Source organism: Nerophis lumbriciformis, linkage group LG12 (genome assembly GCF_033978685.3).
Source record: "Nerophis lumbriciformis linkage group LG12, RoL_Nlum_v2.1, whole genome shotgun sequence".
NCBI classification, from domain to species: Eukaryota; Metazoa; Chordata; class Actinopteri; order Syngnathiformes; family Syngnathidae; genus Nerophis; species Nerophis lumbriciformis.
The window spans coordinates 15,262,507-15,390,645 of record NC_084559.2 but is presented as its reverse complement, the minus strand read 5'-3'; the positions used below and the strand labels follow the sequence as shown (position 1 = coordinate 15,390,645).

Genomic DNA, 128,139 nt, shown 5'->3' with positions numbered 1-128,139 from the left:
TACATAGTTAAATGTTGTTACCCACATACGAAAAAACGAGCAGGCACCTGCAGCATATGCCACAACAGAAGAAGAAAAAAAAAAGAGATGGACACTTTTACGGAGCGGAGAAGGGACGCCTCGCCGGGGTCCGGGACCGAGGCCCCTTCCCCCGAGAGGGCCCTACCGGGAGCCGTAGCTGAGGCGATCCGCGAGAAGGGCCCAACGCACGTCCAGGGTCACCACCGCGCCCACCGCACCGACACCCCGCCTCGTCCGCCTTCGGCGCGGCCGGCGTCACGCGCAGCAGGTAAGCAGCTTACCTGCCCGCCACCCCCGTGGCCGGGGGCTCGTAACAGGGGTCACTCCGCGCGCTCCGCCCGCGCAGCTTACCTGCGCTCATCAGACCCCAGAAAAGGTGTTGGTTGATATAGACAGCAGGACGGTGGCCATGGAAGTCGGAACCCGCTAAGGAGTGTGTAACAACCCACCTGCCGAATCAACTAGCCCTGAAAATGGATGGCGCTGGAGCGTCGGGCCCATACCCGGCCGTCGCCGGCAGCGAGAGCCGCGAGGGCTAGGCCGCGACGAGTAGGATGGCTCCACCCGGGCTGGCACCCGAGGCTTCAGCGTGCATCGCGGGTGCGAGGGACATCGCACCTCCACGCGCTTGGAGGTGCGCTCAGCACGGCTCCCAGATGATTGCTGCATTGGATCAGTCTCCTTTCTTTAACAGGCAAAAGCTTTATAACCTCACTAATGCCTTGCATCGTCTATATTAGATATATAACAACGGGCGGGTGCGGTGTTGATTAAATGTTAATTCGGGTGGATGCGGATGGTTGACGACTTTTATGATGCGGTTGCGGATGAAATAATTGCCTATCCGCGCATCTCTAATATATATATATATATATATATATACACATATATATATATATATATATATATATATATATATATATACACATATCTTGTTTTTTATCTTTTTACCATTTATATTACTAAATTATTGTGTATGCACCTTCGGGGATCTGCTCCAATTTATTTACTGTAATAATGACAATAAAACTCTATTCTATTCTAATCCGGTGCGCCCTATGGTCGGGAAAATACAGCATATTGTTAATGTCGCTCCAAAATCGGAGAAGGTGTTTGCAAAGGTGGGCTGTTTGCCCTCTGAACCATTTGTACAAAAACAAAAAAAATGTCTCATTATGCAAACTAGATAATGACGTCATTCAGCAACTCCTAGTGACAGCCAATAGCGACTTTCCTTACTGGGAAGTTGCCAACACACGAACCCTCCGGATCCAAAGCCCAGGTCGGAATAGCAATAAACTCAAAACAAAAGAAGCCGTTTCTGGTGCAAACCAAATGGTGGCAAACAATGTTGTGGAACGTAAAAAGGCAACAATGGTGAGACATTATCAGGCCTCCAGCTGCCTCGGTAATAACATCCATCATCCTGGTGTCTCATGACAAGACGAGAAAAACGTCACTCGAGTCGAAATACGAGTCGATGAATAAACTATTCGCAATTAAGTCAAGTAAGATAAGAATAGAATCACCAAGCACTTACCAGAGACTATTTCAACGTCTCGCTCTCGAACGTCACTATTTTCTCATGGAAATATGAAGCCGTCGTCGCTTCCGTTAGGCGGCTCGACTTCTGGTGTCCGGGGAGCGGGAGGGGGGAAAAAGGACCAATCACAAGCCAAGGAAAAACGTAAACCCCGCCTTTTCAAGACGCAGCATTGGCTGCCGTGACGCGAGAAATTCAACCGCCATCTTGAAGTGGTGACTAGGAGCCGGCGAGCAGCCTAAACTGACAGTTGACAGGTAGAAAACAAATATCAGCGTTTTCCTGCTCAAATGAGCGGAATGTTGAAAATAGGAATCGGGGGGATTACTTTTCACAAGTAAGATTTAACATTAACGTATTATTGGTTGTATTTTGTGAAAAGAATATTACCACAGAGTTGAGAAGGAGCAAAGATCTTCAATAGAGATGTCGATGCCGATAAATGCTTTAAAATGTAATATCGGAAATTATCGGTATCGTTTTTTTTAAGTATATATATATATATATATATATATATATATATATATATATATATATATATTAGAGATGCGCGGTTTGCGGGCACAACCGCGGAGTCCGCGGATTATCCGCGGATTATCCGCGGATCGGGGGGATGAAATTTTAAAAAATTAGATTTTATCCGCGGGTCGGGTAGGGTCGGGTCTGGCGGTTGAAATAAAAAAAAAAAAGATTTTAAATAGATTCAGGCGGGTGGCAGTTAAACCAATTCGGAAATATATATACATAGTTAAATGTTGTTACCCACATACGAAAAACGATCAGGCACCTGCTGCATTTGCCACAACAGAAGAAAAAAAAAAAAAGAGATGGACACTTTTACGGAGCGGAGAAGGCCCCCGACGCCTCGCCGGGGTACGGGACCGAGGCCCCTTCCCCCGAGAGGGCCCCACCGGGAGCCGTAGCTGAGGCGATCCGCGAGAAGGGCCCGACGCACGTCCAGGGTCACCACCGCGCCCACCGCACCGACACCCCGCCTCGTCCGCCTTCGCCGCGGCCGGCGTCACGCGCAGCAGGTAAGCAGCTTACCTGCCCGCCACCCCCGTGGCCGGGGGCTCGTAACAGGGGTCACTCCGCGCGCTCCGCCCGCGCAGCTTACCTGCCCGCCACCCCTGTTGCCGGGGGCGCGTAACAGGGGTCACTCCGCGCGCAGTGCGCTCACGAAAGGGGTGGGGCTCACCCTGGTTGATAGAGACAGCAGCTAGGACGGTGGCCATGGAAGTCGGAACCCGCTAAGGAGTGTGTAACAACCCACCTGCCGAATCAACTAGCCCTGAAAATGGATGGCGCTGGAGCGTCGGGCCCATATACCCGGCCGTCGCCGGCAGCGAGACGCGCTTGGAGGTGCGCTCAGCGCGGCTCCCATATGATTGCGCACTGGTGTGCGTCTGGGTCGTGACAGCGTGGCACGCGAATGTCTGTGCTGCATTGGATCAGTCTCCTTTCTTTAACAGGCAAAAGCTTTATAACCTCACTAATGCCTTGCATCGTCTATATTAGATATATAACAACGGGTGGCTGCGGGCGGGTGCGGGCGGATGGCGGGCGGATGCGGTTCTGATCAAATGTTAGATCGGGTGGATTGCGGATGGTTGACGACTTTCTGATGCGGTTGCGGATGAAATAATTGCCTATCCGCGCATCTCTAATATATATATATATATATATATATATATATATATATATATATATATATATACACACACACAGAAGTTGTGGTGTTGAGACTCTGTTTTGATTAGACTAAACAGGTGTCATGTAAGACCCAGGACATATACTTGATGATTGCGTCTGACATTTTGTTTCTGGTGTTCAGATTTCATCTTCTTGAAGTGAAAACAATGTTTTTGTCTTGTCTGTGTTGGCCCTGCGATGAGGTGGCGACTCCGCCTTCCGCCCGAATGCAGCTGGGATAGACTCCGGCATCTTATGAGTAGACACAACATCGAGCGCTACTGCCTCCTGGCGCTGACGAGACGCGGGACCACCATCTTGGAGTGGTGATCCGCCCCACTCAGAGCAATTCATTTGGCAGGAGCAATGATTGATTGATTGAGACTTTTATTAGTAGATTGCACAGTACAGTACATATTCCGTACAATTGACCACTAAATGGTAACACCCCAATAAGTTTTTCAACTTGTTTAAGTCGGGGTCCACGTTAATCAATTCATGGTACAAATATATACTATCAGCATAATACAGTCATCACACAAATTAATCATCAGAGTATATACATTGAAATTATTTACAATCGAAAATGAACTGTCAGCGCATTTTCACACGTTTTTTTTTGTCATACGTGTAGCTATGATAAAGGACACATGTTTTGGCGTGTTTTATTATTCATAGTTTGCTTAACAGTAATAGAATATTCTTATATGCTATAAGTGAGCAGACGTCCAAGATCAAAACTGGGAATATAATCCCAGAGAAGGGGGAAAAAAAGGACAGTTATTTTCAAGTTGAAGAAACAATACAATGAGGTTATATATACATGCGTATATCCTACATAAAAATTGGGTTGGAAAGCTAGACTACATTTAGACTTGTATAATACTGTATAGTGTGAAGAATGCATATATACGTTTAAGAGTTATTTATTTTTTTATTCATAGTCATGTTTGAATCAGCTAGTGTTTTTCCATTTTATGTCCGCAAGTAAACTGTGTGTGTTACCTTGAAGACTTGGAATGTAGGGGTTGGAGTACTCCCTTATATCTTATCTGTAGTAGAACAATGAGGCTGTATTCCTTTCTGGAGAGGGTGGGGGCTGTTTGCGTATTCAAGAAGTGGTCTCTTTCTGTTTGAACGTTAGATCAACTAGAGCAGCCGATATGAACGTATTGGTTGAGTTGAACTCCTAAAGCTTTAGTATAAACTTGAAAATGTTCCAATTCTGTCTTGATGGTCCTTCTTACTCAGCATATATGTCATCGAAAGAACTTGGGATTGACCAGAGGAAGAACTGGTCAGATGCAACAATTGCCACTGTCCATTTGATTGTTTACCAATTTACCATGAATTGATTTACGCGGACCCCAATTTAAACAAGTTGAAAAACGTATTCGGGTGTTACCATTTAGTGGTCAATTGTACGGAATATGTACTGTACTGTGCAATCTACTAATAAAAGTCTCAATCAATCAATCAATCAATTTTCTAGTTAGCTAACATATATTCCCCGCCCCTACACAATGTGGTTCTAACTTTTACCCCTGTTGGCTTTTACAATCTTTATCTTCATCATTTATTTCAATTTTATGTTATTCAAGTATGACATTTTTAAATGTCATTAATTTCATTTACAAGCATACTTGCCAACCTTGAGACCTCCGATTTCGGGAGGTGGGTGGCGGGGGGCGTGGTCAGGGGTGGGGCGGGGCGTGGTTGGGGGCGTGGTTAAGAGGGGAGGAGTATATTGACAGCTAGAATTCACCAAGTGAAGTATTTCATACATATACATACATACATACATATATATATATATATCTACATCCTGAAAATATGCAAACAAAATTGTGTTTAGATAATTGATACTTCAAACTTGCATAAATAAATCTTAAGGAATATAACATAACTTGGCTTCTGAGAGCTTCAAAATGTAATGAATAAAATGCTAAAGTTGTTGATAAACAAGCAATTATTTTAATAATTAAATATGGTCATTTTAAATTAATTATTATGATAATTTAAAATTAATTATTTCAAATATGTTTATTTTAATGTATAATTCTATGGCTGGATGTAATAAGGAGTCAGAATATATACAAATAAAAATACAATTAATTTTGATGTTTTTAGCAAAATATAGAAAAATGTATTTCGTTTTTTTTTTTTTTTAATTAATAAATATATTTATTTTTAGGTAAGATAAACATAATAATACAATTTATCTCTGGTCTGGATGATTTAGTTCTTGTCACCCTGTTGTCCTCCCTTCATGAAAAAAGGCTGTCCTCACTCAGGTCCACATGGAGCTGAAGGGGGCGTGGCCTCCAGCTCCGCAAAAAATCGGGAGTTTTTCGGGAGAATATTTGTCCCAGGAGGTTTTCGGGAGAGGCGCTGAATTTCGGGAGTCTCCCGGAAAATCCGGGATGGTTGGCAAGTATGTTGACAAGCAATTCTATTATGGTCAGACTCTTGTTTGCTAGCGGCTACGATTTCAGTACTATTGAAGATCTTTGCTCCTTCTCGACTCTGTGGTAATATTCTTTTCACAAAATACAACCAACAGTACGTTAATGTTAAATATTACTTGTGAAAAGTAATCCTCCGATTCCTACTTTCAACAGTCCGGCATCTTTGTTTTCTACCTGTCAACTGTCAATTTAGGCTGCTCGCCGGCTCCTCGTCACCACTTCAAGATGGCGGCCCAATTTCTCGCGTCACAGCAGCCAATGCTGCGTCTACTTCTAACATGTCTATGGGCTCCGGTGGTCGGGCGAAATTCAGCGTGCCTGAAATATTTTGTGTCGCTCGCCGCGGGAGCGCGCTTTGGGGGCGGAGCTCCCGTGCCTTGTTCAGACAGCGGCGGCACTTCCGTGTTATTATCGATGTCAATGATACAAAATGTGGATTATTACCATCATGCTTATATTGTCAAAAATGTTGTTGGTGTACCATCGGACATTCCTACCATTTACCATGAGTTGTTTAACGTGGACCCCGACTTAAACAAATTGAAAAATGTAATCGAGTGTTACCATTTAGTGGTCAATTGTACGGAATATGTACTGTACTGTGCAATCTACTACTAATATAAATGTTCGATCAATCAAAAAATCCGAATAAATTCTTCTTTTTTTTCTGCAAATGACATTAATAACATCCTGTAATTTAGTTTGATTATTTATTTCATCTTCTAATTGATGATAAAATAACAGCAATATAATGTTAACAAACACTACAGAGTAGACTCAATTCCATGTTAAAAAACAAAACAAAACAAAAAAACATTAAAAAAATATCACACACACACTAGGTGTGGCGAAATTTGTCCTCTGCATTTGACCCATCCCCCTGTTTACACCCCGGGAGGTGAGAGGAGCAGTGAGCAGCAGCGGTGGCCACGCCCGGGAATCATTTTTGGTGATTTTACCCCCAATTCCAACCCTTGATGCTGAGTTGTCTTGGATGGGACAATACACATTTGAAGTAGTTCAATATGTGTATGATTACATTTGAAAAAAAAATGTTTACAGATTTGGTGGAATGGCGGTAATAAAATTGTTTTATACCGATACAGTATTAAGATACATTATGCTATTGAAGTGAATGAATTAACTCATATTATGTTTTGCATATGGAAAGCAAACCACCAAGTTTAATTAAATAGTGGTATTTCAGTTTGAGCACATAAGGCCTCTTAGTTTGATATTCACAAGTGGATTGGATCACTTCTCGTAGGAAAAGAGACTCTTATTGGGACTTCGGAATGCAAAAGTGATAACCATATCCTTGAGAAAAGACTACCGGTCTAGCTCAACGCCAACATTTAAGTTATGGCTCTCTTACACACGAACATCTCCTTACATGGTCAGGATGTGCTCTCCTGACTTAGCACACACACACCTAGAGACAGGAAGGAGGAATATAAAACTGATGGTTTGGCTTCTCCAAGTTAGGAGTGCCTCATTTTCTTGACCTGACCTCTTCCAGGTAACTGCAGTCCTGTGTAATGATGCTCGCTCATAATAAGGCAATTTTTGGTTCAGCAAAGAGTCTCCGACGTCTCCTTTGATCCAGTCCACTGCCGCGTCATCCTTCTGTCCGGACGAGGATGACAAGACCAGAAATACACTTCACAATCAAGCTGTACTTTTCCTATCTGTGCAAGGACAAAAACGTCTTGTCTGAGGGGTGGCCTCAGCTGCAGATGTTAGCTTTGTTTTAGACCGCTGACAGCCAAGGTCTGCAAGGACCTCAACGAAGTTAAGACGACAGCACGCAGAGACAAGGCGAAATCACAAGGCCCCGGCACATTCCGTCACGTTTTGTGCGCACTGGAGCTGCTTTGCATGACATGTGTGACCACTCCTCTTAGAGGCGGCCTCAGTGATGTTGACTGGGGAACTCCTGAATAAGTAGAGGGACGCGGGAGCTGTACCTTAGAGCGTCGGGCGTGACTGTGACTAAGTGTGCAGCTCTATGCGTTCTCATCCATCCATCCATCATCCATCTTCTTCCGCTTATCCGAGGTCGGGTCGCGGGGGCAGCAGCCTAAGCAGGGAAGCCCAGACTTCTCTCTCCCCAGCCACTTCGTCCAGCTCTTCCTGTGGGACCCCGAGGCGTTCCCAGGCCAGCCGGGAGACATAGTCTTCCCAACGTGTCCTGGGTCTTCCCCGCGGCCTCCTACCGGTCGGACGTGCCCTAAACACCTCCCTAGGGAGGCGTTCGGGTGGCATCCTGACCAGATGCCCGAACCACCTCATCTGGCTCCTCTCGATGTGGAGGAGCAGCGGCTTTACTTTGAGCTCCTCCCGGATGGCAGAGCTTCTCACCCTATCTCTAAGGGAGAACCCCGCCACCCGGCGGAGGAAACTCATTTCGGCCGCTTGTACCCGTGATCTTGTCCTTTCGGTCATAACCCAAAGCTCATGACCATAGGTGAGGATGGGAACGTAGATCAACCGGTAAATTGAGAGCTTTGCCTTCCGGCTCAGCTCCTTCTTCACCACAACGGATCGATACAGCGTCCGCATTACTGAAGACGCCGCACGCCTGTCGATCTCACGATCCACTCTTCCCTCACTCGTGAACAAGACTCCGAGGTACTTGAACTCCTCCACTTGAGGCAGGATCTCCTCCCCAACCCGGAGATGGCACTCCACCCTTTTCCGGACTTGGAGGTGCTGATTCTCATCCCAGTCGCTTCACACTCAGCTGCGAACCGATCCAGTGAGAGCTGAAGATCCTGGCCAGATGAAGCCATCAGGACCACATCATCTGCAAAAAGCAGAGACCTAATCCTGCAGCCACCAAACCAGATCCCCTCAACGCCTTGACTGCGCCTAGAAATTCTGTCCATAAAAGTTATGAACAGAATCGGTGACAAAGGGCAGCCTTGGCGGAGTCCAACCCTCACTGGAAACGTGTTCCGACTTACTACCGGCAATGCGGACCAAGCTCTGGCACTGATCATACAGGGAGCGGACTGCCACAATCAGACAGTCCGATACCCCGTACTCTCTGAGCACTTCCCGAGGGACACGGTCGAATGCCTTCTCCAAGTCCACAAAACACATGTAGACTGGTTGGGCAAACTCCCATGCACCCTCAAGGACCCTGCCGAGAGTATAGAGCTGGTCCACAGTTCCACGACCAGGACGATGCGTTCTGGTCATGACCATGCGTTCTCCTCATGAGCTAAATTGAACTCTGTCTCTGCATGACTCCTTGCTTCTTGTCTGTTTAATAGATGTCATCAGTGTTTGAACCTGACAATTTACCATGCTGGGTTGTGCATCATCCTAACATGAATACTAGTTTCCTGAGACACATCATTGTATGGGATCTTAAACGGACCTTAAAAACTTCAAGAGAAACATGAATGGCTCAACATAATTTATTTTCATTTTATGTTAAAATGTACAGAGTTCTTGCTAAGAAAGGGTCGGGGGGAGGGGAGGGTGAATAAATGGAAATACATACAGAGACAGAAGAGAGTTGAGGGCGCTGAGCACAGCACAGCACTGCACTCCTCTGTTCATTTTGCACTCTCTCTTAGCATACAATGCAACATGTACAATTCCAAAGGATACAAAAAGGGAAGCGATATAAACAGACAGAAATATACGGAGCTTATTTTTACATGCCTCTTTAATGTAAGGAAGTCATCCTATACACACACACACAAGTAAAAAAAATGCCAAGTGACCTTTAGATATTTGTAGTCCTTTTTGTTTAAAATATCATTAATATACTACACAAAGATAGAAAAACTCTAGAGATGAGATGGAATGGAGAGGTTAAAGGCATCTTTAAGTCAGTAAAAGTGAAAATATTTTTTTTTTTTTGTTCTTTTGAATTTCTTTAGTAATCATTACCCCAAGATGTGAGCTAAAAAATATGTGGTTCTTGTTTTTTTCCTGAAACAGAAGTGGGGGGGGGGAAAAATGACAGTACCAATGTCAATGTCAGAATTTCCTTTTATATTATAGAAAAAAAAAAAACCGTGTTCTCTACAACAGCTTTTCTAAAGTCCAAAAGAGTCAGCTCGTGTCGTAATAGAAAGCTGCCCACTCTGATAAAATTCAGAAAGAAAACAAAAGTTCAGAACAGAACGATAGACACAAATAAAGTATGCAATGTCAGATGTATCAGAAAACAAAACAAAAAAAAAAACCCTCCTCTTTTGATGTTGAATACTGGTACATGGAGCAACGAGGCGGAACGTTCCACCCGAGCCGTTTCGACGCCATAACCCGACAAAGCTCTGACCCTGCTTCCATACGAGTGTGCCTCTGTGTGGGCCAAGCCATGCACTACACCAGGCATTTAGGTGCACCTTTTACAAAGGCTGTTTACCGCAGTATCTCTAGCAAACAGAAGTTGAGAGAAAATAAAATATATATATATAAAAAAATACATGTTTAACAGAATACACACTTCATAAGCTGACACTCCACCTCTGTGGGTCATCAACCTTTTGGGGGGTGGGAGTTGGCTAATTGTTAACCGCGTTTCCTTCAAGCAGCTAAATGGAAATCTCACCAGTTGCTCTTTATTTTTCATTGCCGAAGAAGTAGACGTCGGACACCGACGGTCAGTGGAGTGTGGAAACGTAGAAAGCTGAAGGTTGTACATTCCTAGGCGAGAGCTAGCCAGTCTATGTGTGTGTGTGTGTGTGTGGTACCGGAATATTTACATCTATACTTCTCAGAGCGGAAGAAGACTGGAACATAATGCTATTGTTTTACGTACGGATGAGACAGTAAAATGCTTGCCTTCTCCGTGTGTGTCGCTGCAGTGTTTTTGGTACGATGCCGTCCACCCAGGAAGACAGAAACATGGCTGAAAACCTCCACACTCGCTTTTCCACGTTGACGGGGGCCGGCCGTGGAGATGTCACACGTATAAAGACTGAAGCATTTAAGAGGCCTGCCCGCACAAGGATATTCCAAAACAAGAAAAATAAAGTTCAACATGTTTAACAGAACGAGAATGCGTCTCTTTTTTTTTTTTTTAAGGTAAGGCTTCCTATGTCGAAAGATTGTGTGCGTGGATGAAAATAATCCGATAAAGATCTTTTATCGTTTGCAGTCGGACAAACAAGAACGTATCCGGTTATGTCATTTTCTGTGTATATTCCCCCTTTCTCCACCGTGCACGTCAAGAGGAACAGTTTGCGGGGACTGTGTACGCCTGGCCTGGTCCATGGACACGCCTGGTCTCTCCTATGAGAAACTACCACTATGATTACACAGAAAAACAGGAAACCCAAAGAGTCTCTCTGTTAGCATTCACCTCCTTCTGGCGCTTTCCGCAGCACTGGAGAGTGTGACAAAGAGTACAGCCAATGTCAGCCGTGGCCCCGTCGAGTCTTTTCCACTCTTGCCGCTTTTCATCTGCTCATGTATGGCGACTGTTTCGGGACACCAGCGTAGCTATGATGAGAGGGGCCTGTGTACATCATGTTGCCATGGTGATTTGGCTGCATAGGCTGCTGGGGGTAACCCTGCCCACCCATCATCCCCATTTGCATTTGCATGGGATACTGAGCTGGCTGATTCATGTAAGGGGGATTACCGTGGTAACCACTGTTCATCATTGGTTGGGGCATTCGGTAGCCAGCTGACATGGCATTGAGCGGAGTCATGTTCATGGAATTGTACGCAGCTGGCGTGGGCATGAGGTTTGGCATCATGCCGCGTTGAACAGCCAAGGTGCGAGGTGTGCCCTGCATGGCCACAGCCCCCGAGCTGCGCCCGTAGAGCTGCTGTTGGTGCGTGGCTGGCGCCAGTTGCTGAGTGGCTTTGGAGCGGATGGAGATATGGCCTTTGACGGTTGCCATTTGGCCCTGCAGCCGCTGTGTGTGCGGCGGGGGGCCGAGGCTGATGTTGGTGGTGGGCATGTTGCATTGCAGCTGCAGGGAGCCCAGGTTCATGGAGCCGGAGCTAAGGTTAGGGGGTGGAGTCATTGTGGGCTGGCCCTGGGAGATGGGAGTGTGGGCAGAAGGGGCGAGCCCAGAGTTAGAGAGTGACACACTGGTGGCGTAGGAGGTGACGGAGGCCGAGTGAGAGTAAGGCATGGCATGGGGGTCCATGATAGTGTTCGTGAGCTGTTGGAGTTTGGCCAGGCTGAATGTTGCAGAGGGCTGGGGGTAACCCCCTGTGCCAAAATCCTGACCCATACGCTCATACAGGGTGCGACCACCTCCCCCTCCGCTCTCGGGAATCTCCATTATCATGGGAGTGGAGCCAAAGCCATTACCCATGCTACACTGGGAAAGGGGCTGCTGAGAGGGTGGGGCCGAGGATGGAGGCTGGGAGTTGGGGGCTTGCTGCTGCTGTGTGACCTTTTTTTGGGACGACTGTGACTGCTGTTGATTAGTGCTTGGAGGCCTCTCAATAACGCCACAGCTCTGGGGAGACTTAATACCACAACCGGGGGTGTTAGATGGGTGAGGGCGAGGTGGGGCTTGGGGGACAGTTACTGCATTACTGCTTCCGGGACCGTTGTTGGCACCAGATCCGGTTTGCTGGATGAGGCTACAGCTTCCCATTCCATGCTGAGAGCCTCCATTTCCTGTGGAAGATGTCAGGCTGGGAGCTGGCACAAAGGAACAGCTGTTGGACTGGGAGGACGACTGGGTGGCTGAGCTAGACGAAGAGGCGGCAGATGAAGAAGCTGAAGAAGCCCCTGGGACAGATATTCCCCCTCCATTACCCCCATTGCCTGTTCCGTTGCCCCCTCCGCCCATAGTGGAGTCATAGCTGCTGGGGTTGTCATAGTTCTCCGTAGTGCTCTCGATACTGCCGAGGTCACTGAAGCCGCTGTCCACCACTTGCTGCGAATGGTCTGATACAGATGGGACATCCATCATTGGAGACGTCTCCATGTTCTGTTGAGAGGGTGCAGACAAAGAACTGGGGTGTTCTGGGGTGATCTGTGTGTACCCACTTCCAGTTCCACCACCACTTCCACCTGCTGCAGTGGGGCCCGGCGTCCCTCCTCTCTGGCCAGCTGGAGTTGTGTCCATGACGGCAGAAGGCAATCCTGGACTGTTCACCGAACGCACAGACTGACTGGGCAAGGGGGGAATTGGGGGATTAGGCATTGGGCTGCTGTGTTGTGAGGCCCCACACTCCTCTACCAACGCCAAGGCCTCCTCCTCAGCATCCCCTGTGTGGCTATAACTCTGTAGAGTCCGACAAGCTGCAAGTGTCTCTTCACAGTCCTGGTAAGCACCATGATGAGCCTCAGTCTCTTCATCTTGAGCTTCCCCCTGTGTCAGAGACTGGACGGCCTGGACTGTCTCCAGGTCAAGTTCATTGGAGTGGTGATGGGGATGATGTGAATGATGGTGACCCAGCTCCTCTTTGAAGTCCGAGTGCTGATGAGATTGGGCGTGGGAGTGTGTCTGTTGGGGTTCTATTAACAGTGCGACATCCTTATCCTCCGTTTGCAAAGGCTGAAGCTCCATAGGTTCCGAGGGAACAGACATGGCCGTAACAGTTTCCACAGCTGCGGCGGCGGCAGCAGACTCCTCCTGCTCCCTCCGCCGCCTGTCCTCCTGCTGTGGATCACTGGAGGAGGGCCTGCACTTGGACTCCTGCGACTCCTCTTCATGCTGTTGTTCCTCCTCCTCCTCCTCCTCTTCTTCCTCCTGCTTGCTGACATAGTCCCGGGCCACGCTGTTCTCCATGTCTAAAAAAGCCTCTCCGCCTTGTGGTTCTTCTTTGACTGGAGGTGAGCTTGCATGGGAAGCAGGCTCCTCGTCTTCATCATCCTCCTCATCTTCTGACTCCTGGCTTTTTCTTTTCTTACTAATGTTGCTGCTGCTACTGCTTTTCTCTTCTAGGTGTCCGTCCCCTTCATCATCTGCATCATGGTCCTCACTTCGCCGGCTTCCTGAACACGGTGTAGCTGATGCTCGCCTCGACATAGTAAGATCACCACTTCCCGGGCTCTCAAATTCCCCCTCTTCTCTTTTCTCTTCCTCGTCTTCTTCCCTTTCACCAATATCAATATCCTGAGGGCGGAACTGTTGGGCCTTAGGCCCTGGGTTGGACATGGAAGAAGAAGGAGACAACAAAGGACAGGACAGTGGACGACTTGATTTGTTCTCCTCCCTCTCTGACTCAGCTTCCTCCTCCTCTTCTTCTGCTTCCTCAGGCTCAGAGGTGTGAGGTGGCTTTGGTACAGGTGGCGGTGCTTGATGAAGACCAGGATTTTTGGGTGGTCTCCCTCTCCTTTTAGGGACCTTTGGCTCCACAGGCGTAGGGAGAAAGTCTTCTTCGTCAGAGTATTTTTCTTTGTCATCAGAGGTGAATCTGGAAACCCGCTTGCTGTTTTGATCTATTGAAAGCATTTGAACATTTTTGTCCGGCTGCTGCTCTAACAGTCTTTGTCTCTCCTGCTCCTGCTTATCAGCTTCCTCTTGGGCCCGCTGCAGATACCAACTTCGAGGCTTGCGACCGGGCTTCATCTTGATTTTGGGGGGTGTCGCCACCCCACTCACAAGTCTTACTGCAGCCGCTCGCTGGTTGGCTCCACTTCCAGGTGGCCTTCCAGGTCCCCGTTTCTTCCAGTGCAGTGGTTTACGACTCTTTCCCTTGGGCCAGCCTTTTTTCTTCTTGGCTGGGACCTCAGGATTGGCAACTAGATTTGCAGATGGTCCTGCTGGCAACTCAGCCACAGGGTTTAGCATGGCAGTAAGCTCTGCAAACAAAAATATACAAATGAACATGTGTGACATAAAACTACATAGATAACCATGTTTATATAGTTAACTAGGACTCAACAAAGTCCTTTACCCACCATCTTCCTCTGAATCTGAGAGACTGCAGTGTCTGCCCCTTTTGGAAGTAGGGTCTGACAATCTAAGTGCAGAGCGGGCTGGAGGGTAGCGGCGCAGGGGGTGGCCTACGGGTGTCTCCTCCTCAAGCCTCGGCATGGGCCTCTCTGAGTCAGAGTCCACAAAGGGCTCATCTAAAACCTCTGTGGTCTCAGAAATGGTCTCTGTCACCACGCTGCTGTGAGGGTGGCTGCGCTGGCGAAAACGACGCTTTCTCAATGGCTTCTGGGCAAAACAAAATGGGAAATCAGAATCAAATGCAAATCGAGGTTTTAAGTTCTTTATATTTCAAATTTTCTGAACCAATCGAGAAAGTTATTTTTTTCAAAACCTTTAGTGATGTTGGTGCTTTTGTCAATATCAATAGGTGACCAATTTAATAATCTTGTTTGCAGTAGTTTTACAATGTTAATTTTTAATATATTTAATCTCATGTTTGTGTGGATGTTTATGTACAAGACTCCTAAAAGAACCCCCATCCCACCCTAAACTCAATGTTGTCGAGCCATATACACACACACTTGGAGTGTTTATATGCACTAAAAAGCTCATTATATGAATTTAATTAAAACCTTAATTAGTTGTGTGACTTTTTAAAGATGGGATTAACATATCTAGAACATATCTATATATATATATATATATATATATATGTATATATATATATATATATATATATATATAATAGAAGTGTGGAAATTGATGTTCTGTGTACCACACGCAATCACACCCACAGACCCACACACAGCAGGCCTAGACAGGAGGAGGACAGAGTGTAGGTACACAGAACATCAGAGGGTCAAATGTGCGAGAAAATGAGAGCAGACAGTGTTGACAAACAATGTTGCAACCTTGTATGGGAACCACAGGTGCAGAAACACAAAATAAGAATCCTTGTGGGATGCAGAAACTGGCAGATAAATTTTCCGTGCAACGTTCATATTGTTGTTACTCAGCCAGCGTTTATGGGTCTGATGGACCCGTTGCATTTTGTGGCTTTTAATTCCTCACATTCAAACAGTTTTCTGTTAAAATACTGAACAGAGGTTTATTGGGTTAAGGTAAACATCTGTTCAGTATTTTAACATAAAAGTGTTTGATTTTGAGGCATTAAAAGCCACAAAATTCAACGGGTCCATCAGACCCACAAACGCTGGCTGAGTAACAACAATATGAACATTACACAAGGGTTAAATGGCAGACTAAAAAATCTCCCACCTTTACAAGAGCCCAGGGTCCACCATACTTTGACGCCTATGTGTGTGAGAGCAAGAGACTACATTGCAATTTCATGCAGAATTAATGAAGTACCTAACCTAACCTACACAATCATAATGGCTACAATGAATGCATTTGTCACTTCACAAATAACATCAATAAATAGAAGCAGTTTGCTTTGTACCTTGCATTTGAGGCCCATAGCAGGCTTTGTCAGAATGGGTGGAGAGCTTGCCCTACCCTCCCCATCCTCATCATCATCATCGTCGTCATCGTCCTCCTCTTCCTCATCTTCTTCGCTGCTATCACTAAAGCCGCTCTTCCTGACAAGAGGAGAATCATTCAGCCTGGAAACTCCAGGGAGCTGCGTTGGCCCATCACTGTGTTCCTCCATCTGTCGAGGCTTGGGGCCTCTCTTTTTCCTTGGAGGGCGCCCTCTTCGAGTGGGGGTTACGGCGGGGTGTCTGGCCATGTCCGTTGTGTGAAAGTCTGTGGGCTCTGCTTTTCTATCCAATGAGAACAGTGAGGGGGGACACGGAGATGATTCCGGTTTTCCTTCCTCCGTCTTCTCATCGCCCTCGTCCTCTTCCTCCATTGGGCGGGCCTTAGGTGGGCGTCCAACTCGCAGGCAGTCCTTCACGCCTTTACCCCAAGGCCAGTTTTTGGGTGGACGGCCACGGGGTCTGCGCTCTCCATTTGTCGGCAGGGGTGGTCGAGGCGGTTGTGGGGCAGGTGAACGACAGATTGGAGGTGATGTTGGAGAACTTTGGCTGACTGGAAAACCAAGAAAGCCCTTGCTTTCCTCTTCCTCCTCATCCTCTTCTCTCTTCTTGGCTTGAAACACGTGCCAAGACATTGATGGAAGCTTTTGACTTGGCTTGACCTATTAAAAAAACAAAAACAAATGTCAAGACCTAATAGTGAAAAAACACACTAAAACAACACCTCCAGGCAACTTTAACCCTTGACTAACACCCTCCCCCCTCCACATCCCACCACCCCGGATTGTAAATAACCAAATGTAAATAATCAAATGTATATACTTGTTCTTATGCTTTCTGAACTCACTATGTTCTCTGCCCGCTGTACATATCCTACCAAGTCAGACCTACACTGTTTCAATGCCCATTTCTCTGATGATGCAATTGTTGATGACTGAAGTATGCTGTTATCAACCAAACCCTCCTCAACCCACCCCCCGGATTGTAAATAATGTAAATAATTAAATGTATATACTCTGATGATTAACTTGTGTGATGACTGTATTATGATGATAGTATATATTTGTACTAGAGATGCGCGGTTTGCGGACACAACCGCGGAGTCCGCGGATTATCCGCGGATCGGGCGGTTGAAATTAAAAAAAATTAGATTTTATCCGCGGGTCGGGTCGGGCGGTTGAAAAAATAAATAATTAGATTTTAAATAGATTCAGGCGGGTGGCAGTTAAACCAATTCGGAAATATATATACATAGTTAAATGTTGTTACCCACATACGAAAAACGAGCAGGCACCTGCAGCATATGCCACAACAGAAGAAGAAAAAAAAAAAAGAGATGGACACTTTTACGGAGCGGAGAAGGGACGCCTCGCCGGGGTCCGGGACCGAGGCCCTTTCCCCCGAGAGGGCCCCACCGGGAGCCGTAGCTGAGGTGATCCGCGAGAAGGGCCCGACGCACGTCCAGGGTCACCACCGCGCCCACCACACCGACACCCCGCCTCGTCCGCCTTCGCTGCGGCCGGCGTCACGCGCAGCAGGTAAGCAGCTTACCTGCCCGCCACCCCCGTGGCCGGGGGCTCGTAACAGGGGTCACTCCACGCGCTCCGCCCGCGCAGCTTACCTGCCCGCCACCCCTGTTGCCGGGGGCGCGTAACAGGGGTCACTCCGCGCGCAGTGCGCTCACGAAAGGGGTGGGGCTCACCCTGGTTGATATAGCCAGCAGGACGGTGGCCATGGAAGTCGGAACCAGCTAAGGAGTGTGTAACAACCCACCTGCCGAATCAACTAGCCCTGAAAATGGATGGCGCTGGAGCGTCGGGCCCATACCCGGCCGTCGCCGGCAGCGAGAGCCGCGAGGGCTAGGCCGTGACGAGTAGGATGGCCGCCGCGGTGCGCGCTGAAGCCTCGGGCGCGAGCCCGGGTGGAGCCGCCGCGGGTGCGAGGGACATCGCACCTCCATGCGCTTGGAGGTGCGCTCAGCGCGGCTTCCATATGATTGCGCACTGGTGTGCGTCTGGGCCGTGACAGCGTGGCACGCATTGAATGTCTGTGCTGCATTGGATCAGTCTCCTTTCTTTAACAGGCAAAAGCTTTATAACCTCACTAATGCCTTGCATCGTCTATATTAGATATATAACAACGGGCGGGTGCGGGCGGATGGCGGGCGGGTGCGGTTTTCATTAAATGTTAGATCGGGTGGATGGCGGATGGTTGACGACTTTCTGATGCGGTTGCGGATGAAATAATTGCCTATCCGCGCATCTCTAATTTGTACCATGAATTGATTTACGTGGACCCCGACTTAAACAAGTTGAAAAACTTATTCGGGTGTTACCATTTAGTGGTCAATTGTACGGGAATATGTACTGAACTGTGCAATCTACTAATAAAAGTTTCAATCAATCAATCAAGGACACATTTTAAAGAGTACCTATCAGTTTTTGATGCGTTTCAGACAACGCTTCTAACTTTAAACGGATATTTATAACCATTTTTTTTAAATTCTACAGCCTCAGACTCTAAATTCATTCAAGTCACTTTGGGAGAGGATTTAGGTGTGACCCTATCTGAAGATAGCTGGACAGAGATTTTAAGTACAGTTCATAGATCTATTTGTGCCAGGCAAGCGAATACATTGTACTTAATATACCAATATTATGGCGCCCCATAATACACCTGCTGTGATCCTGTTTTTATGTTTTTATTAATTCTATTTTAATTATTTATTTTTTATCGTGTTCTGTTTGTGTTGTGTTGTGTTTGCTCGGTACTCGTTTATCTTTTAACCTGTTCATTGTACAGCACTTTGGCTACCCCTGTGGTAAATTTTAAATGTGCTTTATAAATAAAGTTGATTTGATTTGATTTTGATAAGATTTGACTAGCTCAGATGTATGCCGGAATATCTGAACGCTGTGATCAACGCCAACAGTCTCCAACTAATTTCATACATATGTTTTGGCTCTGCCCATCTCTGGATAGTTAGCTACAGGATGGAAACTGTTAACAATTTGCATGTGGTCACTGGCGAAAAGATTGAACGGAATCATTTAAGTCAGGCGTTTCAAAGTCATTTTAACTCAAAGGCCGCATGGAGGAAAATCTATTACCACGTGCACCGGACGGGTAAAATCATGGCATAATAGCTTAAAAATACAACTAAGGCAATTTCAGATTGTTTTCTTTGTTTTAACAAGCACATTCTGAAAATGTATACATCACAAATAATCCTCTCAACAAAACACCTAAAGTTAGTTAAAAATTGGGAGGGAAAAATGAGTGCGGTTTCAAAAACACCATGAAGAACACAATGAACTTAGACTTAATCTCAGTGCATCTACAAAGCAATTTAACTTTAAAGTCACAGCCCATCTAGGTATGAACAAAAAAACAAAGTCAAGCATAAATAAAAACTACCTCACTGTTAATTTCCACATATTAATCCTGTGCTTCCTCAACAAAGCATACGAACTGAGGCAGATACTATTCAAGAGGGTTGAGTTACTCTCTGCCTTCTAAGCATCACCGTGTATTCATAGAAAACCAAAAGCTGTGCAATGTGTGAAAAAATTACAACAAACCAAAACTAAAAACTTAAAAGACTGACAGTATTGCAGTAAATCATACACTGTTCATTTTCTTTAAATTTGCACAGAAGACAATCATTTTCACAGAACTATATCAATGTGTGTCATGCAGCATTTTAAGTGGGGTTACCAATTGTTTATTTTACTCCTGTTTGTCGAGGGGGAGAAGTCGCAGCCCCGCTTTAGTTGTACCTCTTACTAGGTATACTTGCTCGTCCCAGTATAAACTATTTGCTTACCTAAAATAATTGCTATCGGGACATCCAGTGGACACATTTAGAACAGCAGATTCTTTCATTTAAAAAATGCAGCTCAACTTTACACTTAGCAAACTCATCTCGCGGGCCGCATTGAACCTGCTAGCGGGCTTGATCCGACCCACATGTTTTGACATCTCTGCTCTAAATGGACTACTTGGGGTAGCACCTCAGTCATCTAACTTTGGCAAATTGAAAAGGAATCTTGTAGCATTGCTACAAGAATCCAACTTGTAGCACGTACCAAGACTCCATCCATCCATCCATCCATCCATTCATTTAAAGGTGTTCTTTATTTTCTCAAATTGGAGAAAATTATGTATATGTAGGAGAGAATTAACCCTGATTGAAACACAATTGAAATGTGGGTTGTTTATGAGCCTTTTTTTTATATACTGGTTGTGTGTTGCAGCTCTCTGGGGTCATTCAGGAATGCAGCTGTCTGTGGTTTTATGTCGAAATCTATCTGTTGAGGGTTTTTTTTCTCGTTTTTCAAGATTTATTTATTTAATTATTAATTGTTTTATTTTCGGGGGGCAGCACGGAGATACAGGGGTTAGTGTGTGTGCCTCACAATACGAAGGTCCTGGGTTCGATCCCCGGGCTTGGGGACTTTCTGTGTAAAGTTTGCATGTAACTGCGTGGGTTCCCTCCAATGTGTGTGTATATATATGTGTATGTATACATACATATATGTATATATGTGTGTATATGTATATATATGTGTGTATGTATGTGTATATATATATATATATATATATATATATATATATATATACACACTCAGCATCAAGGGTTGGAATTGGGGGTTAAATCACCAAAAATGATTCCCGGGCGTGGCAACCGCTGCTGCCCACTGCTCCCCTCACCTCCCAGGGGGTGATCAAGGGTGATGGGTCAAATGCAGAGAATAATTTCGCCACACTTAGTGTGTGTGTGACAATCATCGGTACTTTAACTTTTAACTTAGTGTGTGAATGTGAGTATGAATGTCTGTCTATCTGTGTTGGCCCTGCGATGAGGTGGTGACTTGTCCTTTCGCCCGAGTGCAACTGGGATAGACTCCAGCACCCCCCATGAACCCGAGAGGGACAAGCGGTAGAAAATGGATGGATGTTTTTTTGTTACTTGTTGGGTTGTGGGGGTGGTTGGACATTTCATGAGTTTGACTGTTCCTGTCAATGATGTGACTTAAAACCCAATAAATAAATGTCCAAAAAAAAAAAAAGATTACCTCCTCGCGGTCATCCTCCCTCTGTTCTTCATCATCCTCATCCTCATCTTCATCACCATCAGAAACCACGGTATTCGTTACGATTACAGGAGTCCAGCGAAGACACTCGGGGTCGACCTCGAGCTGTCGAGGTCGAGCCTTGAGACGAGCCATGTGGTTTGACACCAGCTTCTCTCGTCGCACCAGGACCGTCCTAACACAGCAAACAAAATCATCACAATTCTATATGCATGTTCATCATATTACATTGCAATGCCAACTTTCCAATGTATTTTTCTGAGGACACCTTGTGTCCCCCACCCCTGCACCCATTCTCACCCTCCAGTTAAGTCTGTCACTACGTGCCTTCGTCAAAGATACACACACTGGGTGGAGTGACCCTTAATTGTTGGAGTTCCCTGTCAAATTACATTTTTGGTATCGCAATTGGTTTTTTACTTTCAATATTTAATGTTGTTACAATAAGGAATACTTATTTGTTATGCATTTTTATTTATATGCATATCATATGGCACACTGCAAATCTATTGAGTTCAGATAAGTGCCAAATGCTCTAAAATACTGCACATAGTGTTTTTCTTCTTAAATCAGGTAATATACACATTGTTGACTACAAATATGTTATCGAACGTATAAAAATAATAATACTTTGCTAAGTAACTATAGTTACTCTTACAATGACGTAAAGTTACCGTATTTTTCGGACTATAAGGCGCACTTAAAATCCTTTCATTTTCTCAAAACTCGACAGTGCCCCTTATAACCCGGTGCGCCTAATGTACGGCATAATTCTGGTTGTGCTTATTGACCTCAAAGCAATTTTATTTGGTACATGGTGTAATGATAAGTGTGACCAGTATATGGCAGTAAACAACTCCAAAACTTTGAATGTTCGATTGAGAATATATAACATTACACACAGAGTTCAAAAATCTGTCAAAATGTTTTTAGTTCGACTTTGGCAAGCTATGAAGCCACACCGCTTGATGGATTGTCGGCGCATTAAACATACGAGTATCATACCTGCCAACTTTTGAAATCAGAAAAACCTAGTAGCCAGGGTCCAGGGGCCGCAGGCCCCGGTAGGTCCAGGACAAAGTCCTGGTGGGGGGTTCATTCGCCCCCCCAACGCAAAATGATTATTAGCATTCAGACAGGTTAAAATGTTGCTAAAACCATCACTTTTCTATCAGTCACAGTGACTTTTCAAAACAAAAATATTACAGCAAAAATCATATGGGTTGATTGACATGTTTATTCTGTAAGCTAACTTCAATAGTTTGAAATTATTTTGACAGTTAATGCCAGTTATCCTGTCAACCTTTCACAAGACTTCAATTTGTTAATTGAAAGTATAAACAGTATAAACACTTTTTACAGTAAACAAATGGTAAAACAGTACTAAACAATTCCATTAAAAAAAAAATTGGTGTCATTATTAACTTTCTGTCCAAGCTTGTATAATCTACTGCCTTGTTCAATTGTAAAAAATATTCTGTGCCTAAAATTCACATTTCTATCACAATTATCATACTGTAAACATGGTAAGCTAACTTCATTAAAATTAATAGTCCTGTCAATAGCATGGAATTACAATTCAAATGTAGTTTTTTTGTAAGCCTTTCAAAAGAATTCAAAATATGAAAAATTAATGAAAATTAATTTAAGCCATCAGACACTTGAAAAGTGGCACATCACATCTCTAATGTAATCATTTTAACAGTATAACAGTACTAAACAATTCCAATAGATAACATTGGTGTCATTACCTTTTTGTCAGTGCGATTGGAAGTCCATGCTCAATTATTGCCTCCGTAAATAAAACTTCGGCATTTATCACATCCAAAGAATCTGTTTGGGCGACGAAAAACGTTGAAAGTTTTCCACTTGCATCGCTAGCAACGGCATTAGACTTGTGTTTTTTTGTCCCAACGTGGTCTTTTACATCGCTAATTCCTCCGTGTCCGGTCGAAAAATCTTGTCTGCACAAGGTGCAATTCGCGTAGTTTTCACCCTTTTTGGAACAAATAATTATTCCCGGATAGGCTTTTGAATATTCTTCACGGAATGACTGCAGTTTTCTTTTCGGTTTAAGACTCGTTTGCGATTTTTCTCCGGCTGATTCCATGATCGTTCGCTCGTTTGGAAACAATGGGCAACAGGTGCCTCGTGCTTGGCAGCGGTGCTATAAATAGCCTCGCGCATGGCATTCGGAATGGCTCGATAGGAAGTTACGGGAAGCAGTGTCGATTGTCATTGTTGTTACGCGATTTCGTGAATAAAACTTTTTTTAAAAATTATTTTTTTTAATTAATGAAAAAACGTATTTTTTATCACTGCAACCGTAACCCGGAATAGGTTGATGAAAACCGTACTAATTACGGGAAAACCGGAGTAGTTGGCAGGTATGGAGTATTATTATGGTGTGTGTTTTGTTTCGCAATATTATGCAAAAGCAACTTTTCTTACCTTCTGGTACCTGTTGATGTGTATTTGGGATCTGCATAAGTCCTGAAAATGTGCGCGAGTGACGCAATTGTAGTCCGTGCCGACACCGTAATCATAAGCTTCTTATTTTTCTCTATCTTCTTGTTATGGGACATTCATCCTTCGCTGTTGCCATTTCTAATATAAAGTAGTGTAAAGTTCTTACTTATATCTGTCAGTAGACAAGCTATCAAAGCGCTAAAAACTGTAGTGGGTTTACATAATACACCCATGGAACTTTAGTTATTAGAGGGTTCCGCTCGGACGGTTTTTCACGGGACACATTTCCGGTGTTGATGTTGCATTATTGAGCCACAGATGAGAAGATGCTGCTCCGTTATTGATTTGGTCATTTTTAGCCCGTATAGTGCTGGTCTTCAACAGCTTCTGAAAATATGCACACAGTATGGTAGTGATTTTAACATCATATACGATTCTAAGAAGAGCAAGATCATGATAGTTAGAAGTAGAGAAGACACACAGTCAGCCTTTCCTGACTTCTCTCTATCTGGTTCTGTACTTAGTGTGTGCAGTGAAATGAAATATCTGGGACATATTATTACCAATGACCTGTCTGATGACAAAGATATTTAAAGACAGCGACGGAAGTTATATCAAGCAAACATGCTGTGTCGAAAGTTCAGTATGTGCTCTGTTTCTGTGAAGATCACACTTTTTAAAGCATATTGCACACCACTACATACTGCCCATCTGTGTAAAGAAGCTCACAGTGGCTTACAATGACAGCATGAGACTGCTTCTAAGAGCTTCTAAGAGCTACAATGTTTGTCAGTATTGGGGTCCCCCACCCACTTTACGTCATCTCATGTACAGTTCATGTGTAGGGCAGCTGAGTCAGACAACAATGTCATTAATGGTCTGACTAAACCGACTCGCAGTTCTGTCAGAATTTCATCCGGTTTGTGGAACCATTGGCGAGTAAGCCTGTATGCTGGACATTGAATATTGTGGAGTGTTTTTTATGTATTTATTTATTTCTTATACAAGTTTTTATTTATTTTATTTCTGCTTGTATTTCTTTTATTTGGGTTTTATCGTATGTTTTTTCTTCTGCGATATGGATCCCCCTGGGTCTGAAATAAAATGACTACTACTACTATGTTAAGTACAAAAGTATGTACCGTATTTTCCTGACCATAGGGCGCACCGGATTATAAGGCTTGATGAGCGGGTCTATTCAAGTCTTTTTTCATACATAAGGCGCACCGGATTATAGGGCGCATTAAAGGAGTCATATTATTTTATTTGTTTTCTAAACTGAAAACACTTCCTTGTGGTCTACATCAGTGTTTTTCAACCTTTTTTGAGCCAAGGCACATTTTTTGGGTTGAAAAAATCCGGAGGCACACCACCAGCAGAAATGGTTAAAAAACGAAACCCAGTTGACAGTAAAAAAGTTGTCGTATAAGAATTCAAACCATAACCATAACCAAGCATGCATCACTATAGCACTTGTCTCAAAGTAGGTGTACTGTCACCACCTGTCACATCCCGCCGTGAATTATTTTGAGTTTTTCGGTGTTTTCCTGTGTGTAGTGTTTTAGTTCTTGTCTTGCGCTCCTATTTTGGTGTTGATTGTCATGTTGTGTACGGATGTACTTTGTGGAGGCCATCTGCTCCACACGCTGTAAGTCTTTGCTGTCGTCCAGCATTCTGTTTTTGTTTACTTTGTAGCCAGTTCAGTTTTAGTTTCGTTCTGCATAGCTTCCCTTAAGCTTCAATGCCTTTTCTTAGGGGCACTCACCTTTTGTTTATTTTTGGTTTAAGCATTAGACACCTTTTTACCTGCACACTGCCTCCCGCTGTTTCCGACATCCACAAAGCAACTAGCTACCGGCTGCCACCTACTGATATGGAAGAGTATTACACGGTTACTCCGTCGAGCTCTAGACAGCACCGACACTCAACAACAACACATCATTTGCAGACTATAATTACTGGTTTGCAAAAAATATTTTTAACCCAAATAGGTGAAATTTGATAATCTCCCACGGCACACCAGACTGTGTCTCACGGCACACTAGTGTGCCCCGGCACAGTGGTTGAAAAACACTGGTCTACATAACATGTAATGGTGGTTCTTTGGTCAAAATGTTGCATAGATGATGTTTTACAGACCATCTACAAGTCGCTTTCTGACAGTCGCTTCCGGATGCGCCGTTTTGTGGGCGGTCTTATTTACGTTGCTCAACTTCGGCAGCCACTTCCCCCCGTCATCTTTGTTGTAGCGGTGTAGCGTGCAAGGACGGGGGTGGAAGAAGTGTCAAAAGATGGAGCTAACTGTTTTTAATTGCATTTAGACTTTACTTCAATCAATAACGGAGCAGCATCTCCTCATCCGTGGCTCACTAGTGCAAGAACCACAGCGGAAATGTGTCCCGTGAAAAACTGTCCGACCGGAATTCTCTAATAACTAAAGTTCCTTCGATGAATAATGTAAACTCACTACACCGGTATGTTTTAGCCCTTTCATGGCGAGTTTACTGACAGATATAAGTAAGAACTTTACACTACTTTATATTAGAATTGGCAACAGCGGAGGATGAATGTCCCATAACAAGAAGATAGAGGAAAAAGAAGAAACTGATCGACAACGGCGTCGCCACGGGCTACAAAGATGGACTTATGCAGATCCCAAATACAGATCAGCAGGTACCACAAGGTAAGAAAAGTTGCTTTTGCATAATATTGCAAAACAAAACGGCAGATAATGTCTTACCTTATACACACACATCATAATAATACTCCTATGTTGAAGCACAGTACAATCCATCAAGCGGTGCGGCTTCATAGCTTACCAAAGTCGTACTAAAACATTTTGATAGATTTTTGAGCGCCGTGTGTAATGTTCTATATTTTCAATAAAACATACAAAATGTTGGTGTTTACTTGAGTCATATTGCAGTCTACACGTACATCTCATGTGTGACTGCCATCTACTGGTCACACTTATCATTTCACCATGTACCAAATAAAATAGCTTCGAGGTCGGTAAGCACAACCAAAATTGTTCCGTACATTAGGCGCACCGGATTATAAGGTGCACTGTCGAGTTTTGATGAAAAAAAAGGATTTTAAGTGCGCCTTGTAGTCGGAAATTTACGGTACTTGGGCATTCTATGCACTGACCTGTCTTCTCGTTGCTCAAGCATGTTGAGGCTGTGCAGGGTTGTGGTGATATCCTGCGGGCAGATCCCTGTCAGTTTGCTGAGCTGTCTAATGGTGATCTGCCGGTCACGGACCCTATCGAGGCATTCCAGGACCTCGCTGCGCCAATAGGCCATGTAGGACAGCCTACCGAGGTCTGACAGAGGCTTTTCTGGTGATCCAGGCTGTCCTTCGCGTTTAGATAGCAGGTAGCCTGCGAGGAGGTGGGAAACATGGCAAATACAAACACAATGAGAAAAGTGTAATGTTTTTATAATTCAAACAGAGTATTATTTTTAACTTTAGTGTATATGTATTGTTTTGTGTTTGTGACTCTTACTGAAATCAATAAGAAAGCGCCCATAGCCCCTTCGCTGGTACTGTGGAAGAATCATGATGCATGATACGTTGTACTTCTGTTGGCAGTGCTTCTCCTTAAAAAGGGGAAGAAAAGACATGTTTACGACCATTAGCGAATAATAATGGCCACATTACAGAGCAGGCCTAAGAGAAGACAGCTGGGTGTTAAAGGTAATGCATAAACTCACTAACTGTTCTGGCTGGCAGAGTGCTGGCATTTAAATAGATGCACCTGCAAATAATGACTCCGCAAATGGGCAACAGGGGAGTAAGATACAAAAATCCAGCATTTATACATGTATTTAAAAGTGTACCAGGACCTGCAAAAGTGTTTGAATGTGCGCAAACTTTGTTCCACACAATATAAAAGTACCGGTAGTCCAAATTATGGTTGAGCTGAGTGACTACGTTTCCATGCACAGATTTTTCAAATAGTTTGGCTCTAAAGAAGCATCCTACAACCCATGGAAACACCTTAATCTTAGTTTATTATTTCTTCGGTCAATGGTCAACAAAATAAACAAACAGTTGCACATTCATAGAATGAAAATGAAAATGAAAATGAAAATGTTGCAGACCGAAAGGGTTTAGGCTGAAGTTGAACACTTATAGCGCCTAACCCTATAAACAATGTCAAGTACAAGATGAACTTCCGAAAATTATGAAATGTCTTTTGTACAACATATCATAAATACACATTATACACAATATGAACATTGTTCAATTATATACACAGTAAAGGCATGTGAAATATCCTTATACGCGTATTAAACCTTTGTACCAATTTATATACGATATACAAACAATTATACTTCCATTATTATTTATATCCCACATTTAGTATTTTAATTAACATTGATCATAGTATTAACTACTGTGTTGATTCAAGAGTGATATATTTTTCCAAGACATTAGTCTTAAAGTGTTTTTTAAATGTGTGAATGGACCTGGAACATTTTAAGGAATCATCCAAGCTGTTCCACAGTTAATCTGATCATGTTTGGCTTTTGAGAAACGGGACTAACACACCTCAATTATGCAATTGGAAACCAGATCTCTCAAGTGGGTGTGTGCTGCCGGAGAGGACCCTTCGTATGGCGCATGCGCCAGTCTCAACGCGCGAGATATAACCCAGAAGCAGATACCATTCAATCAAAACATATGCAACAACTGGAATGAAGAGGAGACTGTTTATTTGCTTCACAAATTAAAAGAATGAAACATTTTGAAGTGCATCAATGGGAGAAAAAAAATAGAAACTAAGATTTATTTAAGAAGGTAGCAAAGGAAAGGGAGAATGCTGACTGCAGAACAAATACGAGTGAGATGGAAGAGAATGAAGCAGATACTGTATATTACAAGGCAAAGAAGAAAGATTACATAAACCTCTTCAAGCAGCATTTGTGCAATCCAAACTGATTAGCAATAACTCTGTATTCCACACAACTGGCAAGCTTGTCCAGAACAATAGCAACCCTCTTCTGGAACAGTATTGGCCGGGGCCTGCAAAGTCTTGTCCTTTGGATTTAAAACTCCTTCCATCAGTCCACAGTCTTTTACATGAACTCTGAGACATTTGAAAGGTGTGTTTCCATGATTCTCTGTCTAAAATTTAATTTCAAAACATCTTTCTCCTGTCAGTCTTTCTTCGCTTTGGACCTGCCAAACTTTAAATTTAGATAATTTCTTGATGCTGTTTGCTATTTAACATTAGCTCAGCCGTAATACTTGTAATCTATGCCAATATTACAGCAGTAAGGAGCCACAATGCTTTGTTTTGGTGTGATGTCAAAGGTCAATCGCAAAAGCAATACATTTATCCGCGCTAAAAGGAAAAGAGCGCCCTCCAGTGTACAGGAAGCACACGCATGGACACTGGAACTTCATATGTTGGTACGAAAATACAACAAAATGAACTAATTGAGAAATCAGACTAATTTAGTGCATAGAAACAGTCAGTACAGCCCTATTAGTAGACTCAAGCGATTGGCGACAATAACCATTGCTTACACATTTACCGTACTTTGAGATGAGACATAATGAGAATGGGCAACAAATGATTTTTTAACCTACAGCAGTATGTTGACATCCATTTCTCTATTGTGTGGACTTAAATCGGGACTTTTCAATAATAATAAGAACACTGTCAGGTGGTTGACAAACAAAACTAGAGGTGGGAATCTTTGGGCACCTCACAATTCGATTATGATTACGATTCAGGAGCTACGATTCGATTAAACAATTATTGATGCATCTTTAACCTCTAAAGGCCTTAGTGGCCACATGCGTGGACAGCACCTTTTAGCTCTTATTTCCGAAATTGTGTACACTACTGAATTGGGGTCTTATGCCGACAAATGGACACTTGTATTGCCATCTGGTGGTGTCAGAAGAGTATAACATATAATTGAATTTGGAATTAAAAAAAAGTGTAAAAATTAAAATTAGCATGTCACTACACATGAAGTACACGTTTGTGTACTTATGGACTAAGTACATCACATCAAAAGATGATTTTTATTTTTTATTCTAATTAGGGTACAATAAGCCCAAATAGCAAAGAGAAATTAAAAAAAGCATGTAAACAAACAGTTTGGGCCTTAAGAGGTTAATTTATGTATATTGATGCAGTTTTACATTTCTTTTCGTTTCACTAAATAAGCGTTTATCACTTGCAACTATAAAAAAACTGCATTTGCAATAAGAAACAGTTCAATTAATTCCTGCATTTATTAAATTAATGGGAATATGTTCAAAACTGGAACATAAGTGCTCTAAAATAAAAGGAGCTGGTCCGATCTCTCAGTGAAGTGACTTGCTGCAGTCAGACAAATTTTAAAACTGTCTGCATTACTTTATTTACAATAAATAAATCGATTATCGATTACTGACGTTTACTAATCGACTTTATAATCGTCCATTTCAGAGTTGCGATGCATCTAAAAATCGATTATTTCCCCTACAACTAAATGAGACTGACAAACGCTTTCCACTGTATTTTATTAAATAATCCGATTTTGTTGTTATTGTTGTGTTTGCTGATGTTGTTTTTGTCTCTCTTGTCCCCACAATTTCCCCCTCTGTCTTCCTTTTTCTCTTTCTATCCCCTCCTGCACCAAATGATAATATAAATACATTTATATTATCATTATATTATCCTCCCCTCTCCTCACAGGCAGGAGATTACGGTCCATCCAGACCTACACCTCCCGCCACCTGAACAGTTTTTTCCCCTCGGCCATCAGACGCATGAACAATAACAAGATCTGATAGCTCAGTTACAGCTCATGTTATTCTATTCTGTGTTATATGTGTTTTATGTTGCACGATTGCGCCAAGTAAAATTCCTAGTTTGTGAACCCGTTCTCAAACAATGGCAATAAAAACTCTTCTGATTCTGATTCTGAAGAGAAGTATCCCACACTTCTCTTTTGTAAAGTAAATCTGAACAGCCGATATGGGCATTTACATCAACTATATGATTTGCCTGAGAAACTGGACAGGACAAAAAAATAAAATAATAATCTGAGTTTATGAGCGAGCACAATTAGGTTCAAAGTGCATCGCTAGTGACATGCTCACACCAACAATCTAGCTGCAAACAAGGAAGAGTTTCCAAATGTTTTTTTCTGTGACTTTGGAAAACAGCAGCCCAAAATTCCACGATGAAAAAAATTGTCTTTTAAAAATACTAAAATGGGGGTTATCCTTTAAGGCTTTGTATTTTGAGACCAGTTTTTTTCTGAAATTAAATCAATATAAAATGGTCATTGTTATATTTGAATATTTCAAAAGGTGAATGAGTAATTAAGCCACAGGTGTAAAACTCAAGGCCCGGGGGCCAGATCTGGCCCGTCACATCATTCTATATGGCCCACAAAATGGTAATAACATGCTTTAATAAATAATATTTTTTTTACTAAATGTATTTGTTCTTTTCTGTTTGATATTCAAAAATACATGGACTGCATGCTTATCTTTATATACATATATTCCAAAATTTAATATTATCTATTAATGAAACAAAATGTTATCTTTAAAAAAAATGTAAAATAAGTACTAGAATATCAGCTTGACTTATGATTTCAAATCAAGTTATCAAATTGTGCAGTCTAAAAATGACAATAGACTTAAAAGTAGAATTCTTATTTTTTTGTACTGTTTGTGTTATAGTGATACACTATAAAATCAACAACTCTAGATTTTACTGTAAAAGAGTGGTACTGTTTTTCCATTCCATTTATAGTACCGGTAATATGCCGTAAAAAACACTGCAACTTTTGATCAAATTCTGGCAACTGAGCGATTTTTTTTTTTACACTAAAATCTATTTTGTTTTTTTTAATTGAACGTAAAAAAAGCAAAGAATCAAATGCTTAGGCAATAATGCAGTATCATGAGCCGAATCCTTATACTTTTTTTTTTTAATCATATATTTACAAGTGGCCCTTTGAGGGCAGACATAACTGCGATGTGGCCCTCAATGAAAACAAGTTTGATACCCCTGAATAAGCAAACTTAGAGCTATTTCTAACTTTTAACTGATGTTGCTTCCGCTGATTGCAGATCAGGTTGCGCTGCTGCCTGCAACATACATGTCCATCTCATGCAGTGATTAAGCTAAAGCTGTGTTAATTAGAAATGAAAGCACTATTTGTCGTCACTCATAAGCAATCGTGCGCTCATGTTTTAGTGAAAGCACCCCAACAGTTATTTACCTGAGCCCTTCTTTCACCTTTAGCAGCAACACTACCCTTACACACTCAACACAGGATTTTACTTTCAAGTCTTATCGCCCAGCTATAGTTTTAAAACACAATGGCGGCAGAATAAATTATGACGAAACTGCCAGTGTGGACCTTACAAAATGTACTGAAGGAAAAGTCATAACCTGCTACCCTTTGGAAGAAGGTATAGATCGATTCGCGCCAGGACCACCAGAATGTCTCACATTCTGTATCCCCAGGCTGTGAGACTGCTAAATGAACAGCCTGCCCCTTTACTGCCCCCGTCCATCTTAATACCTCACTCTTCACCGCCTCAATAATTGTGCCCTGGACATTGCATTACTGCAACATTGACGTAACACTCTTCAGACATCTGACTGTTCCTTCTTATCGCAATCTTCTTTACATACCTGCCAACTACTCCGGTTTTCCCGTAATTAGTACGGTTTTCATCAACCTATTCCGGGTTACGGTTGCAGTGATAAAAAATACGGTTTTTCATTAATTAAAAAAAAAAATTTTTTTTAAGTTTTATTCACGAAATCGCGTAACAACAATGGCAATCGACACTGCTTCCCGTAACTTCCTATCGAGCCATTCCGAATGCCATGCGCGAGGCTATTTATAGCACCGCTGCCAAGCACGAGGCACCAGTCGCCATTGTTTCCAAACGAGCGAACGATCATGGAATCAGCCGGAGAAAAATCGCAAACGAGTCTTAAACCGAAAAGAAAACTGCAGTCATTCCGTGAAGAATATTCAAAAGCCTATCTGGGAATAATTATCCGTTCCGTGAAAACTACGCGAATTGCACCTTGTGCAGACAAGATTTTTCGATCGGACACGGAGGAATTAGCGATGTAAAAGACCACGTTGGGACAAAAAAACACAAGTCTAATGCCGTTGCTAGCGATACAAGTGGACAACTTTCAACGTTTTTCGTCGCCCAAACAGATTCTTTGGATGTGATAAATGCCGAAGTTTTATTTACGGAGGCAATAATTGAGCATGGACTTCCAATCGCGTGTTTATACTATTTATGCTTTCAAGTCCAAGTTGAAGAAATCTTGTTAAATGTTGACAGCATAACTACCAAAATACAGAAGTATGTACCGTATTTTCCGCACTATTAGCCGCACCTAAAAACCACAAATTTACTCAAAAGCTGACAGTGCGGCTTATAACCCGGTGCGCTTTATATATGGATTAATATTAAGATTCATTTTCATAAAGTTTCGGTCTCGCAACTACGGTAAACAGCCGCCATCTTTTTTCCCCGTAGAAGAGGAATTGCTTCTTCTTCTACGCAAGCAACCGCCAAGGTAAGCACCCGCCCCCATAGAACAGGAAGCGCTTCTTCTTCTACTGTAAGCAACCACCCGCCCGCGTAGAAGAAGAAGAAGAAGCGCGCGGATATTACGTTTCATTTCCTTTGTGTGTTTACATCTGTAAAGACCACAAAATGGCTCCTACTAAGCGACAGGTTTCCGGTTCATGAAAAGACGCAATCTCTCCATCCGCACACGGACTACTATTTCACAGCAACTGCCTAAAGACTTTCAAGAAAAGCTGGCTACTTTCCGTGCATATTGTAAAAACAAGATAGCTGAAAAAAAGATCCGGCCAGAGAACATTATCAACATGGACGAGGTTCCACTGACTTTTGATATTCCTGTGAACCGCACTGTGGATACAACGGGAGCACGTACGGTGAATATTCGCACCACAGGGAATGAGAAGTCGTCCTTCACTGTGGTTCTAGCTTGCCATGCTAATGGCCAGAAACTTCCACCATGGTGATATTCAAAAGGAAGACCTTGCCAAAAGAGACCTTTCCAGCCGGCGTCATCATAAAAGCTAACTCGAAGGGATGGATGGATGAAGAAAAGATGAGCGAGTGGTTAAGGTAAGTCTACGCGAAGAGGCCGGGTGGCTTTTTTCACGCAGCTCCGTCCATGTTGATATACGACTCCATGCGCGCCCACATCACGCTGGTTTTTAATATATTATTAAAGTTTGACTGACCTATCTGACTGTTTTTTTGACATTCCTTTAGCGCAGTTAGATGCGGCTTTTAACACGGGGCGGCTTATAGGTGGACAAAGTTTTGAAATATGCCGTTCATTGAAGGCGCGGCTTATAACCCAGGGCGGCTTATGGTGCGGAAAATACGGTACTTAATATTTTTGCAGTGCTATTTCTGTTGAAAAGTTCAAATGATTACATTAGAGATGTGATGTGCCACTTTTCAAGTGTCTGATGGCTTAAATTAATTTTAATGAAGTTAGCTTACCATGTTTACAGTATGATAATTGTGATAGAAATGTGAATTTTAGGCACAGAATATTTTTTACAATTGAACAAGGCAGTAGATTATACAAGCTTGGACAGAAAGTTAATAACGACACCAATTTTTTTTTTAATGGAATTGTTTAGTACTGTTTTACCATTTGTTTACTGTAAAAAGTGTTTATACTGTTTATACTTTCAATTAACAAATTGAAGTCTCGTGAAAGGTTGACAGGATAACTGGCATTAACTGTCAAAATAATTTCAAACTATTGAAGTTAGCTTACAGAATAAACATGTCAATCTACCCATATGATTTTTGCTGTAATATTTTTGTTTTGAAAAGTCACTGTGACTGATAGAAAAGTGATGGTTTTAGCAACATTTTAACCTGTCTGAATGCTAATAATCATTTTGGACCCTGGCTACTAGGTTTTTCTGATTTCAAAAGTTGGCAGGCATGTCTTTACAATGCTGATGAAAACTATGGTCAACCCGCACATTAAAGTAGTTTCTATGCCGCTAGACCAGTGGTTCTTAACCTGGGTTCGATCGAACCCTAGGGGTTCGGTGAGTCGGTCTCAGGGGTTTGGCGAAGGTCAAGACACACCCGACTCATCGTGTAAATAAAAACTTCTCCCTATCACCGTGTTTATGGATACCCCCAAACAATGTTCCCTTTAATTTTCCATCTGATTTGCAGGTGTGTAAATGTTACAATAATTATGTATAAGTTATCACACAACCCTTATGCTATAGTCGTTGCTATAGTTATTATCAATTGTGCTGAAGTTGTACTTTTCTATCTGTGCAAAGGCACAACTTGTAATCTTGCTTTGCGAGTTGTCTCGTGTCAGCAGTTTGTTTCCAGACCCTGCCTGCTGACAGCCAAGGACGGACATCGAGTACCTCAACGCAGACAGGGCGAAATCACGAGTGTCAGCACATTTTCATTCTGAATAATCACGTATTGTGTCTACTGGGGCTGCTTGCATTACCCCTCCCTTCAGAAGCAGCCTCAGCGATGTTAACTAGGGATCTCCCGAATAAATAGAGGAACACGTGGGGCTGTACCTTAGAGCGTAGGGTGAAACTGTAACTGAGTGTACAGCCCAATACGTCTCTACTCATGAGTAAAATTCAACTCTGTCTCTGCTTGATTCCTTCTTCTTGTCTTGTGTAATAGATAGTTTGGTGTTTGAACCTGACAGTAAATTGTTCTGAGTTTATGCACTGTGTTGGTTTTGTTCTTGGAACAAGGTGATGTTCATGCACGGTTCATTTTGTGCACCAGTAAAAAAACATATAACTTTGTCTTGAATTTAAAAAATATATATATAATAATATTTTTCACTAAATAAGGATTCGGTGAATGCGCACTTTGAAACTGGTGGGGTTCGGTACCTCCAACAAGGTTAGGAACCACTGCGCTAGACAGAGCTCAAACAAAATCTCGTTGACATGTATGACTTATGACAATGACAATAAAGGAATTGATTGATTGATACCTTGGAAAAATAGCCAACAAGGTGGCACCCTTTGCTGTCGTTCTGGGTGAGGACATAAAACAGGAAGGGTTCGACGTCGTAGTAGAGGGTCTTGTGGTCGAGGAACAGCTTGGCTAACAGGCACAGGTTCTGGCAGTAGATTGTGCTCACGTTCCCATCAACCTTTCAAAAAATGGTTAATAAAAGAACTAATATGAGTACAACAAAATGACTGAATGAGGGATAAGGGAGCGTGGAGAAATCAAGAAAACCCTTTATAGAATTGGTTGAGTTTGTCCATATACACTCTTGGATATGAATAAAATAAATAAATATGTGGACCATGTGGCTTAGAGTTATTCACTCAAATATACTGCATGAACAATTTGCAACATGACTTGCATAAATCAGAATCAGAAATACTTTAAAACACCACATTTTTAAATTAAGTCAATGGAATACATGCCAATAACATTTTAATCAAATGATTATATATTGGGGTATAACAAAACCCAAAATATAATACTATAGGGTAGGGGTGTAACGGTAAACAAACATTTCGGTTCGGTACGTACCTCGGTTTAGGGGTCACGGTTCGGTTTATTTTCGGTACAGTATGAAAACAACAAAATATACATTTTTGGGTTATTTATTTACCAAATTTGCAAAATCTTCCACCAAAAATATTTTTCTTAGTGGAATATTTGATGTGACGTAATCGGAACCTTGGATAGGTCAATAATTTATAATAACATTGATTTTGATTCAATATTATGTTTTGAGCAATGACAGTTTGAAAGAAAAAAAAAAACAGCTTTGTTTTATTAGTCAACATTGCAACTTTTTCTAAATTACATTTCACCTTTAAGCTTTTTTATTTCACTTTTCTTATGTTTTTGTTTATTTTAATAGTATTTTTAGAATGTGCCGTGGGCCTTTAAAACATTAGCTGTGGGCTGCAAATGGCCTACGGGGCACACTTTTGACACCGCTGCTATAGATAATAAAAAATTAAATCTGATAAATCTATGGATAAAAAGCAGAGCCTGGCGACGCATGCGCGTTTATCATAACTCTCTCTCTCTCTCTGTCTCTGCCCCTCCCTCACCAATGCTGCTGCATGCACAACCCTAACTCAAAATGCCGGACATTTGAGGCATTTAAGGAACTCCGCCCTGACAAAGAGGACATGTCCGGTGAAAAGAGGACGTATGATCAGTCTATCCTAGCCCTTTAGCTGCAAACATGCCGTGTGTTGTGCCTCGGTGTGCATTGTTTACACCACGTGCGATGCGCTACTTAATATGTCCGTGTGAAAACTCGTTCGGTACACCTCCGAACCGAACCGGAACCCACGTACCAAAACGGTTCAATACAAATACACATACCGTTACACCCCTACTATAGGGCCATAACATGCACATTGGTATGATGTACAAATATATTAAAAGCACAAGTCTTAATGGAGATTAGTGGCACTAAAAGAGATTTAGATGGAATTACTTGTGTATGTAAGCAGCCATGATATAGTCACAGTTTACGTATATCTGTCATGGTGCAAATTATATAGCCTGGATGTTCTAAACATTGATTAATGCATCAAGGGTTAGTTGTTGGACATTTTGGAATCTGTGCAGGCAGAGGATTAATTGCATTAAGCAGGACAGAATAAAAGGCAAACATGTTGAAAGACCTAATAATGCTGATAGTGGTGTGTCTTTCTATAGCAAGGTCATCCATTATCCATTAAAATGCTGATTAAGTATGGGCATAATAATCAATTAAAATTGACTGATTTTGGAAACTGCTGATGGATTACATTTACAGTGTTGTCCAAGAACATGAACATGCCGTCTGTATTAATTTTAGCTACAATCATGCAGACCTCCTCCAGGTCGCATTACTCCGCTTAACACCAGACTGGCACGAAAACAGAAGTTTGCCATCACCGGCTAGATTCACTATGAAAATACCTCGACAAATGGTTCACTAATTTTCTCAATTAATCAATAAAGGGGATTTAGTTGCATTCCCCTTTCTAATGCTGAATGTCAATTAATTCCAGGGGTTTACCTCAAACACAGAGACATCTTCTTTCCTGTAAATCTCATTAGCAGGAGGATGGAACCAGTTGCACTTCTTCATGTGTTGGTAGAGGATGCTGCGGCTCTTCATGTAGCGCAAGCAGAACTCACACAAGTAGAGTTTGGGTAGTCTAGAAGAACAAAAAAATCAAGGTGGAATTTATGTGAATATTTTTTTAAATTAATATAATCATTACCCATTACATGTAGAGATGTCCGATAATACCGGACTGCCGATATTATCGGCCGATAAATGCTTTCAAATGTGATATCGGAAATTATCGGTATCGGTTTCAAAAAGTAAAATTAATGACTTTTTAAAACGCCGCTGTACGGAGTAGTACACGGACGTAGGGAGAAGTACAGACTAGTTGCGTCTCCCAGTCATACTTGCCAACCCTCCCGATTTTCCCGGGAGACTACCGAATATCAGTGCCCCTCCCGAAAATCTCCCGGGGCAACCATTCTCCCGAATTTCTCCCGATTTCCACCCAGACAACAATATTGGGGACGTGCCTTAAAGGCATTGCCAGGCGTGCCGGCCCAATCACATAATATCTACAGCTTTTCACACACACGAGTGAATGCAAGGCATATTTGGTCAACAGCCATACAGGTCACACTGAGGGTGGCCGTATAAACAACTTTAACACTGTTACAAATATGCGCCACACTGTGAACCCACACCAAACAAGAATGACAAACACATTTCAGGAGAACATCCGCACTGTAACACAACAGAACAAATACCCAGAACCCCTTGCAGCACTATCTCTTCCGGGACGCTACAATATACACCCGCCGCCCCCCACCTCAACCCCGCCCACCTCAACCTCTTCATGCTCTCTCAGGGAGAGCATGTCCCAAATTCCAAGCTGCTGTTTTGAGGCATGTTAAAAAAAATAATGCACTTTGTGACTTCAATAATAAATATGGCAGTGCCATGTTGGCATTTTTTTCCCCTAACTTGAGTTGATTTACTTTGGAAAACCTTGTTACATTGTTTAATGCATCCAGAGGGGCATCACAACAAAATTAGGCATAATAATGTGTTAATTCCACGACTGTATATATCGTATCGGTTGATATCGGAATCTGTAATTAAGAGTTGGACAATATCGGAATATCGGATATCGGCAAAAAAGCCATTATTGGACATCTCTAATTACATGTATACATCAATATATCTATATTCTATTAATACATATTACATTTATTACAGAAATAAACTTAACATTTCCATATAATAAGTGTTGATAATGAATTAAAGTATCCATCTTCCCCCTAACTTGTAAAGGGTGTTGTTAAACTCTCATGCATTTTTTCAACAATAAATTATTTTATGGAATACTTAGAACTTCTGGAAAAAAAACTAATGTATAAACTAAAATAATTTGTGAGTTAAGATCCTCCGCATTTACTTAAATTTGAAATATCTAAGACCCATTTTTCTTTATATATTTATTATATACATGTCAGAATCAAATGAAGATACCAATTTTGGACAGAAACAAAAATGTCATTACCGTATTTTTCGGACTATAAGTCGCAGTTTTTTTCATAGTTTGGCCGGGGGTGCGACTTATACTAAGACGCGACTTATGTGTGAAATTATTAACACATTACCGTAAAATATCAAATAATATTATTGATCTCATTCACGTAAGAGACTAGACGTATAAGATTTCATGGGATTTAGCGATTAGGAGTGACGGATTGTTTGGTAAACGTATAGCATGTTCTATATGTTATAGTTATTTGAATGACTCTTACCATAATATGTTACGTTAACATACCAGTTGGTTATTTATGCCTCATATAACGTACACTTATTCAGCCTGTTCAGCGACTCATACTCCGAAAAATACGGTACATGTCAGAATCAAATGAATATACCAAATTTGGACAGAAACAAAAATGTCATTACAAATAATGACTTATATTTTTCTCACCTGCTGTACTCCTGTGGGTAGGGAGAGGAGTACCACGTCTGGATTTCAAACTTGCCAAATTCGATGACCGATGGACATCGCATCTGAGGGTCTGGAGGACCAGTCACCCCGACTTTCTGTGGAGAACAAAAAATGACATTAAGCACTGCAGGTAGAGAAAAATGTCCACAAAATACAGTAGCACATCAATAGTCAAACACTGACTGTGATAGGGTTGGGGAAGTTATTGCGCAATTTGCATTAATGGCCCTGACACATGAGCATGTCATTTTTATGGACACTGTGGAAGACAGAGGGTGAGCAAAAACCATGAAAAGCAAAACAAAAGTATTTAGAAAATAGATGAGGCAATTCCTGAAGGAATTGGGTGTGAATGCTCCAATGCTGAAGTTGAACTGAAATGCTGACAGAATGTAGTATGGATGTTGGAATGGCTTCAATGTTGAAGAGTTTGAATTTCCAAAAATAATGGAATTTGGTTAGGAACTTGGGAGAGTGCTAGTTTGACTGTCCAGGATGAGTGGAATGTGTTGATGTTGGAATGGTTTGAATTAGAGATGTCCGATAATAGCTTTTGTGCCGATATCCAATATTCCGATATTGTCCAACTCTTAATTAGCGATTCCGATATAAACCGATATCGATATATACAGTAGGTCAGATAGATAGATAGATAGATAGATAGATAGATATATAGTACTTTATTGTTTCCTTCAGGAGAGTTCCCTCAGGAAAATTAAAATTCCAGCAGCAGTGTACAGAATTGAGATTGAATTTAAAAAGCAAAAAGTAAATAATGGGGTATAAATGGAAACTAAATAAAAAAATATTACAATAAAAATAGAAAGCAACAATGAGAATAAAAATATAACAGTAAAATATGAATATAACAAGAGAAACTAGGGAGTCGTGACCATGTTATGAAAAAGTATTGCACTGTTATTGTTTTGCCCCCCCCCCCCCCCCCCCAGAGAGGAGTTGTACAGTCTAATGGCGTGTGGGACAAAGGAGTTTTTTAGTCTATTAGTCCTGCACTTGGGATGAAATGATATGGCCTATATGGCCACTTTGTTTATTAAACAAGCTAAACGCAATCCAGCTTAGGTCAAAATATGAGAAAGCCGAAGTCCGATATTTGTGTTATAGTGGACAACATATTCAGGGGGTACTTTTTTTTTTTCGTTCCAAAAATGACAAAAATCCCAGTTTGTATGCACTGTCTCAGGCAATCATTGTGCGTCTGTGTCATTCAGTGGGATCGAGTACCCAAACATTTCAGTCCCTGTGCTTTTTTTAAGACTGCAAAAAAATCCACCATGGGGCCAAAAAAGTTTGAAAAACTATGAAAGTTTGAGTCCGGTGGCCATGGATGAAATGCTGGCTGTCCTAAGTCGGGACTCGGGGTGGACCGCTCGCCTGTGCATCGGTTAGGGACATCTCTGCACTGTTGAACCGTCTCCGCTTGAGATGGTCTCCTGCTGGCCCCACTATGGACTGGACTCACACTATTATGTTAGATCCACTATGGACTGGACTCTCACTATTATGTTAGATCCACTATGGACTGGACATTCACACTATTATGTTAGATCCACTATGGACTGGACTCTCACTATTATGTTAGATCCACTATGGAGTGGACTCTCACTATTATGTTAGACCCACTATGGACTGGACTTTCACAATATTATGTTAGATCCACTATGGACTGGACTCATACTATTATGTTAGATCTACAATGGACTGGACTCTCACTATTATGTTAGACCCACTATGGACTGGACTCTCACTATTATGTTAGATCCACTATGGACCGGACTCTCACACTATTATGTTATGTTATGTTATATGTTATTATGTCCACTACGGACTAGACTCTCACTATTATGTTAGATCTACAATGGACTGGATCATTGCGAATTAACACATTATTCTACTTAATTTTGTTGTGATGCACCGCTGGATGCATTAAACAATGTAACAAGGTTTTCCAAAATAAATCAACTCAAGTTATAGAAAAAAATGCCAACATGGCACTGCCATATTTTTATTATTGAAGTCACAAAGTGCATTATTTTTTTTTAACATGCCTCAAAACAGCAGCTTGGAATTTGGGACATGCTCTCCCTGAGAGAGCATGGGGAGGTTGGGGTTGGGGTGTGTATTGTAGCGTCCCGGAATAGTGCGTGCTGCAAGGGGTTCTGGGTATTTGCTCTGTTGTGTTTATGTTGTGTTACGGTGCGGATGTTCTCCCGAAATGTGTTTGTCTTTCTTGTTTGGTGTGGGTTCACAGAATGACCAGGGATGTTGATAGGTTTTCAATGCAGTAAGTTGTTATCGCAATTGTTGGATATGACTTTAAAGCATAACCAAGCATGCATCAATATAGCTCTTGTCTCAAAGTACGTGAAGTGAAGTGAATTATATTTATATAGTGCTTTTCTCTAGTGACTCAAAGCGCTTTACATAATGAAAACTCAATATCTAAGTTACATTTAATTAAACCAGTGTGGGTGGCACTGGGAGCAGGTGGGTAAAGTGTCTTGCTCAAGGACACAACAGCAGTGACTAGGATGGCCGAAGCGGGGATCGAACCTGGAACCCTCAAGTTGCTGGCACGGCCACTCTACCAACCGAGCTATACCGTCCCAGGTGTACTGTCACCACCTGCCACATCACGCCGTGTTTTATTTTGATTTTTTTGCTGTTTTCCTGTGTGTAGTGTTTTAGTTCTTGTCTTGCGCTCCTATTTTGGTGGCTTTTTCCCTTTTTTTGGTATTTTCCTGTAGCAGTTTCATGTCTTCTTTTGAGCGATATTTCCCGCATCTACTTTGTTTTAGCAATCAAGAATATTTTAGTTTTTTTAATCCTTTGTGGGACATTGTTGATTGTCATGTCATGTTCGGATGTAATTTGTGAACGCCGTCTTTGCTCCACAGTAAGTCTTTGCTGTCGTCCAGCATTGTTTTTGTTTACTTTGTAGCCAGTTCAGTTATAGTTTTGTTCTGCATCGCCATCCCTAAGCTTCAATGCCTTTTCTTAGGGGCACTCACCTTTTGTTTATTTTTGGTTTAAGCGTTATACACCTTTTTACCTGAACACTGCCTCCCGCTGTTTCCAACATCTACAAAGCAATTAGCTACCGGCTGCCACCTACTGATATGGAAGAGTATTACACGGTTACTCTGCCGAGCTCTAGACAGCTCCGACACTCAACAACAACACATCATTTGCAGACTATAATTACTGGTTTGCAAAAAATATTTTTAACCCAAATAGGTGAAATTAGATAATCTCCTACGGCACACCAGACTGTATCTCACGGCACACAGCGGTTGAAAAACACTGTCCTAAGGCACCAACTCGGCGAGTCCAAATAAAAAAAGCAAATGTAAGCAAAACCTATTAGTTACATATTCTTTTACCAAAGGCAGCAATCATAAATGAATCTCTCAGCACATACACAAAGATGACATCTATATTTATATTTTGATAAAGACGGGAAAAAACGTGTCCTGGTAAACGGCGCGCGCAACAAAAATAGCTGCAGATGCGAAATTAAATCATGAAATGCAACCTTACCCGAACAAAAACTATGCATATTTATCCAGGAGAGTCTTGACACACATTTCCTTGACCCAGTCACACACAAAGAAGTTTTTGGATACCTGTAAAGCAAGCTCCTGGATGTGTCTGAACAGCTCAATGTCTTTTTCTGTTAGATTTTCATGGCCCGGGAGTCTGTCATCCTCATCGCGCCAGTCACTGCCGTCTTGATTGTCTGAGAATGGCAAACACAGTGGAAAACGTATAAAAAACAACTTTAAACAAATGTATATATATACCAGTCTAAAAAAATGGAAACAATATTCAACATACCCGTCCTGTCATCTCCATCTCCTTTACGACTGGATTTCTTTCTGATGCGACACTGTTGAGAGTAGTCCACCACTTCTTGGCGTGCCTTGCGGCCCTCGGGCGACGGTGTAAAAAACTTTGTGAGGGCATCAATTAATCCCTTGGTCTTGTTGTTAAAGCGAAGGCTGCTTTGTGACATGTCGTCGCCATCTCGCATCGAGAAAAGTAGCCGATCGTCACCGGGGTAACCTTCGCAGGAGGAGCTTGACGAGGAATTGGCCGATGCAGAGCGCTTCCGTCGAGCACGCCCGCCGAGTTTCTTAAAGGGCCGCCCCGGCCTGCGAGGAGAACGAAGGATCTCGTTAAGATCTAAGTGGTCTTAAAAACATTGCATACGAAATACCTATATGGACAACAACAGATATGCTGTACAATAAATGATTCTTTCACACATATCTTATGGCTTAACGACATGGTCCCAGGCACACAAAACAACACCTCCAGGCAACTTCAACCCTTGACTTACACCCTCCCCCTTCCACATCCCACCTCCCTGGATTGTAAATAACCAAATGTAAATAACCAAATGTAAATAATCAAATGTATTTCTAATGTATATACTTGTTCTTATGCTATCTGAACTCACTATGTTCTCTGCTCGCTGTACATATCCTACCAAGTCAGACCTACACTGTTTCAATGTCCATTTCTCTGATGATGCAATTGTTGATGACTGAAGTGCTGATATCAACCAAACCCTCCTCATCCCACCCCCCGGATTGTAAATAATGTCCATCCATCTTCTTCCGCTTATCCGAGGTCGGGTCGCGGGGGCAGCAGCCTAAGCAGGGAAGCCCAGACTTCCCTATCCCCAGCCACTTCGTCCAGCTCTTCCTGTGGGACCCCGAGGCGTTCCCAGGCCAGCTGGGAGACATAGTCTTCCCAACGTGTCCTGGGTCTTCCGCGCGGCCTCCTACCGGTCGGACGTGCCCTAAACACCTCCCTAGGGAGGCGTTCGGGTGGCATCCTGACCAGATGCCCGAACCACCTCATCTGGCTCCTCTCGATGTGGAGGAGCAGCGGCTTTACTTTGAGCTCCTCCCGGATGGCAGAGCTTCTCACCCTATCTCTAAGGGAGAGCCCCGCCACCCGGCGAAGGAAACTCATTTCGGCCGCTTGTACCCGTGATCTTGTCCTTTCGGTCATAACCCAAAGCTCATGACCATAGGTGAGGATGGGAACGTAGATCGACCGGTAAATTGAGAACTTTGCCTTCCGGCTCAGCTCCTTCTTCACCACAACGGATCGATACAGCGTCCGCAATACTGAAGACGCCGCACCGATCCGCCTGTCGATCTCACGATCCACTCTTCCCCCACTCGTGAACAAGACTCCGAGGTACTTGAACTCCTCCACTTGGGGCAAGATCTCCTCCCCAACCCGGAGATGGCACTCCACCCTTTTCCGGGCGAGAACCATGGACTCGGACTTGGAGGTGCTGATTCTCATCCCAGTCGCTTCACACTCAGCTGCGAACCGATCCAGTGAGAGCTGAAGATCCTGGCCAGATGAAGCCATCAGGACCACATCATCTGCAAAAAGCAGAGACCTAATCCTGCAGCCACCAAACCAGATCCCCTCAACGCCTTGACTGCGCCTAGAAATTCTGTCCATAAAAGTTATGAACAGAATCGGTGACAAAGGGCAGCCTTGGCGGAGTCCAACCCTCACTGGAAACGTGTCCGACTTACTACCGGCAATGCGGACCAAGCTCTGGCACTGATCATACAGGGAGCGGACTGCCACAATCAGACAGTCCGATACCCCGTACTCTCTGAGCACTCCCCACAGGACTTCCCGAGGGACACGGTCGAATGCCTTCTCCAAGTCCACAAAACACATGTAGACTGGTTGGGCAAACTCCCATGCACCCTCAAGGACCCTGCCGAGAGTATAGAGCTGGTCCACAGTTCCACGACCAGGACGAAAACCACACTGTTCCTCCTGAATCCGAGGTTCGACTATCCGGCGTAGCCTCCTCTCCAGTACACCTGAATAGACCTTACCGGGAAGGCTGAGGAGTGTGATCCCACGATAGTTAGAACACACCCTCCGGTTCCCCTTCTTAAAGAGAGGAACCACCACCCCGGTTTGCCAATCCAGAGGTACCGCCCCTGATGTCCACGCGATGCTGCAGAGTCTTGTCAACCAAGACAGCCCCACAGCATCCAGAGCCTTAAGGAACTCCGGGCGGATCTCATCTACCTTGTGGCCTTGCCACCGAGGAGCTTTTTAACTACCTCAGCAACCTCAGCCCCAGAAATAGGAGAGCCCACCACAGACTCCCCAGGCACTGCTTCCTAATAGGAAGAAGTGTTGGAGGGATTGTAAATAATGTAAATAATTAAATGTATATACTCTGATGATTAACTTGTGTGATGACTGTATTATGATGTTAGTATATATTTGTACCATGAATTGATTAACGTGGACCCCGACTTAAACAAGTTGAAAAACTTATTGGGGTGTTACCATTTAGTGGTCAATTGTACGGAATATGTACTGAACTGTGCAATCTACCAATAAAAGTTTCAATCAATCAATCAAAACACCAGTCATCAATCAAGACCATTGAGTGTCTTTATAACCGCGCCTTGAAAGTCCTAGACAAGAAGAGTATACGATATCATGATTGCCAAATTTTAACCAAATACAATATTTTAAGTTTTGCCAATTTTATTTTGTCACACACAGTCAAACTGGTTTTTAAATGCTTGGATAACTCTGCTCCCCAATTGCTCTTCAAGGCAATTACAAGACTGCAAAGTGGTACCAGATCTACCACCCGAGCAACGTCAAAAGGCAACTGTTGCGTTCCATTCCGTAGAACATCTTTTGCCCAGACTGGCTTTTCAATAAAAGGACCACAACTATGGAACTCTCTACCTGACACTTTGAAAAGTATACCTGCACTTGTCACTTACAAAAAACAAACACAATTGTGGCTAGTTGAGCAACAATCGTGTTCCCATGTTTAGTTTTTACTAATTGGTTTTTATCTAGTCTGCACTTTGTCTGTGTTATTTTTATTATTGGCTTTTATCTGGTTTGCACTTTGTCTGTATTATTACTATTATCATTATTATCGACTCATCTTTGCCTTATTCTTTTTATTTTCCTATTTTAATGATGTTGGATCTGTGTTGTTGTTGTCGTTGGGGACAAGTGTTGTAAATTAGCTTTGGCTACAAACACTATGATGCATATATTGGACAACTGTTTCAGATATCTATGTTTCTGTATCCGTCCCTATTTCAAATAAACCTTTATATATATATATATATATATATATGAAGGCCTTTCTTCACCTGTTCTTGGGCCGTCCGAGTGGAGCGTTGTAGCGTCGTTTGATTTGTGCTGCCTTTTCATGTAAAAGACTTTTTCCTTTTTTCCGGGGTTGGCAGATTTGACAAATCCACATGCCTGGGGATAAAAACAAAGCAAAGGTGGAAAATCACAAGAGATTTTTCATCATTGACGGTAACTTTAAGGATTGGAGGCAAACAATCCAAGAGGTGTTTTATTGCGGTGTTCAAATAGTCTGGATTTAATGTGTATGCAATCTACAAAGGTCTTGTCTACTCTTTGAGGCAGATTACATACTAAATTGTTTAATGGGGGTTGTAAAGATGTCATAAAGATGTAGGGGCAACATTTTTATTTACCTTTTGGCATCCGCATGAGGGGAGGATCGCAGCACTCCATGTGAAAACCCCGATCACACGAGTCACAGAATAACATATTGTCCTGCACAAACATACACTGATCATTCAGATTGTATTAAACAGAGATGAACAGTAACCCATAACATAAATTAGGTGTTTTTACACAAGACATTTTATAACAAGGAAGGAATATAAAATAATAGAGTTGGAAGTCATAGTTTCTACCAATACTGTATGTGGCACACGAGATGCTGGCAGGGATTACGTCACTGAGTCATTGAATTACTTACTGGTTGGCAGGAAGCTGAGTGGCTGTTGGGGTTCAGTGTAAACTTCAATTAAAAATAAAGGCGTACGTGCTATACTTGGGTGTAATCCCACCTCCCTTTTTTGGCATTGCTACGGCACGTATGCCTGATCTTATACACTGCTGTATTCGTGAAATTTCCCTGAATTTATAGATTATTTGTTGTATTTATTGTTATAATTGGGCAAAAATGAGGAGGAGCGATCACTAAGGGTGTAACGATACGTGTATTTGTATTGAACCGTTTCGGTACAGGGGTTTCGGTTCGAAAGTGTACCGAACGAGTTTCCACACGGACATAATAGGTAGCGTACCGCACGTTGTGTAAACAATGCACACCGAGGCACAACACACGGCATGCGAGCAGCAACCGGGCTACGACAACAAAGCGAAAGAGGTTTGCCGACGTTGTTCAGCAGCAGTAGGGTATGCTTCTGCCTACACCTCAAACATGCTAACCCATTTGAAGTGTCACCACCGCCAAGTGAACATCGCTTCAACGACGAGAAAGACGAGCGTCGTGCAAACACCGCATTCAAGCAGCCTCTCCTCGGCGAGTCAGACAGGGCTAAAGCAATAACAAATGTTTTTATAGCAGCAGATTTAAGACCATATTGCATTAAAAACTATATTTTGACCCACTTCTTCTTTCTGCAGACAATGTGTGTGAAAGTCACCAGGGTTAAAGGCTGGGGGGGAAAGAAAAGTTAATCTGAGGCCGAGTTGACTTGAAACTGTTTAATGTTGCACTTTTTATATGTAGAAGAAAAGTTTTGTCATTTTATTTAATCTGAGCAACAACTTGAGGCAGTTTAATGTTGATTAACGTGGACCCCGACTTAAACAAGTTCCATCCATCCATCCATCCATCTTCTTCCGCTTATCCGAGGTCGGGTCGCGGGGGCAGCAGCTTAAGCAGGGAAGCCCAGACTTTCCTCTCCCCAGCCACTTCGTCCAGATCCTCCCGGGGTGATCCCGAGGCGTTCCCAGGCCAGCCGGGAGAGATAGTCTTCCCAGCGTGTCCTGGGTCTTCCCCGTGGCCTCCTACCGGTCGGACGTGCCCGAAACACCTTCCTAGGGAGGCGTTCGGGTGGCATCCTGACCAGATGCCCGAACCACCTCATCTGGCTCCTCTCGATGTGGAGGAGCAGCGGCTTTACTTTGAGCTCCCCCCGGATGACAGAGCTTCTCACCCTATCTCTAAGGGAGAGCCCGGCCACCCGGCGGAGGAAACTCATTTAGGCCGCTTGTACCCGTGATCTTGTCCTTTTGGTCATAACCCAAAGCTCATGACCATAGGTGAGGATGGGAACGTAGATCGACCGGTAAATTGAGAGCTTTGCCTTCCGGCTCAGCTCCTTCTTCACCACAACGGATCGATACAGCGTCCGCATTACTGAAGACGCCGCACCGATCCGCCTGTCGATCTCACGATCCACTCTTCCCCCACTCGTGAACAAGATTCCGAGGTACTTGAACTCCTCCACTTGGGGCAAGATCTCCTCCCCAACCCGGAGATGGCACTCCACCCTTTTCCGGGAGAGAACCATGGACTCGGACTTGGAGGTGCTGATTCTCATCCCAGTCGCTTCACACTCGGCTGCGAACCGATCCAGTGAGAGCTGAAGATCTTGGCCGGAGGAAGCCATCAGGACCACATCATCTGCAAATAGCAGAGACCTAATCCTGCAGCCACCAAACCAGATCCCCTCAACGCCCTGACTGCGCCTAGAAATTCTGTCCATAAAGGTTATGAACAGAATCGGTGACAAAGGGCAGCCTTGGCGGAGTCCAACCCTCACTGGAAACGTGTCCGACTTACTGCCGGCAATGCGGACCAAGCTCTGACACTGATTATACAGGGAGCGAACTGCCACAATAAGACAGTCCGTTACCCCATACTCTCTGAGCACTCCCCACAGGACTTCCCGGGGTACACGGTCGAATGCCTTCTCCAAGTCCACAAAGCACATGTAGACTGGTTGGGCAAACTCCCATGCACCCTCAAGGACCCTGCCGAGAGTATAGAGCTGGTCCACAGTTCCACGACCAGGACGAAAACCACACTGTTCCTCCTGAATCCGAGGTTCGACTATCCGGCGTAGTCTCCTCTCCAGTACACCTGAATAGACCTTACCGGGAAGGCTGAGGAGTGTGATCCCACGATAGTTGGAACACACCCTCCGGTTCCCCTTCTTAAAGAGAGGAACCACCACCCCGGTCTGCCAATCCAGAGGTACCGCCCCCGATGTCCACGCAATGTTGCAGAGTCTTGTCAACCAAGAAATCCCCACAACATCCAGAGCCTTAAGGAACTCCGGGTGGATCTCATCCACTGAAAAACTTATTGGGGTGTTACCATTGAGTGGTCAATTGTACGGAATATGTACTGTACTGTGCAATCTACTAATAAAAGTCTCAATTAATCAATCAATCTAAAAAAGCACTTTATATGTAAAAGGTTTTGAAGAAACCATTCTGAGCCTTATCTAGGGACGGCGTGGCGCAGTGGTAGAGTGGCCGTGCGCGACCCGAGGGTCCCTGGTTCAATCCCCACCTAGTACCAACCTCGTCATGTCCGTTGTGTCCTGAGCAAGACACTTCACCCTTGCTCCTGATGGGTGCTGGTAGCGCCTTGCATGGCAGCTCCCTCCATCAGTGTGTGAATGTGTGTGTGAATGGGTAAATGTGGAAGGAGTGTCAAAGCGCTTTGAGTACCTTGAAGGTAGAAAAGCGCTATACAAGTACAACCCATTTATCATTTATTTATCTTATTTAGTTTTTATTTTATATATGTTGACCACATTAACCCTGGCAATGGACCCTGTGTGTATATGTATGTTATTGTTATGCTTAGCATTCATGACTGCCTGCTGTTGCACTGATCAGCCTAGTGGTGGCTCACAGCCATCACACACAGCTATTTGTATTTTTGGGCAGAATTATTATAGTGTTCCCAATGTTAAAAGGACAAAGCCATTGTTTACAAATTTGGTAAATAAATAACCCACTGAAAATGAACCGAACCGTGACCTCTAAACCGAGGTATGTACCGAACCAAAATTTTTGTGTACCGTTACACCCTTAGCGATCACATAAATTAAATGTCACATCTTTGTTATGTACACAAATGAGCAACCTACAGTGAGATGACTTTTGGATTAGTTTGAGCATTTCTATTTGGGCTATAAAAAGTACCAGTTAGCATGCAGAACTTGCAAGGTGCAATTAACCGCATTGTAGTCTTTGGATGACTCGCGTATGTTGCTCTGGTGCATGTAAATGTGCCACGCCTTGGCCTACTCTTCCATTGGTGCCAAAAGAGGGCAAATATGCCGGACGTGAGCACAAACAGGAGCACTCAAACTAGCTAAACATGCTATACTTTAGGTGTGAAATGTGTACAATTGACGTAGTGCGAGCACTGCTTAAATGTGAAAGACGCTAAACAGTTAAGCAGAACATAATTTTACCTTCCCAAGGGAGGTGATGCGTTTTTGCTAGCTTTTTCAAACATTTTAAACTGTGAGCACCCTTTGTGCTGATTGAAATGTTCCTCTTTTTTTCTCAGTTTCCTCTTTTTTTCCTAGAAGTGCTGCTACGCAAGCCTCAAAAGAACTTTTTAGAAAATCAAGACTACCGGTTCATTTCCTGCAATTTGCTGCATTTCTACACTATTTTTTAAGTTTAGCTTTATTCTCATCTACCAACCTCTATTGGCTGTCTTTTTGACACTTACATTGCCAATGTAATGTACCACAGGGTTTTAAGGTTATTTAGTAGATCATGAACTAACATTATCATCATTGAAAATGTAATGTAAAATTCTATAACATGTACAGTATGCATTTGTAAAACATTTTCCAATTGGCAAGGCTATCCAGTAGCCAAGCCCACTCGGGTAACATACTTCTTGTGTTGTGACCTCTGTTTACATCCATCCATTTTCTACCGCTTGTCCCTTTTTGAGGTCGCCGGGGGGTGCTGGAGGCTATCTCAGCTGCATTCGGGGTACACTCTTGGACAAGTCGCCACCTCATCACAGGGCCAACACAGACAGACAGACAACATTCACACACTAGGGCCAATTTAGTGTTGCCAATCAACCTATCCCCAGGTGCATGTCTTTGGAGGTGGGAGGAAGCCGGAGTACCCGGAGGGAACCCACGCAGTCACGGGGAGAACATGCAAACTCCACACAGAAAGATCCAAAGCCCAGGATCGAAACAAGGACCTTCGTATTGTGAAGCACATGCACTAACCCCTGTGCACCGTGCTGCCATATACTTTCTCGATGGCTACTAATAAATATTCTAGAATTACAATTGGTTTGGAACTAACAGTGTTTGAATTGTAATCATCTAAATATGATTAGCAGCAAAGTAGACAACCAATCAACGTTGTGGCTTGGAGATCGAACGTAGGCAACGAGTAAGCTATCTAGATCAGGGGTGCTCATTACGTCGATCGCGGGCTACCGGTCGATCTCGGAGGGTGTGTCAGTCGATCACCAACCAGGCATTAAATAATAGTCCTAAAAATGAGCAATCATAAATCTTCACTATGACGTCACTTAAGTCACTTGATTGACATTCACGGCACCCGAGGGTCTTCTGAGATGACGCTGGCTGCTGCCAGCTCATTAAAATTACCGACTGGAAGGCGAGAAACACTTTATTTCAACAGACTCTGGCGCCGTACCTGTCGTCAAAACTCCAAAGACCGACTGCACAGTTGCACAGTTGCGCTATCAAAATAAGAGTCTCAGAAAGCTGCCGTGCACAAGCTAGCAAGCTACGGAGTTTGCCGACAATGTATTTCTTGTAAAGTGTATACAAAGGAGTACGGAAGATGAACAAATAAGATGCCAAAAAACCAACCACTTTCATGTGGTATTGGACAGAAAGGAGGACTTTTTTCTCTCCTCCATTTGAAAATGCGGACGTTATCAGCACCACTGTCTGATTCCAATCAATGCAAGTCATCAGAATCAGGTAATACACCAACTTATATTCTTGTCTTCATGAAAGAAAGGAATCTATGTGTTAAACATGCTTGTATTACCTTTAAACACCTTTAACTTCTTAACAATATTAACTATATGTGTTAAACATGCTTGTATTACCTTTAAACACCTTTAACTTGTTAACAATATTAATTATATGTGTTAAACATGCTTGTATTATCTTTAAACACCTTTAACTTGTTAACAATATTAACTATATGTGTTAAACATGCTTGTATCATCTTTAAACACCTTTAACTTGTTAACAATATTAACTATATGTGTTAAACATGCTTGTATTATCTTTAAACACCTTTAATTTATTAACAATATTAACTATGTGTTAAACATGCTTGTATTATCATTAAACACCTTTAACTTGTTAACAATATTAACTATGTGTGAAACATGCTTGCATTATCTTTAAACACCTTTAAGTTGTTAACAATATTAACTATATGTATTAAACATTCTTGTATTATCATTAAACACCTTTAATTTATTAACAATATTAACTATGTGTTAAACATGCTTGTATTATCTTTAAACACCTTTAACTTGTTAACAATATTAACTATATGTGTGAAACATGCCTGCATTATCTTTAAACACCTTTAACTTGTTAACAAAATTAACTATATGTATTAAACATACTTGTATTATCATTAAACACCTTTAATTTTTTAACAATATTAACTATATGTGTTAAACATGCTTGCATTATCATTAAACACCTTTAACTTGTTAACAAAAACATATATTTCATAAATAAGTAAATATAAATTATATAAATGAATGAGGTAGATCTCCACGACTTGATCAATTGAAAAGTAGCTCGCCTGCAGAAAAAGTCTGAGCACCCCTGGTCTAGATGTTAGCTAACTAGCAAGCTTGTTTTGGTGATCCTGATCATCTCCCCGTCCTGCAACTCAGTGCAGTGTTCAGAAACAGCGAGTACCTGCGGCTGAGGCAAGCGTTCAACAAATTTTGTTTAGGATTGTATCTTTATTGATATTTCATAAAAATCGCAGAAGTGATACTTTTACGCAAAAATGTATGTTTAAAAACGCATATTTCCGTGTTTTTCGCGGACATTTCACATGCCTGATGTTTGTCATATTATTTGGTAAAGGGGCACAAAATAGACCAATAAAGAAGGAATGAAATTAGTAGAGATGTCCGATAATATCGGTAAATGCTTTAAAATGTAATATCGGGAATTATCGGTATCGGTTTCAAAAAGCAGAATTTATGACTTCTTAAAACGCCGCTGTACAGAGTGGTACACGGACGTAGGATTTTCCCAGGAGACTCCCGAATTTCAGTGACCCTCCTGAAAATCTCCCGGGGCAATCATTCTCCCGATTTCCACCCAGACAACAATATTGGGGGCGTGCCTTAAAGGCACTGCATTTGCGTGTTCGCTCAATCACATAATATCTACGGCTTATCACACACACAAGTGAATGCAAGGCCTACTTGGTCAACGGTCATACAGGTCACACTGAGGGTGGCCGTATAAACAACTTAAACACTGTTACAAATATGCGCCACACTGTGAACCCACACCAAACAAGAATGACAAACACATTTCGGGAGAACATCCACACTGTAACACAACATAAACAAATACCCAGAACCCCTTGCAGCACTAACTCTTCTGGGACGCTACAATATACACCCCCCGCTGACCCCCCAACCCCGCCCACCTCAACCTCCTCATGCTGTCCCAAATTCCAAGCTGCTGTTTTGAGGCATGTTAAAAAAAAAATGCACTTTGTGACTTCAATAATAAATATGGCAGTGCCATGTTGGCATTTTGCTCCATAACTTGAGTTGATTTATTTTGGAAAACCTTGTTACATTGTTTAATGCATCCAGCGGGGCATCACAACAAAATTAGGCATAATAATGTGTTAATTCCACGACTGCATTGATCGGTATCGGTTAATATCGGAATCGGTAATTAAGAGTTGGACAATATCGGAATATCGGATATCAGCAAAAAAGCCATAATCGGACATCTCTAGAAATTAGTATGTTTTTTAGAGTGGGGGGACAAATGATCTTGGTGCATGTTTGTGTATCAAAAACATCACTTCTTGTTTGTTATGACGTACTGAAATTTGTAACTGAATAATCACAATACGAAGGTCCTGAGTTCAATCCCGGGTTCGGGATCTTTCTGTGTGGAGTTTGCATGTTCTCCCCGTGACTGCGTGGGTTCCCTCCATGTGCTCCGGCTTCCTCCCACCTCCAAAAACATGCACCTGGGGATAGGTTGATTGGCAACACTAAATTGGCCCTAGGGTGTGAATGTTGTCTGTCTATCTGTGTTGGCTCTGCGATGAGGTGGCGACTTGTCCAGGGTGTACCCCGCCTTCCGCCCGAATGCAGTTGAGCTAGGCTCCAGCACCCCCCGCGACCCCGAAAGGGACAAACGGTAGAAATGGATGGATGATTACCACAGGTTTGTTCATTAAACTTCAAATATCTCTTCAGAGACATGGTTTAAGTCATTTGAATTAAAGAATGTGCAAATCAGAAAACAAAACACAAAAAATTAAAAACACAGTTGTGTCTTTTGAATCACACTGAAATCTCACTTCAAACATCCGAATAACAATGAAGACGAAAGCCTGACTGACTAAAATAGCACCAGTGTGTCTACCAGCATCTCTATCCAACACTAAAGGAAAGAAGCCTTCACTTGCACTGTTCATCTGCGGCTTTGACATATTCGCTCATCCACTCACCGCATTCTTTCCCTGATCCTGACAGCTGCTGCAGGTTTTGCATTCGATGCACTGCCACCACAGAGCCTTTACTCGCACCGTGAGCTCTGGGGAGAACTTGAGACAGGACGGGTGGCCTGTAGATGGGTAAAAACACACACACACACACACATAAGTACGTCAGTCTTCAGAAGTGGCTGACTGACAGTGGTGACCCACTTGCATCATTGCAGACGGAGCGAGTACAAACGTTTTACAACTGCAACATTGCTCAATTCCTGACTAAACTGAACTTGGCTGCACAAAGTGTTTAAAGATGAATGACGTGCTGGAAGATATTTGCTTTGACCTTGTTGGATAGGAAGCCAGTGAAAAACCTGCTGCAGAGGAAAGGAGAACACTACCTTCCTGCATTCACTTAACAGCATACGTACAGATAGACTACACATTATTTAATACATGGAGGAAGTTGAGTTGGCAGTGCAACGACAGACAAAGGTGGGGGTTCCAAAAATCGTTATAGAATAGCTTTACTCCGTTTAACAGTTGACGTTACTAAATGTCAACCATAGCAATCAAATATGCGCACAGTGTTGTTTTGCAAGCTATTTGTATGCTCCCCTTTGTCCGCCATCAATTCTTCATCAGTAACGACTAAGTAGGCGACAAAACATTTAACTCAAGATACAATATTTCACAATACTATTTATTTCCAAGATAAAACTACATACAAAAACATTACATTATTAATAATACAAACAAATGATTAATTTAACTTCAACTGTAGAACGTTCACACTGCAAAAACTGAAATCTAAGTAAGATTGAATATCTCAAAAAGGGTGTTATTTGCTTATTTTCTGTCTGATAAGATCATTCTTCTCACTAAGCAGATTTTATGTTAGAGTGTATTACAGCTTGTTGCTTTTATAACCTATGTTGAGTAAAACGTGCTTGAAACTAGAATATCAACTGTTGCAGAGCTGTGTCATTAACACTCAAGTATAAAACTACTTTTTATTTCAAGCATGAAATAAAAAAACATGACTTTGACACAATTGTGTCTCATAATTAAAATAGATGACAGCCAGGGGCGGTATAGCTCGGTTGGTAGAGCGGCCGTGCCAGCAGCTTGAGAGTTGCAGGTTCAATCCCCGCTTCCGCCATCCTAGTCACTGCCGTTGTGTCCCTGGGCAAGACACTTTACCCACCTGCTCCCAGTGCCACCCACACTGGTTTAAATGTAACTTAGATATTGGGTTTCACTATGTAAAGCGCTTTGAGTCATTTGAGAAAAAGCGCTATATAAATGTAATTCACTTCACTTCGCCAAATGGACTTTGCTGTTTTATTTTCAATGAAACAATAGAGCATACGTACTCTTATAGTAGTACAGTTGGCACAGTACAGTAAACTGACAGTTAATATTTAAGTGACATTTCTAACAATTTTGAACAGAAATAGTTCATGCGCATTCAGATAAATTCTTCAAAATTACAATTAAAAAAAATGTATATATGTATATATGGCACTAAATGACTGAAAGAGCACGAACTTGGCGCGATGATGTCATGTTGTCGATGGAAAAATGCATTTTTCGACAATATGATTTGCCTGAGCGGCTAGGAGACCCCGAGAGCAACAAGCTGTTGCCTTGTTGCCTTTCCATTAAGAACAATAAATTAGTTTTAGTATAAGTTTGCTGGTTTCAAGAAATGTAATGCCGAGCACATATCATTATGTTAAGATAATGGCACTAGCATTTACTTCATTTAAGAATATTTTTCAACATATTGAGCAAAAAGGTCTCATATTTGTTTTTTCCACCAAGAAAAGTGCACTTGTTATTAGTGAGAATATACTTATTTTAAGGTATTTTGGGGTTCATTGAGGTTAGCTAATTTTACTTGTTTTGGAAAGTCTTGACAAGCCAAATTTTCTTGTTCAATTGGCAGATAATTTTGCTTAGTTCAGGTAAAATGCCCCTAATTGTTGTAAAAAAAAAATTCTTGTTTTTGAACACTGACTTTTTGCAGTGCAGAATGACTCAAATGAGGAGTAATACTATATATTCTTATATTGTTTTCTCCTAATGAGCTCAAAAATGTATTAGTTTAGACAAAGACTTCAATTGTTGAAGTTGTGTTGTCATCACCAGTGTGGTGCGTGAATACTACTGTTAGTTGTCATGCTGTGTTACATAATGAGGCTGTAAATCGGCACTCTACTTTGTTTGACAAGTGTTTGTGCTATTAAACACTGGGTTGCTAGCAGGTTGTTGTTTTTTCTCCCCCCACTCTGCTTCTGATTGGCTGTAATCTCACAAAAACCGGTGTGGTGATATTCCGCTTTTTTATGCGATCTCAGTGCTTCACAGTGGGCGGGGCTGAGCAGTGAGTGCACTAATGGGCAGAAACGCAGTGGTGGAAACAGAACAGTGGACAGGAGACGCGACAAAATTAGAATAGTAATGGATTTCAATTTGTGATGTGCATTTTCACAGATTTGTATTCCCGAGCCGATGCAAAGTTTAAAATCCAGGTTGGTACCAGTGACACCGATCTGATACTTTGTGCAAATACAGAGCATTCGGAAAGCATTCACAGCGCTCCACGTTGTCCACATTTTGTTATGTTATAGCATTATTCCAAAATGGAATAAATTAAATGCTGTCCTCAAAATCTGACAATACCTCATGATGACAATGGGTTTTGTTCCCCCGATATATGAATCAGTGCATTCATCATTACACTGTATAGCGTACACCGTATTGTTTTGCTGGGTGTGGAGTGTCCGGTCTTTAGGATGCACTAGTCTCTGTCTCAGCGTGTTGCCTGGTTTGAAGGGAAGTGTACCGGGATGTTGTGTTGATTAAAAATTATTCAGTTTCTCAGATAGACCTGATACATATGGAATAGGGGTGTAACGGTACGTGTATTTGTATTGAACCGTTTCTGTACGGGGGTTCCGGTTCCGGTTCGGAGGTGTACCGAACGAGTTTCCACACGGACATATTAAGTAGAGTAACGCACGTTGTGTAAACAATGCACATCGAGGCACAACACACGGTAGTGTGTTGTGCCTCGATGTGCATTGTTTACTCAAAATGCCAGACATTTGAGGCATTTAAGTCTAGCTCCATCCTATCTTGCCGATTGTATTGTACCATATGTCCCGGCAAGAAATCTGCGTTCAAAGAACTCCGGCTTATTAGTGATTCCCAGAGCCCAAAAAAAGTCTGCGGGCTGTAGAGCGTTTTCTATTCGGGCTCCAGTACTATGGAATGCCCTCCCGGTAACAGTTAGAGATGCTACCTCAGTAGAAGCTGTCCCATCTCAAAACTCATTTGTATACTCTAGCCTTTGAATAGCCCCCTCTTTTTTTAGACCAGTTGATCTGCCATTTCTTTTCTTTTCTCCTCTGCTCCCCCCTACCCCTTGTGGAAGGGGAGACACACAGGTCCGGTGGCCATGGATGGGGTGCTGGCTGTCCGGGGTCGGGACCCGGGGTGGACCGCTCGCCTGTATATCGGTTGGGAACATTTCTGCGCTGCTGACCCGTCTCCGCTCGGGATGGTTTCCTGCTGCCCCCACTGTGGACTGGACTCTTACTGTTATGCTGGATCCACTATGGACTGTACTCTCACAATATTATGTTAGACCCACTCGACATCCATTGCATTCGGTCTCCCTACAGGGGGGGGGGTAACCCACGTATGCGGTCCTCTCCAAGGTTTCTCATATCATTCACATCGACGTCCCACTGGGGTGAGTTTTTCCTTGCCCTTATGTGGGCTCTGTACCGAGGATGTCGTTGTGGCTTGTGCAGCCCTTTGAGACACTTGTGATTTAGGGCTATATAAATAAACATTGATTGATTGATTGATTGATTAAGAAACTCCGCCCTGACAGCTCCGCAAAAGAGGGCATGTCCGGTGAAAAGAGGACGTATGGTCAGTCTATCGTAGCCCGCTAGCTGCTAGCATGCTGCTAACGGGCTACGATAGACTGACCATACGTCCGGTGAAAAGAGGATGTATGGTCAGTCTATCGTAGCCCGTTAGCAAATATCCGGCATTTTGAGTTAGGGTTGCGTGTATTTTCAATGTACGTTCTGGGTTAAGAAGGGGTTAAAAACAAAACAAATTGTGCGCGCAGCAGCATTGGTGAGGGAGGGGCAGAGACAGAGAGAGAGAGAGAGAGAGTTATGATAAACACGCATGCGTCGCCAGGCTCTGCTTTTTATTCATAGATTTATCAGATTTAATGTTTTATTATCTATAGCAGGGGTGTCAAAAGTGTGCCCCGGAGGCCATTTGCGGCCCACAGCTAATGTTTTAAAGGCCCACGGCACATTCTAAAAATACCATTAAAATAAACAAAAACATAACAAAAGTGAAATAAAAAAGCTTAAAAGGTTAAATGTAATTTAGAAAAAGTTGCAATATTGACTAATAAAACAAAGCTGGGTTTTTTTCTTTCAAACTGTCATTGCTCAAAACATAATATTGAATCAAAATCAATGTTATTATGTATTACTGACCTATCCAAGGTTCCGATTACTTCACATCAAATATTCCACTTAGAAAAACATTTTTGGTGGAAGATTTTGCAAATTTGGTAAATAAATAACCCCAACATTTTTATTTTGTTGTTTTCTTACTGTACCGAAAATTAACCCAACCGTGACCTCTAAACCGAGGTACGTACAGAACCAAAATTTTTGTGTACTGTTACACCCCTAATATGGAATGACAATATTTTTTGCGTCCGTAACCTTTTTGCTTCTTATCCACGTTCTTGTTTCTTCCAAAACTGGCTGCACTTTTCACAGACGACTAGCTGGGATAACCACAGGTTTTAAGGGCTTCCCTCAAATGCTTATGCTCTTTCTCCTCGGCCAGTGGGCTGGTGGAACATTATCAGCTCTGTGTTGTAGGGTTCTGATAACGCCCAGTTTGTGTTCCAGTGGGTGGTGTGAGTCTAAAAGAAGGTATTGATCAGTATGTGGGTTTCCAGTAAACCCCAACATGGAGGCCCCTGTTCTCGCCAATGTGGACATCACAGTCCAAAAATGGCAATCTTTGACATCCTCACATGTGAACTTAATGTTTTTGTACACTGAGTTAATGTGCTCGGTGAAGGCTTGCACTTCTTGGCTTCTGATTTGAATCAATGTGTCATATATATATATATATATATATATATATATATATATATATATATATATATATATATATATATATATATATATATATATACATACATACTTACCTTGGCTAAGAAAAGGTAGTTCCCACCAATCGCATTTCATTTACACAAGATCTCATGATTTAGTTACTTTACTTCTTGTTAATCATTAACATGATCTCAAATATCTAAAGTAAGGCTGTCAAAGTTAACACAATAACATGTTAAATATAACTTCCTTTAACGGCAATCATTTTTTTACCGTGCAATTAATGTTTTTGACCCTCAGCCCGTTCCGTAGCTGCCTTCTGCAGCCCACATCGTTATGGTATATTCTTTTATAACCTGTTCTGATTGATCGTCCGCAATTCCAGACTGTTTAACAGGCTGAATATTATATTTTATTAATAAGTAGGTGGAGAAGGTTAAAACATTGTCATGCAGAAATATGAATGCCATTAACTTGCACTACTGTACAAAAGTTTTGGGCAATAATTCCATAAGCACACTATATCCACTCATCACCCTGCAGAAGAAAGCAATAAGGGTAATTCATAAAGCAAAAGTGGGATCAAATACATTTTTCTTACATTCAAAACTATTGAAATTAAAATAAATCTTGTGGAACTACCAACAGTACAAATTACATATAAAGCAAAAACAGTGTAAAGTGAGTAAAAGATCATTGACAATATGTTGTAATTAGACCAGTAAATGTATCATTGTATATCATAATAATAATAATGATGAAAGCTAATTATTTAATTTATAAATAAGAGTTGGGAGTAAATGATTGACTTCTTCCCACTCCTTTTTTGATATGAAAAAAAAACCTGACCATTATGTATTGTTTTAATTTTTTTATGTGTTTTCATTGTGAAATATTAGTTTTCTATTTCTGTACAATACTGCAATGTTATCAAGATTATTTCCTTTTATTCCCCATTATTTTTGCTTTTTCTTTGTTTTAACATGTCCAAAATAAACTACTACTACTAATTTGTACGGCATGTAAAGTACAGAATATCAGAAACATCTAATCATGTAGAAAAACATAACACCTAACATCTTTGACAATCAATCCACGTTATTAATGCGTGAAACTGCTATCTAAACATGTAAGTATAGCTCCTCTTCTCTAAATGCAAGTACTCCTACTGTAAAGCAAGAATACAAATTCTGTATTCTTGCCAAATAAAAAAATCTGACAAGACAACAACGCACTGCAGGTATCTTTTTTATTCTCTTTAAAAACGTGTTCAACATGTTGAGCTGTTTCAAAAAACCGTTTTAAAAAAAACTTTTCATTAGAGCAAAATTATTGTCCAGTCAAACTTTGAAAATGAACTTATTAATGACAAATTATATCTTTCTGTGATTATCGCGATTAATTTTGAGTCAACTATGGACAACGCAATTAATCGCGATTAAATATTTTAATCGTTTGACAGCCCTAATCTAAAGTATCCATATTTCAATTTGAGAATAGATGTTAGACCGATACTCACGGCAATTTTTTTTTTTACTTTCTTGGGGAACAAGATATCAATCAATCAATGTTTATTTATATAGCCCTAAATCACAAGTGTCTCAAAGGGCTATATATCGATATATATCGCAAGATCGCTAAATTTGCCCAGCCCTACACTGCAAAAACTGAAATCTAAGTAAGATGAAATATCTCAAATAAGGGTGATATTTGCTTATTTTCTGTCTGATAAGTTAATTCTTCTCACTAAGCAGATTTTTATGTTAAGAGTGTTTTACTTGTTTTAAGGGTTTTGGTCCTAAATGATCTGAGTAAGATATTACAGCTTGTTGCTGGGATTTTATGACCTATTTTGAGTAAAACATGCTTGAAAATAGAATATCAACTGTTGCAAAGCTGTGTCATCAACACTCACGAGTATAAAACTGTTTTTTTAAAGTAATAATTTCTTACTTCAAGCATGAAAAAAAAAAACATGATGCCGAGCGCATATTATTATGTCAAAATACCCCAGGGGTCAATACTGGGACCAAGATTGTTCAATCTTTATATAAACGACATTTGTAAGGTTACGAAGGACGTAAAGTTGGTTTTATTTGCAGACGACACAACTGCTTTCTGTTCAGGAGAGAGCACACAGAAGATAATACAAATAATAACAGAAGAAATTAACAAATTAAAAAGATGGTTTGACAAAAACAGACTATATTTGAATCTCAGTAAAACTAAAATAATGCTATTTGGTAATAGTAGAAAAGAGCATCATACACAAATACAAATAGACGAAGTAGACATAGAAAGGGTAAAAGAAACTAGATTTTTGGGAGTATTAATAGATGATCAAATGAACTGGAAATCTCCTATACAAAACATACAACATAAGGTGGCAAAAAACATTTCAATAATGAATAAAGCAAAATATGTCCTGGGCCAAAAATCACTACATATTCTCTACTGCTCGCTAGTGTTACCATATCTGAGTTATTGTGCAGAAATATGGGGAAATAACTACAAATGTGCGCTACATTCGCTAACCGTGTTACAAAAAAGATCAGTTAGAATAATACATAATGTTGGATATAGAGAACACACAAACCCTTTATTTATTAAGTCAGAAATATTAAAGTTTGGTGATTTGGTAAAATTGCAAACAGCTAAAATGATGTACAAAGCAAACTATAACCTGCTACCAAAGAATGTACAACAATTCTTCTCAACTAAAGAGGAGAAATATAACCTTAGAGGAAAAAATAATTTAAAACATTTATATGCACGTACAACACTTAGAACTTTTAGCATATCAGTATGTGGAATTAAATTATGGAATGGATTAAGTAAAGAAGTTAAAAATTGTACTGATATGATCCAGTTTAAGAGGTTGTTCAAAATAATAGTGCTTACAGAGTACAAAAAAGAAGAATTATGAGAAATACTTTCAACCTTATTGAAAATAAGATATTCTTCATCTCAGTATGTTAATAATGACTGAATTAATTAATTAATTACATATTACAAAACTGTTGTATACTAATTCATAGATGTTATTTTATTATATAAAAAGGTCAGTAAATGATTCTATATATTTGTAAACGCTTGAAATGGGAAAGGGGTAGGATTAAATAAGCTTTGCTTCTTCCTACTCCTTTTCGGGCATGATGTAAAATGAAATGATATGAAATTGTGTGATGTATTATGATGTAAGTGTGTTCATGTTCGAAATAAACTAAAGAAAGAAAGAAAGAAAATAATGGCACTAGCATTTACTTAATTTAAGAACATTTTTCAACATATTGAGCAAAAAGGTCTCTTTTTTTTCTACCAAGAAAAGTGCACTTGTTATTAGTGAGAATATACTTATTCTAGGGTAGTTTTGGGTTCATTGAGGTTAGCTAATTTTACTTGTTTTGGAAAGTCTTGACAAGCCAAATTTTCTTGTTCTATTGGCAGATAATTTTGCTTAGTTCAAATAAAATACCCCTCATTTTTGTATTTTTGTTCTTGTTTTTGAACACTGACTTTTTGCAGTGTACTACCACTTTATACCAATGTATGTTTGCTACGGACTACAAAACATACATTACTTGGATTTTAAGCAACACTCACCACTATTGCCACAGTCGGCGCAGGAGATGAGCTCCTCCGGCTTCTTATCGCGATTCTGCTCCTTGGTCCCCAAACAGAAGCTGCAAATGGGAATGGGCTCGGCCACCGGCTGGAGGAGAGGAGGACACAAGGGAGGAAGTGTAGACTGTCAGTCAATGTAACATTGTTGACTACACAAAATAATCTTGTATGACTGAGCCAACAGTGGACTGAAAAAGACCACAGATTACTTATAGTATTAAGGAGGATTAATGAGGAACATGACAGCTGCTCTGAAAAGTGGGCTTGTATCATCTATGTGACATGTCATGAAAGATGCAATTGTGGGTCAAGGTCTTTGCAAAACAAAAACTAGAGCTTAGCTCTTTTGCTTAAAGGCACATTAGGACTTCCAGATAGAATGCCTGTTACAACGAGGGCTGAACAATTATTTGCATTTGCAATTTAATCGCTATGTGACAAAATGCGGTTTTCAAAAGGATTGTGGATGGTCAAAATTCTCCCAAAAAGTTTTCCTTCAATGATTAGTCCACTAATGGGATTATGAAGCGTAGACCTACTATGTGGCTCTAATTTAGCCATCAGCTTTTAAATTCTAACTGTGCTGCTCATTCTCCAGATGTCCGATATTACTCCGCTTTAAATGTTTCCGCATCACAGACGTACTGCCACTAAAAGCAAGTTCTGCTGTGCAAATTGAGCAAGTTATTTGTGTCTTTGGCGTGTTTAGGGTGAAATGTTCCTAGATTTTCAATGTTTTTATTCACAGTGTTGCTGCAGTTCTCACAGCCATTTTTGTCTTCCTGTTGCTTATAAGGTCACTGGTCGCACGGACTTGTGCATGTTCTTTGACATCCGGAAAAATACCAGCAATGACGTCAGACGTTTATTGACAAATATATTTGTCAGAGCCTCTTTTTATTATCGATTTTTATCTTCAACGTCGACAAGGGGTGTAACGGTATTGTAGATGCAGTGGTATTTTGCTTTCGACTGACGGCATCAAACAAAAACTTGGTGTATAGTTTTTTCCCGGCGCTTTAGTGTGGGCCATGTCTGAAAATAAACTACATCCCCCAGACTCCTCTTCTCGGTGCGGGGCACCACGGTGGGGGGATGCAACTGTGGAGGGGGGCGTGGCCTGCGGGCCTGCCGCAGAAAGGGGTGTGCCAGGACCGGCCTCGAAGACAGCGACAGGTGCGTAGATGGCCCAGGTGGGCCTTGTTATCTAACCACCTGTCGCCTTTATTAGCAGCAGCCGTGATGAGACAAGTAGTTGGAGTTGGAAGTGGTGCTGAGCGGACGCAGGAGAAAAAGACATTTCGCTGAAAAGCAAAAGCCTTGCACTATTCTATGAAAATAAAACAGTGTTACACCCTGAATTTCGGGCTCTCCTGGTTGTGTGTGGTGGTCCGAAGAACCCACTAGAGGGCAACCTCTACAGTAACACCATAAGCAAAAAGCGAAGTGTGTTCGTAGTCGATGAGAGGAATTGTTTTTTTTTGGACATTTCCTGAAAAATGTCATCAACGTCTATAACTATTAGAGTTATCTGGCTAAGAAACAAACAAACCCTGGCAAAAACAACCTCTTTGGCGTAGGTAAGAAAGCCTGCGTTTTGCGCGATATATCTATTTTAACGATATATTAAATTGTTCTGTTGCAGACAATTTAAAAATAAAAATCGATTTTTTTCTTCTGACTTTCTGCCCCTGTACTACATTTTCATTTACAGAAGACAGAAGTTTGCACTTTATAGATCTCAATATTGGAGATTGTTTATTTCCATGCAATGTGCAAAGCATGGAATGTGCAATGTTACATTTTTGTCAACAGAAGTATGTTATTCAAGCAGAAGTATTGTGTAATTTAATGATTTGAAAATGATTCCATAAAGAGTACTATTTATATCTGGTCTAAAAACAACATTATACAAATCAGAATTTTGCTAAGAGTAAGATGCAGTGTGATTTCAAACTACTAGTTTTTGATCCAATAAAAGAAAAATGTTTTTTTTTTATTATCTTGGTCATTTGTATTCAATGTTTTTTGTAGAAAGTAGTGAAAAAATTCAGAAAGTCGAAAATCGAATTGTTTGTGAAAAATGTACACCCCCGCTACCACCAACCCTGCTACCACCAACCACCCCCCCGTGCGTCGGTTGAGGTGGGCGGGTTGGGGGGGTATATATTGTAGCCCGGAAGAGTTAGGGCTGCAAGGTGTTCTGGGTATTTGTTCTGTTGTGTTTATGTTGTGTTACGGTGCGGTTGTTCTCCCGAAATGTGTTTGTCATTCTTGTTTGGTGTGGGTTCACAGTGTGGCGCATATTTGTAACAGTGTTAAAGTTGTTTATACGGCCACCCTGAGTGTGACCTGTATGGCTGTTGATCAAGCATGTCTTGCATTCACTTACGTGTGTCTGCAGAAGCCGCATACAACATGTGACTGGGCCGGCACGCTGTTTGTATGGTGAAAAAGCGGACGCGACGACAGGTTAGTAGAGGACGCTAAAGGCAGTGCTATCATGGCACGCCCTTAATATTGTTGTCCGGGTGAAAATGGGGACAAAATCGAGAGAACGGTTGCCCCGGGAGATTGTCGGGAGGAGCACTGAAATTCGGGAGTCTCCCGGAAAAATCGGGAGGGTTGGCAAGTATGTTGCTAGGGCGGGATAGTCATTCAAAGAAGGTGAATTCATTAAAAAGTGCATGTTAGATTTTTTTAAGAAATCTTTTCTTCCGGCCCAGCCTCACCCAGTGTCTGCATCCAGTGGCCCCCAGGTAAATACCACCTTAACATTTGACAACAAAACAATTACACAAGGCGAATCAGTAAAGAACAGAGGTGGGTAGTAACGCGCTACATTTACTCCGTTACATCTACTTGAGTAACTTTTGGGATAAATTGTACTTCTAAGAGTAGTTTTAATGCAACATACTTTTACTTTTACTTGAGTATATTTATAGAGAAGAAACACTACTTTTACTCCGCTACTTTTATCTACATTCAGCTCGCTACTCGCTACTAATTTTTATCGATCTGTTAATGCACGCTTTGTTTGTTTTGGTCTGTCATAGTGCCTGCGTTTCAACAAATACAGTCACTGGTGACGTTCACTCCGTTCCACCAATCAGATGCAGTCACTGGTGACGTTGGACCAATCAAACAGAGCCAGGCGGTCACATGACCTGACTTAAACAAGTTGAAAAACTTATTGGGGTGTTACCATTTAGTGGTCAATTGTACGGAATATATACTGTACTGTGCAATCTACTAATAAAAGTTTCAATCAATCAATCAAAAGTGTGAAGGAAAAAAGACCCTTTTTTATTTCAATCGTACATCCTGTCAAAAGCCTAAAGACTGACTGCACAGTTCCTGTCTTCACAATAAAAGTGCCGCTCCATCGCACCTGCGCTTTCAAAACAAGAGTCTCCGAAAGCCAGCGCAAACAAGCTAGCAAGCTACGGAGTTTGCCGCCAATGTATTTCTTGTAAAGTGTATAAAAACGAATATGGAAGCTGGACAAATAAGATACCAAAAACCCACCACTTTCATGTGGTATTAGACAGAAAGGAGGAACTTTTTTTCTCCTCCATTTGAAAACGTGGACGCTATCAGCACTACTGTCTGATTACAATCAATGCAAGTCATCAGAATCAGGTAATACACCAACTTATATTCTTGTCTTCATGAAAGAAAGGAATCTATATGTGTTAAACATGCATGTATATTCATTAAAACACCTTTAACATGTAAACAAAAACGGCAAAATAAATAAATATAAATTATATACTGTACGGTGTATATATATATGTGTGTGTATATATATATATGTATATACACATATATATATATATATATATATATATATATATATATATATATATATATATATATGATATGTGTGTGTATGTTACTCATCAGTTACTCAGTACTTGAGTAGTTTTTTCACAACATACTTTTTACTTTTACTCAAGTAAATATTTGGGTGACTACTCCTTACTTTTACTTGAGTAATAAATCTCTAAAGTAACAGTACTCTTACTTCAGTACAATTTCTGGCTACTCTACCCACCTCTGGTAAAGAATCTGGGTATTATTTTCGACCCAACTCTCTCCTTTGAGTCACACATTAAGAGTGTTACTAAAACGGCCTTCTTTCATCTCCGTAATATCGCTAAAATTCGTTCTATTTTATCCACTAGCGACGCTGAGATCATTATTCATGCGTTCGTTACGTCTCGTCTCGACTACTGTAACGTATTATTTTCGGGTCTCCCTATGTCTAGCATTAAAAGACTACAATTGGTACAAAATGCGGCTGCTAGACTTTTGACAAGAACAAGAAAGTTTGATCATATTACGCCTATACTGGCTCACCTGCACTGGCTTCCTGTGCACTTAAGATGTGACTTTAAGGTTTTACTACTTACGTATAAAATACTACACGGTCTAGCTCCGTCCTATCTTGTCGATTGCATTGTACCATATGCCCCGGCAAGAAATCTGCGTTCAAAGAACTCCGGCTTATTAGTGATTCCCAGAGCCCAAAAAAAGTCTGCGGGCTATAGAGCGTTTTCTATTGGGGCTCCAGTACTATGGAATGCCCTCCCGGTAACAATTAGAGATGCTACCTCAGTAGAAGCATTTAAGTCCCATCTTAAAACTCATTTGTATACTCTAGCCTTTAAATAGCCCCCCTGTTAGACCAGTTGATCTGCCGTTTCTTTTCTCCTCTGCTCCCCTTTTCCTTGTGGAGGGGGGGGGGCACAGGTCCGGTGGCCATGGATGAAGTGCTGGCTGTCCAGAGTCGGGACCTGGGGTGGACCGCTCGCCTGTGCATCGGCTGGGAACATCTCTGCGCTGCTGACCCGTCTCCGCTCGGGATGGTGTCCTGCTGGCCCCACTATGGACTGGACTCTTACTATTATGTTGGATCCACTATGGACTGGACTCTCACAATATTATGTCAGACCCACTCGACATCCATTGCTTTCGGTCTCCCCTAGACGGGGGGGGTTACCCACATATGCGGTCCTCTCCAAGGTTTCTCATAGTCATTCACATCGACGTCCCACTGGGGTGAGTTTTTCCTTGCCCTTATGTGGGCTTTGTACCGAGGATGTCGTTGTGGCTTGTGCAGCCCTTTGAGACACTTGTGATTTAGGGCTATATAAATAAACATTGATTGATTGATTGATTGATTGAAATTGAGTTTGAGACCCCTGCACGAGAGTGAACATTATTGTTTTACACTGGATGTTTACATCGTCACTTTAAAGACAAGCCTGTAAGTTTTTTTCTTTATATATTTGCTTGAAACAGTGGACGTCCCTGCACAATTATTTGCACTTAAAAATGTATTTTTGGAGTAATAAATATGATTGGAACATTTTCGCATTATGTTTGTGTTAAACATTCCTGCCACTCCATTTTACACACTAACATTTTTAAGACTTTTTTTGGACATGTACCACAATAATATCGTACCGTTGCTTTAATACTGTAATAATATTGACTAATACATATAGTCAATGCTCTTACTTAGATAAGACCGTGACTGCTTGCAGAACAGGAGTATATAACAGTACTAACACATCACATAAAACGTTTTAGTTTGGTGGGAACTTGTATATTTGTCTGGCACATCAACTGTGGCAGCATCTAACAGCATTAGCTTTATTATGTATTCAACCCTTTCGTATGGTCTCTGGGGTGTATTGTTTAACTTTATCACAGTCTATCGCTTAGAAAAACAGCTGCATGCAAAATGTTCTCATATAATCAAAAGGCACACCATAACAAAGTCTGGTCTGGCAACCGGGTATAACATTGGGAATTTTAAACAAAAAAAAAAAACATCTGGCTTGGAGCAAACAAATATGCGAAAGAGACGAGTGTACCATTTGATTCATAGACACATTTCTAGAACACTAAAGCCAAAACTGACTTCAGGAAAGATGCAAGTGTGGTTAAGAGCTGTTTAAAGACCAAATGTGATCGTCCATGTGAGGATAACACTGCTAGAGTTATTGGGTTTTATGACCAAGCTGGGAGACACTCTGGACACATCTACAGCTGTCCTTTCAGTGCTTCAATAGTTGCTTTTCGGGCAGATAGAGAAAATGAAGCATTGATAGCTCACATGGTATGTGGCATCGATGGAAAAATGTAGACCATTTCGCTAACTCTAGTTTGAATCATACTAATCTGTCATTGATATTGTGCACATCATCTGGGTTATAGATTGATCAGATAGAGCAACGCTTAACAAGAAGTTTAAATAAAGTAATTTCCATAATTACAGATCTACTGTACAGAGTCCTTCACCAATACCAAGCTCAAATATTTTTTTTTTTTTAAAGAGGATTTAGTTTTTGTCAATGGTCTCTTCTGCCAGAAAACACTGGGAACTTGCATAACAGCAACAAATGTTTACAAAGTGTTTGGCTGTCTGCTGTTTATTTAGTAAAACATTCACTGTGTAATGATGTTCTGGTTTGTTGTTTTTCTAATGTTAACTTAGCGCGATAAAACATTTTATCCAGCAGGCTGTCTCAATGTAGTTAGTAAATTCATTTGATGACAATGAATGAGATGAGAAAAACATTAAAAGCCATTCAACACTTAGTGTGATGTTGCAAGCAGCCATTAAATACGTTCTTTTTGCATGTAGCTTTTACCTTCCTTTACTGAGATCGTGTACAAACCGGAGTTTTCCCTTTCATTTATGTACCGGTATATGTCAGCCACAAACACATTTAAAAGAACTCTACATGTTTGTGCACTTTAAAGCATCCCTTGCGCTTCCGGTTTTGCTGCATTTTTCTTCTATGTCTTTTATTTAAGAAAATTAATGTCAAAAGTATGCCACCGGTGTCCTTAAAAATCACATGCATCATGGCCAACTATGCAAATTAAACCCATTGCATAGATTATGTTTTGCAGATCGTCTTCGAGTCGCTTTCTCACGGTCGCTTCGGGTTGCGCCATGTTGTGGGCGGTCTTATTTATGTGGCTCACCTTCGGCGGCGTCTTCTCCCCGTCGTCTTTGTTGTAGCGGTGTAGCGTGCGAGGACTTTGATTGATTGATTGAAACTTTTATTAGTACCGTAGTTTTCGGACTATAAGTCCCAGGGGTGCGACTTATACTCAGGAGCGACTTATGTGTGAAATTATAAACACATTACCGTAAAATATCAAATAATATCATTTAGCTCATTCATGTAAGAGACTAGACATATAGGATTTCATTGGATTTAGCGATTAGGAGTGACAGATTGTTTGGTAAACGTATAGCCTGTTCTATATGTTATAGTTATTTGAATGACTCTTACCATAATATGTTACGTTAACATACCAGGCACGTTCACAGTTGGTTATTTATGCCTCATATAATGTACACTTATTCAGCCTGTTGTTCACTATTCTTTATTTATTTTGAATTGCCTTTCAAATGTCTATTCTTGCTGTTGGGTTTTATCAAATACATTTCCCCAAAAAATGCGACTTATACTCCAATGCGGGCAGCACGGTGGCAGAGGGGTTAGTGCATCTGCCTCACAATACGAAGGTCCTGAGTAGTCTTGGGTTTAATCCCGGGCTCGGGATCTTTCTGTGTGGAGTTTGCATGTTCTCCCCGTGACTGCGTGGGTTCCCTCCGGGTACTCCGGCTTCCTCCCACCTCCAAAGACATGCACCTGGGGATAGGTTGATTGGCAACACTAAATTGGCCCTAGTGTGTGAATGTGAGTGTGAATGTTGTCTGTCTATCTGTGTTGGCCCTGCGATGAGGTGGCGACTTGTCCAGGGTGTACCCCGCCTTCTGCCCGATTGTAGCTGAGATAGGCTCCAGCGCCCCCCGCGACCCCAAAGGGAATAAGCGGTAGAAAATGGATAGATGCATGGATGGACGCCATTTCTCATGCCACAGATAGAATACAGTCCCGTGGGAAACACTGTGACAGCCTTTTGTTTATTTTTGGTTTAAGCATTAGATACCTTTTTACCTGCATGCTGCCTCCCGCTGTCGCCTGCATATTGTGATCACGACAAACCATGTTCCTGACATCTACAAAGCAATTAGCTACCTGCCGCCACCTACTGATATGGAAGAGTATTACACAGTTACTCTGCCGATCTCTAGACAGCACAGACACTCAACAACGGCACATTTGCGGATCATAATTACCGGTTTGCAAAAAATATTTTTAACCCGCTCTCTCTCTAGGTCGTCCTCAGATGAGCCTTCCATCGTTGCTTCCAGTCATCCCGATTCTTCATACATTTGGCAAGTTCCTCGGTACTCCGAGATCCTGCATCCTTCTTGAGTATGTCCACATGTGTTAGTGTGGGATGTCCTCTTGACCGATGCCCATGTGTTGGTTCCCACAGCACCAATTTGCTGGCTGGCAGCTCCTGATGCCTTTGGCAGTGTCCTGCTAGTCTCATTCTCCTTACAGCAATCTTCTCGCTCACCCTTGGTATTCCCTTGTAGAGGATTCTCTTGGTTACGTGCGCACTCTTGTTGATGTTAAGCACTGCACGCAGCATCCTGGTGTAGCATCCATCCAGAGACTTCTCCAGGATTGGCTTCAGGGTAGGGATGTCCCGATCCGATATTTGGATCGGATCGGCCGCCGATATTTGCAAAAAAATGCGTATCGGCAAGGCATGGGAAAATGCCGATCCAGATCCAGTTAAAAAAAAAACAAACTCCGCTCCGTGTTTTCCAACGCACCTATTTAAATAGTACATTCCACTTTTCTGCTGCTCCCTATAATTTACATTCCGCATTTTCCAGCACACCTTCAACACATCCACAGGTCTGTGGATTCTAACGCAGTTGCTTTTAGCTGCTGGCATTACACGACAGGCTCTTCACTCTTTTCTGTGTCTCCCTCTCACAGACAGCAAGCGCACCTTCTTACACACGTCACATACTGTCACGTCATACGTCACATACGTATACGCCCTCCCCGAGCAGAGAGGTAGCAGCATGGCTAACGTTAGCTGTGATGCTAGCGCAGCCGTGTGACCAACGTTCTCTCTAAGGTGCGCGCTTGTGCAATTGCGCACTGTTTAAACGTCCTCTGCGCATAGCAATTATATGCCACGCACAAAATCAAATAAAAAAATAAGCGCATAACAATTTTCGACACACCGACACGACAGAGAAAACAGTTTTCGTCATCATTGTTCAAATATTGTGACGTCTGTCGAGACGCTTATCTCCGTTCGGTGCCACACGTCCACACCATCAAAATGCCGAGGCAAAAATTTCCAGATCAACACCGTATGAAAAAACTTGTGATTTTTTTAGTTGTGATTTCCTTCTCTGCATGAAAGTTTAAAAGTAGGTAGCATATATTAATGCAGTATGAAGAAGAATGTTTTAATGTAGACATGCAAGCCTTAAAAGAAAATGTTGAAAATCAAGACTACATTTCCTGCAAATGGATGCATTTCTACCCTATATTTTAACTTTAGATTTATTCTCATATCAAACTCTTTTGGCTGTCTTTTTGACACTTACATCCGGCGCCCCCCTCCACACCCTGGATTATAAATAATGTAAATAATTCAATGTGATTATCTTGTGTGATGACTGTATTATGATGATAGTATATATCTGTATCATGAATCAATTTAAGTGGACCCCGACTTAAACAAGTTGAAAAACTTATTCGGGTGTTACCATTTAGTGGTCAATTGTACGGAATATGTACTTCACTGTGCAACCTACTAATAAAAGTCTCAATCAATCAATCAAAACACACAGAATCATCATACTGCTGTGATTATATGCATCAAGTGTTCATTCAAGGCTAAGGCAAAATATCGAGATATATATCGTGTATCGCAATATGGCCTTAAAATATCGCAATATTAAAAAAAGGCCATATCGCCCAGCCCTTGTTTCAATGATGCCATTTCTGTTTGTCATGTATAATTTTGTCTATTTTGTGTTTATCCTTGAATAAACAGGTCAGTTTCTTGTTACCAACCATTGTGTATTGTTCAAACTCCCATAATTCAGCTGGCTAGTTGTTATCAAGAGTACTAAAACCCTTTTCAACATGATTCTGACAACTAAGTAGGCTAAATAACTTTAAACTTTAATACATGCTCGAATAGGCCATTATCGGTCAGTATCGGTATCGGTCAGTATCGGTATCGGATCGGAAGTGCAAAAACAATATCGGTATCGGATCGGAAGTGCAAAAACCTGGATCGGGACATAACTACTTCAGGGTCCAGCATTCGCTGCCATAGAGGAGAACGGACTCAACTGTCGCATAGAAGAAGCTGAGTTTGATTTGGCGGGGGAGGTAGGAGTTCCATACACCGGTCATGCCGTTCAGGACCCTCCATGCAAGTGCCTTCCTCACTTTAAGATCTTGCTCAGTTGAGTTGACCCATGCGCCCAGGTATTTGAAGTCCTCAACTTCTTTCAGCACAGTGCCTCCTGCTGTTATCAGAGGTTGATGTTTTGGTGGAAGGTTGTAGGTCATGACCTCAGTTTTCTTGGCATTTAGCCTAAGGCCAACCTTGGCGCACTCTAGCTCTACCCTGTGTAGTAGTTCTTGTGCTTGTTCCACGTTGTTGGAGAGTAGACTGATGTCATCCGCATAGTCAAGGTCTGTCAGGACCACTGCTGGTTGTCGACTCGACTTCCTTGGTGTCAGCGTGAAGCCAAGTTCCTGCTCTCGCCCATTTATTGCCTTCCTGAGCGCATGATCAAGGACTATGATGAAGAGGAAGGGGGCTTGTGTAGCCCCTTTAACCCAATTAGGTGAAATTACATAATCTCCCACGGCACACCAGACAATATCTCACAGTGGTTGAAAAACACTGATTTAATCAACAACCAACAGAACAATCGATAGTATCGCAAATCGATCAGGGAAAGGAAGTTAAAGGTCCCTCTCTATTTTAAAAGGTATCGTGGGATCTTGACAGTGCAAACCTAGTATTTTTATTTACGTACAGTATGTAAGCGGCTGCAGCCAGCAAGTCCTAGAAAGAAGGAGACAGGGGCAAGAGCTTGATTTATTGGGTTCATTTCCTTCAGACTCAGGCTGCTTCAGCACCATCCACTGACCCCACCTCTGCTAACCCGGCCAATCCAGTGCAGGGACGGTGAAAGAGACAAAAGAACGAGAGTAAAAGAACGAGGTCAACAATCACAGAAGGTCTGAAAAGAATGAATGCGCTATTTTAAATACGCTAAGGGAAAAAGCAATACAAGTTGACCATCAGAATCAATGATTTGACTGCCATCGACAGTGAAGGGCTTTACAAACTAGGAATTGTCTTCACTCGCAAAATACACAAGATAAAATCAGTGCTGGGGTGATTAATCAATGACGTCGACTAAGTCCTGACATGTACGGCTTTCCCAGCCAAGTGGGCCAACTGCACATAGGTAAACACAAACTGAACCAGCGCCAACTTCCTCATCTTGAATAGAGGCACACATTGAAACATGGTTTCAGTTACCGGTTGCCACCGCTCATGAATCCCCAACAGACCCTAAAGCTAATCCTCTCAGTGACGGGGGATTTTTGCAGCAGTGCAACACACATTGTCAAAATTCCTCCTGGGAAAAAATGTTTGCTCTCAAGATCATCAATCTCTACATCACAGCACTTCTCGGGAAATCTCTACATTTCTCTAAATGAACGGGTTGACAGTGTTAAGCACCATGGTTGGCTTTTCGTGTTTGCACACGGCAACAAGATTTGGTGAAAAAAGTTACTCTACGAGCCAAAAGGGACACACCTCTCAACTGTTTTCAGCTCGCCGTATCAACTGGGAAGACTTGAAATACCACTTCAAAATTGCTGACACACACACACAGTCAGGTCTGACCAGCCATACACCAACGCTTTAATGGTCATGTTAACACTTAAATGCTCACCAATAGCTTATTGAGGATTCCCTTAATATAGGACAGATGTCTGTATTTGTATAGAACAGAATAGAATATAAAACAGAGGCACGCCTGTTTATGCAACTGGATGTTGCAATTCAGTAAGAGGACAGTGGATTGAGAAAGCAAATGTACAATGGAAAAACAGTAGAAAAAAAGGAAAAAAAGGGAGGCACTGTTGTTGTCCTTGTGTCAAGGATCTCATTAAAATGGAAACCCAATCCCAACATACACACCCCTCATGGCCGCCTGCAACTTGAACACCAGCTCATTGATCACTGTTAGAGGACATACTTTGTAAGAAGAGACATACGCACAAATTTAAAAATGTAATCCATGACCTGCCAACAAAACACAGTTTGGACTGTCACTGCAGAGGAACCATTATCATTGAATGTAGGGCTTCAGCTATCACATTTTTTTTTTACTAATTGTGTATTCTACTAACAATTCCTTCAATTAATCAAGTAAATTGGATACAACAAAGAGCAATTAAAAAATACACAAGAGAAAATAAGACATTTCACTTAATAACAAACAACCAATGTGTTTCAGATTAAAATTACTAAGACTTAAAAGAGAACTGCACTTTTTTTTTGAATTTTGCCTATCATTCACAATCCTTATGAGAGCCAAAAAGACAAAATTGCATTTGTTTGGCATTCTAATCTGTAATAATCGTCTTGTTCTAGGTGGATAGCAACGCAGCTAATGGGAGCAATCCATTCTGCCTCTAAGTCACTTTAGAAATTAATCCAAAAACCGCAAACAATACTTAATTTACGTACTGTAACCTGTATAATAACCAAGCTGTAGCAAAATTGTTATTGAAAGAGCGAACACTGAGGAACTCTTTTTCTAGCGTAGTAACATAACACAGAGGTGGGGGAAATAATCGATTTTTTGATGCGTCGCAATTCGGACATGGATGATTACAAAATCGATTATTAAACGTCAATAATCATTTTATTTACTGTAAATAAAGTAATGCAGACAGTTCTAAAATTTGGCTGACCGTAGCGAGCCACCTCACTGAGAGATCTGACCAGCTCCTTTAGTATAGACTAGGGATGTCCCGATCCAGGTTTTTGCACTTCCGATCCGAAACCGATATTGTTTTTGCATTTCCGATCCGATACCGATACTGACCGATACTGGCCTATCCGAGCATGTATTAAAGTTTAAAGTTATTTAGCCTACTTAGTTGTCAGAATCATGTTGAAAAGGGTTTTAGTACTCTTGATAACAACTAGCCAGCTGAATTAGGGGAGTTTGAATAATACACAATGGTTGGTAACAAGAAACTGACCTGTTTATTCAAGGATAAACACAAAATAGCCAAAATTATACATGACAAACAGAAATGGCATCATTGAACTAGGGCTGGGCGATATGGCCTTTTTTAATATTTCGATATTTTAAGGCCATTTTGCGATACACAATATATATCTCAATATTTTGCCTTAGCCTTGAATGAACACTTGATGCATATAATCACAGCAGTATGATGATTCTATGTGTTTTGATTGATTGATTGAGACTTTTATTAGTAGGTTGCACAGTGAAGTACATATTCCGTACAATTGACCACTAAATGGTAACACCCCAATAAGTTTTTCAACTTGTTTAAGTCAGGGTCCACTTAAATTGATTTATGATACAGATATATACTATCATCATAATACAGTCATCACACAAGATAATCACATTGAATTATTTACATTATTTATAATCCAGGGTGTGGAGGGGAGCGCCGGATGTAAGTGTCAAAAAGACAGCCAAAAGAGTTTGATATGAGAATAAATCTAAAGTTAAAATATAGGGTAGAAATGCACCCATTTGCAGGAAATGTAGTCTTGATTTTCAAAATGTTCTTTCAAGGCTTGCATGTCTACATTAAAACATTCTTCTTCATACTGCATTAATATATGCTACTTTTAAACTTTCATGCAGAGAAGGAAATCACAACTAAAAAAAATCACTAATTTTTTCATACGGTGTTGATGTGGAAATTTTTGCCTTGGCATTTTGATGGTGTGGACGTGTGGCACCGAATGGAGATAAGCGTCTCGACAGACGTCACAATATTTGAACAATGATGACGAAAACTGTTGTCTTTGTCGTGTCCGTGTGTCGAAAATTGTTATGCGCTTATTTTTTTATTTGATTTTGTGCGTGGCATAGATTTGCCGTGCGCAGAGGACGCTTGAGCAGGCGCGCACCTTAGCGGCTGCGCTAGCATCACAGCTAACGTTAGCCATGCCGCTACCTCGCTCTCTGCTGGGAGAGGACGTATACGTATGTGACGTATGACGTGACAGTGTGTGACGTGTGTAAGAAGGTGCGCTCGCTGTCTGTGAGAGGGAGACACAGGAAAGAGTGAGAAGAGCCTGTCGTGTAATGCCAGCAGCTAAAAGCAACTGCGTGAGAATTGTGGATGTGTTGAAGGTGTGCTGGAAAATGCGGAACGGAAATTACGGAGCAGCAGAAAAGTGGAATGTATTATTTAAATAGGTGCGTTGGAAAACACGGACCGGTGTTTTTTTTTTAAACTGGATCTGGATCGGCATTTTCCCATGCCTTGCCGATACGCAATTTTTGGCAAATATCGGCAGCCGATCCGATCCAAATATCGAATCGGGACATCCCTAGTATAGACCACTTATGTTCCACTTTTGCACACATTTCTACAAATTGAATACATGTAATGGGAATTAATTTAACAGTTTTTCATTACAAATGCACTGTTATTAAAAGTTGCAAGTGATAAACACTAATTTAGTGAAACACAAATGTAAAACTGCATCAATATACACAAAATAAAGATGCATCAATAATTGATTTTTAATCAAAAATCGTAGCTCCTGAATCGTAATCGTGATCAAATCATGAGATGCTCAAAGATTACCACTTCTAGTAACACATCAATGGACAGTTGTGCATTTGGTCCATCTGAGCAGGGACATTTTTTCTGGTATGGTCTGGGTAAACAATTCATTTATGTCGGCACAGCTTGGCTCCAAGTTCCGACCTCAAACTCGCCGCTTCCGTCTGCTCCAATGTTTCACATCTGTGAAGGCACCATTAATACTGAAAGGTACATACAGGTTTAGGAGCAACATATGTTGTCATCCAAGCAACGTTATTATGGACGCCCCTGCTTATTACAGCAAGACAATGCCAAGCCACGTGTTACAACAGCGTGGCTTTATAGTAAAAGAGTCCGGGTACTAGACTGGCCTGCCTGTAGTCCAGACCTGTTTCCTATTGAAAATGTGTGGTGCAATATGAAGCCTAAAATACCACAACGGACTGTTGAACAACTTAAGCTGTACATCAAGCAAGAATGGGAAAGAATTCCACCTAAAAAGCTTCAAAAATGTGTCTCCTCAGTTCCCAAACATTTACTGAGTGTTGTTAAAAAGGCCATGTAACACAGTGGTAAAAACGCCCCTGTGCCAACTTTTTTGCAATGTGTTGCTGCCATTAAATTCTAAGTTAATGATTATTTGCAAAAAAAAATTAAGTTTCTTAGTTCGAACATTAAGTATCTTGTCTTTGCAGCCTATTCAATTGAATATAAGTTGAAAAGGATTTGTAAATCATTGTATTCTGTTTTTATTTACCATTTACACAACGTGCCAACCTCACTGGTTTTGGGTTTTGAATATGTCCCAGTTCAGCAATGTTTGCTAGTGATATACCAAGATTCAGTATATGCTGTTGAGCATTCGAGAGATTTATTCAATCTAGTTTATTAATTTTCTTGATGCTAACAAATAGCACCAAAGACATTATAATGAGGTCATCTGTGTCAAATAAAGCACTTGGCTTTCCTGCACAACAACAACAAAGATTTTAGTTTCTGTTATGAAAATCGACAACATAAATACGGTGGATTGGACCAACAATCACAATATTTATGACTGGGACTTAACATGACGTTAGTTTATTTGCACAACCAGGTCTTTGTAGTTATATTAAAGCATTGCAACAACAAAAGAACAAAAAACTAATGCGACCTACAGTCATTTCTTTACGTTTAGTTCTGCTATCAAACACTACTAATAGAACTGGATTGTCAAAGAAAAGTTTCTCAAACAGATCAAATGTTCAAATGAACATTTTACTAATTAATCGCTGCAGATACAAGCGGTCCGATTGTATTCCACAAGATGATGAAAAGTGATATTTTAAGAGTAATTTCCTTCGTGTCATTATCATATTTTGAACCAATTATGATTAAGGTCGGAATTTGTGGAGCCGAGTTATAAACGTTCAAAGTTTTGTGGCGAACCATCAGATCAAAGTTTGGCACCATGCCACGCCCACAGCGTATGGCAAAATTCCTTTGCAATGTATCATTAGCCATCTGTGTGGTATTTGTTATTATAACCGAGGCTCATTTGATCAAAGTCCCTAGGAGGAGTTTGTTAAAGCAGTGTTTTTCAACCTTTTTTGAGCCAAGGCACATTTTTTGCGTTGAAAAGATCCGGATGCACACCACCAGCAGAAATCATTAAAAAACGAAACTCAGTTGACAGTAAAAAGTCGTCGTCGCATTTGTTGGGTATGACTTTAAAGCATAACCAAGCATGCATCACTATAGCTCTTGTCTCAAAGTAGGTGTACTGTCACCACCTGTCACATCACACCCTGACTTATTTGGAGTTTTTTGCTGTTTTCCTGTGTGTAGTGTTTTACTTCTTGTCTTGCGCTCCTATTTTGGTGTCTTTTTCTCTTTTTTTGGTATTTTCCTGTAGCAGTTTCATGTCTACTTAGTTTTAGCAATCAAGGATATTTCCGTTGTTTTTATCCTTCTTTGTGGGGACATTGTTGATTGTCATGTCATGTTCGGATGTACTTTGTGGACGCCGTCTTTGCTCCACAGTAAGTCTTTGCTGTCGTCCAGCATTCTGTTTCACCAGCAGAAATCATTAAAAAACGAAACTCAGTTGACAGTAAAAAGTCGTCGTCGCAATTGTTGGGTATGACTTTAAACCATAACCAAGCATGCATCAATATAGCTCTTGTCTCAAAGTAGATGTACTGTCACCACCTGTCACATCACCCCCTGACTTATTTGGACTTTTTGTCGTTTTCCTGTGTGTAGTGTTTTACTTCTTGTCTTGCGCTCCTATTTTGGTGCCTTTTTCTATTTTTTTGGTATTTTCCTGTAGCAGTTTCATGTCTTCCTTTCCCACATCTACTTAGTTTTAGCAATCAAGGATATTTCCGTTGTTTTTATCCTACTTTGTGGGGACATTGTTGATTGTCATGTCATGTTCGGATGTACTTTGTGGACGCCGTCTTTGCTCCACAGTAAGTCTTTGCTGTCGTCCAGCATTCTGTTTTTGTTTACTTTGTAGCCAGTTCAGTTTCGTTCTGCATCGCCTTCCCTAAGCTTCAATGCCTTTTCTTAGGGGCACTCACCTTTTGTTTATTTGTGGTTTAAGCATTTGACACCTTTTTGCCTGCATGCTGCCTCCCGCTGTTTCCGACATCTACAAAGCAAATAGCTACCGGCTGCCACCTACTGATATGGAAGAGTATTACACGGTTATTCTGCCGAGCTCTAGACAGCACCGACACTCAACAACACATCATTTGCAGACTATAATTACTGGTTTACAAAAAATATTTTTATCCCAAATAGGTGAAATTAGATCATCTTTCACGGCACACCCGACTGTATCTCACGGCACAGTGGTTGAAAAACACTGTGTTAAAGTATGTCCTGTTTTTGGCCTAAAAATAGAAACCAAGACTTCCTGTTTGTTTTCAAATATATGTTCTTGAAACTTTTACATGTGTCCTGTCATGATAGACGTCTCCAGCGATTGTGACAATATGTGAAACTGGTAGGAGGGGCTAATTTTTTGTATACTTTTCCAGGAGGCGCTAAAGAGTCATTTTTGACATTTCATGTTTGGGACCACTAAAGTTTAAATTATTTCGCCGCACGGAACGTGCTTGCAAAAATGGCTGAGTTTTCGTGCATGGTAATTCCCTCTTAAATACGATAGAGGTGGGAGAATAATGATAAACGAAGCAGTGCCCCACTCTAGGGCTGCACGATTTTGAGGAATAAATATATAATTGCAATTTTTCTCTCCTAAATTGCGATTCGATTTGCGATTTTTTATATTTTCTACATAAAACTGTATAAAACTGCAAAAACAACAAGTGAAATAAGACAAGTTACTTTTAGATTGTCGACATATTCTTGTCTCAGAGTGCCACACTTTAGAACAATATGCAATAATGTACTTTAAAATATATTTGGCTTTATGCTTATTTACTGGATCGTGCAGTCCTAGTCTTCGCCGAGACAAAGATTGTGAATGACTGAAAAGTTCATTACACTGTTAAATAAACGTGCTCAGGTGATGCACAAAGTAATATGTATTTCTTCCTGTTGGAAGCGAGAGACAAACAAACACGATTCTGATTGGCGAACATGGCTGAGAAGAAAAAAATAAACAATCTTTTGCGGAATTAAAACCTCAATGTCAATTCAATTTCGGTTAATCATGCAGCCCTACATTATACTCAGAAAAACTCCAGATGAGTCACTGAGATAGCAGTGTTTCCAATTCATTTGGGTTGCCACTTAATAAATTTGAACCGCTACAAGCAAATTTGGCGTGACCTCTTCGCCCTCAACACATCGTTACAGGGCTGTCTGTGAATGTATTCATTGGCGTTACAACACTACAGGAGGTGGCGGCGTGCCTCGTGACACACTTCATAACATAACTTCATCCTACCCACTTCTCCAAAGTGGGCTAGCTCAGGGTGGAGGACAGAGTAAAACAACTTGCACTGAGCCTAGTCTATAAAATCAGCACTACTTCCCTGATACCGAAGTACCGTATTTTCCGCACTATAAGCCGCACCTAAAAACCACAAATTTTCACAAAAGCTGACAGTGCGGCTTATAACCCGGTGCGCCTTATATATGGATTAATATAAATATTTATTTTCATAAAATTTCGGTCTTGCAACTACGGTAAACAGCCGCCATCTTTTTTCCCCGTAGAAGAGGAAGCGCTTCTTCTTCTACGGTAAGCAACCACCCGCCCCCATAGAAGAAGAAGCGCGCGGGTATTACGTTTCATTTCCTTTGTGTGTTCCATGTTGATATACGACTCCATGCGCGCCCACATCACAGATGGTGTCAAAAAACAAGTGAAGCACACAAATACAACACTCGCCGTCATTCCGGGTGGATTAACCAAAGAACTCCAACCGCTCGATATTGGTGTCAACAGGGCATTTAAAGCACGACTGCGAACGGCGTGGGAACAATGGATGACCGAAGGCGAACACACCTTCACTAAGACAGGGAGACAGCGCCGGACGACATACGCCAACATCTGCCAGTGGATCGTAAATGCCTGGGCGGATATTTCGGTCACAACTGTGGTCCGAGCTTTCCGGAAGGCAATGACTTCGACGAGACGGAGCCGGCCATTTTGGATCCCGTATTCGCCCAACTTTTTAATTCGGACACCGAAGGAGAAGAATTCGAGGGATTTATGAATGAAGAATAACTTCAGAAAGTGAGCGTTATGTTTATTTTGTGTGTTGTGACATTAACGTTCGAGCAACATTAAGTTATTGATGTTATTGCTCTGCACTATTTTGAATTTTACTATGTTTGTGATTGCACATTTGCACATTACCGTACATTTTGGGAGTGAACAGAGTTGTTAGAACGCTGGTTTTTAATATATTATTAAAGTTTGACTGACCTATCTGACTGTTTTTTTGACATTCCCTTTAGCGCAGTTAGATGCGGCTTATAACACGGGGCGGCTTATAGGTGGACAAAGTTTTGAAATATGCCGTTCATTGAAGGCGCGGCTTATAACCCAGGGCGGCTTATGGTGCGGAAAATACGGTACATGTCAAACTATTTCCATAACGTAAATGACTGCCATAACCACAACACCAGGGGGAGCTCCACTAACCACGTTAAACCCAGATTCCGATCTAACAAAGGTCTTAACTCATTCTCCTTCTATGCCACATCAATATGGAATGCACTCCCAACAGGCGTAAAAGAAAGGGCATCTCTATCCTCCTTCAAAACCGCACTAAAAGAACACCTCCAGGCAACTTCAACCCTAAACTAACACCCTCCCCCTTCCACATCCCTCCTCCCCGGATTGTAAATAATCAAATGTAAATAATCAAATGTAGATACTTGTTCTTATGCTTTCTGATCTCTCTCTCTATGTCCACTACTTGCTGTACATATCCTACTTAGTCAGACCTACACTGTTTCAGTGTCCATTTCTCTGATGATGCAATTGTTGATGACTGAAGTGCTGATATCAACCAAACCTAACCCCCCCTCCACATCCCACACCCCGGATTGTAAATAATGTAAATAATTCAATGTATATACTCTGATGATTAACTTGTGTGATGACTGTATTATGATAATAGTATATATCTGTACCATGAATCGATTTAAGTGGACCCCGACTTAAACAAGTTGAAAAACTTATTGGGGTGTTACCATTTAGTGGTCAATTGTACGGAATATGTACTGTACTGTGCAATCTACTAATAAACATTTCAATCAATCAATCAACAACAGCGGCCTCATGTAACAAGCTTGCGTACGCACACAACCTGCCGTACGCCCTTTTTCGCAACAAAGCTGAGATGTATCAAGACTGACGTTCCTCCCGTAAACTCCACACGTCACACTGGGTAACAGTTTACATAAAAAAAGGGCCGACTTTGCTCCTCAGACTGAATGAGGTGCCCATCAGAGACATTAACAACCCCTCCCAGCCCCCGCCCACCCGACATCATTTTGTTTCAACTATGTAAAAAAAGGGGGGAATTCACATGAAACTGTAATCTGGCTCATGTGTGACATGTGCCACATTTTGTTGGAAGTTATACAGATATTTATATTGAAGGTAATCAGAATCACGCACCTCTTCTAAAGTTTGACGTATTTTGTAGCAACTATATTTTTCAAACGCGATGCAGCACTAATTTCCGAGTCTGTTTTGCCCATGCACATCAATCTTCTTTTTGACTTTTTGATCCAACACATTTCCCACAAAAAAGCTGTTCTTATTACATAAAGTGTAGTGATGTTGGAAATAAGACGTATTCTAAAGAACTTTAGAATTCACACCTTGTGAAAGACAAGAACACACGCAGTGCATGTCTATTTTTTTAATGCATTCTAACTCTAATTTTCAGATATTGTGTTTTTAAAAACAATGGAAATTATGTTTCGAGTAAAGAACAACAGCCTTCCAGCTTGTATTCTTAGGTTATTTCAATTAAGCGGAGAAAACTTTAATTTACGGGGATATTGATTTTTGAAATAGGTAAAGTGTGTCTTAATGAAATTAAACAATGGATGTCCGCTAACTTCTTGCAACTCAACGCCAAGAAAACGGAAATGCTGATTATCGGTCCTGCTAAACACCGACATTTATTTAATAATACCACCTTAACATTTGACAACCAAACAATTACACAAGGCGACTCAGTAAAGAATCTGGGTATTATCTTCCACCCAACTCTCTCCTTTGAATCACACATTAAGAGTGTTACTAAAACGGCCTTCTTTCATCTCCGTAATATCGCTAAAATTCGTTCTATTTTATCCACTAGCGACGCTGAGATCATTATTCATGCGTTCGTTACGTCTCGTCTCGACTACTGTAACGTATTATTTTCGGGTCTCCCTATGTCTAGCATTAAAAGACTACAATTGGTACAAAATGCGGCTGCTAGACTTTTGACAAGAACAAGAAAGTTTGATCATATTACGCCTATACTGTATATACCTTTATATACATATATATTACCTATACTGGCTCACCTGCACTGGCTTCCTGTGCACTTAAGATGTGACTTTAAGGTTTTACTACTTACGTATAAAATACTACACGGTCTAGCTCCGTCCTATCTTGTCGATTGCATTGTACCATATGTCCCGGCAAGAAATCTGCGTTCAGAGAACTCCGGCTTATTAGTGATTCCCAGAGCCCAAAAAAAGTCTGCGGGCTATAGAGCGTTTTCTATTCGGGCTCCAGTACTATGGAATGCCCTCCCAGTAACAGTTAGAGATGCTACCTCAGTAGAAGCATTTAAGTCCCATCTTAAAACTCATTTGTATACTCTAGCCTTTAAATAGTCCCCCTGTTAGACCAGTTGATCTGCCGTTTCTTTTCTTTTCTCCTCTGCTCCCCTCTTCCTTGTGGAGGGGGGGGGGGGGGCACAGGTCCGGTGGCCATGGATGAAGTGCTGGCTGTCCAGAGTCGGGACCCGGGGTGGACCGCTCGCCTGTGCATCGGCTGGGAACATCTCTGCGCTGCTGACCCGTCTCCGCTCGGGATGGTGTCCTGCTGGCCCCACTATGGACTGGACTCTTACTATTATGTTGGCTCCACTATGGACTGGACTCTCACAATATTATGTCAGACCCACTCGACATCCATTGCTTTCGGTCTCCCCTAGAGGAAGGGGGTTACCAACATATGCGGTCCTCTCCAAGGTTTCTCATAGTCATTCACATCGACGTCCCACTGGGGTGAGTTTTTCCTTGCCCTTATGTGGGCTTTGGACCGAGGATGTCGTTGTGGCTTGTGCAGCCCTTTGAGACACTTGTGATTTAGGGCTATATAAATAAACATTGATTGATTGATTGAAAGTAAGAAGGAATATAAAATACAAATGTATTTCAGTTTTAGGAGTTAAATGGTGGAACAAGCTCAGTGATGAGCTGAAGACATGTAGTTCTTTGTTAAGGTTTAAGAAAACCTTGAAAGGTGAAATAATTGAAAATTATAAAATATAGTGACAATTACTTTCATCCCATTGATTTTATTTTTTTTTTAACATTGATGTTCCAGGCAATCTAATTTTCAGTGAAGGTATAGGATAGGCAAATATAAGCTTTGGCTTCAGCCTATTCCTTTTTCAGTCATTCTTTTTCTTTTTGTGTGTAAATGTGTATGATTGTTAAATATGTATAATCTGTACTGTTAAACTGGTCACACAAAATGGTTGATGGTTGATTATATGACCGAAATAAACTTATTTCATTCATTCATTCAAATCGCGAATAAATGTTAATAAAAATCCACTTTCAATGGAGATAATGGGATCAATGACATTGTTGCGTCTATAAGCTTTTATTCAGACCATTAAAAAAAATAACATACCCATTCAAAAAGCGCTAACAATACCCTGTTTACATTTCGTGACCAGAATATTAACCAAGTATTAGCAATATTGTTATTATAAGCGCTGATGTTAAGGAGCTACACTTAGCGGTGCATTGATCAGAGAGAGGCAACTTCTCTTTATGCTGCTGTATTGACATCAGCTGATGAGCAGCTTTCTCTCCTCTAAACTCGTGTAAATTGATTCTAAATTACAAATCATGTCTCTTACCTGGATGGTAGAATGATGTGGACACAAACTGAAAAGTTGGTACACTTTAACAGCCAACTTAGATATGCGAAAGACGCTGATTTGGACCCACCCTTTGCGAGGATTAGGGGTCATTCTTCATCTAAACGGGAAGATATCAACATCCTAACAGTCAGCATCCCAGTGAGAGCAGACAACTGATGTTTTATTATGTTTGCTCATATGATGCCTGCATGAGTTATAGTAGTATTGTTGTTGAAGGAAAAAGTGATGCTCAAAATGACCAAAATTCGTATATAGTACATATAATGAATGTGCTTGTTACCACTTTACATATATACTTACACCGTGTATAGATAACGTTGATGGAAGTGTTTGGATGTTTTTTTAAGCGCTTTATAGGCAGGATAGAGCAACTCTTAAAGGGTCCAATGTAAGCAGACTTTTGCTCGTATTTATTTACCAGTTAGAATTAGGGGTGTAACGGTACACAAAAATTTCGGTTTGGTACGTACCTCGGTTTGGTTCATTTTCGGTACAGTAAGAAAACAACTAAATATACATTTGATGGTTATTTATTTACCAAATTTGTAAACAATGGCTTTATCCTTTAAACAATGGGAACACTATAATAATTCTGCCCATGTTAATCAACATTAAACTGCCTCAAGTTGTTGCTCAGTTAAAATAAAATGACAAAACTTTTCTTCTACATATAAAAAGTGCAACATTCAACAGTTTCAAGTCAACTCATCATGCTTAATTTATTACAGCATTTGGGAAGCCTGTAGTTGATTTTTATTATGTAAATGTTATATTTGTATCAACATATGATAGCAGGGACCCTGCCATTCAAAACTAGGCTGCTGCATTACTTATGATTAATGTAACTATACAGGTAGCTGAAAAAATGGTACAATAGCAATAGGATTATTCATCCCTGAACACCATGGAGTTCATGTTGGCTTTATGATGCAGTTACATTGTTATATCAACTATCAGAGACAGAAACTCTTCATTTAACAGAATGTCCTTTTTTGCTGCTTCAACACAGCTCAATCAACACAGAAAAAGGTACAGTGAAATAACAGACAGACAGGGCTTTGATGTCCGTAACACACACACACCGCAAAATGAGCTACCGTTACGCTAAAAGCGAATTAGCCCTCACCTCAAGCCAGGACTGCGAGCGAGCTGAGCTGCCTTTTATATTTCTAGAAGGTCAACGGGCTCATAGTGATGTTACTAGTAGTTGACTAGGAGGTGTTTATTATCATTTGGGGAGAGTCCGCTGCCTGATGCTTACCTGCTAAACGCTAAGCACTGACTACATGCGCTCTGAATACGCACTGCTGATTGGCTGTTACCGCTCTGAATACGCACTGCTGATTGGCTGTTACCGCTCTGTTTGTAACCAATCAGATGGTTGTGTGGGTGGGACAATGCTGGGTGCTGTGTAGAGTACTGACAGAGACAGAGACAGAAGGAAGCGGAGGCGGATACTTAATACGTTCATGTGGAAACTCGTTCGGTACACCTCCGAACCGAGCCGAAACCCCCGTACCGAAACGGTTCAATACAAATACCGTTACACCCGTAGTTAGAATGCATAAAAAAGAAAAATGTGTGCTTGTTTTACATAAGGATTGTGAATGAAAGTCAAAATTCCAAAAAAGGAGCAGTTCCCGTTTAAACAAAATTATCTGCTGTTTTTCCCCTCATCTAAAAGCATTCAGTCATGTTTGCAATATTGAAATACATATCGACACAAAGAAACAATGTATGCACGTTCTGAATAGATTTGTTTTGCTTTTCTTTCCTACAGCGCCCATTGCAATTATATGCACTAATTATGCAAATTAGACTATTACACCATCCAGCATCCTGAAATCCACATTTCTCTGACAGCTTGCCGTTTAAACCCGAAAGTCAACAAGAATGAGCCCCTGTCATGCCGATGTGACCTCCATTTCCTCAAAATCTAGGCAAACGCAAGTCTCAGAGCTAAATAACTGCATCAAATGGAGCAGGCTGGCTACTCTCCAGCAACACTTCCACAGCTGCTCAACACGTTGCCTCCATTTGTGGGCTGGTGAAGTTATCCATATGCAAAGACCGACGGAGCTGCGGTTCCCATGCCAAATGCCATTCCTGTCACAGTCACAGAAGAACTCAAGGTAACTGCTCCCCGTGGGCGGCAAAACTCTACTGCTAATGTTGGTTCTGTAGACTTCTCGCCAGCTGCCTCACTCGTTCTGGTTGTTCTGTAGTCAGTGAGGTCTGACAGGATTGCCAAAGCGCCACAGTGTAATTACACTTTGCTGCACATTTTCTTGCTTCCAGGTCCTCAAAATTGTTTCATTTCTGATTTCTTTTCATCTCCACGACAGGAAACATCAAAACAAATTGCAGACAATAAAATTTTACGCTTACAGCCAGACCTTTAGCAGGCAGTTAAGTCAATTGTTCATCATTTTCTGACCAATTAAAAATGTGATTGATTGAATTGAATCAATCAATCAATGTTTATTTATATAGCCCTAAATCACAAGTGTCTCAAAGGGCTGCACAAGCCACAACGACATCATCGGCTCAGATCCCACATTAGGGCAAGGAAAAACTCAACCCAATGGGACAATGAGAAACCTTGGAGGGGACCGCAGATGTGGGGACTCCCCCCGGGCAACCGGTGCAAGGGACGTCGAGTGGATCTAGCATAATATTGTGAGAGTCCAGTCCATAGTGGATCTAACATAATAGTGTGGGAGTCCAGTCCATAGTGGATTTAACATAATAGTGTGAGAGTCCAGTCCATAGTGGATCTAACATAATAGTGAGAGTCCAGTCCATAGTGGATCTAACATAATATTGTGAGAATCCAGTCATTAGTGGATCTAACATAATAGTGAGAGTCCAGTCCATATGGATCTAACATAATAGTGTGAGAGTCCAGTCCATAGTGGATCTAACATAATAGTGAGAGTCCAGTCCATAGTGGATCTAACATAATATTGTGAGAATCCAGTCATTAGTTGATCTAACATAATAGTGTGAGAGTCCAGTCCATAGTAGATCTAACATAATAGTGAGAGTCCAGTCATTAGTGGATCTAACATAATAGTGAGAGTCCAGTCCATAGTGGATCTAACATAATAGTAAGAGTCCAGTCCATAGTGGATCTAACATAATAGTGTGAGAGTCCAGTCCATAGTGGATCTAACATAATAGTGTGAGAGTCCAGTCCATAGTGGATCTAACATAATAGTGTGAGAGTCCAGTCCATAGTAGATCTAACATAATAGTGAGAGTCCAGTCCATAGTGGATCTAACATAATAGTGAGAGTCCAGTCCATATGGATCTAACATAATAGTGTGAGAGTCCAGTCCATAGTGGATCTAACATAATATTGTGAGAGTCCAGTCCATAGTGGATCTAACATAATAGTGAGAGTCCAGTCCATAGTGGATCTAACATAATAGTGTGAGAGCCCAGTCCATGGTGGATCTAACATAATAGTGAGAGTCCAGTCCATAGTGGATCTAGCATAATATTGTGAGAATCCAGTCCATAGTGGATTTAGCATAATATTGTGAGAATCCAGTCATTAGTGGATCTAACATAATAGTGTGACAGACCAGTCCATAGTGGATCTAACATAATAGTGAGAGTCCAGTCCATAGTGGATCTAACATTATAGTGTGATAGTCCAGTCCATAGTGGATCTAACATAATATTGTGAGAGTCCAGTCCATAGTGGATCTAACATAATAGTGAGAGTCCAGTCCATAGTGGATCTAACATAATAGTGAGAGTCCAGTCCATAGTGGATCTAGCATAATATTGTGAGAATCCAGTCAATAGTGGGAGTGCAGTCCATAGTGGATCTAGCATAATATTGTGAGAATCCAGTCAGTAGTGGATCTAACATAAAAGTGAGAGTCCAGTCCATAGTGGATCTAACATAATGTTACATGTTCTACATGTAAAGCGACTTTGGGTACTTAGAAAAGCGCTATATAAATCCAAGTTATTATTATTATTATTATTATAATAAATAGTGAGAGTCCAGTCCATAGTGGGGCCAGCAGGAGACCATCCCGAGCGGAAACGGGTCTGCAGCGCAGAGACGTCCCCAACCGATGCACAGGCGAACGGTCCACCCCGGGTCCCGACTTTGGACAGCCAGCACTCCATTTGTGGCCACTGAACCTCCCCCCCCCCCCTCCACGAAGGAGACTAATTAACAATTCTATAATAACCTGCAAAGGGGCGGGGTCATGGCCAGGATTTACATATATTGTTCAGCAACATTAGAATTATTATTCAACGACAAAGGAGAAAGAGAGTAAAGGACCCAAAAGAAAGGACAAAAGTTTGAAATAATTTTAAACTTTCCACAACAGTGCTATATCAATGCTACAGTTAGGGCTGGGCTATTATATGATCGTGATTCATTTGAGTTTGATCAAGGTTGATCAATTGTCATCACATTTCTTCGATCAAACATGACGAAAAAGTCTGTTTAATTTACCGCAGTACTAAACAGTAGGGAAGCCACAATGCTTGGTATAATCCTTCACAGAACAATCTGACTTTATTGACCTTGATCCTGTGAATGTCTGTGGATTGTGAGGGTGTTTGTGTACTTTTGCGTGTGTTTTTGTTCAAGTGTGTCGACCATCTTGTTCCACCGTCGCAAAAGTCAGTCTCGTCACGACATAATTATTGTTCAATCGCGTTGTGCCTCGTCCCCTTACACAGGTGGAAGTGCAGCCAGGAAGAACAAAATCAAGAAATATGACTAACACCAGCATAGAAGTTGAAACACAGCATTTAAAAAAGGAGCAACGACTTTACTTTCACTATCTGCTGCAGCTCACCAGTAAAACTGCCCCGAATGAAGACTTGCAGGCACTCAGAACGTCAACGTGACTCTAGTGCAGGGGTGCTCATTACGTCAATCGCGAGCTACCGGTCGATCACCAGCCAGGCATTAAAAAAATAGTCCTAAAAATGAGCGATCATAAATCTTCACTATGATGTCACTTTCGTCACTTGATTGACATTCACGGCACCCGAGGGTCTTCTGAGATGACGCTGGCTGCTGCCAGCTCATTAAAATTACCGACTGGAAGGCGAGAAACACTTTATTTCAACAGACTCTGGCGCTGTACCTGTCGTCAAAACTCCAAAGACCGACTGTACAGTTGCACAGTTGCGCTAACAAAACGAGTCTCAGAAAGCTGGCGTGCACAAGCTAGCAAGCTACGGAGTTTGCCGACAATGTATTTCTTGTAAAGTGTATACAAAGGAGTACGGAAGCTGGACAAACAAGATGTCAAAAACCAACCACTTTCATGTGGTATTGGACAGAAAGGAGGACTTTTTTCTCCTCCATTCGAAAATGCGGACGTTTTTAACACCACTGTCTGATTCCAATCAATGCACGTCATCAGAATCAGGTAATACACCAACTTATATTCTTGTCTTCATGAAAGAAAGGAATCTATATGTGTTAAACATGCTTGTATTATCTTTAAACACCTTTAACTTATTAACAATATTAACTATATGTGTTAAACATGCCTGCATTATCTTTAAACACCTTCTTAACTTGTTAACAATATTAACTATATGTGTTAAACATGCTTGCATTATCTTTAAACACCTTTAACTTATTAACAATATTAACTATATGTGTTAAACATGCTTGTATTATCATTAAACACCTTTATCTTGTTAACAATATTAACTATATGTGTTAAACATGCTTGTATTATCTTTAAACACCTTTAACTTATTAATAATATTAACTATATGTATTAAACATACTTGTATTATCATTAAACACCTTGAATTTATTAACAATATTAACTATATGTATTAAACATTCTTGTATTATCATTAAACACCTTTAATTTATTAACAATATTAATTACATGTGTTAAACATGATTGCATTATCATTAAACACCTTTAATTTATTAACAATATTAACTATATGTGTTAAACATGATTGCATTATCATTAAACACCTTTAATTTATTAACAATATTAACTGTATGTGTTAAACATGCTTGCATTATCATTAAACACCTTTAACTTATTAACAAAAACATATATTTCATAAATAAGTAAATATAAATTATATATATGAATGAGGTAGATCCCCACGACTTGATCAATTGAAAAGTAGCTCGCCTGCAGAAAAAGTGTGAGCACCCCTGCTCTAGTGGTCCTAACTGGTAGAGTCAACACACAGACTAATTTAATCAGAAATGGCATTTTATATCTAAAAAATGTTTAACCGGATGTTAATTATATCTGCAAAGATTCCACTCCTCTGATAAAACATGTACTAAAGAAACGTGTCTCTGCTGTTGGAGTAACAAACACTGTGTTCTATTTGTTTGTTTGTGGTTAAAAAAAACATTTTGTTCCTAAAATAATCATTATACTTGTTTTATGTGTTGGTACACATTATTTTACAGTACCTCAAATTCACACATTAACCTATTTTCATTCAATATAAAATACAGTATTTGAGTTTTAAAAACTCCCAATATCTGGGTCACCGTGTGCCGTTTGCCAAAGCACTGGTGAGAAGCACTAATGCATAAGTAATTTAAGAATTCAAATATTAATGTACCAATTGAAAGTGTCGTTTAGTAAATGTTAACTTGAAATAAAAGTCTTATAGTATTCACTACACCAATTATACTTTATTTACTGCAGAGGGTTTGTGATGACAATCAAAGAAACAAAATAACTTTTGAGGAGAAAAATGTTCTCTTTACCCCCACAAAACGTTTTAGAAAAAGAAGCAAAACCGTGGCTTTAAAACCAGGTACGGTGACCTGTACTGTTGCACCTCTAGTAAACACAAATAGATATCATAACATTCTATAAGAACGTATCAAAACATGTATTGGTATGTCAAACTTAGCCTTTTCTTGGTTTAACTTCTCTTACTGACAGGATGCAGTGTGTCTTCCATAACAACGAGTTTAACAGGGTTCGGTTCTTGGCCCTGCACTCTTCAGCATCATATGCAAATATGGCGTTAGCTTTCACCGTTATGCTGATGACACCCAACACTACATGCCCCTAAAGCTGACCAACCCGCCAGATTGTAGTCATCTGGAGGCGTGTCTAAATGAAATTAAACAATGGATGTCCAGCAACTTTTTGCATTCTAACGCTAAGAATACAGAAATGCTGATGATCGGTCCTGCTAGACACCGGCACCCATTTAATACCACCATAACATTTTTACAAGAAAACAATTGCACAAAGCGGTAAAGAATCTCGGTATTATCTTCGACCCAACTCTCTCATTTGAGTCACACATTAAGAGTGTTACTAAAACAGCCTTCTTTCATCTGCGTAATATCGCTAAAATGTGTCCCATTTTGTCCACCACCGACGCTGAGATCCTTATTCATGCGTTCGTTACATCTCATCTTCATTACAGTAACGTATTATTTTTGGGTCTCCCTATGTCTAGCATTAAAAGACTACAGCTGGTACAAAACGCGGCTGCTAGACTTTTGACAAGAACAAGAAAGTTTGATCATATTACGCCTATACTGTATATACATACCTGCCAACTTTTGAAATCAGAAAAACCTAGTAGCCAGGGTCCAGGGGCCGTAGGCCCCGGTAGGTCCAGGACAAAGTCCTGGTGGGGGGTTCAGGCTTCGCCCCCCAACGCAAAATGATTATTAGCATTCAGACAGGTTAAAATGTTGCTAAAACCATCACTTTTCTATCAGTCACAGTGACTTTTCAAAACAAAAATATTACAGCAAAAATCATATGCGTTGATTGACATGTTTATTCTGTAAGCTAACTTCAATAGTTTGAAATTATTTTGACAGTTAATGCCAGTTATCCTGTCAACCTTTCACAAGACTTCAATTTGTTAATTGAAAGTATAAACAGTATAAACACTTTTTACAGTAAACAAATGGTAAAACAGTACTAAACAATTCCATTAAAAAATAAATTGGTGTCATTATTAACTTTCTGTCCAAGCTTGTATAATCTACTGCCTTGTTCAATTGTAAAAAAATATTCTGTGCCTAAAATTCACATTTCTATCACAATTATCATACTGTAAACATGGTAAGCTAACTTCATTAAAATTAATAGTCCTGTCAATAGCATGGAATTACAATTCAAATGTTGTTTTTTTGTAAGCCTTTCAAAAGAATTCAAAATATGAAAAATTAATGAAAATTAATTTAAGCCACCAGACACTTGAAAAGTGGCACATCACATCTCTAATGTAATCATTTTAACTTTTCAACAGAAATAGCACTGCAAAAATATTAAGGACATACTTCTGTATTTTGGTAGTTATGCTGTCAACATTTAAGAAGATTTCTTCAACTTGGACTTGAAAGCATAAATAGTATAAACACTTTTAACAGTATAACAGTACTAAACAATTCCAATAGATAACATTGGTGTCATTACCTTTTTGTGGCTAAAATCCGAAAAACGTTGAAAGTTTTCCACTTGTATCGCTAGCAACGGCATTAGACTTGTGTTTTTTTGTCCCAACGTGGTCTTTTACATCGCTAATTCCTCCGTGTCCGATCGAAAAATCTTGTCTGCACAAGGTGCAATTCGCGTAGTTTTCACCCTTTTTGGAACGGATAATTATTCCCGGATAGGCTTTTGAATATTCTTCACGGAATGACTGCAGTTTTCTTTTCGGTTTAAGACTCGTTTGTGATTTTTCTACGGCTGATTCCATGATCGTTCGCTCGTTTGGAAACAATGGCAACAGGTGCCTCGTGCTTGGCAGCGGTGCTATAAATAGCCTGGCGCATGGCATTCGGAATGGCTCGATAGGAAGTTACGGGAAGCAGTGTCGATTGTCATTGTTGTTACGCGATTTCGTGAATAAAACTTTAAAAAAAAAAAAAAAATTTAATTAATGAAAAACCGTATTTTTTATCACTGCAACCGTAACCCGGATTAGGTTGATGAAAACCGTACTAATTACGGGAAAACCGGAGTAGTTGGCAGGTGTGTATATACCTTTATATACTTATATACATACCTATACTGGCTCACCTGCACTGGCTTCCTGTGCACTTAAGATGCGACTTTAAGGTTTTACTACTTATGAATAAAATACTAAACGGTCTAGCTCAATGCCATCTTGCGGATTGTATTGTACCATATGTCCCGGCCAGAAATCCGCGTTCAAAGAACTCCGGCTAATTAGTAATTCCCAGAGCCCAAAAGAAGCCTGCGGGCTTTAGAGCGTTTTCTATTCGGGCTCCAGTACTCTGGAATGCCTCCCGGTAACTGTTAGAGTTGCGACCCCAGTAGAAGCATTTAAGTCCCATCTTAAAACTCATTTGTATACTCTAGCCTTTAAATAAACCCCCTTTTTAGACCAGTTGTTCTGCCGTCTCTGTTTTCTGCTCTTCCCCCTCTCCTTCGTGGGGAGGTAATCAGGTGGCCACGAATCAGCCTCCCTGAAGGACGCGCAAGCTGTACCAAGTCGGGACCCAGGTTGGACCACTCTTCTTTGCATCAGTTGGTGAAGTCTCTGCGCTGCTGACTTGTCTCCATTCAGGATAATCCCCTGCTGACCTCCCAATGGACTGGACTTTCACATGAAGTCGAGACCTGGGGTGGAGACCTCTTATGCATCAGTCGGTGACTTCTCTGCACCCTGACATGTCTACATGCAAGAGGATCCCCTGCTGGCCCCACTATGGACTGGACTCTCACATTATTAACCGTATCCACTCGGGATCCATTTGCACCGGTCACCCAGGGGGGAGGTGGGGTCCCCACATCTGCGGTCCCTTCCAAGGTTTCTCGTTGTTCCCATTGGGTTGAGTTTTTTTCTTGCCCTGATGTGGGATCTGAGCCGAGGATGATGTTGTGACTTGTGCAGCTCTTTGCGACATTTGTGACTAAGGGCTATTTAGGTCAACTTTGATTGATTGATATGAACAAAATGACAGTTGTCAGCTGTTAGCATATATTACCTCAATCAAACATGGCGTAATAGTCTGTTACAAGATACTGCAGTAGTAAACAGTAGGGATGCGGTACTCGGTATAATCCTGCATGGGACAATCTGCTTTAATTAAAATTAAAAAATTAATAAATTGTGATATTAATCTACATCGGATACAAGCGGTAGAAAATGGATGGATGGATAGGAAAAAATTAATCGGGATTTTTATTTTTATTTTCTTATCGGCCAGCCCTAGCAGTAGTACATTACCAGAAAGCATTTACAGATGTATTCCAATACATGGTGGCATCTAAAGTTTGTACCGTATTTTTCGGAGTATAAGTCGCTTCGGAGTATAAGTCGCAACGGCCGAAAATGCATAATAAAGAAGGAAAAAAACATATAAGTCGCACTGGAGTAAAAGTCGCATTTTTGGGGGAAATTTATTTGATAAAAGCCAACACCAAGAATAGACATTTGAAAGGCAATTTAAAATAAATAAAGAATAGTGAACAACAGTCTGAATAAGTATACGTTATATGAGGCATAAATAACCAACTGAGAACGTGCCTGGTATGTTAACGTAACATATTATGGTAAGAGTCATTCAAATAACTATAACATATAGAACATGCTATACGTTTACCAAACAATCTGTCACTCCTAATCGCTAAATCCCATGAAATCTTATACGTCTAGTCTCTTACGTGAATGAGCTAATTAATATTATTTGATATTTTACGGTAATGTGTTAATAATTTCACACATAAGTCGCTCCTGAGTATAAGTCGCACCTCCGGCCAAACTATGAAAAAAAACTGCGACTTATAGTCCGAAAAATACGGTATGTTAACGCTAATGAGTTTGTCGGAATATCAAACACCACTTCTTTAATTAACACTTTTTCATGTGTATGTGTAAAATATATACACAATTTGGAACAATATTAGGGTTTGTATATATTATTATTCATCATGTGGATGTCAATGACTGTGCTATTACACATGATCATGTGCAAGCTTATTGTTTAACTTGTTTCCTATTTATTACCTAATTTTACTGTGCACTCAGAGATTTTTTCAATTTATATTAGATTTATTTCTTAAAATGTTTTCAATGAACACATTAAAAGTGATGTTTCAATGCGGATTATTTGCATATATTAAAAAAAAGGAATGAAGGTAATGGCAAGCAGATGTTTAAGTCAACATTTTTGTCGCTAAAATACATATTGAGGACATAATTAATCAATCAATCAAAGTTTACTTATATAGCCCCTGATCACAAATGTCTCAAAGGGCTGCACAAGCCACAAAGACCTCCTCTGCTCAGATCCGACATCAGGGCAAAAAAACCCTCAACCCAATGGGCTACCGGTGCGATGAATGCCGAGTGGACACGGTTAATATTGTGAGAGTCCAATCCATAGTGGGGCCTAATGTTTTAATCCAATTACTCGATTAATCTAACAAACTAATAAATAGTTTGATTATTATTATTATAATCGATAGCTGCAGCCCTCGCCCCTCCGCTTACCGTTAAAGGGGTGTGTCGTACCAACCTATTAATATCTATGGCTTAAGGCAGTGGTTCTCAACCTTTTTTCAGTGATGTACCCCCTGTGAACATTTTTTTTAATTCAAGTACCCCCTAATCAGAGCAAAGCATTTTTGGTTGAAAAAAATAGATAAAGAAGTAAAATACAGCATATGTCATCAGTTTCTGATTTATTCAATTGTATAACAGTGCAAAATATTGCTCATTTGTAGTGTTCTTTCTTGAACTATTTGGAAAAAAATATATAAAAATAACTAAAAACTTGTTGAAAAATAAACAAGTGATTCAATTATAAATAAAGATTTCTACATATAGAAGTAATCATCAACTTAAAGTGCCCTTTTTGGGGATTGTAATAGAGATCCATCTGGATTCATGAACTTAATTCTAAACATTTCTTCACAAAAAAAAAAATCTTTAACATCAATATTTATGGAACAGGTCCACAAAAAAATCTAGCTGTCAACACTGAATATTGCATTGTTGCATTGTAATGAATGGAATAGCCTACTTGATTTGATGTTCAGTTTATGAACTTACATTCATATTTTGTTGAAGTATTATACAATAAATATATTTATAAAGGATTTTTGAATTGTTGCTATTTTTAGAATATTTTAAAAAAAATCTCACGTACCCCTTGGCATACCTTCAAGTACACCCATTTGAGAACCACTGGCTTAAGGTGCTGACAGACTCCAGCGTACTATAGGCGGAGCCCCACTCAGAATGTCCGCTGTCATCAGCTCTTCCATAGACGCACGCACTGCCGCATCATAGTTTCCTGTGAAACGTCCATGAAACACTGCATTTCCCACAATCCTTGCGCATTGTTTACTTTTTTCTGTCATGGCGCCCTACACTAACAAGGAAGTGGAGCTGATCTACCTGCTCGCTTTGGAAAGCAGTGAACTGAAAAGCCATTAAATAGCACAAGAGACGAGGAAGTGGAGCATTCTTGAGTAGGAGTTCTCGCTCAGGATGCCCCGAGCAAAGTGTTGCAGCCAGTTGTCAACTAGGCACATCATCTGTGTCTGATATTGTCTTAAAAAACAAGCTGTGTAAAATATTTATTCAAACCTATTCATTGGTCTGATTTTAATTTTGTGATATGCTTTGGTGGCAAAATGCAGATCAGTGTCACATGGAATGCGAGTTGATGTGGCACATTTGTGTGACACGAATGCACGTAGTCCGCCCCGTCATCACGTTTGAGCTTGGCACGCACTGGCCTGACCAGACGTCCGCTATAAGTACGCAAATATGTTTGGGCCTTTATCGTGACGTCGCATCGCACTATGTTATTATCATTCTCTCCTGACGTATTCATTTCCTCCTCTTAGCTGGCTACGCTCTGCTGTATTGCGGTTCCAGTGAAAATAATTTGAAGTGTACAAAGCACTTATTCTTTGGTTGTTTCACTACATCCCATCCAAACTGGCTTGGCGGTTAACATGGCTTCACCTCAGAATCATCCACGCCCAAATCGTGATACATCTAAGACTCAATCACCCCCCCAATATACAAGTGTATTGACAATCTATTGGAAGGTTAAATAGTGCAATAATTTCCCATGCAAATATAAAGTCACGCTCTTAACTGCTATGATGGAACAGACTGACAATTTAACACACATGCATGCCCATGGCAATTTCATGGCCTTTTCAAAACATCTCAAAATGTAAGTTTGTAAAACCGGCTGCAGGTGGATTAAGAAAAGCAAGGAAACACTAAATTTTGTTTGTGTAAACATTAGGGGTGTAACGGTACGTGTATTTGTATTGAACCGTTTCGGTACGTGGGTTTCGGTTCGGTTCGGAGGTGTACCGAACGAGTTTCCACACGGATATATTAAGTAGCGTACCGCACGTTGTGTAAACAATGCACACCGAGGCACAACACACAGCATGCTAGCAACGACCGGGCTAGGACAACATGTAAAAGCCAGAGCTGCCTCGTTAAGATCTCCCGTTTGGGAACACTTTGGCTGCGCGATACAACAATGGAGGACGGAGGTTTGCCGACATTGTTCAGCAGCAGCAGGTATGCTTCTGCCAACACGTCAAACATGCTAACCCATTTGAAGCGTCACCACCGCATTCAAGCAGCCTCTCCTCGGCGAGTCAGGCAGGGCTAAAGCAATAACAAATGTTTTTATAGCAGCAGATTTAAGTCCATATTGCATTAAGAACTAGATTTTGACCCACTTCTATGGTGGAAGAACAATGAGCCCATTTATCCTCTTACTGCCGAGTTAGCCAGGCTGGGGGGGGAATCTGAGGCTGAGTTGACTTGAAACTGTTTAATGTTGCACTTTTTATATGTAGAAGAAAAGTTTTGTCATTTTATTTAATCTGAGCAACAACTTGAGGCGGTTTAATGTTGATTAACGTGGACCCTGACTTAACCAAGTTGAAAAACGTATTTGGGTGTTACCATTTAGTGGTCAATTGTACGGAATATGTACTGTACTGTGCAATCTACTAATAAAAGTCTCAATCAATCAATCAAAAAAAGCACTTTATATGTAGAAAGGTTTTGTTAAGAAACCATTCTGAGCCTCATCTTATTTAGTTTTTATTTTATATATGTTGACCACATTAACCCTGGCAATGGACCCTGTGTGTATATGTATGTTATGCCATTGTTTACAAATTTGGTAAATAAATAACCAAAAAATGTATATTTTGTTGTTTTCTTACTGTACCGAAAATGAACCGAACCGTGACCTCTAAACCGAGGTACGTACCGAACCGAAATTTTTGTGTACCGTTACACTCCTTGCGGATGATACAACAGCGTTTTGTTCAGGAGAGAACACACAGAAGATACTACAAATAATAACAGAAGAAATTAACAAATTAAAAAGATGGTTTGACAAAAACAGACTATCGTTGAATCTCAGTAAAACTAAAATAATGCTATTTGGTAACAGCAGAAGAGAAAGTCAAACACAAATACAAATAGACGGAATAGAAATTGAAAGAGTAAATGAAACCAAATTTCTAGGTATAATGATTGATGATAAATTGAACTGAAAATCTCACGTAAAAAATATACAACATAAAGTAGCAAGAAACACGTCAATAATGAATAAAGCAAAACATGTTCTAGACAAAAAATCACTTCATATTCTCTACTGCTCACTAGTGTTACCATATCTGAGTTATTGTGCAGAAATATGGGGAAATAATTACAAAAGTACACTTCATTCATTAACGGTGTTACAAAAAAGATCAGTTAGAATAATACATAAAATTATACACAAAGCAAACTATAACCTGCTACCCAAGAATATACAATTCTTCTCAAAAAAAGAGGAGAAATATAATCTTAGGGAGAAATGTAATTTAAAACATTTGTATGCACGTACAACACTTAAGACCTTCAGTATATCAGTATGTGGAATTAAATTATGGAATGGATTAAGCAAAGCAATCAAACAATGTACTAATATGATCCACTTCAAGAAACTCTTCAAACTTAAAGTGTTTACAAAGTACAAAGAAGAACCATGATAAACATTCTGAATTTATTTAACTCATCCATTCTTTCAATTTATTTCACTCACAAAATAATCTTACTTATCTCAACATATGAAATGTAACTTACTTCACCAATTATCATTTATTTACTTATTTTATTGTGATTACTTATGGAGTATATTGTGAATAAATTGAGAACAGGAAGTGAACAAAAGTTTTAGCAACTGTTATGTAAAAGAAAAGGGGTAGGATTAAATAAGCTCTGCTTCTTCCTACTCCTTTTCGAACATGTTGAAAAGAGAAACTGGAGATTGTGATGTATCATGTTGTATACTTGCATGTTCGAAATAAACTCAAACTTAAACTCAAACTCAAACATACCCCAAGTCCAAAATCGCATATTTCCTTTTTTAGGCTCTAAGATGTTACTGTCATGTAAAGAAATGACAAGTTGTACCGTATTTTCCGCACTATAAGGCGCACCTAAAAACCACAAATTTTCTCAAAAGCTAACAGTGCGCCTTATAACCCGGTGCGCTTTATTACGATTAATTTTCATAAAGTTTCGATCTCGCAACTTCGGTAAACAGCCGCCATCTTTTTTCCCGGTAGAACAGGAAGCGCTTCTTCTTCTACGCAAGCAACCGCCAAGGAAAGCATCCGCCCCCATAGAACAGGAAGCGCTTCTTCTTCTACCCGCCCCCGGAAGAAGAAGAAAAAACGCGCGGATATCACCGTACGTTTCATTTCCTGTTTACATCTGTAAAGACCACAAAATGGCTCCTACTAAGCGATCCGGTTCATAAAAAGACGCAATCTCTCCATCCGCACACGGATTACTACCGTATTTCACAGCAACTGAACCGCACTGTGGAACGGGAGCACGTACGGTGAATATTCGCACCACAGGGAATGAGAAGTCATCCTTCACTGTGGTTCTAGCTTGCCATGCTAACTTCCACTCATGGTGATATTCAAAAGGAAGACCTTGCCAAAAGAGACCTTTCCAGCCGGCGTCATCATAAAAGCTAACTCGAAGGGATGGATGGATGAAGAAAAGATGAGCGAGTGGTTAAGGGAAGTTTACGCGAAGAGGCCGGGTGGCTTTTTTCACACAGCTCCGAAGGCGAACACACCTTCACTAAGACGGGCAGACAGCCTCGGACGACATACGCCAACATTTGCCAGTGGATCGTAAATGCTTGGGCAGATATTTCGGTCACAACTGTGGTCCGAGCTTTCCGGAAGGCAGGATTCACAGAACAACAGCGTCACTGACTCCCGATGACTTCTACGAGACGGAACCGGCCATTTTGGATACCACGCTTGCGCAACTTTTCAATTCGGACACCGAAGACGAAGAATTCGAAGGATTTACGAATGAAGAATAACTTCAGAAGGTGAGCGCTATGTTTATTTTGTGTGTTGTGACATTAACGTTCGAGCAACATTATGTTACTATTGCTCTACACCATTTTGAATTTTACTATGTTTGTGATTGCACATTTGCGTACATTTTGGGACAGAGTTGTTAGAACGCTGGTTTTCAATATATTATTAAAGTTTGACTGAACTATCTGACTGTTTTTTTGACATTCACTTTAGCGCAGCGTTTTTTTGACATTCACTTTAGCGCAGCATAGGCGCGGCTTATAGTCCGGGGCGGCTTATTGGTGGACAAAATTATGAAATATGTAATTCATAGAAGGTGCGGCTAATAATCCGGTGCGCCTTATAGTGCGGAAAATACGGTATCCATTTTATGTGCAATAATCTTGCATGACAACTGTCTGACATGTTTAAGTCGGGAAAACACAAGTCTTTGCCGTTTTTGAGTTCCTCCTGGGAAAGATGAAGCTAATCCGATGTAAATGCAACAACAAAACATCAACAACAAACCAGAGGGAGGTATTTCAGTGGCAACCAAGTAAGCGATCATCAAAACATTCTTGTGTTGTGAATCCAACATAGCTAATGGTTCTATCCACACAGAAAACACACCAACTACTCTCCTGTGACTACTTCCATTCTGAAGCGGGATGTGCAGGGTAAAAAAAAGAAGAGGAAAATGCGGGGAGCATCCGAGGCACATAATCGATGTCAAGAGGGTGTTTTGCACTCATTCTCTCACGTGACAAAACATGATGACTTAACCTTGAGCAAGCAAGTGTAAAAAGTGTGTATGCCATTAGAAACAGAGCCAATATTGGCAAGTGGAATTGATTATGCAGGATAAATACATCAATGAGGAGTTCATAATAAGCAAAGCTTCATGGAGAGCAGGTTTCAGCGCCAATAGCAAAAAAAGAAACAATAGCTGCAGCGGGCGTGCGATAGACGGAAGAGTTGAATGGTCAGTGGCATATTTTGGAGGGAAGTCGCTGCATATGTGCGTGCAAGTGGCTTTTTTCACACGTCCTCACCGTGACACTGCACGCCGGCATTGAGAACTCTGCTTCACCCCACTCCAGCTGTTGGGGAGAGGGCAATCGCAGGGCAGGGAGATTGCTCTTGTCTATTATGACGGGATGAACATCACACACACAACTATGTAATCACACAGCTCCGCGCACAAAGACTCCACGTCAAGCCCATCCCACCTAATGGCCGACGCTTCATACCGCTAACGGGTGCTCAGGGAGGCAATGAGGTTTGGAGTCTATATATCCATGACCCCTGGTTGACTTCGATCCCCCTTCACCTCCCCCCTCATGACCTGGCAATGGCACCCTATTAGGATGAGAGGAGGGAGACAGACGGAAATAGGGTCTGCGATCCTGTTTGGATGGTACACTATGACATAAACGGCGAATTGCGTACACAAATCTACTCACAAATGAGGTCAATGCCGGTGCTTCGCAATTTGTTTTGATTTTTCCTCTCAAAGACTTCACTGAAAGCCTCTCTTACCCTACTCTTCATCTTGAGAAATCATAACTTTTGGCAGCCATGTGAGTAAGGGTGTAACGGTAAGTGTATTTGTATTGAACCGTTTCGGTACGGGGGGTTCGGTTCGGAACGGAGGTGCACCGAACGAGTTTCCACACGGACATATTAAGTAGCGCACCGCACGTTGTGTAAACAATGCACACCGAGGCACAACCAGGCTACTACAACATGCAAAAGCCAGAGCTGGAAGACCCTCCTGCCTCGTTAAGATCTCCCGTTTGGGAACATTTCGGCTTTGCGGTGCGATACAACAATGGATAACATTGCTTCAACGAAGAGAAAGACGAGCGTTGTGCAAACACCGCATTCAAGCAGCCTCTCCTCGGCGAGTCAGGCAGGGCTAAAGCAATAACAAATGTTTTTATAGCAGCAGATTTAAGTCCATATTGCATTAAAAACTAGATTTTGACCCACTTCTATGGTGGAAGAACAATGAGCCCATATATCCTCTTACTGCCAAGTTAGCCAGGCACTACCTCGCCATACCTGCTACCTCCGTGCCCAGCAAAAGGGTATTTTCCACAGCTGATGCGTTCTCACTTCTCTGTGAAGCGCTTTGAGTGTCTAGAAAAGCGCTATATAAATCTAATCCATTATTATTATTATTATTATTATTCTGCAGACAATGTGGATAAACTGATTTTTCTGGCAAAAAACATGAAAATTGAGTGAAAGTCACCAGGGTTAAAGGCTGGGGGGGAAAAGAAAAGTTAATCTGAGGCTGAGTTGACTTGAAACTGTTTAATGTTGCACTTTTTGTATGTAGAAGAAAAGTTTTGTCATTTTATTTAATCCGAGCAACAACTTGAAGCAGTTTAATGTTGCACTTTATATGGGGAAATGTTGCACTTTATATGTAGAAAGGTTTTGTTAAGAAACCAATTCTGAGCCTTATCTGATTTAGTTTTTATTTTATATATGTTGACTGCATTAACCCTGGCAATGGACCCTGTGTGTATATGTATGTTATTGTTATGCTTAGCAGTCATGACTGCCTGCTGTTGCACTGATCAGCCTAGTGGTGGCTCACATCCATCACACACAGAGCTATTTTAAAGCAATGTTAAAAGGATATAGCCATTGTTTACAAATTTTGGTAAATAAATAACCAGAAAATGTATATTTTGTTGTTTTCTTACTGTACCGAAAATGAACCGAACCGTGACCTCTAAACCGAGGTACGTACCGAACCGAAATGTTTGTTTACCGTTACACCCTTACATGTGAGGCAATGTAGCAAATTTGGAATTTGCCATATTGGAATTCACACCTGCACACAGCTTAAAATAAACAAAAAATAGGCAACTCTTTCAAAATATGGGTTGTTGTACTTGTATAGCGCTTTTCTACCTTCAAGGTACTCAAAGCGCTTTGACACTACTTCCACATTTACCCATTCACACACACATTCACACACTGATGGAGGGAGCTGCCATGCAAGGCGCTAACCAGCACCCATCAGGAGCAAGGGTGAAGTGTCTTGCTCAGGACACAACGGACATGACGAGGTTGGTACTAGGTGGGGATTGAACCAGGGACCCTCGGGTCGCGCACGGCCACTCTTCCACTGCGCCACGCCGTCCACATCACATACTTTTGAATACACCCTTATGTCAACTTCATAACAAGGCCATAAAGAAAGACAATAATTAGGATAAAACAGTACCGTAGATACTGTGGTATTGCAGGGTCCAAATCTTATCAATAATGCTATGAAGTGTGACAGTATCAAACAAAAACTTGGTAAGTTTAGGTTTTTCTGGCACTTTTGCTTTGGCAGACGTGAAAATAAACTACATCTCCCGGAATCCTGCATAGCGCGGGACGCATGTGGGGGCGTGGAACGTCTTAACTAGTAGAGAGAAAGAGAACGCAGGATGTGAAATGTGTTCCACTTCATAATAGTTAAAACAATTTGGGGTTTTTTCAAAATCCTAATAACTGTTTGAGACAAACAAACCCTGGCGAAAACATAACCTCTTTGGCGGAAGTAATAAAGCGCGCCACGTTCGGCTCGAGCGTTCCAAGCCAAAACAGACTCAGTCAAGGTGCGTCATGCTGAGGGAAAGCACCGTCTGCACACCGAAGCTACTCGATAAGCTACCTTCACCTGGAAAAGATGAAGCCAGCGAAGCTAAACGTCAATTTGTGAGGTATTTACATTGTTAAAAGTCAAAATGTGAGTTACCTTTTCTGAAAAACTGCATTTCCCTTAACTGATAGAAGTAATGTCTACTGTGCTAGATAGTAACTAGTAATAAATATGATTACAACATTTTTGTATTATTGTTTGTGTTCAATTACAGCAAGTTTGTTTATTAAACATTCCTGTTACTTCCTTTTGCACACTATGGCAAGTCTTTTTTTTTTTGTATACATATCCCACAATAATATTGTACCGTGGCCTTAATACTGTGATTGTTATTGATGATACACCAATAGAATATGTTCAACAAAATTCATTCTTAGGAGTGGTAACAGATGAAAATATCTCATGGAAGCCTCATATAAGTTACCTGAGGACAAAAGTTGCTAAATGTGTTGGAATGATGAGGAGATCATGTCATTTATTGAACACCAATGCTCTGCTGTTATTGTATCATGCATTTATTATGTTGTATTTAAACTATTGTGTTGAAGTCTGGGGAAATTGTTATAAATCCCATTTACAGCTTTTAGTCACTCTGCAGAAAAAGGCCATTAGGATTGTGTCCAATGTTCACTACAGACATCGTTCAAATCCACTATTCATGGAGTTAAAGCAACTTAAACAGCACGACGTGATCAACTTTAAAACTGCTCAAATTATGTTTAGGGCATCCCAAAACTCTCTACCATCCAATATACAGAACCTATTCCAGGATAGAGATGCTCACCATAGTTACGGTCTAAGAGGAAACAACAAATTATATTTGCCTAAATTTAGAACAACTTTAAAATCAATGTGCATTTCAGTGCGTTGAGTCAGTCTGTGGAACAACTTAGGGGACGAGTTAAAAACGTGTTCTAACATGATTCAATTTAAAACACTGTTTAAAAAAGAAGTAGTGAAGAAGTACGAGGAGGAAAGAGAGTGATGCCCTCAGCACAGAGCGATTGGAGAGAGGTGTATGGTCAGAGAGTGTTTAGGTGTGTGTGAGTGTGTGTTTTGTCTCGTCTTGTCTTGTCTCATAGTAACAGTAGTACTATTGTATTGTTAGTGTACAGGAGCTTTTCTTGTTTTTGTTTGTATAGTATTGTTCTTGTATTATATTCCATCCATCCATCCATCTTCTTCCGCTTATCCGAGGTCGGGTCGCGGGGGCAGCAGCTTAAGCAGGAAGCCCAGACTTCCCTCTCCCCAGCCACTTCGTCCAGCTCCTCCCGGGGGATCCCGAGGCATTCCCAGGCCAGCCGGGAGACATAGTCTTCCCAACGTGTCCTGGGTCTTCCCCGTGGCCTCCTCCCGGTCGGACGTGCCCGAAACACCTCCCTAGGGAGGCGTTCAGGTGGCATCCTGACCAGATGCCCGAACCACCTCATCTGGCTCCTCTCGATGTGGAGGAGCAGCGGCTTTACTTTGAGCTCCCCCCGGATGACAGAGCTTCTCACCCTATCTCTAAGGGAGAGCCCCGCCACCCGGCGGAGGAAACTCATTTCGGCCGCTTGTACCCGTGATCTTGTCCTTTCGGTCATGACCCAAAGCTCATGACCATAGGTGAGGATGGGAACGTAGATCGACCAGTAAATCGAGAGCTTTGCCTTCTGGCTCAGCTCCTTCTTCACCACAACGGATCGATACAGCGTCCGCATTACTGAAGACGCCGCACCGATCCGCCTGTCGATCTCACGATCCACTCTTCCCTCACTCGTGTATTATATTGTTTATGTTAAATGTGGAATGAGTGAGAGGGGTTAGGATATTATAAGCATCTGCTTCATCCAACCCCTTTTCAAGCCTTGCATAAATGTCTCTGCCAAAATCTAAAAGAAAATGTGTGTTGTTGTACTGTGCAGGTTTGAAATAAATACTTCAATTCAGTATCGTACCATGAGATTTTGTTACATCCCTTAGCAATACCCAACTAAAGAAATCAGCTGTCATGCACAATTCTTCTGTTTTAAATTACATTTTAATGTCTAATAATGGACACTCCAACCAAATGGTATCTAAATAATAAACAGTGTTTTGATTTTGTAGGATAAGGATTGTTTGTTTTTAAACAGTGGCTAGCGCGAGGAGTAGCTGAGTCAAAGAAAGCAAGTCTGGTCATCCTAAAGGTGCACCATTTGCAGCTAAGCAGGTCATTGTGTTAAACAGACCCCATATGACTGCGGCCTGCTCTCTAAGCTAATCCTTTTTAGCGCGTGCGTGCAGCCTTCTGGGAGCCTGGGTGCTTGCGAAGGCATGTACACGCTCACAAAGGGCGCAGATAAAGACGGCAGCCAGTCAAAACAGTAGCGCGGGCCAGCCTAAATCCTCCAAATCTATTGTTATTAACTGGTTAGCAGGCAATAAAACACAGTATCAATTGGAACTAAGTGTGTTTACATGCCGCCCATTGGCGTGCTCGTAATGCAGGAGGCTGGATGTTGTGCGCCATGAATGGATTTTTTTTTGAAGACATACATCACAACGCCATCACAGCTTCTGTTTCTTTCTCGGGACATTCATGTGTAGACGTCCATGGCAATAAGAAGCAAGAGGATAGCAACCGGCTGCTCTCTCTGTCTCTCTGATCAGGTTACAAAAGTGGGTGTGTTCCCGCTCTCCTCTGTCGCCTGCATGTCTGCCTCTACAGCTCGTTCTTGCTTTCTTCTCACTGGATGTCTCTGCCTCTCTTTTTTCTTTCGGAGGTTTGTGGCTTGCATCATCCAGCCTCAAACAGCACCACTGTAGACTTTTACACTCTGCTTCAGCGCGCCCCTTTCTGACAGCCATGTCCAGGCTGGGGAAACGAGGCTGCAGACGGACCACAGTGGCTGGGAGCCATGTGACTTCCTCCACCTGACCCCTGCCAAAAACTGACCCACCCAGAGTCTAACAAAGCAGCAACACACTTTGTGTTCGCAAGGACATTACCGACAAAACATGTTAGATAAACGGACCTTCTCGTAGTTGAAGACCTTTGCATCATGTAAGTCAGTGTTTTTCAACCTTTTTTGAGGCAAGGCACATTTTTTGCGTTGAAAAAAATCCAGAGGCACACCACCAACAGAAATCATTAAAAAACTAAACGCAGTTGACAGTAAAAAGTCGTCGTTGCAATTGTTGGATATGACTTTAAACCATAACCAAGCATGCATCACTATAGCTCAGTGATTCTTAACCTGGGTTCGATCGGACCCTAGGGGTTCGGTGAGTCGGGCTCAGGGGTTCGGCGGAGGTCAAGACACACCCGACTCATCGTGTAAATAAAAACTTCTCCCTAACGGCGTATCACGGATACGGCAACAGCAGAAGTCACACTGATTTGCAGGTGTGTAATTTGTTGTGAGTTTATGCTCCGTGTTGGTTTTGTTGTTTGTTCATTTTGTGCACTAGTAATAAAACATGGTAACACTTTAGTATGGGGAACATATTCACCATTAATTAGTTGCTTATTAACATGCAAATTAGTAACATATTGGCTCTTAACTAGTAATTATTAAGTACTTATTAATGCCTTATTCGGCATGGCCTTATTATAACCCTAACACTAACCAAATAACTCTAAATTAAGTCTTTGTTACTTAAAATATATGTTCCCCATACTAAAGTGTTACCAAAAACATATAACTTTGTCTTGAATTTGAAAAAAAGAAAACATTTTATTTTCCACTAAAGAAGGGTTCGGTGAATGCGCATATGAAACTGGTGGGGTTCGGTACCTCCAACAAGGTTAAGAACCACTGCTATAGCTCTTGTCTCAAAGTAGGTGTACTGTCACCACCTGTCACATCACCCCGGACTTATTTTGAGTTTTTTGCTGTTTTCCTGTGTGTAGTGTTTTAGTTTTTGTCTTGCGCTCCTATTTTGGTGGCTTTTTCTAATTTTTTGGTATTTTCCTGTCGCAGTTTCAGGTCTTCCTTTGAGCGATATTTCCCGCATCTACTTTGTTTCAGCAATCAAGACTATTTCAATTATTTTTATCCTTCTTTGTGGGGACATTGTTGATTGTCATGTCGTGTTCGGATGTACATTGTGGACGCCGTCTTTGCTCCACAGTAAGTCTTTGCGGTTGTCCAGCATTCTGTTTTTGTTTACTTTGTAGCCATGTCAGTTTTAGTTTCATTCTGCATAGCCTTCCCTAAGCTTCAATGCCTTTTCTTAGGAGCACTCAGCTTTTGTTTATTTTTGGTTTAAGCATTAGACACCTTTTTACCTGCACGCTGCCTCCCGCTGTTTCCGACATCTACAAAGCAATTAGCTACCGGCTGCCACCTACTGATATTACACGGTTACTCTGCCGAGCTCTAGACAGCACCGACCACTCAACAACAACACATCATTTGCAGACTATAATTACCGGTTAGCAAAAAATATTTTTAACCCAAATAGGTGAAATTAGATAATCTCCCACGGCACACCAGACTGTATCTCACAGTGGTTGAAAAACACTGATGTAAGTCACAGCACTGACTATCATTTAACACAAGTATTCTCATGATAACCAGCATCCTCTAGAGTGGACATTTGTGTTTTCCTAAATTGGTAACTGACAAAAGAAATAGACTAAAAAGAAACTCCGGCTCTCAAAATTATATGTCACAGTTGACTAATTATGTTTGCATGTGTGCTTCATGTATATAAACAATACTTAAAACTCACCTTATCTTTCTCATGGGGCAGCAGGCGGACAGGCGGCAGCGATTCCAGGGACACCAGCCCAGTGCCATCGTTCTGGGAGGCGCTGCGGCTGATGAGCTGAAAAAGCGGACCCTGCTTCGCCACACGTCCATGGGCTACGGCTCTTTTGAGGGCGACCCTTAGCTGCTGGTGGAAAAGGCCGGGCCCCATGGAGCCGCTGCCCGACAGAAAGGCTGCCACATCCGCCTGGCACTTGAGAAAGCGCTCAACGTTTTTTAAGCTGGAGCCGCCCGGCTCATGGAGGCCCTCCAGAGCCCGCTTAATCAACTTGTTCCAGTCAAGTCCAGGTCTCTTGTGAAAGTTACCACCAGTGCTGCTGCTGCCGCCGCCACCACCACCTCCGGCGCCGCCACCACCGCCGCCGCTGCTGCTGCTGCCACCGCCGCCTCCACCGACAGAGCTGCTGCCTTTTAGCTTGGGAGGAATCAAGCGCCCAGGGTTATCAGGATCCTTGTAAGAGTTCAGACCTTTGTTGGTGACTTTAAGGATGGTTCCATCTTTGACGCTGAGCTCTAATTGTTCCAGTATTGTTCTGCGGTCGAGTCCATGGGACATGGAGACGGCATTGCAAATACGTTCCTCGGATGGTCGCTGCTTCTGCTTTTTCACCTTCTTGATGGCCTCTAGAATCCACTGGGTGTACATGGGGTTGGCCAGTTTCACCATGGCTGCAGTCTGTCAGGCCACGGTGGCCCTGGGGCCTTACCGCTCTCACCAAACCCCCCCAAAAAAAGGTCAACAACAGGCCAAAGAAAGACAACTGGCCTGCGCCGAAGCGCCGCCGCCCCTCCTCTTCTTTCTAGTTCTTCTTGCTTCTCCTCCACTTACTATCCCTTGTCTTGTGGCCGCACGGATACTCCCACAGAAGCAGAATATGAACAACACGGTAGTGTGCAGCTGACCATAGCCCAACCCTCAAAAATCTAATTCACCATTCAAATAAAATTGGTCCACCCACTGCAGTCACAGAAGTGTGACTAGTATAACTGAATGTTAAGTGTTAATGGTAAAAATATAACTGGGATTAATTTTAAAAGGGATATATTAACGATAAACCAGTCTGTTAACAGTCACTGGTAAGTAAACAAAATTCTCAATGTGAGCTGCAAAACAATGACCGTGTTTTCCAAGACATGCGTTCTATAGTTCAGTAATAAGCGTCTGTGGGATAAATGTGAGTTCTCCAAAATATTCTTCCCTTTCACCGTGTTCTTCAACTCCAGCAGTCTGGGCTTCTCAACACCAGGACGGAGTACCCAGGGCTGATCACCGTCATGCCTATTGCGCTTCTGCAGCAGATGCACCCTACGTGAAAAAGACACCAAAAAAAAAGGACACCGTTAAGAAAAACGGATGTATATCAAACATGCATCTCTGCTCAGGTATCATTCAAGTCAAGCCAGGGAGGGAACAGAATGTAAACAAAGATATTTCACATGTCTTTACTGTGTATATAATTGAACAGTGTTTATGTTGTGTACAAGGTGTATTTATAATATGTTGTGCAAAGGAAATTTTATATTTTTCGGAAGCTCATCTTTGCATTGTTTATAGAGTTAGTGTTCAACTTCAGCCTAAACCCTTTCGGTCTGCCACATTTTCAATTTATCAACGTACAACTGTTTGTTTATGTAAAACTGTTTGTTTATTTTGTTGACCACTGACCGAAGAAATAATAAACTAAAAACTAAACTAAACTAAAAACCAACCTGACAGCAGTGCCCTTGCATACGTATATAAACAAAGTACTTCCTTATAAAGAGATAACAGTGAATAATGTTTCAAAACACTCAAATTAATAGAAAGAGTAACTTGTTATTATTATTTATTTTCTTTACGTTGTTTACATGGACTGCGATGAGGTGGCGACTTGTCCAGGGTGTACCCCGCCTACCGCCCGAATGCAGCTGAGATAGGCTCCAGCGACCCCCCGCGACCCCGAAAGGGACAAGCGGTGGGAAATGGATGGATGTTTACATGGAACACTACCAAAACATGTCAATACCAAAATCGACGCACTAGTTATACACAGGGAGTACATGTGGAAAAATAGAAAAGGAAACATGTAATACATGCAATATCAGCACATTTGAGTGACCTACCACTCTGTTTTGTTGCCTAACACAGTGTTTTTCACCCTTTTTTGAGGCGAGGCACATTTTTTGCGTTGAAAAAATCCGTAGGCACACCACCAGCAGATATCATAAAAAACGAAACTCAGTCGACAGTAAAAAGACGTCGTCGCAATTGTTGGATATGACTTTAAACCATAACCAAGCATGCATCAACATAGCTCTTGTCTCAAAGTAGGTGTACTGTCACCACCTCTCACATCACACCCTGACTTATTTTGAGTTTTTTGCTGTTTTCCTGTGTGTAGTGTTTTAGTTCTTGTCTTGCGCTCCTATTTTTGGTGGCTTTTTCTTGGTATTTTCCTGTAACAGTTTCATGTCTTCCTTTGAGCGATATGTCCCGCACCTGCTTTGTTTTAGCAATCAAGACTATTTCGGTTGTTTTTATCCTTCTCTGTGGGGACATTGTTTGATTGTCACGTCATGTTCGGATGTACTTTGTGGACGCCGTCTTTGCTCCACAGTAAAGTAAAGTGCCAGGGCATACATACATTATTTATTTAACGCTTAAATCTCTAGAGTCTAAGTCAACTTCAAATCTATCCGTCATTTCTAAGTTTTTTGTTGTTTTTTTGTTTGTTTTCTTCCCTTTTTGTCAAAATCTTTCACAAGGAATATTTTTCAAAGTGGAATATCTGATCCAAAGACATGCACCTGGGGATAAGTTGATTGGCAACACTAAATTGGCCCTAGTGTGTGGATGTGAGTGTGAATGTTGTCTGTCTATCTGTGTTGGCCCTGCGATGAGGTGGCGACTTGTCCAGGGTGTACCCCGCCTTCCGCCCGATTGTAGCTGAGATAGGCTCCAGCGCCCCCCGCGACCCCAAAGGGAATAAGCGGTAGAAAATGGATGGATGGATGGATGGAATATCTGATGTGAAGTATTCGGAGCCTTGGGTAGGTCAATAAGTCATAAAAACATTGGTTTTGATTCAATATTATGTTTAGAGTAATGACAGTTTTATTAGTCAACATTGCAAGTTTTTCTAAATTACATTTCACCTGTAAGCTTTTTTTATTGCACTTTTGTTATGTTTTTGTTTATTTTAATAGTATTGGGCCTTTAAAACATTAGCTGCGGTTCGCAGCTTCAGTTGTTTTTATCCTTCTTTGCGGGGACATTGTTGATTGTCATGTCCCGACGCCGTCTTTGCTCCACAGTAAGTCTTTGCTGTCGTCCAGCATTCTGTTTTTGTTTACTTTGCAGCCAGCTCAGTTTTAGTTTCCTTCTGCATAGCCTTCCCTAAGCCTCCATGCCTTTTCTTAGGGGCACTCACCTTTTGTTTATTTTTTGGTTTAAGCATTAGATACCTGTTTACCCGCTGTTCCCGACATCTACAAAGCAATTAGCTACCGGCTGCCACCTACTGATATTACACGGTCAACAACAACAACACATCATTTGCGGACTATACTTACTGGTTTGCCAAAAAATATTTTTAACCCAAATAGGTGAAATTAGGTCATCTCCCACGGCACACCAGTTGATAATCGTGTGCCAGAGCATACATACATTATTTATTTCACGCTTAAATATCTAGAGTCTAAGTCAACTTCAAATCTATCCGTCATTTCTAAGTTTTTTGTTGTTTTTTTGTTTGTTTTCTTCCCTTTTTGTCAATGCAAAATCTTTCACAAGGAATATTTTTCAAAGTGGAATATCTGATGTGAAGTAATCGGAGCCTTGGGTAGGTCAATAAGTCATAAAAACATTGGTTTTGATTCAATATTATGTTTAGAGTAATGACAGTTTTATTAGTCAACATTGCAACTTTTTCTAAATTACATTTCACCTGTAAGCTTTTTTGTTGCACTTTTGTTATGTTTTTGTTTATTTTAATAGTATTGGGCCTTTAAAACATTAGCTGCGGTTCGCAGCTTCAGTTGTTTTTATCCTTCTTTGCGGGGACATTGTTGATTGTCATGTCCCGACGCCGTCTTTGCTCCACAGTAAGTCTTTGCTGTCGTCCAGCATTCTATTTTTGTTTACTTTGCAGCCAGCTCAGTTTTAGTTTCGTTCTGCACAGCCTTCCCTAAGCCTCCATGCCTTTTCTTAGGGGCACTCACCTTTTGTTTATTTTTTGGTTTAAGCATTAGATACCTGTTTACCCGCTGTTTCCGACATCTACAAAGCAATTAGCTACCGGCTGCCACCTACTGATATTACACGGTCAACAACAACACATCATTTGCGGACTATACTTACTGGTTAGCCAAAAAATATTTTTAACCCAAATAGGTGAAATTAGGTCATCTCCCACGGCACACCAGTTGATAATCGTGTGCCAGAGCATACATACATTATTTATTTAACGCTTAAATATCTAGAGTCTAAGTCAACTTCAAATCTATCCGTCATTTCTAAGTTTTTTGTTGTTTTTTTGTTTGTTTTCTTCCCTTTTTGTCAATGCAAAATCTTTCACAAGGAATATTTTTCAAAGTGGAATATCTGATGTGAAGTAATCGGAGCCTTGGGTAGGTCAATAAGTCATAAAAACATTGGTTTTGATTCAATATTATGTTTTGAGCAATGACAGTTTTATTAGTCAACATTGCAAGTTTTTCTAAATTACATTTCACCTGTAAGCTTTTTTATTGCACTTTTGTTATGTTTTTGTTTATTTTAATAGTATTGGGCCTTTAAAACATTAGCTGCGGTTCGCAGCTTCAGTTGTTTTTATCCTTCTTTGCGGGGACATTGTTGATTGTCATGTCCCGACGCCGTCTTTGCTCCACAGTAAGTCTTTGCTGTCGTCCAGCATTCTGTTTTTGTTTGCTTTGCAGCCAGCTCCGTTTTAGTTTCGTTCTGCATAGCCTTCCCTAAGCCTCCATGCCTTTTCTTAGGGGCACTCACCTTTTGTTTATTTTTTGGTTTAAGCATTAGATACCTGTTTACCCGCTGTTTCCGACATCTACAAAGCAATTAGCTACCGGCTGCCACCTACTGATATTACACGGTCAACAACAACAACACATCATTTGCGGACTATACTTACTGGTTTGCCAAAAAATATTTTTAACCCAAATAGGTGAAATTAGGTCATCTCCCACGGCACACCAGTTGATAATCGTATGCCAGAGTATACATACATTATTTATTTAACGCTTAAATATCTAGAGTCTAAGTCAACTTCAAATCTATCCGTCATTTCTACGTTTTTTGTTGTTTTTTTGTTTGTTTTCTTCCCTTTTTGTCAATGCAAAATCTTTCACAAGGAATATTTTTCAAAGTGGAATATCTGATGTGAAGTATTCGGAGCCTTGGGTAGGTCAATAAGTCATAAAAACATTGGTTTTGATTCAATATTATGTTTAGAGTAATGACAGTTTTATTAGTCAACATTGCAAGTTTTTCTAAATTACATTTCACCTGTAAGCTTTTTTTATTGCACTTTTGTTATGTTTTTGTTTATTTTAATAGTATTGGGCCTTTAAAACATTAGCTGCGGTTCGCAGCTTCAGTTGTTTTTATCCTTCTTTGCGGGGACATTGTTGATTGTCATGTCCCGACGCCGTCTTTGCTCCACAGTAAGTCTTTGCTGTCGTCCAGCATTCTGTTTTTGTTTACTTTGCAGCCAGCTCCGTTTTAGTTTCATTCTGCATAGCCTTCCCTAAGCCTCCAAGCCTTTTCTTAGGGGCACTCACCTTTTGTTTATTTTTTGGTTTAAGCATTAGATACCTGTTTACCCGCTGTTTCCGACATCTACAAAGCAATTAGCTACCGGCTGCCACCTACTGATATTACACGGTCAACAACAACAACACATCATTTGCGGACTATACTTACTGGTTTGCCAAAAAATATTTTTAACCCAAATAGGTGAAATTAGGTCATCTCCCACGGCACACCAGTTGATAATCGTGTGCCAGAGCATACATACATTATTTATTTAACGCTTAAATATCTAGAGTCTAAGTCAACTTCAAATCTATCCGTCATTTCTAAGTTTTTTGTTGTTTTTTTGTTTGTTTTCTTCCCTTTTTGTCAATGCAAAATCTTTCACAAGGAATATTTTTCAAAGTGGAATATCTGATGTGAAGTAATCGGAGCCTTGGGTAGGTCAATAAGTCATAAAAACATTGGTTTTGATTCAATATTATGTTTTGAGCAATGACAGTTTTATTAGTCAACATTGCATATTTTTCTAAATTACATTTCACCTGTAAGCTTTTTTATTGCACTTTTGTTATGTTTTTGTTTATTTTATTAGTATTGGGCCTTTAAAACATTAGCTGCCGTTCGCAGCTTCAGTTGTTTTTATCCTTCTTTGCGGGGACATTGTTGATTGTCATGGCCCGACGCCGTCTTTGCTCCACAGTAAGTCTTTGCTGTCGTCCAGCATTCTGTTTTTGTTTACTTTGCAGCCAGCTCAGTTTTAGTTTCATTCTGCATAGCCTTCCCTAAGCCTCCATGCCTTTTCTTAGGGGCACTCACCTTTTGTTTATTTTTTGGTTTAAGCATTAGATACCTGTTTACCCGCTGTTTCCGACATCTACAAAGCATCTAGCTACCGGCTGCCACCTACTGATATTACACGGTCAACAACAACAACACATCATTTGCGGACTATACTTACTGGTTTGCCAAAAAATATTTTTAACCCATATAGGTGAAATTAGGTCATCTCCCACGGCACACCAGATGATAATCGTGTGCCAGAGCATACATACATTATTTATTTAACGCTTAAATATCTAGAGTCTAAGTCAACTTCAAATCTATCCGTCATTTCTAAGTTTTTTGTTGTTTTTTTGTTTGTTTTCTTCCGTTTTTGTCAATGCAAAATCTTTCACAAGGAATATTTTTCAAAGTGGAATATCTGATGTGAAGTAATCAGAGCCTTGGGTAGGTCAATAAGTCATAAAAACATTGGTTTTGATTCAATATTATGTTTTGAGCAATGACAGTTTTATTAGTCAACATTGCAAGTTTTTCTAAATTACATTTCACCTGTAAGCTTTTTTATTGCACTTTTGTTATGTTTTTGTTTATTTTAATAGTATTGGGCCTTTAAAACATTAGCTGCGGTTCGCAGCTTCAGTTGTTTTAATCCTTCTTTGCGGGGACATTGTTGATTGTCATGTCCCGACGCCGTCTTTGCTCCACAGTAAGTCTTTGCTGTCGTCCAGCACTCTGTTTTTGTTTACTTTGCAGCCAGCTCAGTTTTAGTTTCATTCTGCATAGCCTTCCCTAAGCCTCCATGCCTTTTCTTAGGGGCACTCACCTTTTGTTTATTTTTTGGTTTAAGCATTAAATACCTGTTTACCCGCTGTTTCCGACATCTACAAAGCAATTAGCTACCGGCTGCCACCTACTGATATTACACGGTCAACAACAACAACACATCATTTGCGGACTATACTCACTGGTTTGCCAAAAAGTATTTTTAACCCAAATAGGTGAAATTAGGTCATCTCCCACGGCACACCAGTGGTTGAAAAACACTGACCTAACGTAAACACAATGTAGTCAAAACACAGACAAGTTAGCAAACATTAGCCGAGCGTGGCTAAGCTAAACAATCGAGTAAAGTCAATTGAGCCCACATTGCAAAAATAAGACGAAACAAGCGTCCATTTCTTTATCGCCACTGGCACAAATAAGTCCTTCCCGCTAAATGCTTGTCGTTTAGCCGGCTAACGTTACCCAGGCTAGCCAGGGGCGCTAACGTGTCGACCGTGTTACTAACGTTACTCCCCCGGAACGTAAACAGCAGGAAAACGCCAGGCTACACTCGCTGGAACCGCCAAGCATGAATAAAAAATACGCCTTCCGCTGCAAGACACACGTTTAAGCCAAATAATCGCGACAAGTACAGCCTAATAAATCTAATTTTGAATGTCATTCACATATTTTTTAAGGTAAGACCGCGGCCTTGTGTTGGGGGGCACAATGCAACTTGCTGACGGCCATGTCGGGGCTAAGTGGAGCGGGAATGGAGGCACTATTTCACACCAAAAAGACCCGACAAGAGATAACCCCCACACCCGCCTCGCCTTCACGTCTGCCCGCCCCACGTAACACGTTGAGCCCGCGGTGGCGGAGAAGACAAGGCCGCTGGAGTGGAGCAGCTAGGCCGCGGCGGCTACCCCCCCTCCTCCTCCACCTTCCTCCGCGCTCACCAGCCCCCCAGTACCCCGCTCTCCCTCTCCCGGTCCTCCCCCGAAAAGCTGCTCCGATTGTGGCTCGCGTTTAGGGGGGGGGGGGAAGCTCCAGGAAGAGCCGCGCCGTTTAAAAACACGCCACCGCCTCTTTTATCCGTCCTCTCGCTGCCGACTCACCGGAATTCCGTGTCGATCCGCCGGGGAAAAGGTGCCGGAACCGCGCAGAACGGAGACAACAACAAGCCTTATAACGCAGCCAGAGACCAGAGGCTCTGGAGCCGACGCCATCTTTGAGTGAAACGGAGCACGGCGGTGGGGGAGGGGGTAACACTGAACAGGCAGCCAGGACCAAGGGACCGTCTGCATAGTGCGAGGCGAAGATCCCGGGGTAAAAAAGAAACACTAAGCGGTGGGGGCGGCGGCGGCACGCTGTTGCTATGAGAGGGCTACGGATATCGCCTGGGCACGTAGAAATGGAAGAAAGGGGACAGATGGCGGTGGTGTTGGGAGGAGGAAAAAAAAAAAAAGGAAAAAAAGGAGGTTGAGGTAATCTCACAGTCTCCACAGGAGATAGATCTAAGGGAACGTCTGCATTTGTCTAAGCAGCTGCAGGGAAGGAAAACACACACAAAAAAATCAAAGCCAATGAGCGCGCGTTAATGTTAGAGGGTATTTAAAGATCAAAAAAGACCTCTCTTCAATGCAGTTTATTTATGAAGATTGACACGTGCATTCGGTCAATGCGTGATTAAAAATGATTGCAGCTATCTTGGAGTGTTGCACTACATGATAAAGCGTGTCATCATCTGTCTCTGCAGAGTAGTCCATTTCCACTTGTCAGGTATTGGCTCTCCTACTGTGAAGCACATTGTTATCTCTACACTGAAGAAACGAATAGTGTTCACTGTCTAATTCAATAAAGGGATGGATGGATAGATAGATGGATAGATAGATAGATAGATAGATAGATAGATAGATAGATAGATAGATAGATAGATAGATAGATAGATAGATAGATAGATAGATAGATAGATCAGAATCAGAATCAGAATCAGCTTTATTGTCATTACGCAAGGTAACGAGATTGAGGCCATTCCATACAGTGCGATGTGTGCATGCTAGAAAAACAATGTGCAAATATATAAAAATATAAAAAATGTAGAAGTGCAATGAATATGGTGTGAAATGAATATATACATGAAAAAAAACAAAAAAACAAAACAAAAACAGGGTGGTTGGTGGAATGGGTTATTGCACCGAAGAGAAGGCAGTTATGAGGGACAATGGGGCAGTCCGTTCAGGATGGTTATGGCCCTGGGGAAGAAGCTGTTCTTTAGCCTGTTTGTTTTGGTTTTGATGCACCTGTAGCGCTTCCCAGAGGGCAGATAGATAGATAGATAGATAGATAGAATAGAAGAATAGAATGGACTTTATTGTCATTATATTTGCAAATAACGAGATTAAGGACTCCAACTTAAGGTGCGGTAGTGGGAACATATATGAGGTAAAAAATAAATAAATAATAAAATAAAATAAATTACACAACAATCAGCACCTCCAAGTCCGAGTACATGGTTCTCGCCCGGAAAAGGGTGGAGTGCCATCTCCGGGTTGGGGAGGAGATCTTGCCCCAAGTGGAGGAGTTCAAGTACCTCGGAGTCTTGTTCACGAGTGAGGGAAGAGTGGATCGTGAGATCGACAGGCGGATCGGTGCGGCGTCTTCAGTAATGCGGACGCTGTATCGATCCGTTGTGGTGAAGAAGGAGCTGAGCCGGAAGGCAAAGCTCTCAATTTACCGGTCGATCTACGTTCCCATCCTCACCTATGGTCATGAGCTTTGGGTTATGACCGAAAGGACAAGATCACGGGTACAAGCGGCCGAAATGAGTTTCCTCCGCCGGGTGGCGGGGCTCTCCCTTAGAGATAGGGTGAGAAGCTCTGCCATCCGGGAGGAGCTCAAAGTAAAGCCGCTGCTCCTCCACATCGAGAGGAGCCAGATGAGGTGGTTCGGGCATCTGGTCAGGATGCCACCCGAACGCCTCCATAGGGAGGTGTTTAGGGCACGTCCGACCGGTAGGAGGCCGCGGGGAAGACCCAGGACACGTTGGGAAGACTATGTCTCCCGGCTGGCCTGGGAACGCCTCGGGGTCCCACAGGAAGAGCTGGACGAAGTGGCTGGGGAGAGGGAAGTCTGGGCTTCCCTGCTTAGGCTGCTGCCCCCGCGACCCGACCTCGGATAAGCGGAAGAAGATGGATGGATGGATACACAACAGGCAATAAAGAAAAAAACTAGCAATTGAAATAAACAGACTACTATCCAATAAAAAATAATAAGCAATCTTGTACAATATACAAAACACTATAGAAATACAAAATACTGTACAATATACAAAACACTATAGAAATACAAAATACTGTACAATATACAAAACACTATAGAAATACAAAATACTGTACAATATACAAAACACTATAGAAATACAAAATACTGTACAATATACAGAACAAGACAAGAGTACCGGAGTAATAAATGACAATCAGTGTCGGACGTATTGCACTCGAAGGGTAATATTGCACAGTAGGGTATTAGGGTCGGGCAGGGGTGTCAAACTCAAATACAGAGTGGGCCAAAATTTAAACCTGAACAAAGCCGCGGGCCAAGGTTGAACAAATTAACCTTTAACGTACTCTACGAGCTATCGTCACGTCCGCTTTTCATCCATTCTAACATCGTTCAGACCCAGTCACAAGATATGTGCGGCTTCTGTGCGAACACACGAGCGAATGCAACGCATACTTCATCAACAGCGATACAGGTTACACTGGGGGTGCCAGTATAAAAAACTTTAACACTGTTAGAAATATACGCCACACTGTGAATCCACACCAAACAAGAATGACAAACACATTTCGGGAGAACATCCGCACCGTAACACAACATAAACACAACAGAACAAATACCCAGAATCCTTTGCAGCACTAACTCTTCCGGGACGCTACAAAATACACCCCCCGCTACCACCAAACCTCCCCACCCCACACACACACACACACCTTGTAGCGTCCCGGAAGAGTTAGTGCTGCAGAGGGTTCTGGTTTGGTGTGGATTCACAGTGTGGCGTATATTTCTAACAGTGTTAAAGTTTTTTATTCGGCTACCCTCGGCGTAACCTGTATCGCTGTTGATGAAGTATGCGTTGAATTCTAATGTGTGTGCGTGCAGAAGCCGCACATGTTATGTGACTGGGCCAGCACTTGGCTGGCTGGCGTTTGGAAGACTCCCGGGAGGATTGGCGGGCCAGCTTTAGTGTTAATTTGATATCGCCTCATGGGCCAAGTGAAATTACACGGCGGGCCAAATTTGGCCCGCGGGCCAGAGTTTGACACCCATGGGGTAGGGTCTTCTATAGGGGTGAATTATTATTATAAGTTAGAGTTCAAGATGGTGACAGCTCTGGGAAAGAAGCTGTCTCTGAGCCTGTTTGTTCTGGCTCTGATGCACCTGTAGCGCCTGCCCGACGGTAGCAGGTCGAACAGGTGGAAGCCACGGTGTGTGCTGTCCTTGGTGATGCTTTTTGCTCTGTTGAGGCAGCGGGAGTTGTTTAAGCTGATAGAGCAATATGTACAAAAGAGCAGCACATACAAAATCAACTGAAAAGATGCTACTTACTAATATAGTCTTTCAGAACAGTAGTAAAAAAAATGTAGAAATAGAATCAAATATATGCAATATGTAACAAGTGCAATGATGGGTTTACTGTACTCCAGGCAGGGGTGGTTCGGCTTCAATGGAACACGGTGGGCGAGACCCTCTATGGGACCCATATTTAAGGTGGCCAAAGGTCAGCTCAGTATGATAATAAACAATGATTATTTTATTTATAATGTTACTTCAGTATTAATGACACACTCATGCATAGACAGTATCATTGTGAGGGTAATGGTGAATGCTCAGGTGTGTCCAAACTAGGCCATATAGATAGATAGATAGATAGATAGATAGATAGATAGATAGATAGATAGATAGATAGATAGATAGATAGATAGATAGATAGATAGATAGATAGATAGATAGATAGTACTTTATTGTTTCCTTCAGGAGAGTTCCCTCAGGAAAATTAAAATTCCAGCAGCAGTGTACAGAATTGAGATTGAATTTAAAAAGCAAAAAGTAAATAATGGGGTATAAATGGAAACTAAATAAAAAAATATTACAATAAAAATAAAAAGCAACAATGAGAATAAAAATATAACAGTAAAATAAGAATATAACAAGAGAAACTAGGGAGTCGTGACAATGTTATGAAAAAGTATTGCACTGTTATTGTTTTGCCCCCCCAGAGAGGAGTTGTACAGTCTAATGGCGTGTGGGACAAAGGAGTTTTTTAGTCTATTAGTCCTGCACTTGGGATGAAATGATATGGCCTATATGGCCACTTTGTTTATTAAACAAGCTAAACGCAATCCAGCTTAGGTCAAAATATGAGAAAGCCGAAGTCCGATATTTGTGTTATAGTGGACAACATATTCAGGGGGTACTTTTTTTTGTTTCGTTCCAAAAATGACAAAAATCCCAGTTTGTATGCACTGTCTCAGGCAATCATTGTGCGTCTGTGTCATTCAGTGGGATCGAGTACCCAAACATTTCAGTACCTGTGCTTTTTTTAAGACTGCAAAAAAATCCACCATGAGGCCAAAAAAGTTTGAAAAACTATGAAAGATTGAGTCCGGTGGCCATGGATGAAGTGCTGGCTGTCCTAAATCGGGACTCGGGGTGGACCGCTCGCCTGTGCATCGGTTAGGGACATCTCTGCACTGCTGAACCGTCTCCGCTTGAGATGGTCTCCTGCTGGCCCCACTATGGACTGGACTCACACTATTATGTTAGATCCACTATGGACTGGACTCTCACTATTATGTTAGATCCACTATGGACTGGACTTTCACACTATTATGTTAGATCCACTATGGACTGGATTTTCACACTATTATGTTAGATCCACTATGGACTGGACTCTCACACTATTATGTTAGATCCACTATGGACTGTACTCTCACTATTATGTTAGATCCACTATGGACTGGACTTTCACACTATTATGTTAGATCCACTATGGACTGAACTCTCACTATTATGTTAGATCCACTATGGACTGGACTTTCACACTATTATGTTAGATCCACTATGGACTGGACTCTCACTATTATGTTAGATCCACTATGGACTGGACTCTCACTATTATGTTAGACCCACTATGGACTGGACTCTCACACTATTATGTTATGTTATGTTATGTTATGTTATTATATCCACTACGGACTGGACTCTCACTATTATGTTAGATCCACTATGGACTGGACTCTCACTATTATGTTAGACCCACTATGGACTGGACTCTCACTATTATGTTAGATCTACTATGGACTGGACTTTCACAATATTATGTTAGATCCACTATGGACTGTACTCATACTATTATGTTAGATCTACAATGGACTGGACTCTCACTATTATGTTAGACCCACTATGGACTGGACTCTCACTATTATGTTAGATCCACTATGGTCTGGACTCTCACACTATTATCTTAGATCCACTGTGGACTGGACTCTCACTATCATGTTAGATCCACTATGGACTGGACTTTCACACTATTATGTTAGATCCACTATGGACAGGACTCTCACTATTATGTTAGATCCACTATGGACTGGACTCTCACTATTATGTTAGATCCACTATGGACTGGACTCTCACACTATTATGTTAGATCCACTATGGACTGGACTCTCACTATTATGTTAGATCCACTATGGACTGGACTCTCACTATTATGTTAGATCCACTATGGACTGGACTCTCACTATTATGTTAGATCCACTATGGACTGGACTCTCATTATTATGTTAGATCCACTATGGACTGGACTCTCATACTATTATGTTAGATCCACTATGGACTGGACTCTCACACTATTATTTTAGATCCACTATGGACTGGACTCTCACACTATTATGTTAGATCCACTATGGACTGGACTCTCACACTATTATGCTAGATCCACTATGGACTGGACTTTCACACTATTATGTTAGATCCACTATGGACTGGACTCACACTATTATGTTAGATCCACTATGGACTGGACTCTCACTATTATGTTAGATCCACTATGGACCGGACTCTCACACTATTATGTTATGTTATGTTATGTTATTATGTCCACTACGGACTGGACTCTCACTATTATGTTTGATCTACAATGGACTGGACTCTCACTATTATGTTAGACCCACTATGGACTGGACTCTCACTATTATGTTAGATCCACTATGGACTGGACTCTCACACTATTATGTTAGATCCACTATGGACTGGACTCTCACTATTATGTTAGATCCACTATGGACTGGACTCACACTATTATGTTAGATCTACAATGGACTGGACTCTCACTATTATGTTAGACCCACTATGGACTGGACTCTCACTATTATGTTAGCTCCACTATGGACTGGACTCTCACACTATTATGTTATGTTATGTTATGTTATTATGTCCACTACGGACTGGACTCTCACTATTATGTTAGATCCACTATGGACTGGACTCTCACTATTATGTTAGACCCACTATGGACTGGACTCTCACTATTATGTTAGATCTACTATGGACTGGACTTTCACAATATTATGTTAGATCTACTATGGACTGGACTCATACTATTATGTTAGATCTACAATGGACTGGACTCTCACTATTATGTTAGACCCACTATGAACTGGACTCTCACTATTATGTTAGATCCACTATGGACTGGACTCTCACACTATTATCTTAGATCCACTGTGGACTGGACTCTCACTATCATGTTAGATCCACTATGGACTGGACTTTCACACTATTATGTTAGATCTACTATTGACTGGACTCTCACTATTATGTTAGATCCACTATGGACTGGACTCTCACTATTATGTTAGATCCACTATGGACTGGACTTTAACAATATTATGTTAGATCCACTATGGACTGGACTCTCACTATTATGTTAGATCCACTATGGACTGGACTCACACTATTATGTTAGATCTACAATGGACTGGACTCTCACTATTATGTTAGACCCACTATGGACTGGACTCTCACTATTATGTTAGATCCACTATGGACTGGACTCTCACACTATTATGTTAGATCCACTATGGACTGGACTCTCACTATTATGTTAGATCCACTATGGACTGGACTCACACTATTATGTTAGATCTACAATGGACTGGACTCTCACTATTATGTTAGACCCACTATGGACTGGACTCTCACTATTATGTTAGATCTACTATGGACTGGACTTTCACAATATTATATTTGATCCACTATGGACTGGACTCACACTATTATGTTAGATCTACAATGGACTGGACTCTCACTATTATGTTAGACCCACTATGGACTGGACTCTCACTATTATGTTAGATCCACTATGGACTGGGCTTTCACAATATTATGTCAGACCCACTCGACGTCCATTGCATCCGGTCTCCCCTAGAGGGGGGGAGCGTCACCCACATATGCGGTCCTCTCCAAGGTTTCTCATAGTCATTCACATCGACGTCCCATTGGGGTTGTGCGTTTTTCCTTGCC

At 41.2% G+C, this 128,139-nt stretch overlaps 2 protein-coding genes across 4 annotated transcripts in view; both read right to left on the bottom strand.

Moving 5' to 3' along the window:
* LOC133623024 (AP-3 complex subunit mu-2) overlaps nt 1–1,708 on the bottom strand; it is a 37,437-nt gene extending 35,729 nt beyond the window's left edge. The window contains exon 1 of the mRNA XM_061985934.2: nt 1,562–1,708. The gene's annotated coding sequence lies outside the window, so the exon portion shown is untranslated. The remainder of the gene's footprint in view (nt 1–1,561) is intronic.
* Nucleotides 1,709–9,133: 7,425 nt separating this feature from the next.
* On the bottom strand, nt 9,134–120,859 carry LOC133595660 (histone acetyltransferase KAT6A-like). Of its 3 annotated transcripts, XR_012050743.1 has the most exons (18): nt 120,669–120,857; nt 112,216–113,559; nt 64,085–64,193; nt 55,326–55,441; nt 47,258–47,339; nt 46,901–47,015; nt 43,554–43,870; nt 43,343–43,455; nt 39,675–39,790; nt 37,712–37,853; nt 35,660–35,821; nt 27,116–27,209; nt 26,758–26,989; nt 21,121–21,313; nt 16,006–16,704; nt 14,567–14,828; nt 11,051–14,467; nt 9,134–9,672 (listed from the first exon to the last, which is right to left on the bottom strand). XR_012050743.1 is itself a non-coding variant. In XM_072914313.1 (17 exons), the coding sequence occupies exons 2-17, from the start codon at nt 112,918–112,920 to the stop codon at nt 11,148–11,150; spliced, it is 6,774 nt and encodes a 2,257-aa protein (XP_072770414.1). In that variant the 5' UTR covers nt 112,921–113,559; nt 120,669–120,859; the 3' UTR covers nt 9,134–11,147. The 3 variants fall into 3 exon arrangements, 2 of the variants coding, with proteins under 2 accessions (XP_072770414.1, XP_072770413.1); XM_072914313.1 differs by having other exon boundaries at nt 9,134–14,467; nt 14,567–14,825; nt 120,669–120,859; XM_072914312.1 differs by having other exon boundaries at nt 9,134–14,467; nt 120,669–120,856.
* Between the last annotated feature and the right edge of the window lie 7,280 nt (nt 120,860–128,139).

Bases quoted from the DNA above. Each gene is read 5' to 3' on its own strand.
- LOC133595660 (XM_072914312.1), bottom strand. From the start codon at position 112,920: ATGGTGAAACTGGCCAACCCCATGTACACCCAGTGGATTCTAGAGGCC. The intron at 47,340-55,325 runs GTGAGTGGATGA...ATGTTTGTGCAG, and splicing joins AGGATCAGGGAAAGAATGCG to GACAATATGTTATTCTGTGA. The intron at 35,822-37,711 runs GTAAACCCCTGG...ATTTTTTGAAAG, and splicing joins AAGATGTCTCTGTGTTTGAG to GTTGATGGGAACGTGAGCAC.